This window comes from Gracilinanus agilis, chromosome 3 (genome assembly GCF_016433145.1).
Source record: "Gracilinanus agilis isolate LMUSP501 chromosome 3, AgileGrace, whole genome shotgun sequence".
Taxonomy (NCBI): Eukaryota; Metazoa; Chordata; class Mammalia; order Didelphimorphia; family Didelphidae; genus Gracilinanus; species Gracilinanus agilis.
Window position 1 is genome coordinate 340,898,267 of NC_058132.1, and position 131,022 is coordinate 341,029,288.

Here is a 131,022-nt window from a genome sequence, read left to right on the forward strand (position 1 = left end):
GCCTAGCCCTTACCACTCTTCTGCCTTGGAACCAACACACAGTATTGATTCCAAGACAGAAGGTAAGGGTTTCTTAAAGTAAAATATAGTAATCTGTTCAATTATTTTTCAGCATATGCCTATATTTTTCCCTTAAAAGAGACCTTTTGGGGGCCTGTATTTGTGAGGGCCATATATTCAAATCAATGTGGAATTTTCAGTTGAGCTTTGGAGGATTTCGGAGACATCATTACGCAAACCTTAAATGGCTCAGCATCAGTTTCTCCCTCTTCTATTCACATTTCTCCCCTCTCCCCACCCTGTTAGAATGGAAGCACCTTAAGAGTAGGGATTGTTTTCTTTGTATCCCCGGCGCCTAGCCTAGTGTCTGGACACTTGCTGGGTTGACGTCACACATGACTGTGGCCATACGCTCAGCATAACTCTTATAATTTCGGCCCTTCCTACTATAATCTGATGTATGTGCAATCAGATGAATGGGCCTGTTCTCGCAGCCACACTGGGAGGGACCCCAAAGAGTGGGGGAGTCAGAGAAAACTCAGAGGTGTAGGGGAAATTGTCTTCCCATTGCAGCTTATGGGAGTGAGTCTGCTTACCTCTAGAACCCCAGGCTAGGGGACCCCTCTGTCATCTCTGTCGCCTTCTCTCCATCCAGTTCATGTGCAACCCTGTGGATCTGTTCAGCTGCCTGGCGGACGAGCACAATATCACCGTGAGCAAAGTCAATGCCTGCCATGTGGGCGAGTCAGCTTTCAACTACAGCCTGGGCATTGAGCAGGGCTTCTGTGGCAACCCCCTGCCCAACTGCAACTTTCCAGAGGTACCCTGGGGAATCAGTGGGGGAAGGAGCAAGGGAGCAGAAATCAAAAGTCAGGGAAGAGTTAGAGATAGATATAGTCAGAACTAAGCAGAGGGACCTGAAGGCTGAGGGTTCCTGTGGGGAGGGGACAGAGAGACATGGTGGCCATGCTTCCCCATCCCATCCTCACCTTCTGTACTCTCAGAAAATATAGTGAAACAAAAAGAAAAAAAATATCAGGTTTTATACTAGTTATTGTTGTTTTAACACCAATAAAAATCAAAGTTTATAGTGTAAAGTACTGTGGCACTAGTGGCAGAAGGACCTTGGTTCAAATCTTGTCTCTGATGCATGCTGGTTATATGACCCTGAACAAGTCATTAACCTCTTAGCAGCCCAGGCACCTAAGTTTCGGAGCAGATTCCCATCTCTATTGGTAAAGGGAGTTTCCTCATCCCAAAGAAATCACAGGTCTGATCCCCCAAAATTTTTTTTCAGAAGACTTTCTTCCAAACACCCTGTGAAGAAGGTTAGAAGCTCAAAAATTATTATCTTATTACAGATGAGGTCAATGAAGCTGAAAGTTAAATTCTCTTGTCCCCAAAGTCACAGAGCTGCTGCCCCAGAGCCAGAATTCTAGTCCAGGTTTCCACAGTCTAGGCCACCAGTTCTTATAGGCAGATTTGCATTTGGCCCTCAAAGGGAAACGGGTGGCAGAGTAACCCAGGGTATTTGGTTTCTGCACTGATGGGGCAAACACAGCCCAAGAATGAAGGGCAAGACATTGAAAGGGAGATAATCTCAGGCAGAATTAAAGTATTCATTTAGGAAGATAAGGTGGGAGCCTCTCCCTCTCTATTCCTCTTCATGCCTGAATGATCACTGTCTCCTTCATTCAGACACTACCTTAGGAGACTAATGGTAATTCTTCCCATGCCCCAGGCAACTCTTAAGATTAAATATTGAAGGGGACAGCTAAGTGGCTCAGTGGATAGAGAGCCAGACCTGGAGACTGGAAGGTCATGGGTCCAAATCTGACCTTGGACACTTCCTAGCTGCATGACCCTGGGAAAGCTACTTAATCCCCATTGCCTAGCCCAGTGATGGGCAACCTTTTGAGCTTGGCATGTCAAAATTCACCAAAAAACCGAGCATAACTTGGGTGATGTGTCACTTCGAGAAAAAAGCCATAATTTCGTGATATTTATAGTTTAACAAAAATGTATAATTATAATATATAACTGTACTTAATAAACTAAAATAGGGAAATTAATATAGGCAAATTGTCATCTCTAGTGGAGAGTATCTACACTACACTATAGCAAATGTTTCATCCTCAGCACGCGACCTCACACTTCTCTGTATGCAGCCACATGAGGCTGTGTGTACTCAAAAATGGCTACGTGTGTCAGTGCTGACACGCATGTCATAGGTTTGCCATCACCGGCCTAGCCCTTACCTCTCCTCTGCCTTTGCAACCAATACACTGTATGGATTTAATATGGAAGGTAAGGGTTTAAAACAAAAAGATTATATATTACAGAGAAGTTGCTCATCTTCATTGATAGAGAGATTTTCCTCGCCAGGAGTTCCCAATGCTAATGAAATCAAAGATTTGGAATTGGTTTGTTTTTTAAAGTTAATCTTAGAAAGATGCAGGATGTATCTAAAGTCACAGAGCATATGAGTGTTAACACTTAGACTAGAACCCAGATCTCCTGGTGCCCAAACTGTATTCTATCCTCTGAGATGCTTTTTCTCCTGGATCTTTGGGACCAAGTTCCTTTCTTTCTTCCCATCTACCTCTCTCCTTCAGGGTCACAAACCGTCAAAGGCATCAATGGGAAGGCAGGCTCTCTGCTTGATTCTTCCTCATCCCCCTACCCCCCACCCCCACCGTTTCTGAACTTCCTCCCACCCCCAGCTGCCTCTCCAGGCTGATGTTTATCTGTTTCTTCTCACATCTGGACTGAGAAATCTGGAAAGAGCCGACTGGTTTCCACTTCCTGACAGGTGTTTGCTGATGACTAGAAACTATTTTTAATTTTTCCTCCTCTTTCCCCTCTCCTGGTTCCCCCCTCCTGCAGCCCCCTCACCAAGGGAATCTGTAAGCCTGATGATTGTAGCAATTGCAGGAAACCTGGAATCCATCAGGACCTGCCTCACTGGCTCCTCATAAATGAGAGATTGATGGGGCCAAAAGCCTGTGTTCTCTTACCTCTGGCAGGCTGAGATCCAGACTTCATCATGATGACACAGTCGAGGGTCCCGACAGACTGTTCCCTTTATCTCCACCCCAAATAGAGCAAAACAAAGACAAATTCGGCCCTTTTGCCAACCTCAACAGTGGGTGGAAGATCGACTTGGTCAGCTCATTATCTAAGAAATGCTTTGAGCCCTCATAGTGGAACCAAAAACATCCCCCTCTATCAGGTTGGAAACTAAATAGCTAGCATTTATACAACACTTTAAGGTTTGCTAAGTACTTTCCATATATAAAGTGTTATTTAGTACTCACAACAACTCCGTCAGGTAGGTATTAATATTATTCCCATTTTATGGATGAGAACACTAAGGCTGAAATAGAGTAAATGACATATCCACCATCACATAACTAATAAGTATCTGAGGAAGAATGTGAATGTAAGTCTTCCTGACTTCAGGTCAAGAACTAGCCATCACACAAAGGGGTTGCTATAGAAACTGTCTGCCAAAGTCCTGAAAGCCAAATCAGGAGTAAAAGGTCCAAGACCTCAGTAATTCATTCAGGGGTCACCACCATATGTCTCAAGTGGATAAAGGAGGCATGGGTTCTTGGGCTGCATCCTACAGAGAATCTTCTTCCCCTTTCTGCTCCACTGATCACCAGCTCCTCTTCTTATCACTCACTAAGGGCTTTGTCAGAAGAGCAAGGAGGCTCAGTTATTCAGCTCCCCCTGAAATATGGCATTTCTAGATAAAAGATAGGAAGGTTGCATAGGAAAGGTAAGGAGAGAGACAGCTCACCCTCTAACCCACTACCACCATCCACTCCCTCTACCCTGAGCCATTGTCTTAGCCTCATTTTGGTGCAGGAAGATGGTGGCCTGGGCCTTAGGAATCACGAGCCAACTAAGACAGTCCTAGCACTGACTCTGGAATAACAAAAGGTTCACATGTTTATTTCCCCCAAAAGGGCCTCATCCCGCCCCTCTCTTTCTTCCTCATTGCTCTGATGCCCTCTGCCCCACCATGTTTTGGAGTGAGCACAGTTATAGCAGGGGGTGGGGGAGAAATCTGGGCTTCCCTGGGCCTCCTTAGCCATACCTGATGCTTCTCCTTTGTCTCCTCCCACCCCACCCCTTTCTCCCCAGTACTTCACCTACAGTGTCCTGCTCAGCCTGCTTGCCTGCTCCGTGTTCCTGCAGATCAGCTGCATTGGGAAGCTGGCGTTGATGCTGACCATCGAGGTCATCTATGTGCTTATGGTGGAGGTACCAGGGGTCACACTCTTTGACAATGCTGACTTGCTGGTCACAGCCAATGTCATGTAAGTGGCCAGTTGTCATTGGTCTCAGCACCTCCATGCTCCCTGGATTTGTACCCTTCATTCCTCTCCCTCCATGAACAGGGCCTGAAGGTCACTGTAGGTATCCCTTCTACATCATGCCATTCCCCTATCACAGTTTCAATATATCATGGGTTGGCAGAAGAAATTAAGTGGGAATTTTTAGGGAGTTTTGCAGATGGCACATAAAGACCAGTAGACAACAAAGAAAAGGTTTAGAAACTCAGAATTGCATAAAATATAGTATAATATTGTTTAACAGCCACAATTCATCTTTTAATACCATAAATATACACAATTTCTTTTTTAAAGTTAAAATAGGGGGGCAGCTGGGTAGCTCAGTGGATTGAGAACCAGGAGGTCCTAGGTTCAAATGTGGCCTCAGACACTTCCCAGCCATGTGACCCTGGGCAAGTCAGTTGATCCCCATTGCCTACCCTTACCATTCTTCTGCCTTGGAGCCAATATACAGTATTGACTCCAAGGTGGAAGGTAAGGGTTTAAACAAACAAATAAATGAATGAATGAATAAATAAATAAATGAATGAATGAATGAATAAATAAATGAAATAAAGTTAAAATAGGTAAAAAATTAAACTTTTTAAAAAGAACATGAAAACCAACAGATGATACACAAAGGCTAGAAATGTAGAGACAACTTTAAAAGTTTAATAACTCATAAATGCATATAAAGTACTGTAAATATCTTATAAAAGAAAAAATTCAGACTTCTCTGGTATGAAGTGAGGACCAAAAAAGTTTACTCAGATTTTCCAGATTGTGAGGACACCATCCCTCTACCCCCTGATGTGGAATGAATCCTTGTATTTGGTAGAGGGGATTTTAGGAGGAGAGACTCCATGGATTAGAAAAGAATACTTGGAGGAAATCATCCAACTGGTCTCACTTGCCCTCAACCTCTGGCAATGCCTAAAGTAGGCCAGAAGCATGAAGCTTTCTTCTAGTTGCCACTGTTTCTCAATCCTGATGAAATAATGGCCCTTGGCTGCATGATAACTATTTAGAATATAGGTCATTCCTTTCATCCTACCCAATCCCCTACTTCCACAGCTTCCCAGACAGATGCTCGGTCCTCCTCAAAGCTTCCTAGACCCATTCTGGAATAAAAACAGAATACCAAATCCCAGGGAGCTTCTAATGGACATGAATGCCTCTAGTTCCTTCAGGCAGAAAATCAGGAAAAATTAAGCAGAGGAAAGAACTGCAAGTGAAGATGTTGGGCACAAATGTGAGAAGACAAAAAGGTCATGAGACAGGTGGTCATTAAAGAATACACATGGGGCAACTAGGTAGCACAATAAATAGAGCACAAGGCCTGGAAATGGGAGGTCCTGGGTTCAAGTCTGACCTCAAAACTTCCTACCTATGTGATTCTGGGAAGTCACTTAATCCCCATTGCCTAGCCTTTACCACTATTCTGCCTTGGAACCAATACTCAGTGTGGATTCTAAGATGGAAGTATAAGGATTTCTTTTTTAAAGAGTATCACACTGAGCCCCCAGGATACTCTTCCCAAAAGTCACCAAACAGAAGTAGCACCAGGAAGACCCCAGGACTCCCAGGACTAGAGTAAATTCAGAATGAGAATAACAACTTTTTTTACAATTAGAATACTAGCAAGTAAGGTGCAGAGGAGAGGGCTAAACTAGGAGTCACAGGGGACTTGAGTTGGAATTCCTGCCACTCACCATCTGTGTGACCTTGGAATTCAGAGGAAACCTGGCCTCAGTTTCCTCAGGTATAAAATGAGGACAATAGCCTCTAAACTCTTTTCCAGCTCTAGTTTCATAGGAGCACTACACAGTGTTTGCACAGAATAGCTTCAGAAAGCATGCATGATATCATGATTCCTATACAGGGTTGCTGTGACCACAGCCATTGGGCAAGTATCAGTGTTTGTCTCTAGTGTAGCTTTGAAAATGTGGGTGTTTCCAGCAATATTATTGCTGGGTTTGTTTCCCATGGAGATCTGAAAAAAGGAAAAGAATCTACCTATCCCTAAATATTTATTGCAGCTCTCCCTCTCCTTGTGGTGGCAAAGAACTGGAAATCGAGGAGATGTCCATCAGTTGGGGAATGACAAAACAAATTGTGGCATACAATGGTGATGGAATAGTATCGCATCATAAAAATCAATGAGCAGATTAATTTTTTTTTTAATTTGGAAAGAATTACATGAGATAATCAAGAGTGAAATAAGTCAGAAACAAGAGAACGTTATACACAGCTACAGATTTCATATTTGAAGAATAACACATGAATATTCACCTCCAGAGAATGAACTGAGAAATGGAAACACCAAAGACATAATCTATATATTTTGCTAAATGATGCCTTCTATGGCGTGGGGAGAGGAAGGAGGGGCTGAATAAAAAATTCATTAAAAAAGAAAAAAAAGAAAGAAAATGTGGGTGTTACACATAGTTGACAAGGATATCTTCTGAGCTCTCCAGTATTTCACTAAAAGCAGTTAGAATGGCCCTGGGATGAGGGGGACAAAATACTGGGGATATTGTATATAGAAGGACATGCTAGAGAATAAGGTTCAGCCCTCAGAAATGCTGCATCACTGACTCAGGCTTTCTCTGCCTTCTCATTCCAGTGATTTCTCCAACAACAATGGAACGACGCAGTGGTGAGTCAATGCTTATTATTCATTTACATGGAGAGGGCATCCAGAATAAATAGGAGCCTAAAAATGAGAGGAGATATTATCACAGAGAATCCCTAGGGGGGACCTTGGAGATCAGCATGGAATAGTATCTCTGGAGAAGACTTGGGTTCAAATTCCACCTCTGATGATGACTGACTGCCTATGTGATCTTTGATAAGTCACTTATTTGGGCCTATTTTTCATCTCTAAAATGAAGGAATGGACTCAGTTCCCTTTAGGATCCCTTCCAGCTCTAGGTCTAGGATCTTGAAGTTATTTTCCCAAGGTCACATAGCAGGTTAATCAAATAGCTGGCACTCTTTCTAGTAAGCCACAGTGCCTCATTTCAGATGCCAAGAAACTCAGAGGATTAACCCTCAATAAGATACATGTAGACTAGTATGAGGAAAAAAGGGTGAGCTTGGAAGAATGAAGCTGGGGGGATTGGTCAGAAAATGATTTATCCAAGTATGAGAGATTCTGAAACCCAGTTTTATAAATAAATACCCACCAAGGAATCTTGTGCAAGAATTTACATTTTTTTATTTTAATTACCATTATTTCTACATTATCTATGGTCATAAAGGGCAATGAGATCCTGGATAATCAAAACCTGCCAACAAGCCAGAAAACTCATTTTATTTCATATAAGATCCTAGCTTCCCCCCACCCCAACCCCCGATCAAACTTTATCCAGAACCTGCTGATAGTCTTGGTGTGTGTCCCCTCTCCTTTCCTTCCAGGGGAAAGGGTTAATGGACAGAGAAATGATGGGGACACGAGAGAGATGAGGAGAGGAAACAAGATTCAGCCCTTGAATAATTGAAAATAGGCTATACTTGTACTTGGGAATTACTCTAGAGCATTTGTGACCTTGACTCGGTACCTGACATTTGTCATGTCACATGCATAGAGAAATGTGTGCATTACGTGCCGAGTGGTTTTTGAGGCTCTTGGGGATAAATAAATAGAAGCCTGATTCTAGTCCTAGCTACCAACCAGCAGCTAACATTATTCCTGTGGTTTTGGTATCCTCATCAGTGAGTAGATAGCGAGTCAAGAAGACTCATCTTCCTGAGTTCAAATCTGGCCTCAGGCATTTACTAGCTGTGTGACTCTACTCAAGTCACTTAACCCTGTTTGCCTCAGTTTCCTTATCTGTAAAGTGAGCCGGGGAAGGAAATGGCAAACCTGTCTAGTATCTTTGCCAAGAAAACCTCAAAGGGGACATGACTGAAAATGTCTGAACAAAAAGTTATTCCCAGCTATAGTCTTCTATGAAACAAAGAAGCAGAAAGATCAAGGGTCTAGAACTGGAAGGGACTTTAAGAGCCAGCTCCACCTCCACCATGTTCACACACACACACACACACACACACACACACACACACTTGTTCATAGATGTGGAAGCTGAGATTCACAAAGGTTAAGTAACCTGTCCAGGGTCCCACAGGTATTCCTGTCTCAGAGGCCAGCATTCTACCTTGTTCCCTTTGGAATCAGAGATCCTGGGCTGAAATTGTGTCTCTGCCACTACTTATGGGTTCATGGACAAGCCATTTAAACTTCCTGAGCTTGTTTGCACACCCAGAAAATGGGGGGCGGGGTTGGACTAAATGACTTATGAAAGCTCCTTCCAGCATTTTTTATATATTGGATCCTATGAAATGAAGCTGAATTGAGAAGATGTTGTCACTGCCCTGAGGAAGCTTCCAATGTATAATAGGAGAGAACACAGAACTGTGGTAGCGGAGAGAGGGATATGGAGAGAAAGAGAGGAGAGAAGGGGAAGAGAGAAGAGAGAAAGAGGAGAAAAAGAGAAGAGAGGAGAGAGAGAGACAGACAGACAGACAGACAGACAGACAGACAGACAGAGAAGGAGGAGACAAAGAGTTATTTGAAGTTTGGTGGACACTATGTTATGGAAGGAGAAGAGCAGTGTTCATCAGGGAGAGGGCTTGGGATGGAGGGAGCCAACATCCACTCCAGAGCGAGTTCCAGGCTCATGTCTCTTTCTGCCTACAGCCCTGAGCATGTGACAAAGGTGGCCCTGAAGATCATGACACCCATCATCATCTCCGTCTTTGTGCTGGCTTTGTACCTTCATGCCCAGCAGGTGGAGTCCACGGCCCGGCTAGACTTCCTCTGGAAACTGCAGGTAGGTGGGGCTCCTACCGGTTTCTGTTATACCGGGGAAGGAGGAAGAAATGTCTGGGAAAATACAGGTTATATAACTCTGTATCCAGCCTGTATATAACTCAAGAGCTGCGCAGACAGGGCACAAAGCCTGGGTCCTTTGCTCCCAAGATAATTATGTTAGGTACAGCACAGACTGCTGCTGGGTAAACCATTTCCTACCCTAATTTTCCATTCTGCAAAATGGGTCCTGGTAGGCCCTCTCCCTGATTTTCAGAGGAATGAAAAAAGGAATGAAGAGGATTAAGGGAAAACTACTTATCACACTCCCAGAAGGTGGGAAAAGCTCACCCATCATCGTCGCTCTACATACACATTTCCTGAGAGTCCACCCTGACTTGCATCTCCTGAGAAAGGCGGAAGGGGATGACAGAGACATAAGGCCCAGTCTCAGTCTAAAGTCAAGAAGACAAGCTGTCTACATATAACTACAAATGCTCTAGCAGTTTGCAGGAAGGAGAGATGGAAGAGGGAGGATGTGAGTTGAAGCAAAGGATGGGTAATATTTAAGCAATAAAAGGTGGTGAGAGAAGCAAAAGCTCGCAAGTCTGAGAGGTCAAGGAATGTAATTGAGACTGGCTGGAGTAAAGTGCTATGTCATGGGACAGAATACAGGACTGTGGAAAGCCTTGAATGCCAGACTGAGGCATTTTATCAGATAGGCAGTGGGAAGCCACAGGAAGTCTCTAAACAATGAGATGGCATGTTCAGTACCATGCATAAAGAATATTAATCTGGGAAGCAGCAAGGTAGCTCAGTGGTTTTAGAGCCAGACCTAAAGATGAGAAGTTCTGGGTTCAAATCTGGCCTTACTTCCTAGCTGTGTCAGCCTAGACAAGTCACCTAGCCCCCTTGCCTCTCCCTTGCTGCTCTTCTGCCTTGGAACCAATATGCAATATTGATTCTAAGACCAAATGTAAGGGTTTAAAAAGGAGGGGGGCATTAGTCTGCCAGTGCTATGTAACTGGCTCAAACAGAAAAGATACTGGAAACAGGAACACCAATTAGGAGACTGATGTATTGAGTGTTGGACTTGCAGGAAGACCTGGGGTCAAATCCTGCCACTGATACAACTGACCTTGGACAAGTCACTTAGCCCTCTGTTTCCCCCTATATAAAAGGATGGGGTCACACACCTAGTGGATTCTAAAGTCCCTTCCAGCTCTGAATCTATGATGCTGTGATAATAAGAGCCTGGATGTAATTTTCAGCTAAGAATTACAGTTAGCCTGACAATAACTTCCAGGGGCCAGAGTCACATCAGACAATCTCCTAGGGCGCATTCCTTCAGACACTTAAAAAGGGATCACTCAGGCTCCTTCTCTTTTCCAGGCTGAATGATCAGGAGTCTTTTACGTTACTCTAATCCTCAGACCTTTTCCCCCATCTCTAAGTGCACTCTCTGGGCCTCATCATCTGTCTTTCTGTGGGAAGCCTAGAAGAGACCCCAGGGCTGTTATCAGTGCCTGACCATCCAGCGTATGTGGCTGAGGCTGGGAGAGGTCAGCACCCTCTTCTCCTTTCCTCCGGACCCAGGAGAGCTAAGTTCTCACTGGAAGCCGCCCAAGCTGGGTCACCTCTCTACTAAACACTTCCGAAGATGGAGGAAGGAGCAGGAAGGAGGAGAGAGATCCTAAACAGACCTCCCCAGCCACCACCCATTCTTGAGGCATATTTATTCCCCCTCTTCATAGGACAGTAAGCAAATGGAGGAACTGTCTGTCAGGACTGAGTAAAACCAGCCCTGCAAAGCTTTGCTCCATGCAGTCTCTGACACCCGTCCCCAGCCAGCCACCCACCTACCGTGCCCTCCTTGCCAGCCATTGTGCCCAGCCATCACCAGCTATCTACCTGGGCCTGACACAGCCATGGGGCCAAGGATTATTTTTCCCCAGGTCTAAAGTAAGTCTAATCTTGGGAAGCTCTGCCTCCTTTGGAAATTTGTGTGAGCAGTCACAAGTAGGCTTCTGTCCACTGGAAAATTAGAGCCTTTGGTTGGCCCTTAGCTTATGGATAGTCTGCCCTCTTCAGGTCTACAGAGGCAGCCTTTGTCACATTTCTCTGCAGAAAGTCCAGGGGACACAGGAAACGTGTTTGTCAGTGGCACAGGAGTGGGTTGCCACCAACGCAGCCCCTCCTTACCTCTCTCTTATTTTGTTATCAATTTTAATAAATATAACATAACATAATAATATGATACATTTGACTTATTACAAATATGTAAAAAAGTATAATAAATCTGCTTATCCAAGAGGGACAAATTCTCACATTAGCTATGTCCAAAAATCTGTCTCTTGTTTTTTCCCTCCCTCCCATCCTGCCCTCCTTCCCAAGAAGGCAGGTAATATGATATAGGCTGTACATATATTATAATACATTTCTCTGTTCTCCCACCACTTGTCAGAGCCATGCCCAGGTCCCCGCCATGAGAGCCAGAGGACATACTTCCTTACTCTTCCAAGCCAGCAATTCATTAGAATTAGTGCTTGCTCAGCCACATTACCCCCATTCCTTCCCTTTCTGCCCACCAAGACATAAAGGTTCACAGGATTCACTGGAAAGGGACCTCAGGGGCCATCAAGGCCACTCCCCTTATTTTATAAATGGGGAAGCCGGGGTGCCCAGTGAGGTTAAAGTGGTTTGTCCAAGGTCATAAATGGAGTAAAGCATTGGGTAGGAGTTGAACCTGGGTCTTCTGACTCCACAGTCATCCCCTCTTGCACATCCCACCACACTGCCTCTCTCCTTGTTCGCCTCCCTCCTTGTTCATGTGCATTCCTTTCCCATCCCAATAACTTTGGCGAAAAGAGCAATATGGGATCCGCTTTAGGTGACACCTGCAGGTGCTTGACACAGCCTTGGAGGGAGTAGAGGGTGACAAAGAGGGGCAAAGCCCTCCTGGAGAAAAGGAGAAGGTATAAATTTTGACGAGCAAGTATAAAGGGCTAAGCCTGGGCCAGTTTCAGTATTTCTTCAGTATACTAAAATCCAAGGTGTTGGGACAAACATAAAACTGACTGTGGGCGCTCTTTCCTCAAAGCTTCCATCTTTTATGGAGGTTGTTTTCATCCCGTGTCCCATTTTGATTTACTGGCATGGGCAATGGGCTGGAGTCCACCGTGTTCCCCTCCTAACACACCAGTTAGGCTAATGGGCTCAGTCACTGCTACTAAACAGCTGCATGACCTTGGCTAAGTTAATTAACCTCTCCAGATCCCTACATTGTACCGCTAATGATATTTTCTCCTACACTAATGATGTTTTGTCTCTGCCAAGCCAAATGGGACATTCAGAATCATACACCCTTATGGTCAATGGGGCACTTCAAGTCCTTCTACCCTGTAATTTCATCAAGTGGGATGGGGACTGAATTGATCTCACCCATGAGACCCTACTACACAATGAATGGTTTTTTTAACCACTCTATTAGTCACATTACTGTTTGGGAAATTGGGGGTATTTCTGTAGAATGTGTTCTTTTGGGCCCCATCTGGCAGAACTAAGAGCCAGGGGTGGATGCGCCGGAGGCCGACTTAGACCTTCCCAACAATTAGAGCTATCTGAAGCTGGAACAGGGCTGCCTCAGGACATAGTAAGTTTCCTCTGCTAATGGTCTCCAAGCAAAGGCTAAATGACCATTTGTCAGGATGTTGTAAAGAGCAGTTCCTGTTCCTGATATGGACTAGATTGGCTGACATTTGAGGTCCCTTTCAACTCTGTGATTCTGTGACTGTCATTTGGGCCACTTAGAGTACAACATTCTACGAGAGCTTCCGCTATCTGACATATGGAGGTATGACAGCCAAAGTCACATCCAGAATCGGGTCAAGTGCAAGTCAAAGGCATTTGTTAAGCAACTGCCTGTGCTGAATGTCAGGGATGCAAAGAAAGACAAAAGGCAGCCCCTGCTCTCAAGGAACCCCCAGCCCAATGGGAGACACAGCATAAAAATAGCTAAGTATAAACAAGAGATATACAGGCTAAGTGGTAGATAATCTCAGAGAGGGGCTACTGAAATTACCCAAGGAGGACCAAGAAAGGCTTCTCAGAGAAGATAGGACTTGAGCTGAGACTTGAAGGAAGCTAGGGGCACTCAGCAGAGATGAAGATGAACATTATTCGATGCATGGGATATAACCAGTGAAAAATGCCTGGAGTCAGGAGCCTTCCTTGTGCAGGGAAGAACAAAGAGGTCAGTGTTACTGGACTGCAGCGTACATGGAGAAGAGACTTGAGAGGTAGGACAGAGCTAGCTGATGAAGGGACTTTTTAAGCCAATTAAGATTTTTTTTAGACCATCACCTTCTGTCTTAGAATCAATACCGGGTATTAGTTCCAAGGCAGAAGAGTGGTAAGGGTAGGCAATGGGGGTCAAGTGACTTGCCCAGGGTCACATAACTAGGAAGTGTCTGAGGCTAGATTTGAACCCAGGACCTCCCATCTCTGGGCCTGACTTTCAATCCAATGAGACACCCAGCTTTCTCCTCCAATTAGGATTTTACATTTGATCCTGGCAGTGAAAGGGAGTCACACTGTTATTTATTCAATGGAGAGGATAACATAGCCAAACTTGCCTTTTAGAATATTAATTTGACAGGTCCGTGGAGGATAGAATAGAGTGGGGAGAGACTTGAGGCAAAGAAAGCAGCCAACAGACACTTGTAATAGATGTAAGGTGATGAGGGACTTTTCCAAGATAATGAAAAAAGAAAAATGCTATGAAGGGAGAAGAGAGAGAGAGAGAGAGAGAGAGAGAGAGAGAGAGAGAGAGAGAGAGAGAGAGAGAGAGAGAGAGAGTGAGTGGAGAGTCAAGGAGGACACCCAAGTTATGAGCTTAGTTGACTGGGACGATGGTAGCACCTTTAGCAGTAATAAGAAAGTTAGAAAGAGAAGAAAGTAGAGAGGGAAGCAGCAAGGAAGAAAATGAGTTCAATTTTGCATATGTTGAGTTTAATTAAGATGTCTATGGAATAGGTGTCCAATAGACAGATGGAAAGGTGAGACTGGAGATCAAGAGAGAGGTTAGGACTGGATCTATTGGATACAAGAATCTTCAGCATGTATATATGATAGCAGAATCAATGGCAGTCACTGAGGGAAATAGCATAAAGGGGAAGACAAAAAGGCCAAGGACAGAGCTCTGTGGCATACCCATGTTGGCCAGATTTGATTTTAGATGAAGATCCAGAAAGAAAGACTAATAAGGAACTGTCCTATAAGTGGGAGAACTAAGACAAGTGTCAAGAGCCTGGAGAGAGCATAGTATCAAGGAGAAGAAAGTGATTGACAGTGACAAAGAATAAAGAGAGGTCAAGAAGGATGAAGACTGAGAAAATGCCATTAGGTTTGGCAGTTAAGAGATCACTGCATTGGTAACTTCAGAGAGAGAAATTTCAATTGTATGATATGGTCAGGAGCCAGCTTGAAGAGTTAAGAAGAAGGTGAGAGGAAAGGAGGGTGAGACATCAATTTTAGACGGCCTTCTCAAGAAGACTAGCCAGGATAGCTGGCAGGGATGGATGGATGAAGTGAGAGGTTTTCTGAGGAAGGGAGAGATATGGGTGTGTTTATAGACCATAAGGAAGCAGCCAGGACACACGGAGAGGATGAAGATAAATGGGAGAGAGGGGATGATACAGTAGGCAATCTAATGGTAAAAAATGGGGTGGGATGGAATAGAATCAATCAATTGTGCATAGAGAGGGTTATATCTTGGCAAGGAGAAGGGCCACCTCTTCAGGTGAGACAGGAGATGGTGGTGGAAGACAGGTGAGTGATATGGAATGAAGTGGGAGATTTCATGGAATGGACTCAGTTTTTTCAGTGAAATATGAAGCAAGGTTCTCAACTGAGAATGGAGGGGGCAAAGGAGGTTTCAGGGAGGATGAAAAAGTTTGGAAATGCCATTGTGGTAAATGGATAGAGAATCCATTTGGGTGTGGCAAATGGATTTCCTTGCCACAGTATGGCCCCACTGATTGTTACAGATTTGTAATGGACCCAGTCATTGTTTAAAGAAATTAGGTTAGAGACTAATAACTCTTTGCAAACAAGGATGCAGGGAATGTAGCAACAGAAGAGACGGAGTCATGGGCTGGCCAAAGGATTCGGTCTAGTTCCTCCCTGCCCTTGAATTCCTTCTCATATACAGAACTCTGTGTTGGCCCCAATAAGATGAAGAGGAAGACAAAAGGCATGGCTCTTACCCTTTATACATACCCAGTCTAGTGGAGGGAATTTGTAATTTTTTTTCCCATTGCTGCTACTCAATTAAATTTAACAGATATTTATTAAACATCTTCTATGTCCCTAATATTGTACCAGGCGCTGGGCAGGATAAACACATGTACAGCTTCTGCCCTCATGTAGTTTATGTAATGTCCAGCAAGTCACTTAATATCCCTCAGCCTCAGTTTCCTCATCTGTAAAATGAAGAAATTAGGCTCAATGGACTCTAAGGTCCCTTCCAGATCAAGATCTATAGATATAACAATTAGAAAGCCATGTAAAGGAGCAGCCAGGTGGTTCAGTGGATAGAGAATGCCAGGCCTAGGGTGCAGAAGACCTAGATTCAAATCTGGCCTTAGATACTTCCTAGCTGTGTGACCCTGTGCAAGTCACTTAACCCCAGTTTGCCCAGCCCTTGCCCTTCTGGCCTGGTGTTAATACTAGGACAAAAAGCAAGGATTTAAAAAGAAAGCCATGTAGATCCATATTATCATCAAATTACAGAATATACATGAAAGACATTGAATGCCATAGAAGGATTGAAAGGAGAGAAATGAGGAGAGGCTGGAGATCTTTGAGAAATTTTACCTGGAGGAAATGGAAAGTAAGGTAACTGTTGAAGGAAAGGTAAGAAGAGATCTGTATGTTCAGTAGGGAGGAGACGCTCTGAGAATAGCATGAATAAAGAGACAAAGGAAAGAAAGAGTATGGCGCTGGAGCAAGAGGAACAATGAGGAGGCCATTCTGGCTAGGATCTAGGGTGATAGGAACTAAGATTTTTTATATTTCATGGAGCTACTTTATGAAAGGTTGAGAATGGCAAGAAGAGAAATTTTGGTTCTGTTCTCTAGGCAGTGTAGGGGTTTTTTTTTAAGTTCATTTATTTAATTAATTAATTTAGACTATTTTCCCATGGTTACATGATTCACGTTCTTTCCCTCCCCTTCTCTCTCCTCCCTCCCATAGCCAACGCACAATTCCACAGGATTTTACATGTATCACTGATCAAGACCTATTTCCATATTATTCATATTTTAGGCAGTGTAGGTTTTGAGGAGGAAAGAAATATAATAAAGCAGTCCTTCAGACAGAATGACCCTGGCAGTGTTGTATAAGATGGATCCAAGGCAAAGAACTAGTAAGGAAACTATTATAGTAACTTAGACATAAGCGATGAGGGTCTGGAATAGAGTGGTAACAATGGAAGAGGAGAGAAAAAGGCAAACCTGAGCAACAAAACGAATGAGCTGGATGGCTTTGGGGATAGAACTTCAGGCCTGGAGACAGGAGGTTCTGGTTTCAAATTGGGCTCAGACACTTCCCAGTTGTGTGACCCTGAGCAAGTCACTTAACTCCAATTGCCTAGCCCTTTTTATTGCTCTTCTGCCTTGGAACTGATACATAGTATTGATTCTAAGACAGAAGATAAAGGGATAAAATTTTTTTTAAATATTGGATGAAGGAAGGAGGAAGAAAATAAGCACAAAGGCAGATCCCACAGTTAAGCAGTAGGCTAAAGAAGGAAGCAAGAAATGATTACAAGTAGACCAGGTGGCCAGACAGTCTCTGCCCTTGGGGAGATCCCATTCTAATGAAGGATTCATGCCCTGGACCAGTGGTTCCCAAACTTTTTTGGCCAACCTCCCCCTTTCCAGAAAAAATATTACTTAGCCCCCTGGAAATTAATTTTTAAAAAATTTTAATAGCAATTAATAGGAAAGATAAATGCACCTGTGGCCATCACTGCCCTCCTGGATCGCTGCAGCACCCACCAGTGTGTCTAGTCAGGGGAACCTGATTCATTCATGCAGAAAAAGGTTTGGAAGAATAGATTAGAGAAGGGAGAAACCGAAGTTAGAGAAATCAATAATCCAATAACCCAGAAGCAGGGAAGTGATTATAATCCATTTCAAGGTCTTGACTTTAGGAATGAGAAGAACACTCTTTAGAAGAAGATGGAGTGACTGAATCCCCAGTACTACTGCTAGTTAGGGATGTGACTTCATCTCTCTGAGCCTGCTTGTTCATCTGTAGAAAACAGAACACTAAGTGATCTCTAAGGTACCCTCCGACTCTGACATTCTAGGAAGGACTTGATGACTTGTAAAATGTCATTACTCAGTCGTTTCAGTCATTTCTGACTCTCTGTGACCCCATTCGGGGTTTTCTTGGCAAAGATACTGGAATGGTTTGTCATTTCCTTCTCCAGTTCATTCTGCAGACGAGGCCAGCGGGGTGAAGTGACTTACCCAGAGTCACCCAGCTAGTAAGTGCCTGAGGCCAGAGTTGAACTCAGAAAGATGAATCTTCCTGGCTTCGGGCCTGGCACTGTGCCACCTCGCTGTCCCCAACTTTAAGAAGACATACAGGGGGCAGCTGGGTAGCTCAGTGGATTGAGAGTCAGGCATAGAGAGGTCCTAGGTTCAAAGCCGGCCTCAGACACTTCCCAGCTGTGTGACCCTGGGCAAGTCACTTGACCCCCATTGCCCACCCTTACCACTCTTCCACCTAGGAGCTAAATACAGAAGTTAAGGGTTAAAAAAAGAAGAAGAAGAAGACATACAAAGTAATGATACAAAATTCTATAGTGTAAACAATAAATAAATGTTAGAGGATGAGATTAGGGGGATGCCTCGGTAGAATGATTCTTTAAAGGGGAAAGGAACAGAAGCTGGTCAAACGGAATGTGGCAATCCTTCCCACAGGGTTCTATGTAGAGGGTGCAAAGTCACCATGGTTGTGAGGTTGAGTTGACCCAAGGTCACAGCTCAGGGCAACTATGGAGTTTTGAGGCCTTTTTTCTGACTGAATTAACCCAACCTCTACTGAACTCTGCCAAAGCACTATCAGGTGCCATGAGGGATACAGAAATAAAACAGTGGATCCTTTTCCCAGCATAGTGCCCTCTCTCCCTCTTAAGCCTTATCCATTTGCTACCTTCTCTGAGAAGTTTTGCCTGATCACCCTAGTGAGTAACTCACCCCCAACTATTCTAACTCATGCTTTGTTTCTTAGCCCTCTAATATGCCTCCCATGTGGTAGCAAATGAAATAGTATTTGTAAAGCACGTGGCACAATGCCTGGCCCATAGAAAGTGGCTTAATAAATGTGTATTCCTCCCCTCCAATGTTATATATGCAGTTATCTTTGTGGGTGCCTTATCTAAACTCGGCATTACAACCTCCTCCACAGGTGCTAGCACAGTGTTCCAGTCACTTTTGGTCATGCCCAATACTTCTTGACCCCATTAGGGGTTTTCTTGGCAGAAATACTGGGGTGGTTTGCCATTTCCTTCTCCACCTCATTTTACAGATGAGGAAACTGAGGCAAACAGGATTAAGTGACTTTCCCAGAGTCACCCAGCTAGTAAATACCAGGGGCTAGATTTGGGTCAGGAAAATGAGTCTTCCTGACTCCAGGCCTGGTATTATCCGTGCACCACCTAGCTGCCTGCACGGAGTACATACATAATATTTATTGAATGAATAACAAATGGGTCCATTTTACCTACTTCATAATTTTATCTGTTACCATCCAACCTTAAAATTCTTCAATTTCTCTTTACCTTTCCCCATTATAACTGGAAAGCTGGGTCCATTTCTGCACCCCACCCCCTTCTTTCAACTTTTCCCCTTCTTCCTTCCCTCCTTCTCTTCTACCTTCCTTTTCTTCACTAGCTGTGTCCCTTTCCTCTCTCCTTTTCCTCTGCTCCTCCATGATTTTCTCTACTTTCCTTTTTCTTTTCTTATTCTCTTCTTCCTTCCCCCTTCCCCCACTCTCTCTCTCTCTCTCCACAGTCCCTCTCTTACCTGCTCCCTCTCCCTTCAGGCCACAGAGGAGAAAGAGGAGATGGAGGAGCTCCAAGCCTACAACAGGAGGCTGCTGCACAACATCCTGCCCAAGGATGTGGCGGCCCACTTCCTGGCTCGGGAGCGGCGCAACGATGAGCTGTACTACCAGTCGTGCGAATGTGTGGCAGTCATGTTTGCCTCCATTTCTAACTTCTCCGAGTTCTACGTGGAGCTGGAGGCCAACAACGAAGGAGTGGAGTGTCTCCGACTGCTCAATGAGATCATCGCTGACTTTGATGAGGTGCTGAGACTGCGCGAAACATGGCGGCATGGGGCCCCTTGGGCTGGCAAGGACCTCAGGAATCATCTGTTTCAGATCCTGCTCTGGGCCAGGACTGATCAATCCTAAACCCTCCATCAGTCAAATGAGAATATATTAGATTTCAAGACAGACAGGCTCCCTCTTTTCCCTATTAAGAGTAAGAGATGTTCTGACCTTTCTAAGCCACCAGTTTTCTTGCAGAATGGCAAGTATCAATTTCAGGTCTTAAGTCTTGCTCCAGTAAAGAAGCAAGTATTAACTGAATTAACCGGATGAGGAGAGAATGTGGGGTGGGCCCTTTGAGGGATGTAGAAAGAGAAATCCTCATTTTAACCCCCCCCCAAAATATATACATATGGGAGCAACCAACAGAAACCTACTCAGGCCAAGACATATACAGCATGTGTGAACATCTTCATTCCAGATTCTTTACCCTAAGGAATGTTGTCAGGCTGGCTACTGCTCAGGCACCAGCGTCTTCAGTGATAGGACTAGGACGTTGGGGGAAAAAATGTTGAATGTCTAAACTGAGTTCCTCCTGAGTGCTTTAGCTTTTGTTCCAAGGGCTAAGGGGACAGGCAAAGGAAGAAAGACACTCCTCTCCTTTAAGAAATCTCCAGTTTCCTGGAGAAGCAGCCGCCAGATATCAAATCATGGACAACAGAGAGAAAAGCAAAAACACAAGAAATTACGGCTGGCTAAAATGTGTAGTACCTGCAGACAGACTAAACTGGAGTGACTGACTGGGAGCAAATAGGAGGAGCAGTAATGAGTGTGGGGGAGGGAACTTTGATGAAAGCAATATGCTTTGAGGGAAAAGATCTGGAGGAAAATTTGGGACAGAGTTTAATTATGTGGAGCCAGGAACAATGGCTTGTGGGAAACCAGGGAGGAGAGGATAGTAAAAGCCTGGAGAAGAGAAGTCTTCAGGGGCCACGTTAGCTGTGTTCAAAGATTTAAAAAGCTGTCACATAGAAGAATTACACTTGTTCTGCTTGGTCCCAGAGCGCAGAACTAGGGAACACGGTGTAGAAGGCTCGCAGAAGCAGCTCTCAACTCAATAGAAGGAAATACTTCCTAAGGATAGAACTGTTTACAATTGGAGTGCCCTGCTTGAGGAGAGTAATGGGCTCCCTCTCACTGGAAGGTGAAGTGGCAGCTAGAGAGCCACTTGTTGGTGAGGTCATAGAGGGCATTTTTGTGTATGGCTTCAGCTAAGAGTTCTCAATTTTTGTTGTTGTTTGTTTGTTTTTCAACAACAACAAAAATGGTGTTGTGAAACCCCCTCACCCCAGAAACAATTATACACACACACGCACACAAAATACATTTGTAACATAAATGGGCTAAATTATTTAATGCTTAAGACACAATTAAGGGGGCAGGTAAGTAGTACAGTGGATAGAGTGTCAGGCCTGAAATCAGAAAGACTGGGGTTCAAATCTGGCCTCAGATATTTCCTAGGTGTGTGACCCTGCGCAAGTCACTTAATCCTAAATTGCCTAACTCTTACTGTTCTTCTGCCTTGGAACCAACACTCAGTATGGATTCCAAGATGGAAGGTAAGGGTTTTTAAAAAAAGACACAGTTGAAGAATTTTTAGCACAAACCCCCTGGCCCATGATTGAGAGCACCCAAATGGGAGCCACTAGGCTAGAAGACCCTGAGATTCTCACATTTATATCATGCTTTATATGATTTACGAAACACTTTCTCCACCACAAGCCTAATCTCCATTTTATAGATGGGGAAAAGGAAGCTCAGGGCAGTAAAATGACTTACTTCAGTAAGGTCACAGAGGCAGCAAGTGGTGGCATAAGGCCTTGAGCTCAGGTCTTTCCACTTTGACATTCCATCAATTAGGAGTAGGTGAGTTATAGGGGGGAGTGATGTGTCCTTGAGTAGAATGGAGCTCACCAGACCTTGAAAGAGGGAAGATTTATGGGGCTAGATAGGCTAAAGGACCTTAAGTTGTGATTAATTTTAAATCTGATATGCTTGGAAGCCATTGGTGGCTTTTGGGCAGGGCAGAGCCCTGGAATACTTTGAGCAGATCCTTCTTGGTGTATTCAGGGGTTACAGACATTCTTACTGTGTGCCCTGCGCTGTTAGGCACTGTGGGAAAAATAGAGGTCCTTGGATCTTGTTAGTGAGATGAGACGTATGATAAAGCCCCAAGATCTTGCCCTCATCCCTTTAGTTTCCATTTTTTCTGTCTTGTCATTTGTACTATCCCTGGGTTCCAGGAACCACTCAAGCTCTCTGCTCTCATTACCTAGATCATCAGTGAAGACCAGTTTCGACAGCTGGAGAAGATCAAAACCATTGGCAGCACTTATATGGCAGCCTCTGGCCTCAATGATTCCACTTACGACAAAGCAGGGAAGACGCATATCAAAGCCCTGGCTGACTTTGCCATGAAGCTAATGGACCAAATGAAATACATCAACGAGCACTCCTTCAACAACTTCCAGATGAAGATAGGTAAGGGAGGGAACAGAGCAGCCTGGTGGACTAAGACCTAGGGATGGGGGTGCGGAACTATGGAACTGTCACCCCCTGGCCGGCCACTCTCTTTCTGCCCGACTTTTAAGTTCTATATAATTCCCTCCCCATTATCTTGGGACCATTAGAGAACCATCTAGGCAGCCAATCAGTAAGTCTAAAGTGAGGTCCTAAAGTTTTGGGGTTTTTGCCATTTGGGGGTTTGAGGGAGAAGACACGACCTTTGCCCTTGGGGGGACCCTCTTTCTGACAGGGATGATGCAATATATTCACAAGTAGTCAACAGAGACCTCGGTGATAGGATCTGAGCAGTTTTTTTGAAAAAAAGAGGGAAGAAATCAGTGAAGAAGACATTTAATGACCCCTTAGGATCTAAGGACTGGGATTTGGGGCAGAGACAGGGAAATTAGCTCTCTTCTACCCCCCACCCTGACCCCAATCACAGCCTGTATGAAGTCTTGATGTTTTTTTCGCCCTGCCTGTTCTATTGCAGGGCTTAACATTGGCCCAGTGGTGGCCGGGGTGATTGGCGCTCGCAAGCCTCAGTATGACATTTGGGGCAACACAGTGAATGTGGCCAGCCGCATGGACAGCACTGGTGTGCCTGACCGCATCCAGGTAAGTGGCAGGTCATCTCAGACATCCCCTTGCCTCTAGCCTGCACAGATGAGGCTCTGTCCAATGCTAGAATCTAAAGAAGGAAACTTTAAAGCTTTTACTTTGGGATTAGATTTGGGGTTGACCCTGATGGCTTGATGTAAATTTTAGGAAACAATTTTTACACAAACTTATCTTTCAGAAGGAGATGGAAAGAGAGAACTGATATTAACTAACTGGCTGACTGTCTATGATCCTAAATTGATCAAACAGTCCCTACATGCCCACTTCCAGGGCACTGTAAGAGACAGAGAAGGATGGAAATATGTTTTGCATGACTTCACATGTACAATTGATATCATATTACTTGCCTTCTCAGTGGGTGAGGGAGGAGCGGGAAGGACGGACAAATTCTAGAATTCAAAATGATTAAAAATGAGGGTTTGGGGCAGCTGGGTAGCTCAGTGGATTGAGAGTCAGGCCTGGAGACAGGAGGTCCTAGGTTCAAATCTGGCCTCAGACACTTCCCAGCTGTGTGACCCTGGGCAAGTCACTTGACCCCCATTGCCTACCCTTACCACTCTTCTGCCTTGGAGCCAATACATAGTATTGACTCCAAGATGGAAGGTAAGGTTTTTAAATTTAAAAAAAAAAAAGGGTAAAAATAAGTAAAAAGAGAGTTGGAGGAAGAGGAAGTGCCATTTGGTGAAATGAGGAGGCAGGTTCCAAACCAGTCAGTGTTGTCAGGGACCTGTACAGCAGTAGATATGTGAAAGAGAAATGGAGCTTATCTGATGATAGCTGAGCAAGGCTCAATGGCAGTGCCCAAACTTGGATGCTACCAGATCACTCTAGAAGAGATAGTCAAGCCAAGTAGAAACTACTTTCCTGCTGGGGGTGCTCTTCCTACACACAAACACACTCCTGAAGAGTCATAGGGAGACATTTTTCCATTCTCCATTGATCAGAGTTAAGAACTTGCCAGCCAGCTCGTACCCTCAGTAATCATGGGCTGGAGCTTCTCAAATTTTGATGCTTTTTCAGAGGTGGTTTTGATACCATAGGAAGAATATCGTTCACTGTCTTGGGTGTCAGAAGATCTCCTGGGTCTGTCACTAGCTAACTGTGTGACCCGAGGCAAGTTACTTAACCTCTATAAAATGCAAGGGAAGGACTAGATCCCTCGTGACCCTCCTAGCTCCAAGACTTAAGAAGTAGCAATAACTTCGTTCCTGGGATTACAGACAGAGATGTGTACAAAACGGTGCAGCAGACTGCCTTGTGGCCACCAGCACCCTTGAGGCTCAGGGTAGCACCTTATAGCCACAGATCTAGCTTTGCCCAAAGGTCAGTCCTTCCCAGGAGGGAAACAAGAATGGAAACTTGGAGTCCCCGGTGGGCATGACAGAGGAAAGGCTACATAAAACTTCTCATCAAATCCCCAAAGAAGGCAGCTCCGACTGCTGAGTAATTGCAATAAAATACTATCACCACCCACAATTATCTAAACAATAAATTATCTCTGACACCTCAGAATCCCTTTTTCAATACTGCTCAAGCAAGTCCAAGCCTGCTGACCTGGGTAAGGAGCCCAGGAAGGGTTTTTTGAACTGTTTTGTTGTTTGGGATCATTTGTATCCCTTTAACCTCTGACAGCACAGACGAATGCCTTGGGTTCTGCTCTCTGTTTCAGAGAGGTAAAGGCCCTTGCACAGATACAGGCATTCCCTTACCACCTCTCTATCCCTCTTGTGATGTGAACCAAGAATCTGGGGGCAGATAGGTGCACAATGGATAGAGAGCCAGGCCTGGAGAGAGGGTTCAAACCTGGCCTCAGACACTTATTTCCTAGCTCTGTGACCCTGGGCAAGTCCTGTAACCCCTATTGCCTGGCCCTTGCCCTTCTGTGTTACTGTTGTTACTAAAACAGAAAGTAAAGGTTTAAAAAAAAAAGGGGCAGAGAGGGGGGTATGATTGGGGATGTAGACACTAAACAATAACTCTAGTCAACAATCAATAATATAGAATTAGGTCTTAATCAGTGACACATGTAAAGACCCAGTGGAATTGTGCGTAGGCTAAGCGGGGTTTGGGGGAGAGGGAAAGAACATGAAATATGTAACTGGGAAAATATTCAAAATAAAAATTTTTAAAAATAAAAAAACAGGGGAGAGCAAAGGTAAAGAAATGGCCAGGCCTCTGGAGTCCGGGGCGCTGGGGTGGCTTCCCACGGCAAACATTCATCAGATCTCTTCTTTAATCTCACTCCACCTTTCCTCCTCCAGGTGACCACAGACATGTACCAGGTGCTGGCCGCCAACACATACCAGCTGGAGTGCCGGGGTGTCGTCAAGGTGAAGGGCAAAGGGGAGATGATGACCTACTTCCTCAATGGAGGGCCCCCACCCAGTTAGCAGCAGGCAGGGTGGGCAAAGCTGTACCAGGCAGACCGGCCTTTGGAGAATTGGAAAATGACTTCTTTTGTGCCAGGCAAGGTGGGCAGACCTAGCTCTAGTGCCCACAGGGTGTCCTGGCGTGTTTTTCCACAGTGACTCCAAAACCAGCTTCCTCCTCTCCTCGGGGGCAGGAGCCCCGGCAGGACCCTGGGGGAGCCAACTTCCCCGAGAGCACTAAGTTGACCAAAGATGTATCTGGCTCTGTGTGTCGGCTAGGAGAAGACCTGAATTGTTTGAGTTTTTTAACTGACGGCGGCGTCCGTCCCACAGGGTGGAAAAAGAGCTTAGTATTTATTGGCGTAGTGCAACCTGACACACTCGTGAACGAGGCAGGTGCTGCCTGGGGAAGACTTCGTGCCCCCCGGGGGGTAAATACGGACCTGGGGCGTCAGCCAGGGAAAGCTCGGGGATCCCCACAGATGCTGCTTTTCTGTGCAAGCTTTTTAAAACTCAGACGGTGACCTGGCCTTTGTTCCACTGAGGCCTTCTGGCATTGCTGGCCGGGGCGCTGTCCCAGGAAGGACTACTAGCCATATTAACTGTGCCCCTCCTCCGTCCTCCCCACCCCCGTTAGGAGCAGGCAGGACACCCGGGCCGAACAAGACTCTTTCCAAGGTGGGGAGGGGAACCCGAGGGGCAGCAGGAGGCTCCGACGGCTCTGAGAAAAGCAAATATTTATTAAACAAAACAAAAACAGTTCTCCGTGCCCTTCTTTAGCACGTGCTAGTTTGCCGCGTTCAAGAGACACAAGTTGAAGCAACCCTTCAGGCCGGGGTGCTGGCTCTGGGGAAGGGAGGGATCCCCGCCCTGAGATTTGTCATTTTTGTATCTTTTATTTTGTAATATTTGAAAACTTGGAGATCTAACAGAGATACCAAATTCTATATTTTGTAAATTCTCTATGGGAAAGCGGCTGTGTGCAGCAGGCGGGGTGTCGGTGCCAGTGTGTGCGGTTTGTCCGTTTGTGCGTATGTATATAAGCTACAGAACCAGGCCACCCTGTGCTGTAGTCTCATTCCCCACTGGCAGTTTTCAGTTTTGCAGGGTACAATCAGTTTGTCTGCTTCTGGGACTTCAGGGTGAATTAGGTACTGTACGTGCACAGTAGGAGTGTACACACACACACACACACACACACACACACACACACACACACACCACTTGCCCCTACAAAGAATGGGAATGGTATATCAGTGCCAAAACCATCAGAAGGGTCCTCTCTAGAGCTGAGGTGGCTGTGTGGAGACGCTTCCCTTCTCTAATACCCCATTGGCCTCACTATCGTCCCATGTCAACATATTTTCATTTTTCCAAACAAGAACCATCCTCAAAGAGTCTCACGGGGGCTACCCTTACCCTAAGAGTGCTTAAAAATAGTGCCAAGTGCCATTTTTCTGGTTTCAATTTGATCTCTGGGGATTGCCTTGGACTAATTCGACTCCCTCTTTTTTTTTTTTCCTCTTCAAAACAAAAACCAAAAATACAAAGAACTGACAATTCTTCTCTCTGTCCAGATTGGTTCAGAGACAGGTGGATACCCTTGAGGATCCCCTGCTCCACACCTGGAAGAATGGTTGTCTAGACCTTATTAGTTCTGGGCTCCAGACTAATGCCTGGGTGGCACTCCTTTCCCCGTGCTCCTAGTGATCTGAATCATGAGAGTTAGAACATAAAAGGTCCTGAAAGGAAACAACCATTTGTTTTTGTATTGTGGGGGGATTTTTGTTTGGTTTGGGATTTTTTTGGTCCTTGTATCCCCAGCTTCTAGACATAAAAGATGCTTAATGCTTCTTGGTTGAATTGAATTGAAAGTAAACCCTTGAGGTTTTCTTTTAAAAACAACACAAAGAATTCTATTTTTTGTAATCTGCTGTGAGAAGGGAGAGTTTTGATAACTAGTTAGCTGCTGCAGTGAAAAGAGATAGATACTAAAACCAAAATCCAATGTCTGGGGGTGGATCCATATCTTTCCGACTCTTCCCTCTTCTCAGGGCAGAATCATTCTCTGAGGCTCTCAAGGAGAAACAAAATTGAGGCCTGTTTTACTGTGCTCAACAAAGAAAATGATCATGAGCATAGAAACTTCAGTTTTCTTCTTATCAAGATATCACAGGGCATGCCCATGCATACACAGACACAGACACAGACACAGACACACACACACACACACACACACACACACACACACACACATGCTACATGATGCCACTTAATCTCGGCCTTTTCTTTCCAATTCTCCTGACCTACACTCTCCACCATCACCACCACCTTACTGCAACAGGCTGTTTCCTTCACCCCCAATTAGGGCACATCTCTGAGGAGCAAAGTGTGTAAACTGTAAAACTGCCAAGTCTGCCTTTGTATTATATTTCTGCTGTGACATCCTTTAAGTTTTACAAAGCACCTGTGTTTCCCACTGTATTCTATTGGCTTTCTTCATACTCATGGTTGTTTTTTTGTTTTTGTTTTTGTTTGAAGGTTTGATTCCAACTTGAGTAAAGTATGTACTCAATCTGCCTGTGTCACCCTGCTCCCTCTTGACCACTTGTCTTTGTTGGTAACTCCTCCAACCTTCTTGAGAGATTCTCTCCCATTTCTCCTATCACTTTTCTCAATCTCTTTCCCCTTTCTCAAATTCCTCTCCCCTTTTCTCTCTCTCTCTCTCTCTCTCTCTCTCTCTCTCTCTCTCTCTCTCCTGTTATCCTCCCCAGGCCTCAGTTATGCCATCTGTAAAATGAGGGGGTAGAATAAGTTGATCCATAATTATGGTCCCTTCCAGGCCCAAAACCTATGAACCTTTTCTCTCTGCCTGTCTGTCCATCCCTTCTACCCCCTTTCCACCCCAAGCTGTGACTGTTGATGACGTGTAGAGCTTAAGCATCATTTTCTCTAAGGGGTGTGCACTGTTTATTCTTGATCTTGCAAAAAAAAAACAGATTCAATTATGATTTCCCATGGAAATTGAAAAAGTCTATTTAAATAATTTAACTATTAAACACTTTCACTGGTAATGTGTCCTGGTTTAATTTGTAGCAAGAGCTAAGGAGGCCTAGTTCTGAAGTATGTACTTACCCTCACTGAGCCCAGCCAGCGGGGTGAGATGGAGGGAAACCAATGGAAGCTTAGATGGCCAGGGCAACATGCTAAAATAAGACCATTTTCCCTAACAGCCAATGTTCCCACACTCATCGGTAATGAACAAAGCAGTTGTCTCTTCTGTGCCTGGCATGTTGTATGGCAGTGATGGTGTTTGGGTTGTTTTTTTTAATAAGTAGTAATCTTTAAGAGTCTGGATAACCAGTTTCTTTATCCCAGCCTCTTGTCGACATGAAAGTCATCAGCAAATGAATTTGTTGAACTGAATTTTCCTACTGTTCTGTTTAGAAGTACATTAACCTGCCCTTCCTCTACTGTTCAACAGTTCTTCAAGAAAGACCAGATTGCCAACCGGGGTCCTTAAAATATAATAGTGATCATGGGCATACTCACGAAGCAAAAAAGGCATCAAAAACTGACTCAGTGACATCCCATAAGATCAGTTGAAGAAGGTGAGGATATTCATAAGAACTCAGTTAAAGGAACTAAGGACAAGTCACCTGGAGAGGAGAAGGCCAAGATAAGAAGTCTATCGTGTTAGAAGTATGATTATTTATATCTCCTTCTCCCTCCCCCAACACCGTGAAAGACATCACAGAATTTCAGAGAGACAAGGAACCAAAGAGGTCAAATAGCCCAATGAATAGAAAATCCTCAACAAATGAGCATCCAGCCTCTTTTTAAGCACTGTATGTAGTAAGGAAGAATTCATTATCTCCCAAGAAAATAATTTCTACTTTTTGGACTTCCATTGGGCAGTTTCCCCTTATTTTGAGTAAGTCTGCCTCTGTAACTTCTATTTATTGCATCTAATTTTGTCCTCTGGAGCCAAACAAAACAAGTTTAATCCCTCAACCACATGGCATCTCTTCTAATATTCAAAGAAGTTATCATGTTTCTCCTTTGCTTTTCTAAGCTAAACATGCCAAATGATGTGGTTTATTGTCATCCTGTTTCATACTCCTATGGATACATTCAATATCTTTCCTAAAATGTAGAACTGAATAAAGTCCTACAGTGGTTACTCCCTGATGGTCTAAGCAGGGCAGAGTACATGTGGTCTGTCACTGTCCTAGTTCTGGACTTAGAAAGCAACTCCAGATTGAAATAGCCTTTTTGACCACCATGATTCAGTGTTGCCTTATATTAAATTTACACAGTCCACTAAAATCTCCACATCTTTTTTCACATGAACTGCTATTCTGAACTTAGCTGAATTTTTGAAACTATGTTTAGGACTTTATATTATCCCTGTTAAATTCTGTCTAATTAGATTTAATTTATCATTGCCTTTTAACATTTGGGGGGGGGGACCCAGTTCTTCAATCTAGTAGTAATTATCCCCTTCAACCAACTTTGTGTCATTCACAATTTTGATAAGCACAATATCTCTCCCCTAATCTCAGTCACTGAAAAAAAATGTGAATAGAAGAGAATCATGGATGAGCCTCATGGTCCTTTCTAAAGATCTCTAGGCTCTCTGATCTTTGGTTTTGATCATTTTGTGGAACTTGAACAGATCCATAATCTCACTGACATGGGTACTCCCTTCAACGATGTAGATTGCAATACGTCTATACCTGCCCAGCCTATGCAACTCCTGTCCGTGTCATTCTATCAATCTTTCAAAGTGGGTCCATCCAACATGTATATTGTAGGAAATAGGGACTTAATTGTTCACCCATATTAAATATGCATGCCAGCAGCATATAACCACACGTTGTATATCCCACACACTGACAAAATTAGCCCATCCTTTCCCTTGATTTCTTCCAGTTTTGTGTTTGTAAGGTGCAATGTGTTCAAGCCACCTATGTGCCACTCAATTACCCTTTGGGTAAAGTGAAATTTTAATCCGAGATGGTGGTATTCTGTGGTCATTGTACAAGTTAGGAACTGACTTGATCATATAATCTGTCATCCAACACACATTTCTCTATCTTGTCCGTATGGGTACTTCAGGAAACTTTGTCAAATGTTATGCTGAAATCCATGAAGAAATTATCCATCGCATTTCCTAATGAACGAGGTTAGAAATCCTCTTTTAAAAAAAGAAAATAAATACTCTCAGACACAGTTTATTTTTTTAAACATTTATTAATATTCATTTTTAACATGGTTACATGATTCATGCTCCTACTTTTCCCTTCACCCCCCCCCGCACTCCCCCCACCCATGGCCGATGCACATTTCCACTAGTTTTGTCATGTGTCCTTGATCAAGACCTATTTCCAAATTGTTGATAGTCGCATTGGTGTGGTAGTTTCGAGTCCACACCCTCAATCATGTTCACCCCGACCCATGCGTTCAAGCAGTAGACACAGTTTATTTTTAACGAACGTATATACATTGATTCCTTCTCTATTTGCTCAAAAACAGAAAACCTAACAGTGGGCTCTAAATTTTGTCAGAAATCACTATAATATACGTATATATTATATTATATAGTTCACTATTCTATAGGGTAAGGAATCCTACAGCTTCCCCTTTCTGGCAATCAGAACATTTGCCTTGTAGCACCTCTTCCATTCTTTAAAAAAACAAACAAACAAACAAACAAACAAACCCTTACCTTCCATTTTAGAATCAGTATCATGTATTGATTCCAAGGCAGAAGAGTGGTAAGAGCTACACAAGTGGTTTTTCCAGGGTCACACAGTTGGGAAGTATCTGAGTTCAAATTTGAAGCCAGGACCTCCCATCTCTGGACCTGGTTCTCAAACCACTGAGCCACCCAGCTACCCTGGCCTCTTCCATTCTTCATGATTTTTATTTTTTTCCTTTCAAGCAAAAAAGGAGAGATGTCTTATTATTCAAGTGCTATACTTATAGTACAAACAAAATAATCAGTCCAGGATGTCCAGACAGTCCTGACACATAACTGTGTAGATGAATTCAGGCAGGTAAGCACTGCATGAAATAATGGAATATCCTATGTCAGAGACAATTCAGATGATGGACAAAGTCCTATATGACAGAGCTAAGAGTTCTGGGTCAAGTGGGAGATCTGATATAGACCTTGACAGAGTGGCTTCCCCCAAGGCTTCAGCTCTTTGTGACTGGGGGTCTGCTACTCCACACGCCTGCTCCTGCAACCACTGGGATTAGCAATCAGGCTACTCTGGCTGTCTGCCTCCTCTTGGGCTCCATTCAGCCTGTGCATTCCCTTCTTCCTCCATTTGGTTCTTACATTAAAGTAGAAATAGGATATGATGGTGTGAAGACTAAGAACTCTCCATGATTTTCCAATGATCACTAAAATCATCTGGACAATTGCAACCCCAAGTTTTTTCAGTATTTTGGCTTGTGTGGTACATCTGACCTTGGAGACCTGAATTTATTGAGACCATTGAGGGATTTGGAAGAGATCCCTGAGGTCATCACAGGATCATGGATTCAGAGCTAAAAGGGTCCATGGAAGCTACTGAGTCCACCCTGCTCATTTTACGGAAGGGGACACTTAGACTTAAAAAGCTAAAGAGACTTTCCCAAGGAAATATGGGTAATAATGGCTAACATATGGAGCACGTCCAAGTTTGCAAATCACTGTACGTGTTGACTCATTTGATCTTTTCAACAAAGCTGGGGAGCATGTGCTATTATTATCCCAATTTTATAGATGAGGAAACTGAGTCAGACAGAAGTTAAGTGGCTACACCTAAGTCACAAAGTTAGCAAGTATCTGAGATAGGATTTGAATTCAGTTCTGACTTGAAGTTCAAAAATCTGCAAATAAACATTGAAATATGGAGTCTCTGATTTCAAAACTAGCACTCTTTGCACACTGTTGTTCACTTGTAGACTGGTGGGGCATCCACATTTCTTCTTTATGATTAAGGAACATTAAGCCACTAATGTTATTATTGAATATCTGGGCCCAAGCTTTCTTTCTTTCTTTTAAAACCCTTACCTTCTGTCTTGGAATCAATATTGTGTATTGGTTCCAAGGCAGAAGAGCAATAAGGACTTGATGTTAAGTGACTTGCTCAGGGTCACACAGCTAGGAAGTGTCTTGATGCCAGACTTGAACGCAGGACCTCCTATCTCTGGGCCTGACTCTCAATCCACTGAGCCACCTAGCTGCCCCCATCCAAGTTTTCTATGAAAAAAGGATGCTGGTATCCTCATAAACCAGAGACAGAGGAAAAAGGAAGTTTCTTGGTGTTTGCTTGAAATATGATGGGCTAATTGCTGGATCTAAGATATATAAGGGTTGAGTATAATTCCAGGCATTTAGTAATATCGGGCTTTCTTTTTTTCTTCCCCTTTTGGCATCAGAAACAGAAGAAAATGGATGATCATACTATTTTACTTTGATGTGATTTGTATAAATGGCCTTTGGGGCTGAAGTTCTATTGTCTTTTTGGCTTAGCCATGGTTATTAGTGGCTAAAAGCTAAAAATAACACCTTACAGTGAGCCAGGAGGGTAAGGGTTAATCAACTCCAAACCCTATACAGATAGATATTTTTTAAAAAAACACCTCTTACTTTCCATCTTAGAATCAATGCTAAGAATAGATTCCAAGGCAGAAGAGCTGTAAAGGCTAGGCAATGGGGATTAAGTGAATTGCCCAGAGTCATAGAGCTAGGAAGTATGTGGGGCCATATTTGAATTCAGGATCGCCCATGTCCAGGCCTGGCTCTCTATCCAGAGACACCCAGTTGGCCCTAGACACATTTTCAAAACCTCTGGGGCTTCTGCTTAAATGGTAATTTATTGACTACAATAAAGCTCATCTAGACACCTCATTTGTGTCCTCCATCAGATCCCTTCCCATCTCTGGAAGAAGCTGGTACTTAATTATCCCGTCTCTCCTTTTCCATTGCCTCCCTCCTTATACCATGGGGGATTTGTTGAGGATTTTCCACAAGAAGCTTATCCAAGGCTGCTTCTCGGCTGCTTGCCACATATCTTTATTGCCTCTCACCACATCCTGCTCCCATGAACCCAACACCACCTCTTTGTGGGATGCTGTGGAACCAGCATTCTGGTTCAGGAACAGGTTGGGCTAGATGGCCTCCAAGGTCCCTTTCTAATCCCTCGATTCTGTGATCATAAAACATGAGCTTTTTTCTGCCCCCGATATCCTTCCAGGACCAGGCTCTGAGCAGCCCACCCGCCTCCCTAGACATCTGAAACCAGCAGGTTTTGGCCAGAGCAGCTGAACACTGCTGCTTCCTTATGGTCCCCGAGTGTCCTGCTGGAGGTAGAATGAGCTTGTGGGCGGGCTGGGAGGGAGCCCATGCTGACAACTTCCTATGGTTTGCACTGAAAAGACTGGCCCAAAAATATATACTCCTGTACCGCTTTCTAGTATTTTCACGAAGCATTTCTCCTCAGCGGCAACTACTTCGTTGCTGTGTGTGATGGAAAAGGCACCGGAATTTTGAGTCAGATGATTTCAGTGTAGGACCCAGCTCTGGTACTCGTATATGGCCAGCTGTCAGGCTGTGGGCAGGTCATTGAGCTGTTCTAAACCTTTTGTTTACTCACCTGTAAAACAGGCACAATATTTCTTACACTACCTACACAGTGCTGCTGTTATGAGAAAGCGTTTTGTGAGTCCCCGAGAAATATAAACGATTATTTTTGTAGGTGCTCAATAAAGCCTTGTTAAAGGATGTGAATTGGATATAGAGCCATCTAGGATAAGAGATGGCTGAACTAAAAATATCCACTGATAACAAATTCTTTGGGGACAGCTAGATGGCATAGTGGATAGAGTGCTGGACTGAAGTCAGGAAGATTCACCTTTACAGGAGTGGTTTGTCATTTCCTTCTCCAGCTCATTTGACAGATGAGGAAACTGAGGCAAACAGGGTTAAGTGACTTACCCAGGGTCACACAACTAGTGTCTAGCTCAGTTTGAACTCAGGTCTCCCTGACTCTAGGCCTCGTACTCTATCCACTGTATCACCTAGCTGCCCCCAGGCAATTAGGGTCCTAATCTTAAAGCAGTTATAGTAGGGATTAGGGAGAACTGAGGTAAATGATTTCCAAGGGTCCTTTCAGATTTAAATCCTGTGACCTAAATATGATTTTATCCTATATTTCTAGCTCCTGTGGTCCAAAGGCATCATAGCTCTGCCAACCTGTCATTGTGATGGCACTAAGGGCATGTCTGTTTTGTACTCAGGAATCTACAATTTCATCCATGTGAATGCTTTCTTCCCAGAGAAGGGCAGCTCCTCCAAGCCTTATGAGAAGACTGCTGGGGCCAAACTTGGGGTGATGAGCTTCTCTACATTTAGCATGTTCTCCTTTGTCTCTTCTCCAATATAGCTTTAAAAAAAAAGATAGCTTCCTCCTGAGTTCAAATGTAGCCTTAGACACTTGAGCTATATGACCCTGGGCAAGTCACTTAACCCTGTTTGCCTCAGTTTCCCCATCTATCAAATGATCTGGAGAAGGAAATGAAAAACAACTCTAGTATCTCTGCCAAAAAACTCCAAATGGGGGCACAAAGTGTCAGCCACAGCTGATATGGCTCAACGACAAAAAGCATTGATTTGGGCAACTCACTACCTTTATCCCTACCCTCCTTATGATGACCGAGTCTTCTAACTCCTGTACTTCTACCACCCCATTCTGCTTCCAGAAAACCGATAAGATTGTCAAAGAGCAAAATTCTAGATTTCTTTGGGAAAAGTCTCTGATCTGCTTTTTCCACTTCCCTCTTCTCCCTCGCCCCGTCATATCTAATAAGTTTGAAAACCCTGAGGATCCTACCTCCAAGCCCTCTTTTTCATCCTTCCCCCATTCCCTCGTTCCCTCCACCCATACCACTACACCTGTGTTCAGGTGCTCATTACCTCTCACCTGGCCTATTAGAACAGTTTTGTAGGTGATCTCTACCTCCACTCTTTTGCCTGTCTAATTCATTCTTCACGCAGCAGGCAAAATAATCTAGTTGTCTAATGTTTAGATTTAAGCACTCTCCTTGCTCAAGACCCATCACTGGCTCTCTATTGCCTGAAGGATCCATTATAAACTCCTTACTCTAGGGGGCAGCTGGGTAACTCAGTGGATTGAGAGTCATGCCTAGAGATGGGAGGTCCTAGGTTCAAATCCGGCCTCAGACACTTCCCAGCTGTGTGACCCTGGACAAGTCACTTGACCCCCATTGCCCACCCTTACCACTCCTCCACCTATGAGCCAATACAGAGAAGGTAAGGGTTTAAAACAACCAAATAAATAAATAAACTCCTTACTCTGACATTTTAGGCCTTCTATAATCACAGTTCTCTCCTTCATGAATGCTATGTCCCTGCCCCAAAGGATTATTAGTTGTTTCTCAGTCTCAGCCTCTGCAGGCTTTCTGTACCCACTACAGTGTATTTCGCTACTTTGCCAGAGTACTATGGGGGACCTCGTTGAAGTGTGCGTTTCAAGTGTCCCACCCTCCCACCCCTCTGGGCAGCTAGTTGGTGCAACTGACAGAGTGCCAGACCTGGAGTCAAGAAGACTCATCCATCTTTCAGTGTTCATTTCTGGCCTCAAACACTTCCTAGCTGTGTGCTCCTGGGCAAGTCACTCAACCCTGTTTGCTTCAGTTTCCTCATCTGTAAAATGAGCAAGAGATGAAAATGACAAAATATACCAGTATTTTGCCAAGAAAACCCCAAATGAGGTACAAAGGTATGACTGAAATGACTGAACTACAACAATCTCAGCCCATCTAATTCATTCGTGTAGCCCAGTGGTTCCCAAACTTTTTTGGCCTACCACCCCCTTTCCAGAAAAAATACTACTTAGCGCCCCCTGTCACATACTATCACCGCCCCCTTACAGTTATTCACCGCCCCCAAATGCACCTGTGGCCATCACCGTCCCCTTGGATCAGTGCAGCACCCACCAGGGGGCAGTGGCACCCACTTTGGGAATCACTGATGTAGACCTTCGCCCATGCCTGGAATGCACTATATTAACACTTGAACCCATATCTTTTTTCAACTGTATCTTATCAAAGATTATAGTCTCAGAGTAAGAGAGAGCAAAAGACTTCAAAAATGCAAATAGGAGGCTTTATTGCCACCCCTACCTCCACCACCCCACCCCACCCCCAGCCAACTTAAGAGGGCCTTCTATATACATGTTCCCTGTCATGTCTACAGTCACTATGCCTCCCACCTCTAAAAGCACTCGGCCTCAGATTGCTCCCACAATTAAAGAGACAACTTCCCTAAGGGTAGGTAGGTGGCTCAGTGGATTGAGAGCCAGACCTAGAGATGGGACATCCTGGTTTCAAATCTGATCTCAAACACTTCCTAGCTGTGTGACCCTGGGAAAGTCACTTAACCCTTTTTGCCCAGCCCTCACCACTCTTCTACCTTGGCACTGATACTTTTGGTAAGATGTTTTTTGTTTGTTTGTTTTATGAAAAGAGCAGCTTCCTTTGGGAAAGAACATGAAACATGTAAATATGGGAAAATATTCAAAAGAAAAAAGAAAATGAAAAATGAAAAAATAAAGAGTACACTTATAAACCAATCAATCAACAAATAAACAAACAAATAAATAAATAAAAGAGCAGCTTCCTCTTTTCTCTAATACATTTTGAAGTCTGCCCTCTTTCTGGATTCAAATATCCCTTTAACTCTTAATTATAGTCAAAATGTTTACTCTTTTTCTTCTCTTTCCTAGCCTATGTCCGTTTCTAGATAACTAGGCACTGAAACAGTGGAAGGGGTCTGAATTTAGAGTCCTAGTTGTGATACTTACCTAGCTCTGATGGTAAGCAAGATACAACCTCTCTGAACATGTTTACTCTCCTGTGAGACAGAGGGGGAGAGAAGAAATGAAAAGTCACTGGGTGGGAGATGCAGATGATTTGGAAGCTAACCAGTAGCACTTTGGGCTTAAGCCAGAAAATAGCTTAGTTAAATTCAGAATTAAAAGAAAAAACAAAAAATAAAGAAGAAAGAAACAAGCAATTGAGCTATTTCATAATTATTAAGGAACTAAAAGAGAAATTAGACAGTATTTCCTTTGGATGGAGCTGGCCTGGAATTTGAACAAAAAGCTGGTCCACCCTTCAACATCACCTATCTCCAAGATAGGAGCCTGCTGCTTAGCTACAGCCCAGGGCTACCCAGCATCAAATATGGAATCTTGCACACAAATAAGTTTTCAATAAATATATCCAAATTTCAGACAGATCAATGGATCAATAATTTTAGCCATACTTACTTTGAGAGAGAACTATGATGGGCTTGGAAAAAATACTGAAGACCTTGGCTTCTCAGCCCATTTCAATCACATTTCATAGGATCACAGAATCTCAAAGCTAGAAGGGACCTCAGAGACCATTTGTCTTTATTAAGACAACGATCTGCTCTATAACCAATCAAGCAAAGAAGCTTGTGGCTTTTTTTTTTTTAAAGAACTACTGCCAATGGAAGGCTGGGAGAGCATGGAGAACTATCTTGGGAATTCTTAGGGACCCTGCCTCCATGTGGATTCCTCCTATCTGGGCTCAGAGATAGAGAATGAAAATCCTATCCTATTCTGGGGATCTCTAGGGAATAAGAATGAGATCTTTCTCAGGAAAATATGGGGCAGCTTTTCCTTCCAATGTGGCAAGCAGGAAGTGATTTAGAGCAAACTACTGATATTTCTACAACAAATTAGGAGGGTGGCTACTACCTAGTGGTACCCAGCACCAAATACAGAATCTTGCACACAAATAAGTTTTCAACAAATATATCGAAATTTCAGACAGATCAATGAGTCAACAATTTTGGCCCTACACCCTTTGAGAGAGAACTATGCTAAGCCACAGTATAAGTGAAAATCCCACCAGAGTAAAGCCCATGGGATATCCATATTGTTTTCGTTAGAGTGAGAATTTGTTCCCCCTCTGAACACAGAGGGTCTAAGGACATTTTGAGGGAACTTTCCAGTTCCTGGTTTGCTTTCCCACCCCCAAAACGACCTGAGAATTTCAGGAACTGCCCCTGTGCTATACCTTGCACATGGACCCAAAGGGAAGAAATAATAATAGCCAGCATTTTATATACCACTTTGAGGTTTCAAAGCACTTTAAAAATGATCTCCTTTGATCCTCACAACAATCCTGGGAGGTGTCATCATTATCCTGTTTTTCTAGATGAGAAATCCGAGGCAAGCAGAGATTAAGTAACTTGCCCGTAGAGACACAGTTAGTGTTTGAGGTCAAATTCGATCTCAGGTCTTCCTGGTCCAGCTCCCTCATTCTATCCACCCAGGAGAACCTTTAACAAATTCGAGTGCTCAGAGGGCAAATTGAAGTCATCTGTGAGCCCAGTATTAGCAGAGAGTTAAGGGAGAAAGTGTTTGCATTGAGTGACTGGACAGAGGGGCAGGGCTTGCAAAAAAGTCTTTAGGCACTGGCAAGAGGGGAAGCTAGAGGGGGGCAGCTGGGTAGCTCAGTGGATTGAGAGTCAGGCCTAGAGATGGGAGGTCCTAGGTTCAAATCCGGCCTCAGACACTTCCCAGCTGTGTGACTCTGGGCAAGTCACTTGACCCCCATTGCCCACCGTTAACACTCTTCCACCAAGGAGCCAATACACAGAAGTTAAGGGTTAAAAAAAAAAAAAAAAAGAGGGGAAACTAGAGTCAGAGAAAATAACAATGTCCTCCCTTCCCCCCCTCCCCCCCCTCATCGGACAGCCCTTCTAGAAGAAGCCGGTACAGCTAAGCACTTGAGAGGACTAGCCTGGGTGTGGCTTGTGTGCGTTAAAAACAAGCTTTGCAGCATTTCTTGCCCTCTCTAGCTCCCCTTCTCAAAGCTTTCCTTAAACACCTGGCTCTTTAGAGGAGGGTCCTTCATTCATTGCCTTCTGGGCTGCAGTATTCCGCTTCCAGCAGGTGGCGCTCGTTCCCTTTCTAGGCAATCAGTCTAAGATGGAGCCAAAGGGAAAGTCTGGACAGGACTACGTGGACAACGGAAACTGCCCCCTAGACCATGATTCCCATGATTCCCAGGACTCCCCCATGCGGCGTCTTGGAGGCATTAAAGGAGCCAAGTCCAGGCGGACTTTTGGCGACGTCCCACTTTGGGTCTCTAGCTCCCCAGCAGTGGGAGAGAGAACGCAAGTCACGTGGGACAGGCATGGCAGACGCCCGGAGATGGGAGTACCTGTAGCTGCTACCTGTCATCTGCAGGAGGAGGGAGGGGACAGCCCCCGTTCTTCCTGGCTCCGCCTGCACACTGAGAACAGGAAGTGTTATAGCCACTCCATTACCCCAAGCGTGGCCACAAGTGTTTTTCCCAGCTGTAGAGCTTGAGAATAAAATGGAACTTTTCCTAGGAAATTAGCAAAATGGCAGTGCAGTGCCCTGACATGGGAAGGGAAAAGATGTCTGTGGATACACTTGCCCACACGACCCTTTCAGGGCCTTCACATGCACCAATCTCATATTGCTCCTTTCCTTTTTGTGGCTGGTTTGGGCATAAAGAAAGATAGATTTTTTTGGTGGAGGAAGAGGAGGATCAAATGACTAGAAGAAGCTGTCATCAGGATATTTGTGGAGAGAACAGAGCAGAGGCAATGACTAGAGTAAATTGTATGTTAAAGAAATAATGAGGAGAAACTATGTTAATAGTTTTTTAATAGTTAATAGTAGATTTGCAAGGCTAGTCCTCCTTCAGACGCTTTCTTCTAGGCAGTGTATCTAATTTGGGGAGTTGCCTCCAGATGGGCGGTGGTGTCTGCATAATGGCTTCTTGGTCCAAAGGGCTAGGTTTCCCATAGGCCTGGTTGATTTAGATTTTAGAGTTTAAATCTAGAGTTCAAAGAAAGCTCAGAGGCCAATCTCTTAATTTTACAGATAAGGAAACTGAAGTACAGATAGGTTAAGTGACTTGCCCAAAGTCACACAGGTAAGAAGTAGTAGAGACCAGATTCATACCCAGATCCTCTCACCCCTAACTCAAAGTTTTTGTTGTTGTTTTTTCCCCCCTATACCACACTGACTGATTCACTGAAGTCACAAAGTATTCATAGCATGCTTTTTCTATTAAAAAACACCCACACACAAAAAAGAGGGAAGCTAAGTGGCTCAAAGAGCCAGGCCCAGCGGTAGGAGGTCCTGGGATCAAATATGAGCTCAGGCACTTTCTAGCTGTGTGACCCTGGGCAAGTCACTTAACCCCAATTGCCTAGTCTTTATTGCTCTTCTGTCCCAGAACTGTAATGATTCTTAGACAGAAGGAAGGGGTTTAAAAAAAAAAACAAACCACAACAGTAAGGCATAATTACTCTTTACCTATCAAAATGGTTTTTCAAATGAAACATTAACTGTATCATATGAGTAAACACAAAATAGTTACAATCAGGTCCCTTTCGTGCTTATCTTAAACTATTATCAAAAACTACTTAATCTAGCCCGGTTTCTTTCCTAAGCCCAAGCAATATTAATTCATTGAATCTTCCATCATTTGCCCAATACTTTTCTGGGCTCACCTGTCCAAAGATAGTAGTGTAAAAAGGAATTCTTTGTTCTCTTTGAGTTCACACTTGTGAAAGGGAATCCCTTATTCTCTTTGCCTAGTTGGAGCTAATACTTTAGTTAACACTAACTTAAGTACAAGCTTGAACTAGGCGGAGGAGCTTGCAAACCACTTAGTGAATTCACACCGTACTTAGTGCTAGGTGTGAAGCCAGCAAGATACTTGGAGAGCTCCACTCTTCTTTCTTTCTAACTCAAACAGTCAGAAACTTGTGAATTCTTTTAAGAGTTCACACTCTCAGATACTGTGAGCCCTTTCAATGAATATTCATCCCTTCAGAAGGTGCAAACCTGTTCCCACAAACACTGCCCCCTGGGCAGTGGTAGACTATTTGGAAGCTGTGATTGGCCCCTGTGAAGAGGAGAGGAGACAAGAAGCCACCATAAAAGGCCCTGAATTTCCGAGGCTAGTGGGTGGACTCCAAGAAGAGAGTTGACTCCAAAAAAGAAGTCAACTTCAAGAAAAAGGTCAGCTCAAAGAAGAAAGTTGGCCTCAGGAGTCACCTTGAGCTCGTCATTGTCTTGACCTGCCTCTTGGAGGGAACTTGGGTGAGAGGATAGCTGGCTTTCCCTTCCTGTCTTCTGGAGAGAGTTTAATTCTGATTGAAGATTAACAAGTCCTGGCTGAGCCAAGCACTGGAACAATATTTAGTTAGATAGGTTAATGTCTTCTATACCCTTTTGTATTCTTCTGCTTTCAATCTTTCCTCCTTTTTTGTAAATAAAAGATTTATAATTTTTATATATTTAGCCAAAACCATTAATTTTAACACTTACAATAGCCAGGGCTTGTCTAAAAAATTCCTTGCAAAGTGATTTCTCTACTACCTTTAGTTTTGGGGTTTGTGTTTTTCTTGGGGGGGGGGCGACAATTTATAGACAGTTAGCTAATGAGGTCAGCCATATTCAGTTTTTTTTGTATTCTTTACCAGCTAGACAAGAAGTGTCAAACAAGAGATTGGAGAATACAGCCCACAATACTCTTGATTAAAAATTTAATTGGAAAATACTTAACAAAATAATAAAAATATAATAAAGCATATATATTAATATATGGTTTTTAAGTCAATATGCATCCTTGAGGGGCTGCTATATACATTTGATGGCTCCCTTTTTCCGTGTAACTTTGATACCACAAAAATGGACCCTTATTCTCCCTTGAAGACCTCTGTCTCATTTTGTGACAGAGCAACAAGAGGGAAACATCCCAACAGCATGAAGCCCTTATCTGTCCTAATCTGGTCTCTTTTTCCAATAACCTACTTCATTCTAAGCTACTCCTCTCAATATCCCCCTGATCTATGCTTGTACTATAAATAGATCAATACATCTATTTATGTATATATACAGATATGGAAATATATGTATACACTGAGATATATACTCTCTCTGATAATAAGAGCAGGCAATTGCCACATCTAGCTACCAAAAAGCACTGTCATTCTCACTCCTCTGTGTGAATGTATGCAAACATTAGCTGATGTTCATATATTCATAGCCTATGAATATTTCATCTGTCTTTTGTTAGCTGGGTGTGGCAATTACCCGCTCTTAACAGGGAAAGTTTCTACCCATTATTTCTAGCAAAGTAGAATTGAGATGGCTTAAAAGGGTGGGTCCAAAGCCCAGAAACCTGGAACAAGGAGCAGCTTACATGTCTAGCAGACAATCACATTCCAGGGAGATCTCAGACCCTGCTTCCTGATTTCCTTGGGATCCTGAGTAGAGGTGGATTTCCTGCAAGAGGAGAAGACCTACAGAACAGAACCAAGCAGATGAGGAGTTTGAGACCTGGTGGACAGCACCTCAAGTTCACTCACTCTTCTTGGTATCTTGGACCACCTAGAATTTTGGCATCCAGTGAGCATCTTTGGAAAACTGTGAGAACCCTCAAAGCCACCCCTCTGATCCATAGCTGTGCTGTTCAAGACTGGCTGGTTCCAGGCTTGAATCAGCTTCCCAGAGACTGCACTGCTCCTTGGGCCCTGCCTGCTGGATCACTTAGATTAGAGTAGAATAAGTCCTTCCCTTGCCCTGTGGTTTTGCCCTTTAGATTTTAAGTATATAAATCCCTTTCCCACCTTTTAGTTAAACATAATTAAAGCTGTTAAACCCCTTTTACCTTGCCTGCTTGTTTCTAGACTCTGGCCTAGGGAGAGCAGGGTGACAGTTAAGACCAACTGCCATTCCTGTGATAAATCCAGTGAACTCCTTATCCTGGTCCAGTCTCTCCTACAACCCAGTGTGTGTACCCACAACTATTAGATTTATTGTGACATCCCTGGTGTCTCCATTATTATTTACTTATATTTTCCACAGACATCACACCTATCAGGGAGCAGGCTCAGTGAGAGGAGCAAGATTATAACAGCAAAAAACACCAAAGGTCCTGTGGTATTGAAGGCTTGAGTTTCCCTTCTGTGCATGCTTCCTGGCCACTCATGTTTCCTAGTTATGTACCCCTCACATGTGATCCTAACGCATGCCCACTTTCTCCACCATTGATAATATACGTATTTGTGGGAGCATGTGTTAAGGTTCTGTTTTGTGTGGGTTGTGTGTGAGTGGGGGGGGGGCGGGGAAGGAGAAGTTCTATTACTACCTTTCTCACTATTTCCTTAAATGACTTTGCATCAGACTAATTCTATTCCCTGGCTGACTAGAAGGAAAAAAAATACATAGGCAGAGGCTTCTGAGCTATGATTTTGAATGGATATAAATTCATAGAGAGTAGCCTTAAACCTGGAGTTATTCTAAGGGTCCCAAATGTGAGGGAGTAGCCCAGGTGCTACATGCAAAATAGACTCACAAAGTAAACATGAGTTATCATCTAGTCTAGCTCTCTCTTTCTACACATAAGAAGAAATCACCAAGATGAACAGAGTTGTTCAAAGCCAGAGAGTAGTCCTCTAAATCTCCAGGTCTCCTAGGCCTATACCCAATATATCAGGTGGCTTCCTCTCTTACTTTTCAGGAGAACTGAATTTCACATAGCCAATCTAGCTTCTTTTTTTTTTCCTACTCTTTCTTACCTAGAGATGATATATACATACATAATGGAATGAACACCAGTCCTTTTTTTCTAGATGCATTAGATTTTTCTATTCATCTCCCCAACCTCCCTATTACCAGCTGCAGATGCCCAAGAAGTAGGATGTTGGGATAAAGTCTTAGGACAGCCACAATGAACGTAACTTTCAAGGTGAAAAGGGGGGAATGACTCCCAAACATGCCAAACTATCCCACAGTGCAAATAACTGGGGCATGGATAACAAGTTGCCTGCACATAAGCTTAACAGGAAAGCTTTTCATTCCCAATCTCATGGGCTCGATATGAAAATGCTGTTAAAGATCATCTGTACTCAGAATTTACATAATCAAAACTTTTATTTCTAAAAAATGACAAAGAAATGTTGCATGTGAGAGTATAGCTTCCATCTTTTTGAAAAGGACAGTAAAGCCCTGGCCCTTTCAGATGGCAAAGTTACCGTGAATTATATGAGACAACTCAAGAGGTAACACATCAATGGGAAACATTATAGAAGTTAAAAATAGAGAAGGTGAGCAAAGAGCCTTAAACTTTTCAAAGTTATAAATTTTACAAAAAAACATTTAAAAAAAACCTCATCATTATATATCATTACATATTGACAATATGTAATTATATAATCCTGAAAGTTGTAGACATTTATGCAACTTCAAGTTTTTACATTCTTGGAAATAGGAACCCAAGGTACCATATCTCAAATGATATGATCCTACTTTAAACAGCTGATTCCCAAAGTATGAACCCCATGCTTATGTTTAACAGTCATATAAATACTTGCCATCACTTATAGTTCAGAAAAGAACATCAACCTCTGGCCAAAAGGAAAGTAAAAGGTGAGACTATGCAAATGCCTCATTAAAAAACTGCTAATGTACTTCAGAAAATTCTTGGGGGTGAGGGAGGCCACCCGGCTAGGTGGCTCAGCATTTATAAAGCTTCAGGTCTGGAGTCAGAAGGACCTGGGTTCAAATTTGACCTTAGACACTTCCTAGTTGCTGTGCAACCCTGGGTAAGTCTCTTAATCTTTACCCCATTTGCCTAGAAAAAAGCACTTCTGTCTTAAGAGTCATCACTAGGCCTGTAAGTAAGAATGAAAAGAAGAGAAGAGGGGAGGGGAGGAGGAGGAAGAGGGAGAGGAAGAAGAGAGGAAAGAAAAGACTATGGCAAGAAGAATCAATAATATAAAAAAATCTTGTTACCATAGAAACAAAAACATGCTCTCAAGACATCATACGCCAAGGTAACAGCTATAGTTATCTGTGATATGAAGGAAGAGAATTGGATACATCTAGGTCCATGGTTTTCCAAGGGATTTGTGCTATACTACCCATCAGGGAAATAAAAAGCATTCTCCATCCTTAGCTGGAGAAGAGGCCAGGAGATGGTGATAGGAATGTGTTTCAGACCTGTAGGGTGTGAATGAAGTCAAAGGAAGGACTAGCCTACTTACCTGATGAAGCTTTGGCATGGAACCTAGAATTGCCAACTTCATGCAGTGAGGCAATAATAGCACTTTCTTATTCTTTCAAAGCCAACCAGCCTATAAGACTGAAAAAAAAAATCCAGGCTAAAAGAGGGGAGACCTTGATGACAAATGGCTGATTATGGATGAAACAAGGCCAAAGAACTATATCAAACTTCCTTTTTATTCATCTAAATTTGTTTTAAATTTCTCCCTCTCACAGGAAAAAAAGTGATCATAATTAGAATTCTTTTTCTTTTGACTATCTTTCCTCTGTCCTATATAACTGTTTTTTAAAAATGAATTTGGGGGAAGCACTCAAAAAGAAAAAGGGTGACTGGGTTTAGGATTTGGGGATAAAGTTTTCTGCCCAAAGGATTGTGCTGGAAGATCTGTTTGCAATCAGAAGCATACAAAGTTCTGTTGTTTTTTCACCCTGAGAATGTCAAAAGCAGAAAGAAGTGACTACTCACTACCATGACAGATTCATTTTTTTAACTACACTTTGGTCCTCATAAGTTGCCAATATATTTTTTGACATAAAATATGCAATTTACCTTTAATTTTTTTCCACAACTAATCAAATTACTCTTCTGTTATAGCAATTTTGAGGGAGAAGAAAGTGTGAAGGAAGGTTTAGCCTGAGAAAACTAGAGATATCTGAGACAAAGGCAGGCAAGAAGATATGCATTATATCTCTAGATGGATAAAGGACCCCTTATTGGAATTATTTTGAAAATAATTCTTGATCTATTTTGACTATATTCTGCATCTCACCAACCATATTTTGTGTACTCATTGATTTAGGCTACCCAGTAACTTCTTTGACCTTAGAAAGCAATGACAGCTTCCCCTTTTCCCATCCTGCATCTAAGAGATTTGATTCAATGCACACATTTAAAGTCTTTTAAAGCCAAGTTTGTGATTTTGCAACAATTATGCAATTATATAGATAAATGGGTTTAACAGCAAGGAGGGGATGCCTGATAGACTTAATTTGGGAATATCTGACTTGGTCTGAATGCCGTTTACCTGAAGGCAAGCCATTTCCCCTCTCAAGGCCCCAGTTTTTTTCCCCTGGAAAATAAGGGAGTTGGGCTAATTTCCAAAATTCCTTCTAACTTTCCAGTTCTATAATCTGGCCCCACCACCACTCCTGCCCTTTTTCAATTCTAAGTGCCAGTGCCATAGCAAATATCAGTTCTACCTTTAAAAATTAATATGCAAACAGAATACGGGGTTCATTTCACTGACCACTGGAACATGTCTTCTTATGCAACGGAGCACAGTCATTGCAGAATGGTGGTGCCCTAAAAATTACACATAATTGTTTAGGATGTCAGATGTGAAGACTACTTTGCTACATAAGAGAGACATTATGGTTTGGTTAAAACACTAGACCAATTATCAGGAACTCTAGGTTTGAGTTCTAGCTGTAATAATAACTAGCATTCATATAGTGCAAAGTGCTTTACAAGTCCTTAAAATAATTTGGGAAGGTAAGTGCTATTTTTATCACCATTTTATAAATTAGGAAACCGAGTCTGAGAGGTGGACTGATCTAGGGACAGACAACTAGTAAGTTCCTGAGGTAGGATTTGAAATCAGGTCCTCTTAGCTCCAGGTCCAAAGTCCTGTCTGTCTACTGAACCACATAGCTGCCACTACGGTCTTGGGCAAATCATTTGACCTTTCTAGACCTCGATTTCCTCATCTGCAAAATGAGGTTTTCAGACTTTATGACTTCTAAGAATCTGTAAAGTTTTAATGATTTTTGAAAACATGCATATACTCTGGTTATAGGCTGCACTTTCCCTCCAAAATCTGCTCTCATAGAACCTGTATAGTGGCCTGTATAATCAAGATTTGTTTTCAGTTCATTATTTCAATAAATATTTTCTAAACATTTACCATGTGTGGCACACTGTCCTAAGTTCTGCAAGAGTTACAAAGGCCAGCTATCATATGGATTTATGTGTACTGTTTCAAAGCTATCTCATTTTTAAGGGTATGAAATGTATTCAGGAGTGGACTAAATCTGAAAACCATAACTTCCTTGTTAGACTCTAAACTCCCATGTCTTGTCATATTTCCCAAGAGCACGAAATGTCTCTCACAGTAAAGTCTGGGAGCTTCAAGTCTCTTCCTTTCTTTGTATGATTCTGAAATGACCAGTATAGGGTTCTACACATCCTCATGGCAGGATATTTAGGAGACTGACATTATAGAGATAGTCTTAGAGGTACAGGGGGATGTTGATAGAGGTAAAAATTGTTACATGAAATCCTGACAGTGACAACATTTTAAAAAATGGATTCTTATTTTGAATTTTAGGAGCCCTAATGAATCTCATAAAGCCAACTCCTTAATCACTTTTATAAATGTGAATTTCCATACAATGGCTCTGTTTAAAGCCAATTATCTCAGCAGTGTTTTGTTATAGCTACTATTATATGAAAGCTCAGTCTGAGTTATCACCTAAAACTAGAAAAAAATTAAATAATTCCAAATATAACATACTACCCATTTGAACCTTAATTTCATAGCCTAGGTCACTAAGTAATTAATTGCATGGTAAACTTTATATATATAAATAAATTTCTATAAATCAGTTAGATTAAGGAACTAACCTACCCCAGATCAGCATCTGTGCTAAATTACTACACTGCTTTTGGCTAAATCATTAACACTTGATATTATGCTTGCTTATACATACCTCAGGAGATTTGTTTTCTGGTTCCCATGTCTATAATAAAGTTTGGGGATTGGGATTTTTTTTTCCTTGGTGGGTATCTGAATTTGTGATTTCATCACTAGGGAACTCAAAGTGTTGAAATTCCTTCCACCAACATCTGAAATTCATATATAACTTAAAATGATTTTCCTGGGCCAGTAGGAGGTTAAATGATTTGCTCATTGTTATATACTGAATTTGTAACAGAAGCAAGATTTGAACTTAGGCCTGACTTCCAAGCTTTCAGAGACCACCNTATATATATATATAAATAAATAAATTTCTATAAATCAGTTAGATTAAGGAACTAACCTACCCCAGATCAGCATCTGTGCTAAATTACTACACTGCTTTTGGCTAAATCATTAACACTTGATATTATGCTTGCTTATACATACCTCAGGAGATTTGTTTTCTGGTTCCCATGTCTATAATAAAGTTTGGGGATTGGGATTTTTTTTTCCTTGGTGGGTATCTGAATTTGTGATTTCATCACTAGGGAACTCAAAGTGTTGAAATTCCTTCCACCAACATCTGAAATTCATATATAACTTAAAATGATTTTCCTGGGCCAGTAGGAGGTTAAATGATTTGCTCATTGTTATATACTGAATTTGTAACAGAAGCAAGATTTGAACTTAGGCCTGACTTCCAAGCTTTCAGAGACCACCATGCCTCACTGCAGCTCACAAATTAAAGTTTATGTAGAGTTACACATACACTGCCATTTTCCTGTCCATGTCCTCTTCACCTGGATACAACATTCAACCTCCATATCTACTGTGCTCATAGAATAACAGATTCTCAGTACTGGAACTTTTCATCTAGGCCAGCCATGCCTTAAGTAACATTCCTGATGGGTGTCTATTCCAATTCTGCTTAAAGACTTCCAATGAAATATAAATTAATTTGAATAATGTCCACTGCAACATAATCATGATTATAGCCTCCTACATGTTTATTTAATAAAAAGTTTCCTTTTGAGGAGGTAGGAAGATTCAAAGTATGTGGTACAATGCTTGATACACCTTCCCAAGTGATTTTTTTTGTGTATGATGAGGACAAATGGGGCAAAGGGAAAATGATTAAACTGTAGCTAAAATTAATGGCAATGATGGAAGGGGACACCCAATTATTAGTAAGACCCATCATAAGAAATGACATTCCCCATTCATTTTTGCTACCAAACTCTAAAATTCACTGTCAATGCTCAACTAGATGAGCTCTTTAAAAGACTAACTCTGTTCTTTGAGTGGTAACACTATGCTTAATGCAGTAAGGACCATTTATGACAATAGAGATAACTGTGTGCAAGTTTCCAGCTATATTCAGTTAACAAGAAAAACAATGAGGCACTCAATTGTTTGATTTTCAAGCACATGTATCCACAAGGCAACTTGTGTTTTCACCTACTAAAAATAGAATCTGGAAAGGGACAAAAGTAATAAATCTTGAAGTAGTAGGCAGGTATCACTTAAAATCTTAAGATTGTTGGGAGAGACCTCAGAGTCATCTTGTCAAATCCCGTATCACAGGTGGCAATTCCCCCACAATAACCCTGACAAGTGATCAGCCAACCTCTGCTTCCATAAAATAAGGGGCAGGTGATACACCCTACTTAGTAGAGGACTTCTCATTATATGTTATTGCCCAGCTCTAACTGGAAAATTCTTCCTTATACTAAAGTGAAGTTGATCTTTCTGTCTTATCTATCGTAAGTTCTTGACTCTGGGTTTTTCCCTTCTGGAACAACACAGAAATTCAACTCACTTCACATGGCAGTCTTTTAAATACTTGAAAGACAATTACTATATTCCCTTAAGTGTTCTCTTCTCTAGTTTAAATATACCCAGTTCCTCACATATGACTTCTTTTCAGAAGCTCAATACTCTACAAAAACTATAATCATCAATTCAATTCACCATCCCAAAAAATTAATAGAGAGGAAAACCATTTTCAAGTTTGTAAAATTATAAGAACTAAATTCTTAACTGATACTCATTCACGAGACTTTTATGATCAGGAGATTTATTTCAACTTTTAGGCCAGCATGCAAAAATAAATTTAAACTCCACCTCTGATGTAGTAGTGACGTGCTTACTATACTTGGAAAATGGGAAATTACATTTTCTTAAAGACTATGAAAAAAGGGAAAGCATCAGCATAATCATAAATAAGATTTAGAGAATTTTTTCAAAAGGTTTGTCTAGAGTGGGGGCTATATGTCTAGTTTGATTTGTGTGTAGTAGAGATAATTTCTACAATAATTTCATTCCTCTATCACTAAACACAAAATTACTTCTAGGTCAACAGAACCAGGTTTTAAATAGCTAAAAAGAACAAGTAAAAGACAGTATGGTTATATACTCAGTAATTCCTACAGGCCAGGTCAGGTCATCAAGGATATCAGTAATGCATATGGAACATAGAACAGATAAAATGCTTCCCTAGACCATTTTTAGCACAAGGTACCTAATTCTAGAAGGAATACTTATGGCCTCCCAGAAAAGAGTGAAATGAAAAGTATTCTGGCCTCTGTGCAACCTTGAAAAGTTGGAGGCTTAATGGAGTTTTAGAAGCAACATAAAAGAAATAGGGCTCTGAATCTGATGCATTAATCTAGAGGAGTTAATTTAACTGAGCTAAGGCCTTCAATTCTGTAGTTAATTGAAGATAACATTTCACATATTTATAAACTGCAGTAAACACTCCTATTTTGTATCCACCTGAAGATGGTACATTCATTTTATACTATAGCAAAAATTCACAATCAAACAAAAATATTCTGGTATTTATAGGAAGCATATCTTCAGGTTCCAATATACTCGTTTCTAGCCCAGAAAAGATCATGGTCAAAAGGTCAAGAGGATGGAGTTTACTACAAATATGTGGAAGTCCAGAAATGAAAATCCCCGAGTGCTGACATACTAGAGCAATCAAGGAATAGCTCTATCAAACAACTAAGTAATATTATTGGGAAAATAAAATTATTTGGGTCATGACAACCCAAATTATCTTGGACAATAAAAAGATCCTCAAGACACCCTAATTTAGGGGAAAATATACCAATACTTGGCAGAAGGAAGTGTGTACTTATTGCATTCAAAAGGTCTGAACTCTCTAGTTCTAACCAAAAAAAAAAAAAAAAGAGAGAGAAAAAGATTTATTCTGTGCCCAGAACATTCATGATTCCCATTGCAAAGGAAAGAGCCCTGAACCTGGAGCTCTAAGACACAGATACTAATACTGAATTCGTTTTGAGGACTTTCAGGAAGTCTCATAACTTTTTTGTACCACAGGTTCCTTCTCTGTACAATTTGGATAAACAATAACCATTTTTCATATCATCCCTGATAGTGTGAAGATGACATAATAGAAATCATTTTTAAAAGCAAAAAGTAATATAAAAACTATAGGATAATTTACAAATATTCAAGATATGCTCTCAAAAGTCCAAGGCTTCTCTATATTCTTGGCAAAAATCTACCCCCCCACCCCGAGATTCACAAAATCCTAGACAACAAACCATTCCCAGTTTGGCAGAAGCAAGAATGTTGGATGTATACAGAGTGATGTGGATACTGATAGATGAAAGAGGGAATAAAATCTGACATAAATAAATCTTTCTGACATAAAAATTTTAAAAATCTTTCTGTTCGATTCTTGTTGAAAATCTTTATAAAAACCTTATTAGTCCATACGTTCCTTTCTCAGTAATAAGTACAGCACAGTGAATATCATCTCCTGTTTCTTTGATGATTTATGACTTAACGTGCCTCAGGGTCGTGATTCTGAATGTCAATTCTTCTTGCACAATCTTGTAGTTATAAAAGGAGTTGAATGTGTACTGACCCTAGCACCTACCCTGTATTGCTTTTTCAAATAAATCCCTGATAACAGCTTTTCTTGTCATTTGCTGCTTTCTTTTAGAAGTTGACTGCAGCAAAAGAGTTCTGGTTAATCAAGGTTTATACTGTAAAATATATTATATGCACATAATAAAAATGCTTAGGTGAGATCCTATAAAAGTATACCAACATATATAAAAAGGGACATTGTAATTAAAACTACCTAAAGATGAATTTCCCTACGTATCTTCGTCTTTCTTCGGCTTCTTTCTGACATCTCATTTAGTTACAAATGTATCTTTTCACCAGCAGCATAAAGTCCACGATTTTTCAAGAATACCAAACTCCATGAAATTATAGATTGTTAAAAATGAAAGGAACCTTAGAAATTCTCTCATCCAGCTTCCCTTTCATTTTACAAATGAGTAAGAGCAGCTAGGTGGCACAGTGGATAGAATGCTGACTTTGGAGTCTGGAAGGCCCAAGTTCAAATCTAACCTCAGACATTTACTATGTGATTGTGGCTAAGTAAGTCACTTAACCCTATTTGTCTCAGTTTTCTCATCTGTAAAATAAGCCAGAGAAGGAAATGGCCAACTTTTCTAGTATCTTTATGAAGAAAACCTCAAAAAAGGGGTCATGAAGAGTCAGGCATGACTTCACAACAATGAAATAAACCTAAATAGGCAGTGACTTGCCAAAGGCTGGTGGAGGCAGAGCTAGGATTTGAATACGGATCTCCTGACTCCCACTCCAATATTCCTCCTGCTATCTCAGGAAGCTCCCTTAAAATTTTCTGCTTGGAAACTTTGGTTTCATTTTAAAAAAAAAATGAGACATTCATGAATACAGCTGCCAAAAGCAGAACTGATGTCTAATGGATTTGATAACTGTAGGCAGTTTTTGTTTATGCCTGGATTAACAATACAGAATTTCAAAGTATTTGGACATCTTTTACAATTTTGTCAGGAGGACTGCTGAGGACTTAGACAGTTAATGGTTTAACTCTGCAAGCACTGAAAGGTAATAACAGGTCTAGAGGGATAGGTGAATTTTCTGCCTTATAGTAAACTCTAATAAAACTTGTTAATAATGGCCACTTCCAAAACTATATATAAGCAGCTTCTGAATATGACTATCTCCTAACTATTTCTGAAGCTCTCACATAAGTGAGACTGCCAGGATCATCTTCATAATTAGGTGATTTCTAGGGTTAAGGATGCAAGTGAAAACTTTAAAAGTACCAATTTTTAAAAAAATTTCCTTCAGACACACAAATGCACATTACCGTTAGTGTATAATCCAACAATCTGACATTTAGTTACTACTTTTTCATTTCAAATAGAAGTCTGCCAGTATGCCATAAGCATCTTTTTATTTAATCTACACTACTGCCTCACAAAGGCAAAGACCAGCATTGGTACCAGTTCATTCTTGGTTTGGAGAACTAGTACTAGATTCATGTTCTTCTCACTGAGAAAGGCCAATGTGTTGCTTGCTACTAGTTATCTTCCACATTTACTTTGTCCTTCCACAAGTTTAGCAGAGCAAAAAATAGGCCTGTCTTCTCGGTGTGCGACGATGATCCCTCAGCCAGTAATGTTTTTGAAGACTTTTGGAAGACTTCCATGGCAGGTGTACACGGGGGTCTGTTGTTTTAAAACAACAAAAAGAAGGTGGAGAAAGGAGGGGAAATAAAGCTTCTCATGTCTGGCGGAAATCTTCCCCACTGACAGGCAGGAGGCTCTCTTTACCCTTCTAGGCAGCTGTTGCAGGCAAATGTTGTTGGACATGTTTTTAGACATTATAATCAGGAGACTTGCCCTGGGGTTGCCTTAGCCAGATCTGTAGTGTCACAAATACTCCCACCGTCACATGAAAGAAAAGCTGCCAGAGGTTGCGGAGTTCATATAGATACATGTTGCATAGACAAATTAAGCCAAAAGTCAAGAAAGATTTTACGTTCCTCCAGCCAGTGCAGTAGATGAGCAAATAACACTGTCCAAAAACAAAAATCAAAAGACAATTATTATTGGTCAGGAAGGGAACTTTTCGCTACCAAAATGCAATAGGCCAGCAAAAATAACAGCCAGAACAATACTTACATATACTTTATATACAGAACAATACTTATATAACACTTACAATTTGTAAAATAAATACAAATGTTATTACATCTCATCCTCACAAAAAAACCTGTTTTACAGAAACTGAGGCTGAGAGAGGTTAAATGACCTGTCCAGAGTCACACAGCCAATAAGCATTTGAGGTAGGATTTGAATTCAGGTCATCCTGACTCCAAGTCCAACATTTTATGAATTATGTCACCTAGCTGTTTTGGAAATGAATAAGATATAGTATTCAGGGATAAATTAATTTAGTTCACCACCTTTAAATTTCATAGCTTACAGAGAAGAGGGTATTTTCTTTTATTCTCTTTTACTTTTCTAAAAGAAAAAAATGCTAAGTGTAATATTTAAGTCAGAAGCTCAGTTGGATAATCCCCACAAAGCAGGCTAGGCAAATTTCCCTGGGTGACAGGCCACTAGGCTGTCTATCCAGGGACTGAGCCCTCTGCTGCTCCTTCCTCCCTACCCTCAACCTAGAAAAGTACAAAGACTAAATACAACATATATGATTTCTGATAAAATGTTGGTGAGAATTAATGTGAACGTAAAGGGCTGCTATCCTAAAAGTCAATTCCAAATATGAGGTACTTAAAGCCATGACCACTTTCAAGGTCTAACACGGCACAATAAACTTATGGCCACTCAAAGTAAATGTATTCCCCAAACCCCTCTGTATATATTGGAATACAGTGGTATACTTGAATATCTTCGCAAACTTACAATGAATAATAACAGAAAGAATCTTAAGCAATTCAACCAACTTCCAGAAGAGATCTAAAATTCACCAGTCAATATAAAATGCCCCCAAGTGATAGTACAAAGCATCATGTGGAAGAAGGCAATGTTCCCATACTAAATGGAAGGCTGGATTCAGAAAAAATTTAGTGGAGATGAGTATCCTAGAGTGGGTAGAAAACACTAAAAATGCAGATAAACTAAGAATGAAGCAGTGATGACTGAAATACATCCTGTTAAACTAGCCCATAGATTGTTATAGTTTAAAAAAATCACAAAGTATGAGAAATGTGGAGGAACTGTGATCTCCCATGATGAAGAGTCCACCCATACTGACAAAATTACTGATGTACCCAAATACCAAAGTAAAAGCCAGTTCAGCCCCGATAAAAAAAAAAAATTAGACTATCTGGATATTTAAGATGTCACCATTCAAATAAATTGATTTTGCAATTAATTATACCTGTGAGAACACAATTTTTCACCTGTTTAACCCAATAGCTTATCTTCTGGTTTTATATATGTACATATGTGTACATATATCTTTATACACAGACACATCTGTATATATGTATGCATGTGTATGCATACATGTATATATCACATTCCCAATAGACTTCCTTTATACATAACTACATATATACTCTGACCTATATACAGATGCATGTAACTATAGACACCTATTATATATATCATTTACATGCAAATACTTACATGTGTATTGGTATTTAAGTTTTATTGATGCTTTTTACATCATTTTCTCCACCCCCAAACCTATCTGAACTCTTGCTTGTAACACAGTTTTAAAAAAATTAAAACCAACGAATGGTGATCACAGCTTAAAATCTATCCCATCAGCTTTTCTTGTATGATTGAAATCACAGGCACACAAATGATGAGATATTTTGGTTCTGTTTGTGAGGCAGAAAGCTCTCTCTAGTCTCACAGATCTTCTTTAGCCCTTCCCATTCTCTCCCATTTCAAGATTTGTTCTTCCATTGAGGGGGCAGGGATGGGTCACATTTAGCCTTTGTTTTCCATCTCCTAACCTAACACAATGCCTTACACTCAGTAAGTGATTAATGATCACTGAAAGAATGGAGGATGAAATAACTGTGCCTTGCTAATCTCCTCTGCTTCCTCTGGTACTCTCAGTCTGAGAAATAGCAAATTATGCATAAGTTTTTCAGATCTGCTCAAAAGGTACTTGGAACAGATTCTGATGGATAGAGAAAATGAGATCACATCAGCATTTAGTAAACTGTGGGCCCCTAATGACTGTTTATAATGAAAAAATATCAACATTATATTTCTTTCCAGTAAGATTTGTGGTAAGAAATGTCATCTGGCATAATGATCATCTATTCCCCTCTCAAAAAAGAGACTTGAGAGACATTGTTTCATCATGATGCAACAATCTACCTTGACATCCCTCTGTAGAGCATTTTGATTCGCTCCTTTTAAAGCAAAGCATCCACAAATTATCTTAAGAAGCAATAAAGATTGACAACCACAGAGATCAGATTTCATTCACAAAGCTCTCATTCACTACATTCAAACTTGATAAATTTGGCAGCTGGGCAATTTCTGAAGATAACAATAAATAAACAGGGAAAAACAAAAAATAAAATGAACTGGGAGACCCACTGGAACTGAAGTTCCTAATAAAAGTAGATACAAGATATACAAGAATCCCATGCCTTTGTTCTAATAATGACCTTGAAAGCTTGCATTGAATTATAACAACTCTGAGGAACCACCTCCCACCTATATGATTGGCTAATGTAACTGAAAAGGAAAATGATAAGTGTTGGAGGAGGTATGGGAGAAATTAGGGCACTACTGCACTGCTGGTAGAGTTGTAAACTGATCCAACAACCATTATGGAGAGCAATTTGGAACTATCCCCAAAGAGCTCCCAAACTGTGCATAGTTTTAACCCAGCAATACCATTACTAGGGCTGTATCCCAAAGAGATTTTCTTAAAAGGGAAAAGGATCCATTTGTCCAAAAATATTTATAACAATCTTTTTGTGGTGGCAAAGAATTGGAAAATGAGGGGATGTCCATCACCTGGGAAACAACTGAGCAAGTTGTGGTATATGATTGCAATGGAATATTATTATGCTATAAGAAATAAACAGGATGATTTCAGAAAATCTTGGAAACACCTACATGAACTGATGCAAAGTGAAGTGAACAGAACTAGAACTCTGTACACAGTTAACGGCAATACTGTATGATGGACAGTTGTGAATGACTTAGCTATTCTTAGCAATTCAGTGGTCCAAGAAAATCCCCAAGGACTTCTGATGATAAATCCCATCTAACTCCACAGAAAGAACTGATGGAATCTGAATACATAGCAGAACATTCTATATTTCACTTTCATGTTTTTTTATTTGAGCTCTCTTCAAAAAATGACTAATGTAAAAAAACTGTTTTGTATTACAGCACATGTAAAATCTGTGTAAGATTGCTTGCCATATTAAGAAGGGGGAAGGGAAAAGGGGGGATTTGGCTCAAAATTAAAGGGAAAAAAAGTAGAAAGTTTGCATTGAAATTTTGATTTGAGTTATTCTACATATAGAACTAAAATTTTGTAATGACCTCTAAACCTTGGAGTCATCTTTAACCCCTTTACTTTGAATTTCCAAAGTCAATCAGTCAGTAAATCCTAAGAATCCTTCTTTCAACACCTCTACTCCTATTCATTCCCACTGCTATCATTATGATTTGGGACTTTAATTTCTCCTTTCTGTCTATCTGCAAGAATTTACTAATAGATCTTCTGAACTCTCATATGTTTCCTGGATCTATCCATCTTGCCTTCTGTTGTTAGATGAAGCTTTCTAAAACATTTCTTGAATCAAAGAACATCAGTGCTGGATGAGCTCTTAATTTATTCCCCTCCCCATTTTAAAGCTAATTATAGTAAAAAATGATAACATTATTTGTCCATGGTTACAAGCTGACAGTAAAGCCAGGCCACAACCCAGGGTTCCTCATTCCCAATCCTCTGTTCCTCTCAGAACACTATGACTTACCTAAACCATGCTATACACCTCTTCAAATAATCTTCAATGCCTCAAAGAGAAAATTCAAACTCCTCAACCTTATATTCAAGGGCCCCTATACCTTCCCAAGCACCTCTAACTCTAATCTCACTGAATTAAACTGGCTTATTCATTAAAAAGTTCAATCTTCCACAGGTCATAAAATTCAGAATAGAAACCATTTAGTTCAATACTTTCATTAAAAATGTTTTATTTATGCCTTTGGATTTCACATAACTATCATTTCTGAATATATCTCACCCTTGGGATGCCATAGCCCATATCCTCTTCTAGCACCAGAACGGAATCCTTCTTTGTACCAAAGAAATTAGTAGCTGATTCTGGGGACATATATTTCATTATTTTATCCAAGACCATTACTAACATTTCAGTTACTCAGAGTTTGGCTTCCTTTGGTTAGGCTTCCTTTTCATTTGCATGGTTATAGTTGTATATATTGTTACTTTGGTTCTACTCATTTCACTCTGCATCAGTTCATATATATCTTCCTATGTTTCTCTAAATTCTCATATTCATTTTTCATGCCCAGTAATATGCCACAATTCTTTCAACTATTTCCTAAAGGCTGGCTACCCACTTTGTTTTCAGTTCTTTGCTTCTGTTCTTCTAGGAATATGTGTATACTCATATATATGTATACCTACCTATATGTGTATACCTACACAAGTATGTACATGTATATGTGTATTTGTGTTTCTCCCAAGTAGCAAATTGTTGGCATAGGAACTTTTCTCTTATAATACTAAACTGTTTCTGAGAACACTTGGAAAAATTCACAGCTTCACTAACAGTGTATTAGTATGTCTATCTTCTCAGTCTCCCCAAGATATGCTATCCCCATTTTTGGCCAATTTTGTCAATTTGCAAGGCAAAAGGCAAAACCTGATTTGTTTTATTTTAATATCTATTAATAATTTGGAGCAGGTTTTCATATATTATTAATAGTTTGCAATTCTTTCTTCGAAAAACACATTCAGGGAGTAGAAATGCAAAAGCAAAACGTATGACATCACTTATCACATATATATGAGTATGTGATTTGGCGTTTAGGCTCTAAAAATTGCTCTATAGCAAAAAAAGAATAAAATGGAAATAAGTATCAAGTGATAACATTTGTACAACCAAATGGAATTTCTTGTTGGCTCTGGAAAGGGGGAGGGAAGAGAAGAGGGAAAGACAACAAATCATGTAAACTTGGAAAAATATTTAGAAATTTAAAAAAACACTCATTCATATCCTTTTACCACTTGTCTACTAGGAACAACTCTTCTTCATTTTATAGATGAAGAAACTGACGCTCAGAGAGACAGTTATTTGCCCAGTGTCAGAGGAATAGTAAATACCCAAACCAAGATTCAAATCCAAGTCTTCTGAAGCCAAATCTAATGCTCTGTCACCTGAGACTTAGAGAAACCTTAGTTCAAATCCTGTTTTAAAATACACACTGTGTGAAATGTGGGCAAAGCCACCATTTCTTCCTCAATAAAACATTGTGAATGAGATAATGTATGTGTAATATGCTTTTCAGACCCTAAAGAACTCCATAAGTCTAGGTGGTAGTGGTGGTCATCATTGTCCTTGTCCTTATCCTCCTCCTCCTCCTCTTCCTGTGCTATCACTTCCCTGCATGCCTCTCTGCTCAGCCTGGCCCCACTGTATAGTATGCTCCTACCCTTTCATCTCTATGAAAATTTAACCCACACTTTATGGTCCATCTCAAGTCCCACCTCCTCAGTGAAAGCCTCCCTGATCACTCAGGAGAGATCACTCATTCTGGTATATAGGAAAGACTTTGGAGTCAAAAATGCTGCTACTGGTCTTAGCTCAGCCATTAAAGACTTGCGTGACTTTAGGGCAAGTCATTTCTTTCAGTGGTAGTCCATTTCCCATCTGTTAAGAAAAAAGCATCAGACCAGATGATCTCTAAGATCCCTTTAAATATTCCTTTAAACCCCGGAGTACTGTATTACACCTAAGGCATTCCTTGAATTATAAACCCTATAGGAAAGGACTATTTGTATTTCTATCATGTCCTCCACAGTTCTTCACACAGAACCTAACATACAGCAGTAATAATAACAATAATGATAGCAACTGACATAGAACACTTTAAAAGGTTCACAAAGTACTTTTCTCATAGTAATCTCATGTACCTTGTATACAGACGACCAATAAATATATGAAGAATTGCTTATTGACTAAAGTGCTTTCCTAAGCAAACAGATAAAGATAAAAAAGGTTTTATATTTGTTTTTGGAATCATCTCAAGATTCACCTTTTGCTTCTGGAAAAAGACTGGATGTCCTCTTCCACAAAGGAGGAAATTGCTATCTTATGGATACAGAGGTATCCATGAAACACAGGTATCCATCTTAGCAATTTGATTTCCTATTGCCTCCAGGAGCGATTAAAAAATCTTCTGTCTGATGTTCAAAGCCCTTTATAACCTGGCCCTCTCCTATCTTTTCAGTCTTCTTACCACTTGCCCTCCAACAGGTACCCTTCAATCCACTGACACTGACCTCCTGGCTATCGTCCATACCTGGAATGACCTCCTTACTCTCCTATTCCTGACTTCCCTGACTTTAAGTCTCAACTAAAATCCCACCTCCTGCAGGAGGTCTTCCCTTTAGTTGTTCTTATTCAGTCATTTCAGTCATGTCTGACTGTTGTGTGGCCCCTTTTGGGGTTTACTTGGTAAAGATAATAGAATGGTTTACCATTTCCTTTTCTGGCTCATTTTGCAATGAGGAGACTGAGGCCAACAGGGTTAAGTGATTTGCCTAGGGTCATACAGCTAGTAAATGTATGAGGCTGGATTTGAACTCAGGAAGACTCATCTTTCTGACTTCAGGCCTAGCACTTTATCCCCTGTGCCACTTAGCTGCCTTACTTCTTGTATAGGAAAGAACTTTTTCTAATGGAATAAAACTGATACTTGTAATACTCTTGACCTTGCTATCACCTATGCTCTATTTTCATAGCAAGAATTTGGAAATTCTTTATCTTACCATAACCTTATAACATTCCATATTTCCCTATGCCTCACTCCTCAAATTTATTCTTCATCCTCACAGTGACCTTCAACAATTGTTTTCCCCTTAGTCTTTTCCCAGACCATTGCCCCTGATCTGGTTTCACTTTTCACTTTTCTCTTTTCCCAATCCCAACTTTAAGGTTGACAAGTTCGACATTACTCTGTCTCTCTCTTTTTTTAAAATAACCCTTACTTTCTGTTCCAGTAACAACTCTAGACCAGAAAGGCCAGGGCTAAGCAAAACAAGATTAGGTAATTTGCCCAGGATCACACTCAGTCAAGAAGTAGCTAAGGCCAGATTTGAACCCAGGTCCTCCAAACCACAAGTCTGACACTCTATCCACTGAACCACCTAGCTGCCCTCCTACTGTCATCGTCTTCTTTTTTTTTTTTTTTTAAACCCTTAACTTCTGTGTATTGGCTCATAGGTGGAGGACTGGTAAGGGTGGGCAATGGGGGTCAAGTGATTTGCCCAGGGTCACACAGCTGGGAAGTGTCTGAGGCCGGATTTGAACCTAGGGCCTCCTGTCTCTAGGCCTGACTCTCAATCCACTGAGCTACCCAGCTGCCCCCCCTCCTACTGTCTTCTAATCCTATATTCCTTGCCCACTTGTCCTTTTTGCTGCTCATACCTTGTAAAACTCTTAAGCTAGAGTTATTTCCATTGACCACATCCTCCATTTTCACTCATATACTGCTAAAAGAAGTCATAGCACTCTACTGACTGCCCAGTACAAAGTTATATTATCTAATTTCAACTGTATAGCAAGGTAAACCTTTGTACCTCTTCCTTATCAGGGCCTTATCAATACTCCCCGAAACACCTATTCCAAACTCTCTCTTCTTTCCTCAAGGCTCCCCAAACCCTCTTCTTTCTTAGTGACCTTATCAGTCCCCTTGGGTTTAACTATTATCTCAATGCAGATGATTTCAAGATCTATATGCTCAGTCCTAGTCTCTTCCCTGAGCTCTGGCATCAGCAATTCCCTAATGGACATTTCAAAGTGGATATTTCACAGGCATCTGAAATTCAATATCTCTAAAACAGAATTTGTTATTTTTTCCCAAAAGATAACCTGATTTATCAACTTCTCTATAATCTGTTAAGAGCTCCACTGACCTTTTAGCCAACCAGGTTCACAACCACAGAGTAAGCCTTGACTTCTCACCTTCCTTCATCTCACATACAAAAGTTTCATCAGTGCTACCTCTATGATATCTTTTGTATGTCTCCTTTCCATCCATAATCAGTAGACTACTTCAGGTCCTCATCACTTCTTCCCTGGAATAATGCATTAGCCCACTAATTGGTCTCCTTAACTCAAGCCTTTTCCATCTCCAATCTATTGTCTATATAGTTATGATTTTCCTAAAGAAAACATCTAAGTCATTTGTATGCTAAATAAATTCTATTAGCTCTCTTATTTCTAGCAAAAAATACAAAATTCTCTTCTTGGAATTTAAAGTCCTCAATCTGGCTCCAACTAAGCTTTCCATTCATATTATACTTTATTCCCCTTCACGCACTCTACAGTCCAGATAAATCAGTCTTCTTGCTTTTAAACTTGACAGGGCATCTGCAGTCTCTGAGTCTGTATTTCCTGTCTTTGCACAACCTATTCCCCATGCTTTGAACACATGCTCTCATTCATTTCTCAAATTCCTAGATTTCTTCAAAACTTACCTCAAACACTGTCGTGTACATAAAAGCTTTTTCTGATCTCCAGTTACTGGTACTTTTACCAGAAAATTACCTTGTATTTATTTTGCATATACTTAGTCTGTATGTCCTAAAATGTATACTCCAATATAAAACAAGTCCTTGAGAATAGCAATTTAATTTTTTTCTTTGTATCCCTAGTGCATGCCACCATGCTTGGCACATTTAGTAAATGCTTACTGATTAAAAGGGAGGTGCTCTTTTAAAAATGAATCAGAATCTTACCTGGTATAAACAAGCTGCTGTTCCAAGGAAAAATGCAATGACGTAACTGAAATCCTCACCATCATTCTGTGAAAACAAAAAAAGAAAAGCCATTTCTTTTTCAGGGGCAGAGGAGGGGAAAGGAAAAGTGGCCAAATCCAACAAAACATTCTAGGGGAGACATGTTAAATGACACAATACACACGGTAAAGTCAGTATAAAATGAAGCCTAGACATCATTAATGGCACCTAGTTGGTACAGCAGATAGAGCAGCAGGCTTGGAGTCTTCCTGAGTTTAAATCTGGCCTCAGACACTTCCTAGCTGTGTGACCCTGGGCAGGTCACTTAACCCTGTTTGCCTCAGTTTCCTCATCTATAAAAGGAGCTGGAGAAGGAAATAGCAAACCACACACTTCTTTGCCAAGAAAACCCCAAATAAATCCAGGAAGATTTGGACACAACTGAAAAACTATTTAACAACAAAACATCATTAAAAGTTAAAGCAGAAAAAAAAATAGGGCCTGTACTTTGGTGTCTGGAAGCATATAAAGTAGTTGGTCTGAGTAAAGAGTATGAAAATGTTTCCAATGAGAGTTGGACATTGTAATCTTTGAGGAGACCAAGAAAGGAGTTGCATTGTATGCCAGAGGAAAGTAAAATCTTTTGGCACAGCTCACAGGAAGTTCAATCAGCAGGATGCATAGGATGAGGAACTTAGTCCTGTTCCATATCAATACAGTACTTCTGAAGGACCTTCCCACAATGTCCTTGGGCAAGGAAAAGAAAAAACTAAATATCATGATGGCCTGAGGATACACTTAGGGTACTTCCTCAGCCAGTAAATAAACCCAGTCTCTAATTCCAATTCAGTCCTCTCCTGAGTCTAAGAAATCCCCATATCTGGGTGACCTGCATTAGATTTGATTCTTCCTTCGATATTTTAAAAGCAGCTTTAAATGCAGCTCTGCTTTTCTTTTCCCCTTAAATATCTTAGTAATTCATAAAATCAAGATAAGTTCCTTTTTCCTTCTCCATGAAACTTCCCTGATCACTCCATGTCATGTTGATCTCTTCATCTTCTGGATTCCCACAAATGCTTCATTTTTATTGACTGTATCTGGGATTTTTAACCTCTTTGTGTCATGGACATCTATGAAAGTCTGTGAAGCCTATGGATCCCTTCTCAGAATAATGTTTTTAAATACATAAAAGACAGAAGAAATAAATTATATAGAAATGTAATTATAACATTTAAAAAAACAAGTTCACTCTTTATGGTGGCAAAAAAATCAGAAAATGAGGGGATGCCCTTTTTAAAAAATATTTAATAATATTTTTTTAGAAAAGTTAACATGGTTACATGATTCATGCTCTTACTTTCCCCTTCACCCCCCCCCACCCACCCCCCATAGCCGATGCACATTTCCACTGGTTTTAACATGTCATTGATCAAGACCTATTTCCAAATTGCTGATAGTTGCATTGGTGTGGTAGTTTCAAGTCTAGGGGGATGCCTTTTGATTGGGGAATGGCTTGACAAATTATGGCACCTGTTGGTGATGGGATATTATTGTGCTAAAAGGAATAATGAACTGGAGGAATTCCATGTGAACTGGAATGACCTCCAGGAATTGATGCAGAGTGAAAGGAACAGAACCAGGAGAACATTATACACAGAGATGGATACACTGTGGTACAATCTAACGTAATGGACTTCTCTACTAGCAGCAATGCAATGATCCAGGACAATTCTGAGGGACTTATGAGAAAGAATGCTACCCACATTCAGAGGAAGAACTGTGGGAGTAGAAACACAGAAGAAAAACAACTGCTTGATTACATGGGTCGATGGGGATATATGACTGGGGATGTAGATTCTAAATAATCACTCTAGTGCAAATATAAATAATATGGAAATAGGTCTTGATCAATGATACATATAGAACACAGTGGAATTGCATGTTGGCTATGGGAGGAGGGGAGAGAAAGAACATGATTTGTGTAACCATGGAAAATTTTTCTTAATCAATTAAATAAAAATTTAAAAAATAATAATAAAAACATAGCGTTGGGCAAACAAATAAACAAGTTCACGAACCCTAGATAAACAACTTCTGGCCTATATATGATTTGTTTACATTGATCACATATATTGTCTTATATTATTAATTAAATTTTTCCTCATGTGTAATCTCCTCCCTCTCATTAAATCATTTTCATTAGCACACTCACAAGGACTGTATCTTACACTTACTTTGTTCTCCTGCAGACCTAGCGTGGAACTATATTTGTAATATATGTTAAATGAATGAATAAAAAATACTGAGTTGAATTATGCTATTAAAAACTACATTTCTACTCACATTTTAAAAGACAAACAAATATAGACAGCATAGGAAATGTTGGTATGGGGAAGAGCAAACTGTGGGGATACACAAAGCTATAAAAGATGGACTATATAAAATGAAAAAGAAAAAGGTCATGCAGATATAAGAGAAAAGTTCACTTTTGTGAATCATCAGACAGTCATCAGCCAAAACATGCATCAAACAGGTCCACTAAACAAGTCATGGATGCAAAATATACATCTTCAAGAAAATACTACTCAGGATTGATGCTTGGTGATAAAGAAATCAAAGAACTCTTTCTGTTAAGCTTGTCCTAAAGAGTATAAAGACTTGGAGCAGCTAGGTAGCTCAGAGGAGATAGAGAGCCAAGACCTGGAGACAAGAGGTCCTGGGTTCAAATATGACCTCAGAGACTCCATAGCTGTGTGACCTTTGGTAAGTCACTTAACTTCTTTTGCTTAGCCCTTGCCCTTCAATCCTGAAGTTGTTATTAGAACAGAAATCAAGAGTTTTTTTTAAAAGTAACAACTTCCTTTAACATTTTAAATTGAGTAACATTTCTCTGTTGAACAAAGAAAAACTAAGAGTGACAGCAATATTAGGTGCTCCTGATTTCTGGGTGCTATTTTTTTGGTAATCATTGCAAATCACTTTCTTAAAATAGAAAATGAGGCAAACAGATCATTTCTATCTTGGAATCCAACCAATATATTTTCTCAACAGTGCTCCTTGGAGAAAAAAAGATAACATTTATAAACTCAGTCTGGAAAAATCATATTCATTTCCATAATGTGTCAGTTTATAATAAATTTATTCATATTTATAACTTCAGAGAAGTATTAAGAAATGACTAACTCATCTGACTAGTTAATGCATACTATATATCCTCTCTAGAAACAAATTGTGAATTACAAATGCAAGCTGTTTCTACCCACCGTAAAAAATCCCAGACCTCAATCATGTTTTAACCTCTTCTCTTTCCTATTTTATCTGAGAAAACCAAGAAGACTATTGTTTCTATCAATCCTTGTTTCATCATCCTTAAAAAAAGTCATATTAAATGATCAACAGTACAAATACATAAGTATACATAAAAATGGTGTGAGCTATATAGTATACTTGTTTTTAAATATGTCCCTGGCAAAGTAACAGCCTAAAAGATAAATAGGGTGGTAATCATTTTTCTGAACACAAATTGCAAACAGACCAAGACCTTACAATAAACTGAACTTTGAACTAATGGCTTACATATTGCTACCTTTCAAAAAACTACACATATAATGCCAACAATTTTAAATTAAATCCTGGGTTCATGGAGTTAATTCCAAGGATTGGACAAATGATTAGGTTCTCTGGCACTTCACACAGTTCCTGACACATTGCAAGCATTTAATAAATGCTTGATGACTGACTGAAAATGCCAGTCCTGCCTATCCCTGAATATCTAGTAGCAAATACCCTCTCAAATGAGTTCTTAAGCAGGGGTCTGTGAACTTTTAAAAAATATGTTGATGAATGTATTTTAATATTAATGGTAGAGTCTCTTATAATCCTTCTTATTTTATGCATATTCTAAAGAGTCTAAAGATTTCACCAGACTGCCAAAGGATGCCATGGCATAAATAAGTTGAAAAAGTGAAGAACTTCTGCTCTAAATAGTTATGTGATAAATATTATCTCTATACAATTAGCAGATGGAAAGCAAAACCTCACACTCAATACACATTCCAGCGTGGTTCACAAAAGATCTGAATTATAACTGGCCAGATCTTTGAGGAAAAATTAATATGAAAAATGTGAATGGGGACAAGATCATCCCTTCAGTATTTCCATATAATGGGCATGCTTCTCTGGGCCACTGGAGTTATCTTGTTCTACCAGTTTTCTCCATGTTAACCCAAGTATCAATATCTATGTGAGGATAGTAGAGCAAGTCTTGGGTAGTAATGCACTTTGAAGCTAGATTGCTCATTTATTAAAACTCGCTGTTTCTGAATATTTTATCTCCCATTCTCTCTATCTTCTTCAAGTTTCTTTCATCACATACTACTTTTTAACGCACCTATTTGTATACATGTCATACATACTCCATCTATTGGACAGAAAGTCCTTGAGGTCATAAATTGTCCATTAAATCTAGTTTCTAACAGAACATTCTCATAGTAGATACTTAGAATTCTACCACACATTATAATTAGAAGTAACTATTTCCTATAAAGTTATAAATATGGCATATTACCTGTAGGAGACTTTCTATGGCATGAAAACCTCGAATTAAATTCAGAGCCCCACATAAGAGACTAAGAATAAATGCCACAATTCCTGACAGAGTTACTGGCTCCAGTCGCTGGTGAGCTGGGGAAAAAAAAAGAAAGAAAAAGAAAAATGGTCAAAAACAAGCACTATTATCTCAACTATATCTAAATCTAAGTAAGAAAAAAGCAATTGATCATAAGTATAAGTGAAAAACTGGATATGCTAGTAAAATGAAGAAAATGCATGATAATATAAAAATTTACTTTTCTAAACACCAAAATGGATGCCTTTTCTCTCATACATTTTAATACACATTTAACCTGAAAGTATTTCACTTTGTCTATGAAGTATAAAAGATGACTTAAAACTGCTGAAAAATTGGTAAGAAGGAAGTTTGTTTAAAAGGTTCACACAGTTAATAACCAGATAAGTCACTTCAATTAAGAACTTGTTTTACAAGCTCTACTTTTCTGAAAAGGTTTAAATGAACCATTTTAAAATTACACCAAGTTTGTTTATGAACAAAACACCAAAGCTTTTCCCCACATCCAAGTTTTCTGGATACAAATGAAACTTGATAAACTGGTAAAACAAACAAAAAAAACCCCAAACCTTTTTCTATCAATGTCAACTTAATACCATAACAAAGTCTAATGGACATAGTTTTAGTGGTTATCTGAAAGTAACTTGAAGACAAAATTAAAATGCTAGTCTGAAAAAGTCACTATTTTATCATTACAAAAGCATTCTTATCTGCTTAGCTCTGCTCTCAGTCTTTCACAGAAAACCCAGAGCCTACATACATAACTGTAGCCCCAGTCATCTCTTTGTTCTTACTGAAATAAACAATGGAAACCAAATATGAAAAATACCCAACTATCTACATGAACATTCAGGCCATGAAAGGGAGAAAGGATAAAAAGGCCAACTGGACCATATTCATATCACTTTATTTAGACCACTGAAGTGTGAAAGTATAAACAAAGAAGTTAATGAGCTGGATCATTAATCCACAAAGAGTATAAATCTTAGTGGCCTACACTTAACCCATTCATCAGAAAAAAATTCTCCAAACAGTTCATAAAGTTACAAAAGCCTAAGGGTCATACACACAAAAAAATTTCTTTAGTTCAGTAGAAAGTACTAAAAGAAATATCACTTTTATTAACTTTCTAATGTGTTCAATTTTTTGGAGCTTTTTAAGATTAAAAGGAAATTAAATGTTTTTATCCACTGACACTAATTTTTCGTCATTTTCTCAGTAGGGGAAAAAAGTATACATTCTAGGACTTTACCTGATTGGTCTTTCCCTTCCTATCAGTTAATTAGTTATATGTTGTTTATTCTCATTCCTTTTGAGAATGAAACTTAATTTTGAAAACTACATATAAAAGGAATTCTTAATATAAGCCTGAAGCAAAAAAGTACCTATGAATAGAATGGATTATGTAAATAAATAACATCCTTCTCAAGTAAAGGAAACAAGGTTTATCTTGGTCTGGAAAATACTAATGTATTTTGTATGATATTTCAGAAAGCTTAGCTCCTTTATTATCTGAGAGAAAAAGAGATTATTTTAATGTTGTAATATCCACCTATTTAAAGACATACATGTTTAAGAAATTAATATGAATCTACAAAACCATGTATTTATTCTAAGTAAGGATGGCATCATTCTCATGTGGTAATTACACTAACACACATTTTAGAATGATTTAAAGTCACTAAAAACATTGAAAATATCTTCTAAGTAATCAAGACAGATCACATTCCTACTTTTAAAATGATGGGATTTGTATTGTTATCTGGAAGGACAAGTTGCAACAATGCTAAGGTGATGAGGAAAAGTAATTTATAAATAAAGCATTATTAAATGATAACTCTGCCAAGGACGGTCCCAAGCCCGGCTGAAAAAGGAGGAGGGTTGGGCGCGAGGCTAGCAACCTCACCCCGTAAAAATCTCACTTGCTACAGAAACTGCAACTTCATTAAGCCAACAAAACCAACGATCGCCTAATCTGGAAGATTGCTCTCTAACAGGGTCCATGACGCGTGCTGGCAAAAGCCAACAAACTCCAGGTCTTTGTTAACAGATGCCTACGTCACATCTTGAACATCAGATGGCCTGAAAGATCTCCAATACCAGACTCTGGGAGGGAACAATTCAGTGTCCCATCAGTCAGGACGCTATGAGAATCGGAGGACAGCGTTGCCGGACAAGCACTGAGCTGGAACCCACCAGGGAGGAGGAAAGTCGGAAGGCCAAAACAGACCTGGCAAAGATATGCCGAAAATGAAACAAAGATCATCGGAATGACATGGGCCCAGTTGGGGGAAGTTGCCCAGAACAGAGTCCGTTGGTGTGAGATGGTTGTGGCCCTATGCTCCTCTGGGAGTCAATAGGAATAATAATAAATAAATGATCTCTTAGTTACCAAATCCAATGGCCTTTTCTTAATCCTCATCCTCTTTGACCTCTTTGCAGCCTTTGACAATGCTGATCACTCCTCCTTGATACTTTCTTCTCCCTAGGTTTTCAAGGCATCACTCTCTCCTGAATCTCCTTCTACCTCTCTGACTGCTCCTTCTCTGTCTCCTTTGCTGGATTCCTCTTCCAGATCACATCTTCTTACCGTAGGTATCCCTCAGGGTTCTATATTGGACCCTCTTCTCTTCTCCCTCTATATTAATTCACTTTGTGATTTCATCAGCTCCCATGGATTTAATTACCATCTCTATATTGATGATTCTGAAATCCACTCTCCTTTTCATTTTTGTGTTTACCTTTTTATGCTTCTCTTGAGTGTTGAATCCAATACTCCAATTTCTTTTTCAGCCCTGTCATTTGTCAAGAATGCCTGGAAATCCTCTATTTCATCAAATATAAATTTTTCCCCTGGAAGATTATGCTTAGTTTCCTTGGGTATATGATTCTTGGTTATAATCCTAAGTCCTTTGCCTTTTGGAATACCATATTCCATGCACTCTAGTACTTGAAGAAGCTGCTGGGTCTTGTGTAATCCTGGTAATCCTGATTGTGGTTCCACAATATCAAATCCACTATTTTACCCCAAACTCTCTGCTGACCTTGCATTTTCAACTGCCTTTCAGACATTTCAAACTAGAAGTCCAGTAGAGATAGATTGTATGTCCAAAAACAAATTCACTGTTTTTTGCCTTAAAGCTTCACCCTATTCCAACCTTCTCTATTACTGTAAAGGACAACATCATCCTTCCAATCTCTTAAGATCATAACCTGGGAGTCATCCTAGACTCTTCTCTCTCTCTCACTCCCCATATTCAAACTGATGACAAGGCCTATCAATTTCAACCTTTGCAATATCTCCCCAATGTGTGCCCTTCTCTCCTCTGACACTGCCACCTCCCTGGCAGAGACCCTCATCTACTCATGCCTTGATTACTGCAACAGCCTGCTGATGGATCTGCCTACCTCAAGTCTTTCCTTACCCCAATGTATTCTCTATTTGGCCATTAGTGATTTGATTAAAGCTCAGGTCTGATTATATCACTGGCCAACTTCCACACCTGATAAACACTAGTGGCTTCTTATTGCCTCCAGAATCAAATATAAAATGCTCTGGTTGGCATTTAAAGGCCCCCATAACCTAGTCCCCACCTGACTCTGCTATCCTGACCCTCTGTCTCACTACTCATCCTGACCTTATATCTCACTTCTCAATGTATTCTTTTCAATCCACTGACCCTGACTTCCTGGCTGTCCCCCCCCCCCCCAAAAGACACTCCATTTCTCAGCTCCAGGCATCTTTTCTGGCTGTTCCCTAAGCCTGCAATGCTCTCCCTCTTTCGCTCTGACTACTAGCTTCCCTGTTTTCTTTTAAATCCATCAAAAAAATCCCGCCTCCTACGAGTAGACCCATTCCTTTTTCATTCTACTGCCTTCCCTCAGTTAAGTATTTGCTACTTATCATGGACTTGGTATATATTTGTTTTGTCTCTCCCATTAGATTATAAGCTCCTTGAAGGCAAAGATTATCTTTTGCTTCTTTTTATATCCCTAGCATCTAGCACAGTGCCTCATTATCTTTTTGTTGTTGTTTAGTCATGCCCAACTGCATGATGTCTTTTAAGATTTTCTTGGCAGAAATACTGGAATAATTTGCCATTTTTTCATCCAGCTCATTTTACAGAGAAGAAAACAGACTAACAGGGTGAAATGACTTGCCCAGAGTCACACTACTAGTGTCTTAGATGAGTCTCCCTGACTTCAAGCCTGGTGACTCTAACTACTGTACCACCTAGTTGTCTGTCTGACACATAGTAAATACTTAATAATTGTTGATAGGTTGACTAAGGAATTTCCCCCCTCCCCCATCCTGCACTGTTTTCAAGTTCCAAATTTGGGAATAGTTAGCAAGAGAACTACATGTAATCACAAGCATTGGATAAACATAAGGGAGAAGTAACTATGCTGCTAGCTAGTATGCAAGCTAAGCAAAGCCAAAAAAAAAAAAATGTCCAGTCAATGAGTTTCCCACTTTACTAATAAATATAGAAAAACTGCTGAGGAAGATCTGCTATGTACTAGGCTGTGGAAGTGGGATAGCCAGGACAACAATACCTTCTGCCAATCATGCAGGTTCTCCACACTACATGACAACCAAAGCAAAATGGCAGAAGCTTAGCAGATGCCAAGGAAAACAGCACAATCAAAAGCATACTGTCCTGCCTCAATTATAGAACAATAGGCAGCACGACAGGTAGTAGTGGAAGGAAAGTTCCTCGAGAAATCAGAAGATCTGGATTTAAGTCTTAGCTTTGCTTCTACCTGGCTGTGAGATCGTAGAAATATCCATTTGGTGAATGAGAGGTCTAGCCAAAAGTCATCCTCCAAAAATAAAGTGGTCAAAGGATATGAACAAGGACTTCACAAAAGAAATGAAAATTATTAGTAGCCATATGAAAGAATGTTTGATAAAACTAAATAATCAGTGAAATGCAAATAAAAACACTCATATACAGCAAATTGGAAAAGATAAAAGATGGGTATAGTCAATATTAGAGGTATATAATAAGAAGACAGGCACACTAGGAGTTGTGAATCATTGAAATCATTTGAAAAACAATTTGGAATTATACAAATAAAATGACTAAACTATACACACTCTCTGGCCTAGAAAGTCCATTACTAAAACTATTCCTCAAGGAGGCCATTGATAAAAAAAATTCCCCATATGTTATATATATTCTGAGTGCTCCACTGAATGGCCATTCCTGCCTTTCTTCTGCTCCTTGGACCTTCCCTAGTCCTTGAAACACAACAATATTGAAGAATATTACATAAAGCAATAATAGCAGGGTTTGAGAGGATTGACTCCAATTTTCAAAGAAGTTCTACTGTGAGTAAAATGCTGTCAAACAGCATCACATACTATAGAGAAATTTTTTGTGAAAGGAAGAGTCAATCAGTGTGGCAAACTTCATTATTATCTTATTTTAAGAAATTATCATAGCCACTCCTTCTGCAACTACCACCATGATTAGTTAGCAGTCATCAACATTAAGGCAAGTTCCTTCACCAGGAAAAAGATTATGACTTGCTGAAGGTTCAGACAATGATTAGCATTTTTTGGCAAGAAAGTATTTTGAATTAGTGTATATTAATTTATTGATATTATTAATATATAAATTAATTTATAAAATATAAATTAATATATAAAATTAATATATAAATATATAAATTATTAATGTATAATTATTTATATAGTGTTTTTTAGACATAATACTTATTGCACACCTAATTGTAAGGTGTAAACATAACTTTTAAATGCATTGGGAAGCTAAAATATTTGTGACTTGCTTTATTGTGATAATTGCTTTACCTCAGTAGTCTTGGAATTAAACCCAACAATAACTCCAAAGTGCCTACAGTAGCAACCACTAGTAGGTGTCCGTTAATTGGAGAATGATTAAGCAACTGGTGACACATGATTAAATATTTCACTATAGGAAATGGCAAATATGATTAATATGGATAAGCATAGATATATAAAATTAATGTAAAGTGGCATAGAGTCAAGAAAACAATATACATGACAACTACAATAAGACAAAGGGAAAAAATACCACAAAACAATCAAAAGTGAATGTTGCAGATTTAGAAAGAACAAACAAGGCCACAAAGACACTTCTGAAGAGGTTAGAGGTCTAGTGTGAAACACTGCATGCCTTTTCAGATTTATGTGCTTATGGGTGTTGCTGATTTTTTTCTTATAAAAATGATTTGTAATATAGGGTGTCTGAGAATGTGAAGGTGGAGGGATATAAGGAAAAATTTTGGAGATGTAAAAACAAAAGTTCAATAAAAATGAAGGAAAAAAAAGGACAAGGGCTCTGAATTAAATGACCTTTGGGTCGAATGATCTTCTAACTCAAAGACTATAAACTATGAATTCCAAGGCTACTTACTATGTTCTACTTATTGGCAGCATTGAAAGTTATGCTAACTCAATGATCAAATTGTTCCTAGCCTAGTTTATCAATCATTATTGGGGGAGGTTCTATTGTGAGAGGCTTTTTTATGGAAGGCTTCACACAATCTGCAGCTTTTCTATTACCAGCTATTTAGCACAAACTCATACCTGTGGTGTTTGTACTCTTACAATAATAAACTGATAAACATCACATATAGGCAAGTGGGGAGAAACTGAAATGAAATGGTCCATTCCCTTTTACTTATCAGGACCTATGCAAATTGTCTTTATTTCATTAAGAAAGTTATCAATAAAATCTTGACTCCTTTGTCAATCTCCAGTGATCAACCTGTCAATGTGTTGTTACTTTAATTTATTTTAATAAATGCTTTTAATTTTCTTTGGCTTGAATTTAAAGAAAAGAAAAGAAATTTCTTAGTCTGGAACTTTAATCTCCTCCCAATCTGGCTTCCAACTATCTTTCTAGCTTTGTTTCATATCTCAACTTCATAGAGTTGTTATGAGGATTAAATAAGTTGATATATGAAAACCATTTTTAAAATCTTGAAGAGATACAGAAATGCTATTATTCTAGGAGGTAGTTAGGTGGTGCAGTGGAGATATTGTTGTACCTGGAGTAAAGAAATGCAGAGTTCAAATCCCAACTCAGATACTTACTAGTTTTGTGACCCTGGGCTTAAACTTCTGTTTACCAGTTTCACCATCTATAAGATGGAAGCATCTATCAAGGCTATTATGAAGATAAGGAGAGATAATATTCATAAAGTGCTCGGCAAACCTTAAATGCTATCATCATCATCTCCTCTAGGGTTTTTTTCGTTGTTGTTTTTAATTTTCTTCTTTTTTCACATTAGTCACTCCAAGTTCTCCTTGTAACTTTCTGACCACTCTCCTTCACTGGATCTTCATCTAGGCCACACTCTGTCCTGGGCCCTCTTTTCTTATTTCTCCATACCTCTTCATATGGGACCTCATCAGCTCCCACAGTTTCAATAATCATCTCTACAGAGAAGATTCTCAGATCTACTTGCTTAATCCTAATCTCTCTTCTGACCTCCAGTCTCAAGTCTCCAGCTGCATATTGGACATCTTGAAGTTCCATTGCCATCCTTAAGCTCAACATGCCCAAAAATGAACTCATTATCTTTCTCCCCAAACATTCCTCTTCCTAACTTCTCTGGTACTGTTGCAGGAACCATCATCTTCCAATTGCCCAAGCTCAATTCCCAGATACCACACTTGACTCCTCATTCTCTCACTCCCCAGAACCAATCAGGTTACAGCCCTGTAGTTTTTCCCTTTATATAACAATCTTTCCTCTACACAGCTCCCAGTCCAGTATAGGCTCTTATCACTTTGTGTCTGAACTTCCTCAGTAGCCTTCGGTTGGTCTTTTTGCCTCAGGTTTTTCCCTACTCCAACTGATCTTCCTAAAATGCAGGTCTGACCAGATCACCCTCCTGTGGCAATAAACTCCAGTGTCTCTCTACTAACTCCAGGACTAAATGGGCATTCATAACCTGATCCCTCTCCTTCCCAGTCTTCTGGACAGCTAGAGGGCATAGTGAATGAGCACCAGACCTGAAGTCAGGAAGAGCCAAGTTCAACTCCAGCCTCAGACACTAACTGCATAACCCTGGCACTTAACCTCTGTTTGCCTTAGTGTCCTCATCTGTAAAATCAGGGATTTTGTGAGGATCAAATGAGACAGTAATAGTAAAGTGCTTAGCACAGGACCTGGCATATAGTAAGCACTATGTAAATGTTAGTTATTATTATTATAATAATGATATCATCATTCTTATGACCTCCCTCCATACACTCTTCAGTCCAGTGATACTGATCCCCTTCTTTGCGATTCCTTGTACATGCAACTCCATTTATCTACTATGAGCATTTTCACTAACTGACCCTGGTGCCCAGAAAGATCTCCTTCCTCCTCCTAAAGCCTCCTAGCTTTACTGGATTCCTTCATGTCTCAATTAAAAGTTCTACTGTCTTCAAGACGCCTTTCCCTGTCCTCCTTAATCTCGGTCCTTTCTTGATACTACCTCCAATTTATCCTATATCTATTTTGCTTGTACATAATTGTTAGCATGTAGTCCTCCCATTAGACCCCTTCAGAGCAGGGACCTTTTTTGGCCTCATTTGTATCTCCAGCACTCATTATGAAGCCTGGCACATAGGAGGCACTTAAAAGTTAGTCAGTTGACTGACCAAAGTGCTTTGCTACCAAGACTGTATACTATGTGTTATTCATCTCTCTTATCTTTAGCATCCAGCACAATGCCTTTCTTATACAGAAATGACAGCCAATCAAAATTTTCTGAATGTATGAAAAATAAATTTGAAAGGTCTACAAAATTGTCTGAGGATATTATCCAGGTAGCATCTATAGACAACTGGCACATACTCTAAGAAAAGATCCCCAAGAAGTAACATATGGCAGAGAGACTCAACTCTAACCAAGCATCCATAAAGAAACTATAAAGGGCAGAGCCCCAGGGGAGGGGGAGGCTGAGAGCAGGGAGAGAAAGGTGGCTGAAGGGACCTCCCCACCCCCAGGCCTCTCCTCCCCAAAGGCCTGGCTGGGCAGGGTGGAGATCAGAGAAAACCTACCTTTGCTGAAGTCCTAGTACTTGGCACTCAGCAGAAGTGATTCAGTCCTGGGTGAATGACCAGGAAGGAAGAGAGGAATTCTATTTCATTATAAGGCCTTTAACCATTGGCTGGAGAAATGGGTGGACAAGAATTGGCTGGCCTTGACCAAGTCAGTGAAGGGAGCTGTTCAGAAGAACTCTGAGAAGTACCTTAGTGAACTAGCTGAGCAGCCTGAATGCAAGATCACAGGCAACCAGAAATGCAAGCATGATAAGATCAACCACGTGCAGAAGACCTACTCAGAGATGGATCCCACAACAGCAGCACTAGAGAAGGAACATGAGGCAATTACCAAGGTGAAGTATGTGGATAAGATTCATATTGGAAACTATGAGATTAATGCCTGGTACTTCTCCCCATTTCCAGAAGATTATGGGAAACAGTCCAAACGTTGGCCCAGTGAATACTGCCTCAAATACATGAAGTTCAAGAAGAACTATCATTTCCATTTGAGGCAGTGCCAGTGGAGACAGCCACCTAGTGAGGAAATCTACGGAAAGAACAATATCTTGGTGTATGAAGTAGATGGCAAGGCCCATAAGATTTATTGCCAAAACCTGTGTCTGTTGGCCAAGCTCTTCCTGGATCACAAGACCCTGTACTTTGATGTAGAACCATTTGTCTTCTACATCTTGACAGAGGTAGACAGACAGGGAGCCCACATTGTGGGCTATTTCTCTAAGGTGAAGGAGTTCCCAGATGGGAATAATGTGGCCTGTATCCTGACTCTCCCCCCATATCAGCAACAAGGTTATGGCAAGTTCTTCATTGGTTTCAGTTACAAACTGTCCAAGGAGAATACTATGGGTTCTCCAGAGAAGTCACTGTCAAACCTTGGCAAACTGAGCTATCAGAGTTACTGGTCCTGGGTGCTACTGGAAATCCTGAGGGACTTTCAGGGTACACTATCCATCAAAGACCTCAACCAGATGGCCAGCATCACACAAAATGACTTCATCAGCACTCTGCAGTCACTCAACAGGGTCAAGTACTGGAAGGGGCAGCATATCATCTGTGTCACACCTTAAGAGTACCCAGAACAAGAAGTCACCCATAACAGTGGACTCTATTTGCTTCAAGTGGGCACTACCCAAGTACAAGCAAGTAAAGCTGTCCAAGAAGTAAGCGGTGTTCTGATCACCCCCTTGCGTCCCTACCCAGCAATGGTCTTAGACTTGGGAGGGATTCCTCCTTTCCAGTTTGTAAATACGTAGACTTCTCTGCCTACCTTCAAGCCCTAAATATTTTTTTAATAAAAAAGTTTTAGCTTGTCAAAAAAGAAAAGGAAAGAAAAGAAAAAATCTATAGAGGGCTAAGAGTCAGTCACAAAAATTCTACTGAGAAGTTCTTCACATATTATTGAAGGTATGAAACTTCATGGAAAGAACAGTAGTGTAGTGAGAAAAAGAAAACAAGAATCAGAGATAAAGGAGAAAGTGAAAATATGAACAAAGGGAAAAACAAACGAAAAGGAAGAAGCTTTGCTATGAAGAAGAGACTAGAAAATAAGGCTTCTTGAACAACCAGAACATCCAGAAACTCCAAGGTAAAAGTAAATTATTTCCATTTATAAGTTTTTAAATGGGAAAAATATTAAAACTCAGAGGACTATAAAGAAAAGATTATGCAATGCTGAATTTGAATTAAAAACTAATTTTAAATTAATATCAAAAGAAGTTGTTCTCATAGTGAATTAATAAGTAGCTCAAGATTCATGAATTGCTTTGTAAGCTGCTCAATTTTTAAACAATTTTCCAACACCAGTTATCCAGCACACTGAAAAGCAGAAATCCATTTGTTAAGAGAAGAAAATTTCATTTGGGTATTTTTCTTTCTTTTTATAAACTCTTGTTTATCTTAATAACAACCTGCTGTCAAATAGAAGGATAATATGGGGCCAAACATTTGCTGAATTATGGAGAAAGCAAGAGAATTCCAGGAAAAAAAAATCTACTTTTTTTTCATTGACAACCCTAAAATATTTGGATCCTGTGTGATCACAACAAACTGTGTCAAAGAGATGGGAGTATAAGATTATCATATTTGTCTCCTGAGGAAATATATGTGGGTCAAGAAGTAACAGAACTGAATATGGAATAACTGATTGGTTCAAGATTAGAAAAGAAATAAAGGTAAAGTCATATATTCTCACCTTACTTATTATATGCAGAGTACATCATGGGAAATGCCAGGCTGGATAAATCAAAAGCTGTAATTCATAAAGTCTCTGAGAGAAAAAAAATCTCTTGATATACAATATCACTAATCGCTCTGATGGAAGAAAGTGAAGAAGAACTAAGAAGCTTCTTGATGAGGGTGAAAGAGAAGAATGTAAATGCTGGCTAGAAGTTTAACATTAAAAAAAAACTAAGATCATGGCATCTGATCCCATTACTTCTTGGCAAATGGAGAAGAAATGGAATCAGTGTCAAATTCTCTATTCTTAGGCTCAAAGATTGCTGCAGATGCTGACTTACAGTCATGAAAATTAAAAGATGTTTGCTCCTTGGAAGGAAACCTATGGTAAATCTGGACAAAAAACTAAAAAGGTTTTCAGGGCAGTTAGATGGCACAGTAAATAGAATGTGGGGTCTGAAGTCAGGAAGACTCATCTACCCCGAGTTCAAATTTGGCTTCTGACACTATCTGTATGACCCTGGGCAAGTTACTTAACCCTATTTACCTCAATTCTTCATCTGACAAATAAGTTGGAGAAGAAAATGGTAAAACACTCTAATATCTTTGTCAAGAAAACCAAAAATGTGGTCCCAAAGAGTCAGACACAACTGAATGGCTGAACAACAACAAATGGAATCAAAATCAAAACTAAAACTACAAATGACTAAGTAACATAAAAGGATGCAGTAAAATTGTATCAACATTTTGAATTCTGACACCTAGCAAAATTATACAGCAGAGAAATTTGTATCTATAATGCACTTACCAAGTTTCTTCAATTTAGAAAGAATTATAAATTTTAATTTATAATTTCACAGAGAAGTTAAGTCATTTAAATGGAAATGAATTACTGAAAAATAATTATATGTCCTCTAGAGGTAGCAACTGCTTGAGAACCAGTATCATTTAGTAAAAAGTCTTGGAATTAGGAGATCTGGGTTCAGGTTCTGCCCCTGTCAATTATTAGTTATGTGTTATCTCCAATAAATCATTTAACGTCTTTGATTTTCCCAACAGTAATATCAGGATAATAGTTGAACATACATAAGAGTTTGATATAGAAATACTAAACAAGGAAACTTTCGGTGATAGAGGGTGAAGGAGAGTTTAAGAGGTAGGATAATATAAGGGAGGCAACAGTCACGAACAAAATAAAACTAACCATAAAGAGGATATTCAAAGAAAAAAAAAAAAGAAAAAAGAATTGGAGTCTAAGGGAATATCCACCATTGGGATATTAGCTGAACAAATTGCAATATATATAAATGTAATAGAATATCATTGTTGTATAAGCAATGATGGGAGACAACCGCAAAGAATCCTGCATAGTATGAACTGATGCATAGTGAAATGAGCAGAACTGGGAGAACATTTTATACAAGAACAACAATACTGTAAAGAAAAACATCTTTGTGAGACTTAAGATACAATGTGATGACCAACCATAGGACCTGTGATGAAAACCATGTAACTTACTTCCTGATAGAAGGATGATGAACTCAATATTTTTAAAAAGGCGTGCACTTTTGGACATGATCACTGCTTTTATGTGCTTTTTTTGTCTCTATGCTTATTTATTAGGTGGGGTTGGAGAAGAAAAATTTAGCAATGCTAATGTCCTCCAACAAAGTGGGCCATTTAAACAGTTTTAAAGACAGAGAACAGAAAGGGGTTCATTAAAAAAAACAGATAAGAAAAACAGTTTTTAAAAATTCAATTATATTTTATTTTCTGTTCCAAATTGTCTCCCATTCACCCACTACTCCTTTCCTTTCAGTGAGAAAGCAAGAAAAACAAAACCCATTGCAAACAGGTAAAGTAAAGGGAATCAAATTCCCACATTAGCTAGGGAGAGAGGAGAGGAGCCTTTAATTTGTACTTTGAGTCCATCAGCCCTCTATCTGGAGGTGGATAGCATATTTCATCATGAATCATTTGGATTTTGATTATTGTGTTAATCAGAGTTCCTAAGTCTTTCAAAGTTGTTTCTATATTGTTGTTATTGTATAAATCAGTGATGGGCAAACTTTTTAAAGAGGGGGCCAAAGGAAAGGAAATGCTCATCTGTCAGTCTGTTTCTAAAGCAACTCTAGAAGTTTCATTGTATTGTATCCTACTCATTGTATTAGTCAGATTAGGAATGCTGTCACGTGGCTGGTGTGTAAATGGAATTAGCTCTAGCCCATTCATAGTCAAAACTCTACTTACCCCAGATAATATCATCCCCACCTCCCTTAGAGTTACCCACACGTGATAATAAGTAACAAATCAAGAACAAGGGACTGCCCTCTGGGCAGTCCAAATCAGTGTAGAGGCTACCATTTGTCCACTTGAATTAGAGGTGGACCCACAAGACACTTTCTCTTCAAGTATGTTGGTTACTTCCTTATCAGGCAGTTCCAGCTTTGAAATTGGTACTGAAGGTTCTCCGCGGAGACATCAGACTGCTTCCACTCTGAATTGTCACGTGGGTAAGTTAGGCTGACTTCCTTGGCCTACCTTGGCATTTTCAAACTCTGCCTTTTAACCCTCTCTCTCGGTCCAGGCCTCTGCAGGCCTGGACTAGCCTCTCCCTCTCTCTATTTCCTACCTTTTACCTTCGTAATTGTAAATAAACGACCTTAAATCCAATCCTGACTTGGGTCTATTTTAATTATGGAATCAATCTGAATTGATGATTCCTGGCAGCCACTTTAAATATATACCTATAAAATACCTAAAATCTCCCTCTAACACTGGATAGAACATTTCAGGGGGCCACATCTGGCCCTCAGGCTGTAGTTTGCCCATCACTGGTATAAACTGTTCTGCTACTTCTGTTCTAGTCATTTTATATCAGTTCACACAAATCTTTCCAGTTTTTTCTAAAAGTATCCCCTTTCAAAAAGGGGATACTACTTATACAACTACTTATACAAAAATATTTTAGCAACTCTTTTTGTAGTGCCAAAGAATTCAAAACTGAGGGGGTGTCCATCAATTGGGGAATAGTTAAACAAGCTGTGATGCACCATAAGGAATGATGAACAGGATGTGTTCAGAAAAACTTGGAAGACTTATTGATACAAAGTGAAGTAAGCAGAGCCAGGAGAACACTGTATACAGTAACAGATATATTATATGATGATCAACTCTGAAGAACTAAACTATTATCAACAAAACAAGTTTCCAGGAACTCACGATAAAAAAAAAGTTATCTACAGCCAAAGAAGGAACTGTTGGAATCTGATAGCAGATCAAAGCATGCCATCTTTTACTTTATTTCTTTCATGAGCTTTTTTATTTTATGTGTGATATGTCTTGTCTTCTGTCACAGCATAGGGAATAAAGAATATGTATTGCATAAAAAGCACTGGTATAACCTATATCAGACTACTTACCACCTCAGGGAGGAAGGGTCAGGGCAAGAAGGGAGGGAGAGAATCTGAATTGCAAAAATTTAGAAAACAATTGTCAAAAACTTTTTCTACATGTAATTGAAAAAAAAATTTGTTAAAATACAAAAATAAAACCCTCCCCTTTATTATTTCTTATAGTACAATGGTATTCTCACATTCGTATATCAAAACTTATTTAGCCATTCCTCAATTAATGGGCATCATCCCCCACCCCCAGGTTCTAAATTTTTGCTACCATAAAAAGAGGTCATATAAATATTTTTGTGCTTATGAGTCCTTTTCTTCTTTCTTTGATCTCACTGGGGTAGAGACTGAATAGCAGTATTACTGGGCCTAAAAGTATACATAGTTTGATAGTTTTTTGATCATAGTTCCAAACTGAATACTAGAATGACTTGACCAGTTCACAAGTCTACCACTGGTGTATGACCATGCCTGTATTCCCACATCCCTTCCAGTATTTCACATTTCGCATTTTTGTCAACTTTGCTATTGTGATGGCTATGAGGTAGCATATTTAGAGCATTTTTTCATATGGCTATTTATATCCTGAATTTCTTCCAAAGAAGGCAGTTTTTAAAGCTAGGTATAGATTACATTGATACTTAAAAGAGAAAAATAGTATGAACTAGATTTATAGTTACATTATACAATATTCTTTTGTGTTCTGCTATGAATATGGAAATGTTCTTTTATGGAGTGTTTAAGATCAAAATACTAAAATAAATAAGCAAAATAAGAATTATTCTACCTACAGTCCCAAACTTCAATCAAAGGGGAAGAGAGGAGATGTATAGAGAAAGGATTGAAATTACCAAAGCTCTCAGAAGAAAAGAAAACTGTTGAAGACCCCGACCATAAACTTACAAATCAACAGGGAAGGTGTTAATAACAAAAGAGAATATGGTCTTCAGATCAGCTAAACAAGTCCAGAATCTATGAATAATTATTTCAAGACAAAGAAAAATGAATCACACCTCATGTCAATTTTGAAGATAGCAAGGAACCCCAGAAGGATGTTCCTGAATGATTTAAAAGTAAGAGTTGTTTTATGGCAGGCCCAGCAGAATTGACAGAATAGAAAAACTTCAAATCTCACCAAAAAACAAAGAAACAAAGGAAATAGAAAATAAATGATTGGGAATGCAAATACACAGAAATGAAAGACAGTCTAGAAGAAGAGAAGCAAAAGAAAATATGATCTCATTACAAGTAAAACACATTGACTTCAAAGACAATAAACTTTTAAGGAGTATAAGTCTCAGCTGGGAGTCACATAGGAAAAATACAAAGAGCTTTTCCTCAAAATAGACCTAGAAAATATACCAGACTGAATCCAGAAATCTTCTTTCAAAGGTAGGAGGGGGTACTACTGCTGAGCATTCCCATAAGATATTCCAAAAAAGGGAGAAAGGAATCTTACAATCAATATAATCTTCAGGGATGTGGGTGCCTGTAAAGACAATTCATCTAGCCTCAGGAGAAGAATTTGGTGACTCTAGAGGTAACTGACACCCAGAAGAGTGGGAGGATATGGACCCCAGATAATTTCATGACAAACAGGAAAAATGACCAAGGAGAGGGCAAAGGTTAATAATGAACTGCATAGTCAGGGACAACTGAATAATAAGAAAGACTAAAGATGCCCTATGAATAAGGGCCATTAATCAAAGAATAAAAGTCTAGAACAGACAGAATGGAAAGATAAATTATAAATAGAATGGGAAGAAAAAATTATTTTTAGAAAAAGGTACAGAAAATGGCAATTTAAAAACAAATGAATAAAACAAATTGAGAAAAGAGAGGAAAGGGAATTTTACTTGATAATTTAAGAGGGGGAAGAATTTTAAAACTAGGTAATAGAAAAAAGAATTTTAAAAACTCAAGAAGTCAAAAACTAGGGGACAGTGAGGATAAGGGGAAGAGAACTTGTTAAATATATTAAGCTAAAGAAATAAAGTACAGTGTTCATAAAGGAAGAGGGAGAGAAAAATCCTAACTTGGAAAAAAAGATTATAGAGAAATAGAGGGAATTATAATCCTAATGTGGATAACTTTAAATGTGAATGGACTAAACAATTTTTAAAAATGAAAAAGAATAATAGATTGGATAAGAAAACGAAACCCCACAATTTGTTGCTTACAAGAAACATCTGAAAAACAAAGTTGCACACATATTAAAAAGGAGAGATTGAGAAAATTTTGCTATGTATCAGGTGAATAAATAAGAGTAGAAGTTGCAATCAAGCTATGAGACAAAACAAAATTAAACATTCACCAAAAAAAAAAAAAATAAGGAAATTAAGTTATGCTGCAAAGGAACTAGACAAACCAAGATAAATATTGAACTTTTATTTCCAAATGTCTTATCTAAATTCATACAGGAAAAATTAAACTATAAAAAGACATCAACTATAATGCAATAGCTAGTGGCAGAAGATTTTAATGTCTCTTACTTTTTGCTCATCTCTCCCTCCCCCTTCTCCATTCCTAAAGTGAAGATCACTAAACTCGCTCTAATCATTACCTTTTCCTCTGGTCACAGAGAGTTACGTGTAATCACCAATAAAGCTAATCATCTTACCATTAACCTCAACACTTCTGGCCTCTTGCTGCAACAATCATTGACTCTCCATTCATAGATCTTTAATCTCTCCCTCTCAACTGCTTTTTCTACAAGTCTGACCAAAACTGTTCAAAGGCCTCCACTTCTGAAAACAGCCTTCCTTTGGCCATTCTATACTATCTAGTTCCATCCCTTTCTTTTCTCTTCACTTCATCTTTTCTTAACTCTTGAAAACCTAGTTTCCTATTACCAATACACTACTGAAACTGCTCTTTCAAAGATCACTAAACACCAAAACCAGTGGCCTGAATTCAGCCATCATATTCTTTAAAATCTCTGCAGCTTCCAGCACTGCTGACCATACCCTACTTTTGGGAACATTCTCCTCCCTTTGCTTTAGAAACAACATTGTTTTCTTGATCCTTTTCCTTCCTCTTCTCAGTCCTATTGAGTTGACCCTCAACCTTTTCCCAATGTCTTCAGTGAGTATTCATTAAGGTTCTTGTTTTTCTTATAAAATCCTCTCCTTTGACAATCTTACCCATTTTCATAACTTCAAGAATCATGTTTATGTATATGCTTCCAAAATATTCTCTCTAGCCATGACCACTCTTCCAAGTTCTACAGCAGTGATGGCAAATCTTTTAGAAACTAAGTGCCCAAACTTCAACCCTCAACATAACATATGAGCCCTCTGCCTTACCCCAGACAGGGGAGAGAGAAGTGCTCCCATTGAGCTGCTGGGCAAAGGGGCGGGTCATATGAGAAATGTCCTCAGGTGTAGTAGAGAGGGGGAGGGGAGCAACCCCCTTCATGCATGCCTCAGGTTCGCTGGCAGGGTTCTAGACTAATAACTCCAAATAGCTCACAACTTGTCCCACTAGCATTTCAGACTTAACACATAGATTTGAGCCTATCTTTCCCCTACATCTGCTCCTTCTACTCATTCTTTCAATGATTCTATTTTTATTCACCCAGCATCTCATATTCTTAACTTTGGCATCAGCTTTGATTCATCTCTTTTAACAAACTCTCATGAGTTACCTATAGATTCTACTTCCACAATCTTTTTCACATCTCCTCCTTTATATTTCTATAAGTTTTATATCAAGTTTAAAAAATATTTCAAAATATGGACAGAAAGGTCATAAAACTATGCATACCCCTTGACCCAGCAATACCACTACTGGGTTTTTATCCCACAAAAGATCAAAGATAAAAGGAAAGGACCTTCTTGTATGAAAAAAATTTAGGAGCTCTTTTTGTAGTGCCAAAGAATTGGGGGAATGACTGAACAAGCTGGGGTATATGGTTGGAATGGAAAACTATTGTGCCATAAAAAGTGATGAACAGGAATAATTCAGAAAAACCTGGAAAGATTTATGTTAACTGATGCAAAGTGAAGTAAGGAGAACTAGGAGAAGAGTGTATACAGTAACAGAAACATTATATGATGATCAATTGTGAAGGAGTAAACTATTATCAACAAAAGAAAGTTCCAAGATAATCCCAAGGGTCTAAAAAATATTATCCACAGCCAAGAAGGAACAATTGGAATCTGATTGCAGATCAAAGCACATCATCTTTCACTTTATTTCCTTCATGAGTTTTTTATTGCATATGTGATATGTGTCTTCAATCACAACATGGAACATATGGAAATATGTATTATATGAAAACACTGGTAACAATCCATATATAAGATCATTTACTGCCTCGGGGAGGGAGGATGCAAGGGGAAAGAAAATCTAAATTCAAAATGTCAGAAAAGAATTGTTAAAAATTGTTTCTACATATACTTGAAAAAAAATAAAATTTAATTTAAAATATTTCAAGATACAGAGTGAAAGGATCAGAGCCAGAAGAACATTGTATGCAGAGTCTGATACACTGTGGTAAAATCGAATGTAATGGACTTCTGTACTAGCAGCAATGCAATGACCCAGGACAATTCTGAGGGATTTATGGAAAAGAACGCTACTCACATTCAGAGGAAGAACTACAGGAGTGGAAACACAGAAGAAAAACAATTGCTTGAACTCATGGGTTAATGTGGACATGATTGGGGATGTAGACTCGAAACGACCACACCAATGCAACTATCAATAATATGGAAATGGATCTTGATAGATGACCAGTGGAAATGCTCGTCGGCTCTGGGGGAGGGGAAATTTGAGGGGGTAAAGGGGAAATTAAAAGCATGAATCATGTAACCATGGAAAATTTTTCTAAAAAATAAAAAAAAATAGAAAATTTAAAAATATATTTCAAGAGACCTGAACAAAAGGCCAAAGAAACTATATCACATAAGGGGTAGTTGAAGAAAACAAAAATGTTTACTCTTAATTTAAGACTCAAGAGAACATGATCATTAGTCCACATCTAAAGGGCTATCATGTGAAAGGGAAAGTGAATTCTGCCTGTAATACTCCGGAGGACAAACCTAAGATAACTGGGTAGAAGCTCAAATGAGAGAGATTTGGGCTCACTACAGAAAGAACTTTCTAATGAGAGCTGTCCAACAATGAAGCAATTTGCCTAGTAAAATAAAATGTTCCTGATCATTAAAAATGTTCAAGCAGAAGTCAGAGGAGAAGTGATTCATGCATGAACTATTAGTTGGATTAACTAGAAGGAAGAGAAGGGAATAAGGATTTATAAAGCACCTACCAAGTGCCAGGAACTGGGCTAAGTGCTTTACAAATATCACATTTGTTCTTTTTGATGAAACAGTTTCTAACATTTTTCAAAGAGCTATTATTTTGAAAAGTATTTTGTAAATCTAGAATACTACATAAGCACCCATTATTATAATACATAAGGATAGGACAAAGAGGAGATTGTGGGACAAGTGATGATTTCACTGGTTAAGGAATTCTCAGTGTGGAAATTACCCTTATCAATGTAGATCTACAAATGTTCTGTAATTTGTAGTCTGAGTTGTTTTATTATCCTTTGTTTTTACTTTATCTTTATTACCCAATTTGCCTCTTCTCTTTTCCTATCCTTCAACCTGATTCTGAAGTCAACTCTTTATTATGCGTAAGTTTATTCAAATATTTTCTCCAAAATATAATCCTAACTTTTCTAAAACCCATCTTCCACTACTTCTCTATAAGTTCCCTAAGCTCTCATCATGCCAAACAGGACTTTGTCACTTATTTACTGAATATGCCTCACACCTTCTTGTATCTATACTTTTATTATGCTCTTCTAACTACCTGAAATGCCCTCTGCACATTATTCCACAAATCAAATTGTACCTCTACTCTATGATCAGTTTAAAAGGCCACTCCTTCCATGAAACTGGTCCTTTGCATTTTTGACAGTTATCATATTCTGTTTGCATTAGCATTATTGTTAACAGTATTTTTCTTATCTATTACTACTCCACTCCCCTCCAGCCATAATTGTGAGCTTCTTGAAAGAAGGGAGTATATTTTACTCATTTTTGTTTCCTCTGAGTTGCCTTAGCAGGGTGCTTCACATATGACAGACATTCAATGAATATCTGCTGATTTGAATTTTCCTCAACAATCAAAGATCTTGTCCTAAAATCCAACTAGCAAATTATAAGTGGGCAAAAGTAATTCATATTCTTCTCAGCATGTTACAAGATTATTGTTCATTTGGGGTATTTTTTAAAAGAAATCACAAAAGAGTAATTAATTAGCAAAGAGATCTCCTGGGAATTTTTTTGAAGCAAAATCCCTTGTTTTAGAGCTTTACCTAGAATTGTCCAACCCACTGGAGAAAATATTACACTTTGTGCCTCTCTAGTACTTTCACACACCTGGTTTAATGCATGAAAATAAAGCAATTCATTTTGTAGAAAGCACTTCAATTACAAGATAAAGCAAGAATATTATTCCTATCATAGGCCTAAGAGGAATGAAATAATTAAGAATTCAAAACTCACCAGAAGAAATCTTACTAGCACTTTTACATTCTACAGAAAATGAAGATGTGAATCCATTGGCAGATCCCAGTTCACACATAGAAACTTGATAAGGCGGTCTCAGCTTGATTTCAGTCTGCATGTCAGAAAGATTTATCTTTGTTGAAAGAGACCTGGGATTGTTATATCGTTGCTTGGTCCTTTGAATGAAGTTATCTATGAGAAATAAAATTCCAAAATACATTAGGTAATTAAATCACTTGAGATGATGCTTAAACAACTGTGACAATACATATGTATAAAATTTTATCTATTTTAAGTAATAGTGATTATAGAGAACAAAAGCTCAAATTGTCATCACCCTCTTTTAATTCTCTTTTCAATTTTTTAAAAAAAGGTACTTATCTCATAATGTTGATCCCATAAATGTTTATCAACTGTGGTTACATAATTACTTATGCTGTGAAGTTCATTTAATACTGAAAAATAGAAATTTTACATATATCATGATTTTATTTTTTTTTAATCCCTTACCTTCCTTCTTGGAGTCAATACCGTGTATTGGCTCCAAAGCAAAGAATGGTAAGGGGTAGGCAATGGGGGTCAAGTGACTTGCCCATGGTCACACAGCTAGGAAGTGTCTGAGGCCAGATTTGAACCTAGGACCTCCTGTCTCTAGGCCTGGCTCTCAATCCACTGAGCCACCCAGCTGCCCCCATATCATGATTTTAATATTTATTTAATACCAATCCATTGCTCACGACATATCAGGATATAAATTTTAAATTCTTCCTTTACTACTGTCTCTAAAAGGCACATTTATAAAACTAGTATACATATTAATGAAATCAATGAAAGTCATTTCCTAAATGTATTTTATGTAGAACTTATTTTTTACTATTTGGCACTTTGCTTTAAAATCTATATTACTTAGCTGCAGGACTATACAAGTAATTCTTTTCCTTTTTCCTCTACATTAAGCAAATAAGATGCACATTTAGCAAATAGAAAATTGAACTCTTTTAGTTTGTGAATATCTCACAGTCTTAATGACTTCAGCAAATAATTCTCTGAACCAATCAAAGCATTCTATCCCTTCACATTTCCTATACTTATCCCTAATGAATATTTTTATTAGCCATAACATGACTACCATTTATCAAATTGTTAACTAACAAGCTATTTAAGCATTTGTCAGGTCCTCCACTGATAGCATCATGACCGATGAAGTAACCTTGAGCTCCAGAAGGCCTTGACCACAGAATAGAAAGTATTGCTATAATTCCATGTCCTACCAAACTGGAAAGGCTTTGAGAGCTGGTCTGATAATAGCCAATTGCTATTGCCTGAGAACCAAACTAAATTAAAAATTAATTACTTAAAAAAGACATCACTAGAAAGCTGGCCATGACGTAATAACATTTTTTGACCATTAGCAACTCATGAAAACTACCTTTTTAGGGTAGAGGGGAGGATGATGAACTCTACTGGTGACAGAAGCACTAGGAACAATGAAATCATGGCTACTTCCAAATATTTTATTTATGCCAATATATTATATATATAGGCAGCTAAATAGCCTATGGATTTATTTGTCAGTTTTTAAGAATCAGATGAAAAATCCTATGATCACCTAACTTAGTTTCTGGAAAAGAATAAGATAAGTTAAAATAAACAAACATAACAATCAGGGACTTACCAAATTCAATGAAACAGTATGGTCTGACAGCAGTATTTGTCTTCATCATGTTGTAAGTACTGATGAATTCCCTCTGAAGCTCATCCAGGAAAGAGAAAGCCAAGACATTTGGGTAATTTTCGGTACACAGCATCATGTAACTCACTCCCAGGGAGCTAATAAAACTATAGTTTAAAAAAATGGTTTTAAAATTTCAAATTAAATCCTGGTAATACACTGCCTCACAAGAACAGTTTCAGCCAAAGAAATAACTGTCATAGTGGTCATGAAGCAGTAATATTTATTATACAATCTAGCAAAGATTTCAAAGGACAAAAACATAATTCTGCTTTGAGTTACATCTTTAAACCAATGAAGTACCAGTGAAAACAAAAGGAAGATGAGAGAGAAAACCATATCCCATAGTTTTAATTATATACTTCAGTACAATAAGGGATAAAGATTAACCCTCTAACCAACAAGTGTTCATTTTTAATTATTTTTTTTTTATGGAAATCCTGATATGTTAACAATTTTCTCTTCCCTAGTAAACTGTACATACTGAGCATCATTTAAATTTTGGAGACAGGGTCATTATTATGAACATCAGTTACACTAATGTAATTATATCTATAATATAGTAATAGGTCTGTGATGATATAGGACAACATTGGCAAAGTATTGGTACAAGTACCAGGTGGCATGGGGGAGATGCTCTGTTCCCCCTCTTCCCAGGGCCCAAGATTTTCTGCATGCCCTGCCCCTCTGTACAGCCATCTAAAAGGGGGGCAGGGAGCACTCACAGGAAGTTTGAATTTGCAGTTTGGGCACATGAACTTGAAAACCTTCAACCAATGCTAGTATAGAATATGAAAATGACTATACTTTCTTTAAAAAATGAAAAAAGGGGGAAAAAATGGGGCAGCTGGGTAGCTCAGTGGAGTGAGAGTCAGGCCTAGAGACAGGAGGTCCTAGGTTCAAACCTGGCCTCAGCCACTTCCCAGCTGTGTGACCCTGGGCAAGTCACTTGACCCCCATTGCCCACCCTTACCACTCTTCTACCTATGAGACAATACACCGAAGTACAAGGGTTTTAAAAAAAAAAATGAAAAAAAGTTCCTTATGTAGCCTCACAATTTGGTCATTTTGCGTTCTCATAAAATTAGAAAGGAAGATGTGTAGATACATCATCTCTAGAGCAATATGATATGGATGACTTTCTGCAAAATTTATTATAGAACCAACAGCTAAAGAAACTCTTTCCCCATGGAGTCTTCTTGCCCTCCCAAAAAACTTCAGCTTTACCATCAGTGTTCAACTCATCAGCAGGATGGAAACATGTTTCCATGATCACCAATACAAAGAACATCAGTAATCTCCTTGGTAAATGAACTAAGTCTGTTGATGGGGTGTGGAAAGACAGCTTCCATCATCATAAGATACTTTGGCAAACATACTGCAGTTTTCTTCACATCCTCTTTAATGTTTGACTTTACAGGCACACACAAAAAATTTTAAATGCGTCTTGGGCTCACAGGAGGGTATGGCATTGAAAGTCCTCTTTCCCTGCATGATGGATCAACTTTCTCATTAAATCTCTTCTTTAATAACATTTCATATTCTGATCAACACCTAGTTCCAAAGTTTAGATCAATAAAATAACAGTGGAGATAAAGGGGAAGTTGGAGAATGATAGTAAAAACATAATCAGACACTAATCCTGCTTCTTCAGAGTGAGGTCAATAACTAACAACAGCACAGCTCTGTTGCCCTATGGTAAGCTATGTTTCTGAAATGTTCTTCCACTGCTGGTCCAAAAATGACAGAAGCAATCAGGGGGAAAAATGTGCAGGTATTAGCTCTGTAAGCCACTGGTAAAAAAGGTGACACTTCTGAAAGCTCTAGGACAATTCAATTTCAAATCACTAACGCCTTCATTTTATGGGCAATTGCAGCATATGTACATGATGCACAATTGTTCTTCCTCTGCTCTAAGAGCATCATCCAAAGAGATCAGCTTTATTTCATTATAAAACTATTCTCTGAATGGACTGTGTTCAGAAATTAGTTCTCTGAAAATATCACAAAACTATCCTGCAGTTTTATAATTTGCTGACTTTTTTTCCAAACCAGATGTGGCTAAATTTTTAGTGCCAAGTCACAGCTGTGAAGGCCAAAGCCACCATTCCAAAAAAAAAAATACAAATAATTCAGGTAACTGGTAAGACTGATTTTAAAAATCTTCTAGATTAGAGATAGGGGCACCTATTTTCATGGAAAAAATTGCCCAGAAAATTCAGTTTAAGTATATTCTAATTTTATAACAACAATTCCCATGTATATAATGCTCTTAAAGCTCACAAGACAGTGTTCTCACAATTCTATGAGTTTAAGTATAATGCTACCAAAAAAAAAATCAGTTTAATTTAACTAATGGCAAAAACTTTGACCAGTGAACCTCGATGTCAAGCAACCTGGCTAAACCAATATTGAATTGATCAATCAAAATATTTCTATGCTCAACTTTTCATGCCTTTTTTCAGACCTTTATTTTTTTGTTAATTTGGTTACAATTTTATTCTTTACTTTTCATTAAAGGAAGCTTGTAATCTCTACCACTGAATGGTTTTTACAACACACTTTGCTCTAGTCTTCCACTACCTGACTTGCTTATACTAGTGAATACCCCACCAGAAGCTGCTATATTGTACTAGATAGCATGACTTTGATGCTGTACCATCTTAAAAGAATCCTCCAAGGGAATTATGTCTGATTTTTTTTAAATAGTAGAATAAGTTCCTTGAGAGCAAGGAATGTTTAGTTTTTGTCTTTATATACACATACATGTATGTATACACACACACATACACACACACACTGCTGCAGGAAGGAGGGAACTGTAAGAGCAGAAAGGCAGAAATTTGAATGTAACCTATAGTCATAGAGAGTTATCTGGGGTACTAAGAAATTCAGTGACTTGCACATGGTTACAATTCTAGCTCCAAGGCTATCATAACACATTTCTACTATGTATAATATAGCAAGTGTTTAATAAACTTTTCTCAATTGAACATTTTAACCTGAAAGCTGAGCATAGTGTACCTGGCACACATTTGAAAAATACTTGCTGACTGAGCGGCTGAAATTAGCACAACTCTGTTTGCCCTACCACTAAACATATTTCCAAACTGTTGTATTATTTTAGTTAGTAAGACTTTTGAAACAAAGAAATACATTTCTTGGGCCACCACTGTTTGCTCAATTTCTTACTCTTATGCTGAACATCCCAAAATGCTCTGCTATCCTCCTTCTGCCTCCAGCCATTCCTGTTCTGTATTATCAAGAAGTCATCTTCTACCATCTCAACTCCCACTTTCTTCACCTAACTTTTCTTTTCTTTTTTTCCTTCTGCTTATTTTAAGTTTCTTGACTTTGAGGCCCAACCTATAGTCGCCTTTGGTCAAAGTGGAAAAACCTTATTTTGAACAATGAACAAACTTCTTCCATTATGCCTTCAGTTCTCTTTTACACTATGATATGAAAACTTCTCCAACACCTTTTGGTCCTAAGGCTGTTGTAGAAGGTTGACTGTGCTAGACATCTGGGTAGCTAGTAAGTGAAATATTGCTATACCATTTTCTTTAGTTACCTCACTAAACAGGTGCTATGGAATACAAAAGTAGAATAACCTGTATTTCCTATCCACAAGGAGCTTACACTCCAACAGGAAAGACAACACAAGGACATATGAAACTTAATAAGTAAATAAGACAGCAATATGTAAGTATTTAATACTGACGGGGCAAAATGGGAAGGTACAGTCAATCTCTAATAAAACAGCATACAGTTTTGCCTTCTGTAAAAATGTACACAGTGTAATCTCTGGAACCACAATTGATGGAAATGCTTATACTTTGATGCTGACAAGTTCAAATATCAGTAAGAACATATACAGCACCTTTGACACAAATGGTAAATAAAACATGTTAAAATTACTAAGGGCAAGGAGTTTATTTGGGAAACCATGCATTGTAAACCCCTAAGTGCCATGTAATTATCACTTCACTGGATTTCCATGACCTCGGATTAAAATGTTCACATTTAGTCAGCATAATCAGATTTTATAACAATAAGTATAAATCATTAGGGTATCATTATCATTATTATTATTATTATTATTATTACTGTTGTTAAAATTTCCACAACTAATGTAGGCAAGAACAACCCTATATAATCATCAGGGCACAAACATTAAAAAAAAAGTCTGAAAAGGTAAATTCTTGATAGCTAATGCTAAATAAAGGTGAAGAGGAAATTAACATATGTCACAATGAATAATTCAATAGTGGCACTAATGTCACCTCTATTCAAACAAATATTATTAAGTATCTATTACATATAAGGCACTATTCTCTTTCTGACCTTTATAAAAAGAGACCAACAAGAAACAAAATGAACCTTTTGATGGAAATACCAAGTTAACAAGTGACCATAAGACAAGAAGTTGGGGAAAACATGAGATCTGGATAAGACTAAACTATAAAACCAGCTAATGAATAATCAAGAGTTGGTGACACCTGCTTCATTCTCTTTGGGTAACTATATTGTTATACCAAGTCACAAATGGCTATGCCAAAGCTACCACTTATAAAAAAAATAGTACAGTAATATGTAATAAAAATGTTATCATAGTTAGGGAGTGCATTATCGTACTGAGCCTAGAAGCAGGAAGCCCAGAGTTCAAATCTGGCCTCAGTCACTTATTACCTGCATGATCCTGGGAAAAGCACTTAACCTTTATTCTCAGTTTCCTCAACTGTAATGTAATGGGTAAAAATAACAGTACCTACCTTGCAGAATGGTAAAGATTGAATAATATTTGTAAAAATGCTTAGTAAATGCCCAGTACATAAAAGATGTCATACAAATACTTGTTTCCTCCTCTTTTTTTCCTACTCCTTTCCCTTAGCAGGGAAGGAAAGAAGGGGGAAAAAATTCCCTCACTGTTTTCTCTCTAAAGCAAGAAAATGAATCGAGATTATAAAAGTACCTCAGGTCCTATTCTGCCAACCAAAATTCACAATTTTATTGCCTTTGAAAGTTTCATCCCCATTTTCAAAAATACGCATTCTTTAACACAGCAGCAGCAGCAGGAAAAAAAAAGCCTAACTCCCTAATATTTCTTTAGCAACGCCACTTTTAAAAAGTTGGTGTTTGAGAGAAAAAAAGATATGCAGCATGACACAGAGAATGGAGTGCTAAAGTCAAAAAGGGCTGAGTTTCAGTACCCTTTCTGACATTTGTTATGTGATAATGGACAAGTCTTAACTTGAGTCTCAATTTCTTCCATACAGAAATCGCTAACTTTACTTGCAATACCTACCCTACAAGATGCAAATTGGAAAATTTCTATGAAGCGTTTTGCAAATTTTAAAGTGTTACTATATATGCCTGCAATCATCATCATTATTATTTGTAAAGCAGAAAAATTAAGCTAACGTTTAGGATGCTAGCAGTACAATTTTGTTCAAAGTAGAAAAATATGCAGGGTGAGAAAATAAAAGGAAATATTTTTCTTAATTCATGTCTCAAAATGTGGGAGAAATAAATTAATAGAAAAACATACAAATAAAACAATAATTCTCACAAAGAACCAGCCAAGTCCAAAACAACAATGTAAAAAGCACAAGGTATTTGTGCCAGCATAAACTGTCACTGAAAAGTGAAACTAAGAGTTTATTTTTGCTGGTTTTAAAAATGAAATTCATAGTTTTAGGACAAATCAAAGTTGCCATCTATCATGCAACATAGGACTGTGTTCTATAGCAACACCACAGAACTATATTTTTCCAGTTCAAAAATTCAGGCAAATCTTCACTTCCCTGTCAATTAAGTAGGTGTGACATAATTTTGAATCTAGTGGAGACAAAAAAGTATTCATCTGGATGTTCTATCTTCCATTCCATTCTAAATCCCTATCCTTACTTTTTTCCTTCTCCTGATGAATTTCTCCAAGCTATACAGCTCATAAGATAGGGAGTAGAACATTCATGAGTTCTTATATAATAGGAAGACAAAAAAGGCATTTTGTGGATTTATTCATATGAGTGGGTCAAAAATCAAAACATAAGAAAAATAAAAATTTGAAAGAATGACTCAATATATTAAACACACAGGAAACAACTAAAGCAATCCTTGGAAGAATATTTCTATTCCTGAATACATATTAGCAAAGAGCAAGAGTGGCAAATGAATTGAGCATGAAATTAAAAATAAGAAAACAAATAATCTTGAGCTCAGAAGACTCGGTGTAAAAGACAGAATATTGACTAAAGAGAATGAAGCACACCTTTTCAAATATAGCCAATATATTGATTTGAAATTTAGTGAGATAAAGCACAAGTGAATTGTTAAACAAGACAAAGGGCTACTTTTCCTAAAATAAGAAAAACAATGAATTGCAAGCAACATTCATTAAATATTTATATATGTTTGTATATATACGTGTGTATATGTGAGGGAGAGATAGAAGGGGAGAGGGAGAGGGAGAGAGAGAAGGAGAGGGAGAGGGAGAGGGAAAGATTATATTTGTTTTTACCAAGAATAAGAGACAAGTCTTTCTGGATATGCGCATAAGATAAATGAGATTCGATCCTTTTAATCACAGAACCTTCAAAGTCTATGGAAGGGTAGGTTGCCACCATCTCGGCTGCTATTGTAATGGTTGCCTCCCACTTCCTCCTTCTCACTGTATTCTCTTTTCTTGTTTCAGTATCCCATTCCTTGCCCTTCCCTCCAATTTCTCCAGGTCTGCCTGGAAAGGTGAATTATTAGAGGTGTCATCAGTCATAGGAGGCTTTTTTTTTCCTTTTTGATTGATAAACAGACTAATCATACAGTGGGACATAATGAATAGTTCTGAGGAGCTCTCTTCCTTTCTACTCAAAGGATCTTCTATCACCAAAAATATTTTTTTCTTCTTGCCTACATGTTTTAATGTATGAAGAATTACGGATTTGAGCAGAGACAAGAATATATCAATAAGCTAGCCAACCCAAGGGACACATAAAGTAAATGAGAGGGTTGAAAATTAGGTCTTTTAAATATTTCTAATTCAGGAAGATATTTATCTCACTATTATCTCCTTTATAAGCCAAAAAAATAAAATCAAAATCTGCACAATAATATAATCTCAACAATTCAAAGAATTTAATATAAATTTCCCTTTTTGTAGGAGGGGCAGCAAAATTAATGCCATAATAGTTTTTCTTTAGTATAAGGGAAGGTTTGTTTTGTGTGGGAAGAGGAACAATTGGGAAAAGCCAGGAGTGGTTTTTTTTTTTAATTTTTTTAAGTATAAATAAAACATTCTAAAAGATCTAAAGTGACTAGTAAACTTCATGGGACTGTGGTGGAGCTGGCACAGGTTGGCTAATAAGCAACAGAAGAAAGGGCAACCAACTGGCTTGGTAGATTAAGAGCCAGTCAAATAGCCTTAGATACTTCCTAGCTGTGCGCCTCTGGCCGAGTCACTTAATTCCAGTTGCCTAGCCCTTACCACTATTCTGTCGTGGAACTGATACTTACTATCAATTCTAAGACAGAAGGTAAGGATTTAAAAAGAAAAAAAAAAAAAGCAACAGGAAGAACCAGAGACAAGAAAAAAAAAAAATGCTGGTGTGCTTCCAGTTGGCACTTATCATACTGAGATAAAGCTTTGGGTTATCACTGAATATGCTCAGTTTAGAGTAATAAAGATATTTATTAACCAAAAGAATTGGACAAAACTCCTTAGTACCTACATCTCTTCCACTACACTCCATCCTGGCCCTCATACTTGGGAACTTTTAATATTTATATTGAAGTACATTCAAAGCACCAACCTCCCAATTCAATTTCTCTCAACACCCCAAACCTCTATCTTTTACTCTCATGCTTAAGTCTCATCATTCCACAACTTGCTACCTCTGATTTCAAACTCAAATTCCAATTTCTATCTGTAATCTGCTATCCATCTCTCACTTACAAGCCATTTTCATTATGACTTCTGTCTTTTTATGTCCTCTCTCTGTCCTTCCAATCTATGTCTCACATCTCTTTCTTGGCAGTTCTATCAGTTCAACAATATAATATCCATCACCTTTGCAGTCATACTACCTCTTTTGAATGAATACTCAGTTCCAATAAATAAGGCAGTTTAGGTACATCTCCCCAACCATCTGCCTTTTCCTCTTCACTGCTGAATATCACAAATCACACAATCATGCTGACTGGATCCACTACAAATTCATGTTATCTATCTCACCTGGATTCTGCTTGCTAAACAGCAATCCTTGTATTCTTCCAAAATTGACTGTTATGCCAACTGAAGTGATCATTTCAACCCTCCTCTTAAACCACCTTTACATCTCCCTCTCCTCCGTAAATGACTGAGAAAAGCAAGGATGCTAGTCCTGAGTTCACTCATCTTCCCATCCTCCTCACCATCTCTTTACCTATCTTCTTTGCCTCTACTCCAGTCCCCAAGAATAGCATTGATTTTGCTGAGGTCAAGATTCCACCTACATCCATCCCATCTTAAAGAGATTGCCCCAGTGACCGTTATTTGACTCTTCCCCCTACTAGTTCCCTTTACTGCTTACAAACTTCAGGCAACCCTGTTCACCTGCTCAAGTTATTATCCTTTAACTACTAAGTTCTTAGAATTATCTACTCGTGTTCTCAAACCAACACATTTCTCAAGATTTCACATAGGATTTGGACCATACCACAGCCCTTTATTGAAATTCTCATCTGGAATGATTTCTTAACTGTTAAACCTAATGGCCTTTCTCAGTTTTCATCTTATTTGACGTCTCTGTATTTTTTGAAACGACCACATCCTACTCCCTTGACTTCCATGACACTATTTTCTTCTGATTCATCTCCAATCTGACCATTAATGATACAGTGAAAAAAAGCACTGGACTTCAAGACAGAGCACAGGTTTGAATCTCCATCCTACCCAAGGTCACATTAGTGACCTTGGCCAAGTCACTTCAACTTTGAGGTCCTCAGTTTTCTCAAATGTAAAATGAGGGGTGAACTAGAGGGCTTCTAAAGTTCTCTTCCAATTCCTTTATCGTTACCAAATCCTGTTGATTTTACCTCCACTTTTCTCAAATCCATTCTCTCTGCTTACAACACTGTCATTCCTCACTTGAACTACCACAATAGCCTCTTAATTGGTCTCTTTTCAGTCTCTCTCTTACTCAATCTACCTTCCACATAACTGACAAAATAATATTGTTAATGTAAAAGTGATGTCACTCCTCCATTCAAAAAGCCTTCTGTGTCTCCCTACTGCCTTTAAGAGAAAAAATCTGAACTGGGCCAACATTTAAGGCCTTCTACCACCTAACTCCAATCTACTTTTCCAAGTTTATTTCCTATAACTCTTATTCCTATAACTTCTTATTCTTTATGGGCTCAACCAGACTCTTCTTGTTCTATGTCACTAAAAGAATTCAGGTTCTTTGAAGGTGGGGACATTTGCAACTACAGTTTAACATGTCTTGCATATAAGAGACACATAATAAAGGCTTATTAAATTGCTCATACTACAGGATTCTCGCCTGCTTTTCCTCTCTCTCTTAAATAGTAAAATTTCTATTTTCCAATAATCTCAAAATATAGGTAATCTGATCACAGATTTCCCATTTATAAGCAATACTGCAAAAATGTATTTTACAAATTAGTTGTCAGAAATGTAGCATTTATTTTTCCATAGAAATAGTTATATGTCATTATGTCCCTCGGTTAGCTCAGAAAGCCTATTCAAATCATAATTCAATAGAATCATGAGCTCATTAATGTAAGAACTTCTTTTGTTAGTACTACTAATTTTTACCAGTGATACTTATAGTTACAATTTATATAGAGGCTTAATTCTGTGTAAATTCTGGTGTACATTCTGCCATAAATCCTTGGCCTATTGATGCCTACCATTTTCTCACTGATCTTTGAATATTTTGAGCTTCAGAGAGTAATTGTCTTCTGGGATTCATACTGGAATTTTTTTAAAAATTAGTTGTGCCAAGACGCATTTCAGAATCATTGAAAGCACTGTAGTTTCTGAAAAAAAATTGAGCTCTCTTTCCTATTAGATTCTAGGTCCAGATCACTGTCTAGCTAGAGGGTACCATAACTTACATGCATGTATTAATTGCCCAACCAAAACTGCTTGGCAAGTGGTTCATTGCTTTTGACGAACAACAAAAACCAGTGGACATCAGGAACAGAGTGCAATTTAAAGAGGAATTCCTTATAGAGGGTGAAGTCCTCCAGATAGTCCTGCTGATTAGTCTAATGACTACTGATAATTATAGTCCCTTATTCAGTAAAATTCAAAATACAGTGGCCTAATAATCCATTCGGGTCAGGGTAGGTCAAATTTTAGCTCATAATATAGTTTTAACACATATTTGAAATGAAAAAATGGAATCAAAGAATTTTAGGGCTAAAAGGGAAAACTAAAGGACACCTAATCCAATACTCTTATTTTATAGATGAGAAAACTGGCTTAGATTAGCACCTAGTTGGAAATAAAGATTTAGAATAAGACAGTGCTTCCACTGGACCAAAAAGTACAGACAATGCTTTTGAAATATCAGCATTTAAGCAAAACAACAAAAATAATCAAATGTTATAAGTTCATTCCTTGTGTAGAACGCTGTTGCTTAAGGATATCTAGATATCCTCCTTCCAGCCAAAAAGACACTGTTCTAAATTCCAGGTTAATTCATTCCTTGCCCTGCTTCCCTGCCTTTGGAACTTCAGCTCCAAACAACTGTCCATTTCCCCCCAATATTAAGCCTTAACTGTGCTACAATCTGAACTGTCCCAAGAAGATATCTTACTTAATTCTTTCTCCTATTACCCTGTCTCCCCCTTAGAGTGGAGACTATTTTTTCATTTTATCTTTATCCTCATAATTCCTTCCTTAAACAGAGAAGATGCCTAATACATGTTCATTGAACTGAATTAAAAGTGGAACCAAACAGATTGAGAGTTGGCTTGGATCATTTTCTACACCTCCCAGTAAATAAAAAAAGTGAGGAGGGAGGGATTGCATATCTCTTTCCCATGATTAACCACTTCTCTTTATCAGATGATAGGCACATGGAAAACTTCCCCAGCCCACCAAATAAACTTGGTCAGGAAAAAGACTAAGAGCCTCACTTAACCCTTCTCTATAGTTAGAAATGGAGGTAATGCAGAAGTAGAATATGGCCCTATGAAATAAAAAATTCACAAGCAATATGGTTGACAGACTAAGCTGGCAGAAGTGGGTATAAACAGTGCCATTGCAAAAGAGTGAAGCTAAATAAGAGCATAATTCATGACCTTTAACCCCATTATATGCTTTAAAATTAACTGACATCTAAAGAGATATTTGTCATAGAGAGCTTTCATATTTTATCTATTATATAATCAAGGCAAAGTATATCAAGTGGCTTAAAGAGAGTTTGGGAAGATACTATACTTTAAAAGAGAACTTATTAATTTAGACAAACTGGATATTTATATTTTTAACAGGAGTACTCACCAGTGGTTTTGCCCAAGATCCCCAAGACAAGAAAAAGTGAGGTGAATTTCTCATCTGATCTCTTAATAGGGCAAAGCAATATTTGGCCCTTTCCCTCATATTGCCCCCCAGAATTCAGCAGTGTCCTTTAAAGAAAGCGGCTTTCCCAAAGTCAATAGCCTTTAGTTATAAAGTTTCAAATTCTATCATGTTTTAACAATCTTTTTAAAACTCTAGTTTCAACTACATATTTGTGCTTTACAAAATTATAATAAATAGTAGGTGGTAAATTAATTACCCAAGTATTCTAGCTATTGAATTAAAATCAAACAAAAAAGTACTTGCTGCTACTAACTGGGACAAAAAGATTCAGAGACTAATTGCAGTTTTCTTAATTCCCATAATTTTTAGTGATGATTAATTTTTATGATACATGTTGCTGCATTAATCATTTGTCATTTGAAAATTATATGGCAATTCAAAGAAGTTTTCCACATATCATATTTCAAGTTCTAAAGAAAATATTACAGAGCTATCAACCATATCTTATGTGCAATATCATTTTAAAAAATTAACAAAGTAAAGGACAAAACAGCTTATCTACTAAAGGTTTTGCAGTAACTGACAGTTAAAATATTATACAGTAGAAATGCTAAGCTAAACAGTCACATTTCTATATCATAAGCATCCTTGAACTTAAGTTGAACAAGTATATTACAAAAAACTGTAGAAGAAGAATATACAGAAATAAAACAATACAATGTGAAACAAGATAAATCCAAAGGAATGGTACACATAATTACTTCTACAGGATTTGAGAACAAGAAGAGCTGGCTAGAAGGGTTTCATGATAGTTAAGATCTGAGCTCACCTTCTGAGTAAAGATAAAATTTTCCTAAATGAAGAGTTGGTGAAATAGCAAATGGAGCTAATGGTAGTTCATTATTAAGAAAATCGTTAGAACTATAAACTCATTTGTTTTAGAGGAAAGACCAGCATGACCAAAGTTTTTTCAAGACTTTGCCAAAAGCTTCACTCTTATTCTACCCACTGTACTGGAAGTAAGCCTTAACATTTAACTAACAGTTCAAATAACAAAAATGAAACATCTATATGTATTAAGAGGATCCATTTTTTAAGAATAAAATTTTCTTATATCATCGAATGCCTATTAATGCAATTAGAACCTTCAATTAGGTAGATTTTTGTTTTTAAACTTTTTAAGGTTTCATTTCATTTTGACAGAAAGAAGCGAATAGCACACAAACACAATCCTTTATCAGGGATTTATTTTAAAACATGCCAACAAATAAAAATTCAAAACAACTTACAAAGCAAGTCCTGGGAAAGCTGGAACTATACGCAGGCAAAGTAGCAGCAGTCTTTAAACCAACATACCAAGCACAACAAAGGGTACTTTTCCATATTACTTTCTCATAAATGCACATATTTTTAGTTTCAGAAAATTTCACTCTAACATACAGATATTTATTTTTTGGTATGTCAAGTTGCATGTGTTAAGAGTTAACCTAGCATCTTGGGGAGGAATAGAAATGTATAGGGGAGAAAAGGGTACAATTTTCAAACCTTTGCAAAGGGTAAAGAAATATTTTGTCCCAGGCTTTGGCCCTGAAATCAGGACAACTTCATTTCCATTCCCCTTTTATGTATAGTTGCAGCTTTACATAACAAATATTGATAACAATGCTAACCCAAGAAACTTCAAGGTCTGAACTTAAAAAAAGCTGTACTTTCTGATATAGAAAAGAATATCAATATATTATTTTAGAAAAATTTTCAATCACATTGGTTGAAATAATTTTTTCTACCCTCAGAAAACTTAATCTTAATAACCCATTACTAAGCATCCCAGTTAATCAAGGTGTCCTAAAACTACCATTGTAACAAAGACTATTTCCTAGGTTCTATACCTTCCTCTCTACACATAAGAAAGCTCAGCCATTCTTGTGGTAGCAACCACAATTTAATGCCATATATGAGTCATTCCTAAAGCTACTATTTCTAGGCTTGTATCATGTACTAGTTCCATTATTTCCACTTGAATAACCCACCACTACTTCAAACCTAAGAGAACCATAAGAATCCATTTCTTAGCCAGAAGAGATATTAGAAATTACCTAGTTTTACTTTTTTGTTTCTGGTAAGGAAATTAAGTTTGTTTTTTAATTGCCATGGGTTAAATTTCTAATAGTAGCAGAAGCGGGAACTACATAAGAGATATTCTAACAGTGACAGTACATCACATTAAAAAATAAATGCATTTTTCTCTCCAAATTGGTCCCTTTTCCCAATTACACAATTTCTACTAGTTAAGATCACTTTTCTTTTAGTTTCCCAGGCCAGAAACTAAGAGTCATTTTTGTCTCTTCTCTCTTCATCCCCTATTGCTACCATAATCATATTTTTCAAACCCAAAATGAGAAAACATAGTCATCCTCAATGCCTTAGTACTACAACTGTGTGGGCTTATTTATTAGGGCATATTAACAGTCTTAAAGTTGGCTTCCCATTTCTATTTTCTGTCTCCCACCTTTAATTTACCCTAGATACTGCTGCCAGATTAATTTTTCTTTATACATTGTGTTCACTATCATTTCCTTACTTAAGAAACTGTAATAACAGCCTACTGTATCAAGGATAAACCCTTCCAGTCTGGCTTTTAAGGTTGTCCTTTCACCTGGCCTCATCTTCCTTATCTTTATTTCTCATTATATAACAGGCCCTCTCTACTTCAACTGGGTCAACTTCCTCATAGATCCAAGAACATACCAGTGCCAGAGCACTTTAAGGAGGGAGTAGTTAACCCATCAGCTGCTGAGATCAAAGCATAATTAACTACTTAAATCCACACCTGTACCAATCCAATCAAGATTCAATTCAATCCATTTCCTTAATGAAACTTTTCCCTGATTTTTCTATCCATCATTAATTTTATCATGCTGATAGGATATACTTAAACAAATACAATATATATTTTTCCTACTTTATTTACACAGCTATTCCCCCTTTAAAAAAAAATCTAAGTATTACATGTAACAATTCAAACTGTAGCAAACAATTAGCAATCTAAATTTGACTACCTCCTACTCTTTCCCCAAACTTCAATTACAATAGTAGCCAGCATCCAAGGCAGAGCTCTACAGATGGAAAGTGTTTAATATAAATTTGCTGCATCGTATTGCATATTCTGCATTACAGTTTATAACATAATTTGATTCACCTTAGATTTGTCTCCTTTACTAGTATAAGCTCCTTGGTAGAAAACATAGGAATTCTCTGAATCACTCATCTCCAAGCACTAAGCACACTGCTAGATGTATAGAAAATACTTAAATCTTGATTTATTCATTTATATCAAGGGAAACATGTAAACCACTAAAATTAAATCTCTTAAAAGCCAGATATAAATGTTATTAGGAACAGTAAGATAGATTCCAAAAAAGAATAATTTTTTCTAAATTTATTGTAGTATTGTAGTATGCTCAGGATCAGGTGATTGTTGATGTGAATTGTCCTGAGCTTTCTTAATGTAATCAGTTATTTGCAATGCCAGGAGAAATTGAGGAAGGCTTCTAGCACATTGGGTGGACCTCTCCTGCTGTGAATTTATTGTATGACATGGACAAGAGCTGTACAGCATGGGCAAGCACAGATGGTTTGCGATCTACATTGTTGGAGCAAATATCCAAGTTGATGAGATCATGGATCCATTTGAGAATTTATTAAGACACTAATTTGCATCAGAACTACTTAAACTTCATTAAAATGACAATCGGTAAATACTTTAATGCACAAAGCTGAAGTCTTACTTAATATTATATTGTCCAGTTTTCAGTGTACATCTATCAGGAAGCTGACCAAGTTTCTTTGAGAGTGATTTAAAATACTTTCTGCATTCCTGCACTCCCATGCTTTGTTCATAATCAGTAGAAGCAGAAAGTGGTAATCCATCTCGTACTCGAACCACTGAAGCAGATAAAACCATAGACATTTCAACAAACAGAAAAGACCTAAAAAAAAAGATCAGATAGTTCAAAAGTCAAAGAAGTATTTATTTTAATATTACTTTGACATTTTTCTTAGTAAATAGATCATAATAATCATTTTTATATTTCATTTTGCACATATTTTATAAAGATGACATGATCAAACCAGGTAACTAACAGACATGTAAGAAATCATGAAGTGAAAACAGTAATATAAAAAACATGACCCATAGTCTAAAATTGTGCACTTGTTCATTCATTTAACAAGCATTTAGTAAAAACCTCCTATGTGCCAGACACTGTACTAGCCAGGGCACTAGGACAAAAATGAAACAGTCACTGAAGTAGGATTGGAGAATACAATATGAATGGGCACACATTCTGACTACATAGACTAATAAATACAAAATACAGCAAATATAAAAATTTCCAGGGGGCAGCTAGGTAGCTCAGTGGAGTGAGAGTCAGGCCTAGAGACAGGAGGTCCTAGTTCAAACCCGACCTCAGCCACTTCCCAGCTGTGTGACCTTGGGCAAGTCACTTGACCCCCATTGCCCACCCTTACCACTCTTCTACCTATGAGACAATACACCGAAGTACAAGGGTTTAAAAAAAAAAAAAATTTCCAGGGGAACAACACTAGACACTACAGGATTCTGGAAAGTCTTCCTGTAGGAAGAGAAACATCCTGAACTTATAGAATCCTATAAGGCAAAGGTAAGGAGGTGGTACATTTTTGGAATAAGGAAAAGCCTGTACCAAGGAAAGACAGAAAATGGAATGTTGTACATGAAAGATAGCAGACTCTGTTGTCTGAAATGCTGAGAAATATGAAGAAATGCAAAAAGCTCAAAAAGGTAGAGTCTGATTGTAAACAGTTTTAAAATTCAAACCAAGAAATCTGTATTTTACCCAGAAAGAGGGAACCATTGGGATATCTTGATTAGGGAAATTATATGGTCAGATTAGTGTTTCAGGATTATCAGTTTGACAATTTTTATGAAGGATGGAACAAAAGGGGGAAGACTAGAGCAGTAATGGTGAACCTATGGCATGGGTACCAAAGATGGCATGCAGAGGGCTCTCTGTGGGCATGTGGCTGCCCTCCCCACAAAGAGTTCGTTAGTAGAAAGGCAGATGGACTCAGACAGAAATGTTCGCTTCTCCTTCTCCACCATGCCTGATATTTTCTCACATCTCCCACCCCTCTGCCCAACAGCCCAATGGGAGTACTTTCTTCCTTCCGTGTGGGGTAAGGGGTGGAGAGGGAGGGGCCAGGGCACACCTGGCACTTGGTGGGAGGGAAGGCACAGCACATGGTCTCTGGGGGACACAGCATAAGGTCTGGGGGGGGGGGGAAGCTGGGGGCCTAGCACTCCATCTCTAAAAGGTTCGCCATCACTGGACTAGAGGTTACCATTAGTAGGCTACTACAATATTCCCAAGCAATAGGTAACAAAGACATGAAACATCATGGTGAGTAGAAGTCAGGAAGCAAATGGGAGATACATTGTAGAGCTAGAATTATTAAGTCTTAGCAACTGATTAGATATGAGAACACCAGGAAGACTAAGCTTGTTTAACCTCAATGGCTAGAAGGATAGTGGTGTCCTAAGAGGGGAGGGCTTTGAGGGAAAGAGAATGTCCTATTTTTTTATATTTTCAGGCTATCAAAAATTAATAACATGTATAAATTCTCATATCAATAACAAAAGATAGTTTTATCCACGTAATATAATCATTTTGGTTGAAATTTTGGCAGGCTGATAAGATTTTTTTTCCCTCAAAATATTTAAAAGGTTGAATTAATCTTCACATATCTTGCAAGGTCAGGTCAATAAAGGAGCTAGATCTGAAGTCAGAAAACCTGAGTTTGAATCCTGGACAAGACACTTAATAATTGTATGCCAAAGAAAGACATTATTTCACCCCTCTCAGCTTCTGTTAACCTCTATCTAAACCTACCTCACAAGACTATTGGAAGAAAGTACTCTAAGTCCTAAAGTATTTCAAAATATCAGGGTAAAAACTAAGTGTTCTCTAATTCTCATAGAGGTTTGAAGAGAGACAAAACCTGATGAGGATCACTGATCTGAAAACAAAATAATTAACCTGTTATGTATACCTGGATTACCTGAGATTCAAGAATACACTGAATTCACTTGCAGTTTTCACTTATGGTTTCACTTTAAAATAAACCATCTGAGTCCTAGTGTGTCATCACCTTCATTATCTTCTCCATTCAAAATTTTCTTATTTTTTACTAAAATGACTAACCTATGTTTTAGAGAAGTCACAAGAAAAATTAGACTTTAGACCACCTAGCTTTTTTCAGCAATTTAACTTAAATGAAAAGGAGAGCAAAATGGGGGCAATGTTCTACAAAGCATAAAAAGATTTTTTTTAAACCACTTATTGATTTTCTTCTCAAAACATCTGGGAGAAAAGATCATTTTCATGAAATGGAGGGCAGTATATTTTTTCACTTTACTTTTACTGTTATTCTTTTAGAATTAAATATAACAAAACTTCTACTGTTGCAGCAAATTCAAAAGACTTAAGGAACAACACTTGGTGCTTGAAGATTTTAGAAAGTGCTTTGCATGTTATCTGATTTTATTATCACAACCCAAGAGGCAAAGGCTATTATCCTAAATTTATAAACATGAAAACTGAGACAATGGTTAAGTAACTTGCCAAAGGCACTCAGGTAACAAACGTCTAAGAAAGAATTTATACCTCAGATCTTCCTGATTATACACTCGATCTACTATTCCATGTTAGTTTAAGTGCCTACTTAAAGGTATTGTGCCAAGTATTGACAATGTTAAAAAAACACACAAAAATTCAAGAATTCCTGCATTCAATGAGCCAAGGAGCTAACAATTAGTTTGGGTTACAAAAGTACTACCTATAAGGGAAAAAAAAAAAACAGGAAAAACTTCAGTGAGTAGTTGGCAACTCAACCTTGAGCCTTGAAGAAAACTAGGGATTCAAAGAGGTAGAGACAAGAAGGGAGTTCATTCCAAACATGTAGTATAGATTGTGTAAAGGCACAGACACAGGGAAATAAATGTCAAATTTAGCAAATAAGTAGTAGGCCAGTTTGGCTGGAAGGGGGGTTAGAAGGAGGCTGAATATAAAACATCTGGAATGGTGGATGAGAGCCAGATGTGGTCTATGGCAACACTAGATTTTTGAAAAGTAGAGTGACATCTCTAATACAGCAGCTAGATGGCATGGTGGATAGAGTTCCAGGGCTGAGGTCAGGAAAACTCATCTTCTTCAGATACTTACTAGCTGTGTGACTCTGGGCAAGTCACTTCACCCTGTTTGCCTCAGTTTTCTCATTCATAAAATGAACTGGAGAAGGAAATGGAAAACTACCAAGAAAACCCCAAATGGGGTCATGGAAGATTTGGACGTGACCGAAACTGGACAACAAAACAAGAGAGTGACAAGATCAGACATGCTTTAGTAATAGAAATTTGGCTACTATGTGAAAAATGGGTTGTGAAGGGGAAAGAATGAAAGTAGGAAAGTTATCATAACAGTCTAGGTGAGAGATGACAAAAGCCTGAACTAGGACAGTGGCAATGTTGATAGAAGGAGATAGATATCAGACACTGATGACTTAACAAGATTTAATAAGTAAAATGAGGAATTAAGAGAGTGAAGAGTCAAGGAAGACTCCAAAGTTGCAAGTCTAGGACTATAAGGATGGTGGTACCCTCAACAAAATGAGAAGTTTTGAGAAGGGATAGGCTTGGGGGAATGATGAGTCTAATTCTGAACATGTTTGCTGAGTTTTAGATGCTAACATAGGGGTTTCTTCATCTTTCATGTGCTATGGAACTCTGCTCAGAATGTTCTTAACTGTGGAAAATAATAGGATTAAAAGAAAAAAATGTTCATTGTCCCCATGATAAAGAATCCCATTGCTTATAGAACATGGAAAAGTCCATTAGACATTTGCCAATGGGAGATTACCATTTAGAAGAGAAATTAGGACTAGATACATAGATTAGCAAGACATATGTATGGATAACTGAACCCATGAAGTTGAAGAGATAAATGAGGGAAAGTACTGAGAGAGAAGCCTTGAGTCCACAGCATACAAGGATCAACAGAATGAACTGAGAATACTTAATCTAACCAAGAGAGTGAATTGAAAAGAAAGAGTCCGGCATGATAGCTAACTGATATGTGGAAGAAATCAGATTAGTTATATTTAGTTCTGGAGGGCAGAAATAGGAAAAATTGGCTCAGAGTTACAAAACAGGCAAATATAGGCTTGATATAAGGAAAATTCCCTAACAACCAGAGCTAACAAAAGTTAAAATGTTGCCTTTTTAAGTAGTAGATTCTCCCTTATAGTAAGTCTTCAAGAAAAGGTTGAATTGACCAAGTACATGAATTGGACAGGATAATTTCTGACGTCCCTTCCAAGTCATGCACTATCCTGGAGTTCCTTCCCCTAACAATAATTACTAGAAATTCCTTTTCAGTAATGAAGTTATTTCACAGGATCTATTCAAGGCAATCAATTTATAATCCACTTTGGTTTGTAGGTTTATTTTTTTAAGTGACTGATGAAATGATTATCAATCTCTCTTGGGACTTGTCAGATATGCAAAGGTCCAAATCCTTGATTCAAATCTTGAAGTACAGTGCCTATATGAGTAGTTATTTTAGGGCTCAGCTTCAAATTACTAACCTCATTAGCATCATAAGACCTAGTATTTATAGAGAACATTAAGGTTTGCAAAGTACTGTACACAAGCTATCTCATTTGATCCTTATGAAAACTGGGTGTTGATGCTATTATTATTATTATTCCCATTTTACATATATGAAAAACTTAAGCAAAGGTTAAATGACTTATCCAAGGTCACATAATTAAGATGAAATTTGAACTTTGGTTGTCCCAGTTCCAAATTTGGTGCTTTTACTCAATGTGCCACCTAGATTCATGCCTAATTCCTTTTTATCTGTGCACCAGAAGTAAGCTTATAAGATTTGGTATAGAAACCTGAATTTTAACCAAAAAAAAGTCAATTTGGAATTTGATGTTATTTTGCCTATTCCCTGACATACTCCCTTACAGTTAGAAAATCCTGAATAAATTCTGCCTCAAGCTTTGCTACAGCCCCCCAAACATTACCTTTCCTATGACTACACAAAGAAAGCTGATGTAAAGGAAAGAGTATTGGACTTGGGAATAAGGAGAGAGCTAAGAAGAAATCCCCTCTTAGATACTATGTGACTACTGTCAGTCAGTCATTTAACCTTTTAGCCCCAGTTTTCTTCTCTGTAAAATGTAAATAATATCTAACTCACAGGGTTCTTTTTGTCAGGGTCAAATTAAATTAGATATATAAACTATTTTATAAACTCCAAAATAATCAGCTATTGTTATTAAATAAGTGAGTGGGAAGCTAACTCTCCATTTCCTCAATACTTAATTACCTACCCCTAAGAAAGAAGTATAAAAGGCCTGTGCCTTGGTTTCACAGATATAGGGGAAAAAATTTTTTTTGGCTATCAGCATGTTCACTCATCTATTTCAGGATCCTCCTATGACTAGAAAGTTAATTTTTTGAGATCTCCCTTGTGCCATATCTAAAAATCCCCTAACTGCTACTTAAAGCTGAGTGAACATCTCCAGGGGTTTCAAAGAATGGAAATCACCAAAAATTAGACCAGGCAGAATCCTCATCTTAATAAAAGATTGTACTCTAAAAGTATAGCAAAGTACAAGGTAAAATCCACAATATATCATTGTCATACTCTCACTGTCTTGGACTACATATATAAAGCATTTTTCCCAGAAAAAAAACAGAACTGAGTTTCTTTAACTTGAGCTTCAGCAACATGACATTTCTCATTGTCCCTCTAAAGCTCACATCTTCACTCACACATACTTTGTAATTCTGGGTTCAGCTATTAATCACAGAACCCATATTACATGAAGTCACTCAGTGTATGTCTACAAATGCCTCCCAATCTAGTACAATACCTTTCTTTGAGGAAGCCAGAAGATGGAAGAGGAAGAAGAGGGCGAGATGCTGTAATGAGGTTGGTGTTGTGAAAAGAACAGTACCAAAACATCCAAGTTTTAAGATCTGGCTTTGAAACCTGGCTCTCATACTTACTATGGCATTGAGCAAATCACTTAATCTCTGAGACTCAATTTTATTTGCAAATGCTTGTGGTATCTCCCTCAAAGTGCTTTGTCAATTAGGGTCAGCATTCATTGTCTACTACGTGCCAGACATGGTGTTAAGCCATGAGGATGTGAAGAAAGGCAAAAGACTGTCCCTAGTCGCAAGGAACTTATAGTCTAAGTCAACTATGTACAAATAAGACAGAGAAAAAATTGGACTTAGTCAACAGAAAGATAGCACCAGCATAAAGAGAGAGAGAAAAAGGCTTCTTGAAGGTGAAATTTTAGGTAAGACTTAAAGGAAGGAATAGAAACAAGATAGAAAAGGGAGAGAATTATGAACATGGATGGGAAGCAGCCCGTGAAAATGCTCAGAGCAGGGTAGAGTATCATGTGCAAGATACAGTAAGGAGGCCAGTGTCCCTAGATTGCACGGGTTTTAAAGGGGTAAGAATACTGAAAAGGTAAGGAGATACCGAGTCATGGAAGGTTTTATAAGCCAAACAAAGGATATTACATTTTATTCTAGAGGCAATCAGGAGCCTCAGATGTTGATTGAATAGAGGCTGGAAAAGGGAGGAGAAATAATATGATCATACTTATGCTTTAGGTCATTGATGGGCAATCTACAGCCCAGAGGGCAGATGCAGGCCCCCTGAAATGTAACATTATTCCTAATCTGAAGAATACAATGAGTAGGCTACAATACAATGAAACTTTGAAAGAGTTGCCTTAGAAACAGACTGACAGATAAACATTTCCTTTCCTTTGGCCCCCTCTTTAAAAAGTTTGCCCATTACTGCTTTAGGATGATCAATATGATAGCTGAGTGGAGGATGGAGACTAGAGAGGAAAGACCCAAGAAAGGTAGACCAACCAATAAGCTATTTCAAGTGTAGGCATTGTGAAATTAGAATGTTACCCTAAAAACTACAATCTCCAAGGGGGCAGCTGGGTAGCTCAGTGGAGTGAGAGTCAGGCCTAGAGACAGGAGGTCCTAGGTTCAAACCCGGCCTCAGCCACTTCCCAGCTGTGTGACCCTGGGCAAGTCACTTGACCCCCATTGCCCACCCTTACCAATCTTCCACCTATGAGACAATACACCGAAGTACAAGGGTTTAAAAAAAAAACAAACTACAATCTCCAGCAAAAACTATGATTCCCAGGACCCCACTCACTTCCTGTTGTTAAGTGTTGATGTAGACAAGAGATAAATTGGGTGGAATTCTGTGTCTAGCTTTTTTTTCCTTTCTTGTTGGCAGCTTTGGTGGAGAGGCGATTTTGAGCAGGTAGAAAAATTTAGTCATGTGGTTCTATTTTGACAGATAATAAACTTTATAAAAATAATACTTCAGAGGGGCAGCTGGGTAGCTCAGTGGAGTGAGAGTCAGGCCTAGAGACGGGAGGTCCTAGGTTCAAACCCAGCCTCAGCCACTTCCCAGCTGTATGACCCTGGGCAAGTCACTTGACCCCCATTGCCCACCCTTACCAATCTTCCACCTATGAGACAATACACCGAAGTACAAGGGTTTAAAAAAAAAGAATACTTCAAGTATTGGACATTAATTTAATTCCTACAGCATAAAGTGAGAAGGGCCTGCACCATGGTGGTCGAGATCTCAGAGGATAGAATGGGGCCCAAAAGAAAGAAATTACAAAGACTGAAATAATAAGACTTGCCAACTGATTGAATATGGTAAGGGTGGAAAGGAGGGAATGAAAGAGTGGAATCTAGAATGGGACCTAGAATCTAGGTTGTGAGCCAAGGGCATTGGAAAGATGATGGTTCTGCCAAACAGAATTAAGGAAGTCTGGAAGAGAGGGTTTGGAAAGAAGTTTAGTTTTGGATATGGTGAGCTTAGAAGTTTTCAAGATATCCAGTCTGAGATAGCCAATAAGCATTTGGAGATTAAAGACTTTAAAGCTCAGGAGAGATTAGGACTGGGCAAATAAAAATATGAGAGTCATTTGCTGAGAGATAATAGTTGAATCCAAGGAAGTAGATGAGATCACTAAGCAAAACAGCAGAGAGAAGAAGCCCTAGGACAGAGCTTTAGGTGATATTCATAGTTAGCAGGAATGAGTTTAATAAAACAACCACAAAATCAGACTGAGAAGCAGTCAGGCAGATAAGAGAACCAGGAAAGAACAATCATGAAACCCAGAGAAGAGGGGGTATTTAAAAAGATGATCAATAGTGTCAAAGATGGCAGAGGTCAAGAAGCATAAAAACTGAAAAAAGGCCCCTAGAGATCATTGCATTGGTAACTTTGAAAAGTTTCAGTTGAATGATGAAAGAACCCAGATAGAGTTGAGAAGAAAGTGGGAGAAAAGAAGTGTAAGCACTGATTATAGACAGCCTTCAGAAATAGTTTAGCCAAAAAAAGAAAATGATATAGAATAATATCTCACAGGAATGGATGGATTAAATGAGTTGTTTGAGGGAGAGATTTAGCTATGTTTGAAGGCAATAGGAAAGCAACTAATAAACCGGGAGAGATTGAAAATAAATAAGAATGAATAAGACAGAGAAGGAAATCTGCTGAAAAAGATAGGATGGGATGGAATGGGATCATGCCTAAAGAGGGGTTTGCCTTGACGAGGAGGAGGGCCACTTCATGAGACATGGGTGAAATAGGGAAAAGTCCCAAAAGGCATCTCAGTGATGTGAGTGAGATAAGGAAGAAAGAAGAGAGAGCTTTAGGCATGGTCTCAATTTTTTCAGTAAAATACAACAACAAAAATTAGCAGATGAGAGGGTAGAGAGTTGGGGGGCAGGTTGCATAGGTTTGGGAAGGTATCATTAAAATGTTACAGAAATGTGAGGTACTGTCATGATACACATCTTGCTCCAAGACTATTTTAAATTACAATGAATGCTTTTAAGAAATTCAGTATCTCTGCAGGCCTAGAATGCATTCACTTCTCATCCCTGCCTTCCTTAGTAGCTAGTGCTTTTCCTCCCAACTGTCCCAAAAAGCAACCTTGTATTGAATTCGAATCTATTTTCTTGATACTTATGTACTTGCTGTTCACCTTCCTGTTCCCATCCACCGCCATATAAGCTCCTTAAGGGCAGGGTTTATCTTTGTATCTCAGTCCAGCACAGCCAGTTACTTGTGCTTCACAGATTCACATGATTGAATTTAATAGCGCTACACCAAGTGCTCCAAGTCTTAAGGCAGTTTTAAGTTCCAATAACTTTAAATCTTTGCTTTTAATAAATTAAGAATATTCTAAAACTTTTGGGACACTCGGTCCTTAGAACTCTCCTTTGATCTTTAACTATACTTTCCCTATTGTCATGATTTAGGTTTGTCCTCCCTGTGGCAATCCCACTCCCCCCATCCTCCACATGTCCTAGAAACAAACTCCTAGAACCGCTGTTGTCTTTGTCCAGCAACTTTCAACAAACACACACACACACACACACACACACACACACACACACACACACCAATGCACCTAGCACATGGTCTGGTCCATACAATACACATAATAGAATCACAGAGCTTCATGTCACTCCCCTCCCTTAACTCAATAAACTCCAATGACTTCCCATTGCTTCCAAAAGCAAATGTGAAATGTTGTCTGACATTCGAAGTCCTTCCTAACATAGCCTCCAAAAATGACACAAGTCACTCCATCCCTTGACTCTAGGCATTTTCTCTGGCTGTCTCCCATGCCTGGAGTGCTCTCCCTCCCCTGCTCTAACTACTTAAGCTCTCTGCTCTCCTTTAAGTTTTAACTAAAATCCCACCTTTCATAGGAAGCCTTCCTAACCTGTCAACTCTAGAGCTTTCCCTCTTTCCGTTATTTCCTATTTATCCTGTATATAGTTTGTCTCATATGTATATGTTTGCCTGCCGTCTCCATTAGACTGGAAGCTCCTTGAGAGCAAGGGCTCTCTTTTGCCTCTTTTTTTTTAACGTCGGCGCTTAACAAAGTGTCAGGCACACAGTAGGCACTCAATAATTGTTAACTGAATTGAAGCTTTGTAAATGGAGGCAGAACTAAATGACCACACTGGTCACAACTGCTTCCATCTGTGCAGTGATTTACAGTCTGAGGTCTAAGCTTTCACACTTACAAGCTGCGATAGGGCGAATTATTTCTTACACACTTACACACAGACACACGGATTTATTACCCTCTTTCCCTTCCTCCAACCCGGTTCACCACGAAGGGATCCGCTGACGTGGGTGGAGCCCGGGTGGAAGTGAGGCTACCGTCACCTAAAGGACTACAATCACCCATAGGGAAGAGAAAGCGGGAGAGGAAGGAAAGGGGTGACCTGGGGGGCCCTGGGAATGGGGCAGACTGGGGAAGGGTGGGGCCAGGCCCCGCGGGCGAAGGGGGAGGGCCGGGGCTGGGGCCCTACCTGCCGAGCTGGAACCCGCCGCTCTGTGTGACGCGGCACGCGATGCATCATGGGACCCGGGAGCGCTCTCGCCCCTGGGTAGGTTCGGGGTGGGGGGGCCTCGGCAAACTGTCACGTCGCACGCACTGAAGGGGGCGGAACAAAAAGTATCTCCTCCTCCCTAATCCCTTTTCTGCCAACTTCAAAGCTTCAATCTCTGGCCCCGCCAACTGCAACAACTGCGCGCTCTTTAGCGCATGCGCATTTATACCTCAGCTGCCAAATGCACCTGTGGAGATTCTAGTGCTCATCCGCATCCTGCCCCCAGCCTCTTCTTTGATCCGTCCCTACTTTCTCGCTCCCGCTTCCTCCCTCTACATTTCTGCCTTCCCCGTTTCCCTCTCATCTTTCTCCTCCCTAAACCTTGAAAAAGGTCATGGAAGACTCCGAAATGCTTAGAGTGCCCAGCTTTGAAGGCAGAAGGAACTGAATTCAAATCCAGTCTCAGACACTAGCTGTGTGGTCCTGGGCAAGTCACTTCACCCTGTTTGCCTTAGTTTCCTCATATGTAAAATGAGCTGGAGAAATTAATGGAAAACCACTCCAGGGACAGCTAGGTGGTGCTCAGTGAATTGAGAATCAGGCCTAGAAAAAGGAGATCCTGGGTTCAAATTTGACCTCAGACACTAGCTCTGTGTCCCTGGACAAGTCACTTAACCCCTACTATTCAACCCTTCCTGTTCTTCTGCCTTAGAACCAGTTCACAGAATTGATTCTAAAAGTTGGGGTCACAAAGGGTGAGACAAGACTGAAGAGGCTAAACCACTACCTAGTCCCAGGCTATGTAGCACCTTCTTTGTGCTCAGTTAAGTAAGTCAACAAGCATTTCTAAAGCACTTACTATGTGAACAGCTGGAGAGCTATAGGGGTCTTTATATCCCCATCTCTTTGCACAATGCCCAGATACCTCTCATAGTAGGGTCTTTTATTATGCTTATTGTCTGCCTGACACTGTGCTAAGCCCTGAGAAAGCCAAAACAAGCAGAAAAGAAGTCGGTTTCTACCCTTAAGCAGCTTACTTTCTAAAGGGAGCAAGGGAGGATTAATAGAGCATTTAAAGAAAATTTAGGAGGCAAATAAGGAGGGCAGGTGAAGGATAGGAATACCAGTCATAATTATGTGCTAGATGCTATGAAACCAAATTACAAAAGTGATGCCAGGTCTCTTTTCAGACAACTTATATTCTATTAGAATCACGGAATCTAAGAATTGGAAGTGTTTCTTGCTAGAGACCAAAGTTCCACAGAGTTTGTGTCTCAATTTACAGAGTTCCAACTTACTTCCAATTTACTCAGTTCCAACAAAAAACAAATTCTACAAGTAAATAAGAGAAAGATCCTCAAATCAAAGGAAAGGAAATCAAAATGCACCCACCAAAAACCACAGGAGGGAATGGAAAATGTTTCAAAAGAACAGATGGATGATGCCAACCCCACTCCAGGTTGCTGAACAGAAAACAAGATCCTGGGAAGAAGCAGCCATCAGAGGAGCCAATAGTTTCCATTGCATCCCTATCTCCAGCTTTCTACCAAAACTTCCCTTTGAGGAAAAATCCCATATCAGTGAGCTGTGGGACTTTGGCTACACCAAACTTACCAGAATTTCACAGTTTCTTATAATGTCCTCCTTATATATTGAAACATTTGTGTTTGTTGATGATGACTAAATTCACAATAATAAAGAAAAATATTTTCTAAATGTCATTCAATACATCCAAAAATTTCATTATCTTCTCCCCAAAACCCATTCCTCTTCTAAACTTCCCTTTTATTATGGAGAGTAACACCATCATTCCTTTCACTCACATTCACAACCTTGGCAACATTCCATCCTCATTTCGTCTCTCACACTCAACCCACATATCCAATCCATTACCCAAACTCATCATTTTATTCTCTCACATATGTCTCCTTTCTACTCTCACAGACACCAGCCTAGCTTAGGCCCTTATCACCTCTCACCAGAACTATTGCAAGAGATTTTTAATTGGACTCACTTCTTCAAGTCTTTCCCCACTCTAATCCATCCTCCACTCTGGGGTTTTCAAAAACCTCCGGAAAGACTGATGTCCATAGAATGGTGGTGACTCAGAAATCTGGATATCTTTGCAGCTCTTTCTCTCTTGTGGTCGTTTAGGCTTAGCTTTGCAGGCAATAAGAATCAGCTCTGAAGCCCTCATTCGCAGCACCTGTCTCTACTCTCACTCGGTTCTGCATTCATTCATTAATTGCTTTGCTTCTGTGCCTGGCTCATGCTCAAAGAGTGAACACAACCTTGCTGTTAAAAGTATTATCAGAAGAAAAAGACTAGAGGTCAGAAGACAAATTGGTTCTTTGCCAACTGCTATTTTGTCTCTGTCCCTATTCACCCTCACCAGACTTGATGCTGGCTTCCCATTCAGATGACACACACACTGCTTTCCTACTAGTGTCTTGCTCTTACTGTATAGCCAAGGTCCATGCAGAACTGTGCCTACCTTACATAGGCAGGAGAGAGCCAGACTGTGACATCTGTGTAAGGGGGGATGTTCCACCCTTACCCAATTCATGTCCAGAGAAGTCTCAATTGAGTGATGAAGTTTAATCGTGTAAGCAAGATACCTTGGGATATCTAAAAGGGATGATAACTCTTTGAATTAAGAAAAAAAATCCATGCAATTGGTTGAGAGGATCAGCCATACCCATTGGGCCTCTGTTTAAAAACAGCTTGTCAGGCAAGCAGTGAGCTAGCCTGGTGAGATAAGAATTCTGGTTCAGAAGATTTTTGAGTTGTTGAGTTGTTGAACCTAGAGCCTATTACAGTGTTTAATAAATACTTGTGGACTGATTGATTATTTTTCAGGAGTATAATAATATCCCATTATATCAATATAGTACGATTTATTTGGCCTTTCTCTGTTGATAATATGCATTCTTTTTTATATAAACCCTAACCTTCTGTCTTATAATCAATACATAGTATTGGTTCCAAGGCAGAAGAGTGGTAAGGGCTAGACAATGGAGGTTAAGTGACTTGCCCAAGTCACACAGCTAGGACATGTCTGAGGCCAAATTTGAACCCAGGACACTGACTCTCTGATAGCATACATTCTTAGCAGTTTTTGACTATAGGGGTTTTTTTAAACAGCTATGAATATTTTGATACAAATGGGTCTTTTTTCCCACTTCTTAAAGTTCTGTCATCTAGAGTTAGAGATAAGTATCCTATAACATCAAGGAGCCTAAGTTCACATGGACCAGGTTTAGTTTGGGGGAGCCTAGCACTAAAGAGGGGAGTCAGGGCCTTCTTACACTCTGGTTCACTACATCCCCATGCTAGAACTATAAGAAAAAATTCTTAAAGATTAGGTCTCGGGTCAAGGGTCTCCTCCAAAGGATTAAGATGCTACTTTGTAGAAAGATAATTAAAGTGCAAAGTAGATCAAGCATAGTTTGTTATTGTTCCATAATTCATTTGTGTCAGACTTCATCACCTCATGGACCATGGAATGGGAGGTCTTTCTATCCTCCACTATTTCTCTAAGTCTGTCCATGTTCACATTTGTTGTTTCCATGACATCTCCTTCTCCTTTTGCCTCTAATCATTCCCAATATCGGGGTCTTTTCTATTGAGTCCTGTCTTCTCATTAAGTGATCAAAGTTTTTAAGCTCCAGCTATAGTAGTTGACCTTCTCAGGAAAAATCTGAATTAATTTTTTAAAGTATTGACTGATATGATCTCCTTGATGTGCAAGGGGCTCTCAATAGCCGCCTCTAGCACCATAATCTGAAAACATCAATTTTTCTGTAGTGCTCAGTTTCCTTACAATCCAACTCTCCCAGCCATACATTGCTACTGGAAAAGCTATGGCTTTGACTATTGTTATTGTTGGCAAGGTGATGTCTCTGCTTTTTAATATGCTGTTCAGATTTGCCATAGTTTTCCTTCCAAGGAGCAAACGTCTTTTAATTTCATGGCTGTGGTAACCATCCACAGTGATCTTTGAGCCCAAGAATATAAAATCTAACTCTGGTTCTATTTCTTTTCACTCTATTTGCCATGAAAAGATGAGACTAGTTAGTTGCCATCTTGTTTTGTTTTTTAAGTTAAACTTCAAGCTAGCTTTTATACTCTCTTCTTTCACCTTTAGCTAGAGGCTTCTTACTTCTTCACTTTCTGCCATCAAAGTAGTATCTGATATCTGAGATTGTTTATATTTCTCCAGGCAACTATAATTCTGACTTATGATTCATCCAGCCTTGAATTTCACATGATGTTCTCTGCATATAAGTTAAATAAAGTGACAATATACAATCTTGTCTTACTTCCTTCTCAATCTTAAACCAATAGGTTGTTCCTTGTTCAATTCTAGCTGTTGCTTCTTGGCACACATACAATTTCCTCAAGAGACAAGTAAGATGATCTGGTACTCCCATCTCTTTGAGGGCTTGCCATATTTTGTGGTCAAGCACAGGACAGCTATTTATTTCATCCAACACACACATACACATGAAACAGTTTTTCAGATTGGCAAATGGATATTTCCATTTCACTCTAGTCCTATAGTCTGAACTATTGTTTCAAAGTCCCAATCTTCTAGCCAAAAATGAGCTTTAGCTAGGAGCCATGATCATCCCCCTTATTAAAGCTTTAAATAACATCTTAAAATTTAAATTACATCTTTAGGGGGGCAGCTGGGTGGCTCTGTGGGAGCCAGGCCCAGAGATGGGAAGTCCTGTGTTCAAATTTGACCTCAGACACTTCCTAGCTGTGTGACCCTGAGCAAGTCACTTAACCCCCATTGCCTAGCTCTTACTGCTCTTCTGCCTTAGAACAAATACATAGGTAAGGGGATTTCTAGAAATTTAAATAACATCTTTAGACATAATCTTCTATAAAAGAATCAAAGAATATATTCAGTTTTGTAACTTATTTCCAGATTTCCCTACAAAAATAATCTGCCAGTTTTCAACTGTGCTGACAATGTAATAGAATGCCTATTCTCCTACACCTGAGGCAACATTGGATTTTATTGTTTTTTTAATGATTTTTGCCAATTTGATATGTATAAGGCTGGTATCTGTTCAGGTATGTGTTAGCAAAACCATGGTGCTAGTCAAAGGGCACTGCCACTATAATAGAATGCTATCTCCTGCAAAGGACTGGCCACTCTTACATTAAGAAATTTTTCAGTAGCCCATGTGACCTGCTTTCCCATCTCTAAGCCATTTTCTTGATTTTGTTATATATGAATCTCCTCTCAGGAATGAACATACCTCCTTATAACTTAGATTCAGTCCACTGGACCAGTTTCCTTTGGGAACTTCTTGAACTCGCAGCCCTCATTTCTTCTTACTCTTTGGATATAAATTTGGACCACCTCCTTTCACCCCCAAGGCAGGAGTGCTTTTTTCTATCTAATCTATTAATTGTCATTAATCATTAATCTTTGGAATGCCTCAGCCTCCACTCCTTCATTACCTTTAAAAGGGAGCCAACAGAATCTCAAAATTGTTTTAATTTACATTACATTGATTATTAGAGAGGTTGGATGATTTTTCAAGTTGTGGATTATAATTCATGTTTTTGCTTTATAATACTGTCTGTTCAGATTCTTTAACCATTTATCCACTGGTGAATGGCTATTACTCTTGCATATTTATAATATTTCCTCATAGATTCTGGATGTCAGACTTTAATCAGGTTTATTTATCTTGATTATGTTTTTCAACTCCTTATTTTGGTTATATTGATTTTTAACCATGCAAAATATTTCTATTTTAATATCATCAAATCTATCTATTTTGTCTCCAACATTTTTTCCACTTGTTTGAAAGATAAATTGTTTCCTTTCCACAATTGAGATAAATATACTATTCCATTTTCCTCCAATCTAAAAGCAATTTTTAAAATGTTTAAATCATTGATCCTTTGTAAAAGTTTTGCCCTTATGTTTCATTATGGCATGGAGAGGTCCTGAGTTTGCAAAGGGTAGATTTGTCAGTAGGAATCAAACTCTCGTAACTTCAAACAATCTAAAAAGACTTTTAATATAAGCCCAGAAAAGACTTTGTCTGCTATTGGAGAATGAGTCTAAAAACTGAGGCTTATCATGAGAATGTGGTCATCAGATGATATTTTTTTGGTGACATAAACACAACAGTCCTATGGTGGATCTTTAGTCCTGAGTGGTCTCTTTCTACTTCTATAATGGCAATGATGGAGTGGCAGAAAGGGTTTCCCCTTTCAGAAAGAATAATAAAAATCATTCAGTTCAAGGACGATTCTTGTTTTTTCTTATTTTTTTTAACCCTTACCTTCTGTCTTAGCATCAGTTTCAAGACAGAAGAGTAGCGAAGACTAGGCAATTAGGGTGACATAGCTAGGAAGTATCTTAAGTCATATTTGAACCCAGATCCTCCTGACTCCAGGTCTGGCACTCTCTCCACTGTGCTACTTAGCTGCCCTTGAGATCATTTTTTAAAAATTATGCTTGTGATTTCATTGGGTACATAGGAAGATAGTGAAAAATAGTTTTAATTTTTTGCCTAGCTTAACAGACAGGAGCCACTTTACTTCTTTCTCCATGATTCAGGTACACATAGGAAACATTAGATAAAGAAGCCTGGGTAGAGATATTGAGATTTCAGACTGTGCCCTAAGAATCGAGCTTTCTCCTGCTCTTCACTTCTCTCTCTTCTCATTGGGATATTTTCACTCTATCAACCTACTGGGCCTCAGCTCTAGTCTTCATCTGAAGTTCTGCTTCTTCCTCAGAAGAAGAGGAGTTGGCTTTCTCATCTCTGTTTTTAATATAGAAGTCAGAAGTGAGGCTCTAGCTTGTTACTAAGAAAGGCAGATACTCACAGATCCAGTATGGAAGTAGAGAAAAAAGGTTTTCTTTCCATCATGAGATAGGCCTGTCAGTTTCCAGAATCATAGCCCCAGGACCTAAGCTCTTTTGGAACACAAACCAGTCGGAAGTCTTTTAGAGCCCACAGATATTTAGTCTATCTTACAAACTGACTTGGTTCTGCTAACAGGACCTAGTTCCTTATTCCAAGACTATATTTGACTTAAGATAGAAAATATTCTTTATCTCTTTATTTGAAAGGCAAAAATGGAAAACAGTCTGGCAGATATTAGGCTTGGGCCAACATCTTACTCTAAATTCTACATTAAGTTCAAAATTGAGATGTGACCTGAATATTAAAGATCATAATATTAAAAAAAATAGAAGTAAAGCAGCTGATAATTTCACAATCCTGGAAAAGTAACACATTCTTGACCAGATAAAGGATTGAGGCAACTACAAAAGATAAAATAGGTCATTTTGATTACATGAAATTGAAAAGCGTCTGCACAAACAAAATTTATGCATCTAGAATAGGAGGGAAACCTATCAAATAGATGGGGGAAACCCTTTATATCAAATTTCTCTGATAAGGGTATCTAAGCTATATAGACAACTAATAAAAATATGTATGACCAAAAGCCATCCCCCACAAGACAAGAAGTCAAACAATATGAACAAATGGTTCTCAAATGAAGAATTGCAAACTATTAAAAACTATATGAAAGAATGTTCCAAATAATTACTAATAAGAAAAATGTAAATCTGCATCACTATAATGTTTAACCTCATACCCAGCAAATTGGCAAAGATGATAAAAGATGAGAATAGTCAATGTTGGAGAGGTTGTGGAAAGATAAGCTCCCTAGTGCAGTGCTGTTACAACCATTTTGGAAAGTAATTTGGAATTACGTAAATAAAGTGACTAAAATGTCCATAATCTTTGACCTAGAGATTGATTCTATTTCGAGTCATATGCTCAAGAAGGTCATTGACAAAAGAAAGTCCCTACATACATAGTCTAATGGAAGAGATCATATAAAATAATATACAAAGCAAGCTATATACAGGATAAATAGAGGATAATTAAAAGAGGGGAGGAACTGGGGAAGACTTCCAGTAAAAGGTGAGATTTTAGTTGGCTTAAAGGAAGCCAGTAGATCAGTAAGCATAGTGGAAGGAGAAGAACATTTCAGGAATTGGAGACAGCTAGAGAAAATGACCAGTTTATCGAGGCAGGGGGGTAGTTTTGGGGGATAGGAATTGATACAGTCATACCTATGTGTTAGCAAAGTCACTTGAGTTGCTGGATGGAGAATTGCTTGGATGGGGAGAAACTTTAGGAAGGTGGGAATAACCTACCTACCAGTAGGTTATTGTAATAGTCCAGGCAGGAGATGATGAGGGCCTGCTCTAGAGTGGCAGCAATGTCAAAGGAGAGAAGGGGGCATATTAAAGAGATGTCGCAGTGGTAAAGTTGACAGGCCTTGGTGACAACTTGGAAATAGGGGATTAATGACAGAGAGGATTACTCTTAGGTTATAAGGCTTGGGACTGGGAGGGGAATTGGGTAGGGGGAAACGAATAAATTTAGTTTTGGACATGTTGAGTTTAAGATGTCTACTGGACATCCAGTTTGAGATGTAGTTTGGGACAGAATAGGTAAGATTTCAAAGTCATCAAAATAGAGATGGTAATTAAATCCATGGGAACTGATGAGATTATCAAGTGATATAGTATGGAGGAAGTAGAGAAGAGGACCCAGGACAGAACAGTTTGGGACAACTGGGGTTAGTGGATATGATCTGGATGAAGATAAGCAAAGGCTACAGGTATAAAAAGAACAACCAGAAAACAAATGAAAATGATTGTTGCAAAATCAAAAAACAGCCATGGCCCTAAAGAAGAAATATAAGAAGGTACTTTCTACCTCTATTTTCAGAAGTGAGAGGTCCACTGTTTGTGCAAAATATTTATAATAGCTCTTTTTTGGTAGCAAAGAATTGGAAACTGAAGGAATGTCCATCAATTGGAGAATGGTTGAACAAGTTGTGGTATATGATTGTAATGGAAAACTGCTGTGATATAAGAAATGATGAAAAGAATGATTTCAGAAAAACCTGAAAAAAACTATATAAACTGATGCAGAGTGAAGTGAGCAGAACCAGGAAAACACTGTACACAGTAACAGTAATGTTTTATGATAAGACTTTATGTATAACTTAGCTATTCCTAGCAATACAGTTAACCAAGAAAATCCTTGAGGATGAAAAATGCCATCCACCTCCAGAGAAATATCTAATGAAGTCTGAATGCAAACCAAGACATACTATCTTTCATTTTATTTCTTTACTTTTCTTTTGTACATTTGAGTTCTCTTTCACAAAAGGACTAATATGGAAAGATATTTTACATTGTTATACAAATATATAAAATTTATATCAAATTGCTTACTGGCTTAGGGAGGGAGGAAGGGAGAAGAGAGCATTTGGCTCAAATGAAAAAAAGGACAATTAAAAATTGCTTTCTCATGCAATGAAGAAAAAATAAAGAAGTGAGAGGTCCTTGGGCATGAAACATTGCATATATTTTCAGAATTTTTCTATATAATCGATTGGTTTTTTGATTGTCTTTGTTGTGGGAGGGCTTGATATTATCTGGTTCTGGAGGGTACTCTCTTAAAGAATTGCCAGGTTCCAATGAACGTCTTAAAAACAGAGAAATTTATTGAGTTGAATGGCTGGGAAGCAGGTACAGTTAAGAACTGACTCCCTGAAGAGAAGATCCAGGATTTTTATACCTTAAAGGAACAGAGACTACATGACCAGAAATGGAGGTGGGGGATGGAGGGTTGGGATATATAAGGAGATGTAAGTGACATTTCCATGTGAGGTGTTGGTATCTAGATGGAAGTACAGGTATCCTTGATCATAAAGGAGGGTGAAGTGCATATCTCAGGGAATGAATTGATATCTGAGATGCAAACGGAAGGTTTATATCTGTGTTTATCAGAAAGCTAGGGGAAATGCGAAGAAAATGTATCTCTCAGAGACTCCTTTGATCATACAGTTTTTGCTCCTTTAGTTGTATTAAGGTGAACTTTGTTTGGCCAGCACTGCAGGGGTACAAGAATGGGTAATTCCTCATGTACTCTTTGACCTGGGATTCCTCTAGAGACTTGGGGTGTCTAGATATCCCTGCATCCCCATACCAGTTTTTTTCTTTAAAAAATGTCTTTATTATATTGGAGGGGCAGAGCAAAGGATATGGGAGAAATTTTAGGCAATGTAAAAACTGAAAATAGCAACAAAAATTTACTTGTAGAAAATGTCTCCTTTATCCTTAGTTCTAATTGTAAATATGTATTCTTCCTCAAACTGTTTTTTTTTTTGGAGGGATGCCTTCCAACAAAACCATAAAGTGACTATGTGGGCTTGGGTTACCACAACTTTTTTCAGTTCTCAAAATCCTTTTGGTTTTCCCGTACAAATATATGAATAAGAGGGAAAGAAGAACAAAAAGGTAAGTGGAACCACTTGGAAGATATAACCCTATGACAATGAATCCTTTAAAGTCTTACCTTTCACATGCCTCAGTGGTGCCTTTAGCCTAGATCTGTTATACGTTCTAGGTAAATGCAGCCATCCCCAAACCTTTTCAGCTTTGAGCCTCCCTTCAGTTGGGTATACTAGAAACAAAGCAGACGCCGTGTTTATTGAACTGGCAATAACACCTACAGACAGGACTTCAGGCCACTCAGCAGGAATTAAATTAAACTCAGGAATGGGAGAATTGGCAAAGATACTTACAAAATCAAAAACACTGTTGTAGGAACCTGGGGATGAGGTGTGGCTGAACAACTCACATCAACTAGAATATAAGGCCTCTAGGACATTGTATGACAGATATTCAGGACTAATTACCATCACTTGATGACTTAGCACCATGACATGTGAAGTGGGAATACTCAGAATCTGAAAGAATCAATCAGGGTTTCACGCGTCTTGCCCCAAGCTAATACTTCACCTGACTTCTCATAACAGCAGCAAGAGGGCCCTATGCCATGCAGATAGAATCAAGGTATATGAGGCCCTGAAGTATCACAAGACATGGGACTTGCAGGAGTGTTTGATTTATTGGGGGGGACATAGCCCAGGAGACCATAACTGATAGGTAGTGGGAGATTTTGACTTCCCTACATCCATAGTCCTGATCCTTCCCTTGGTCTGTTACAGAAGGGTATTATTGCTAGTACACACCAGACAGAGATCACGGGGAGAATGAAGGTTTGCCAGATTTTAGATGAAATTTCCTAGAATTGATAGGATCACAGAATTAGGACTTGAAGGAACTGTATAGCTCAGGTCTAACTCTCCTCTTTTTATAGACAAGGAAACAAAGGCTCAGAGAGACTAAATGATTCATTTGTTCAAGGTAAACTTAGCACATTACCTGACATATAGTAAGTGCTATATATAAATGTTAGCTATTATTATTATCTTTTTTTAAAACCCTTGTATTTCAGTGTATTGTCTCATAGGTGGAAGAGTGGTAAGGGTGGGCAATGGGGGTCAAGTGACTTGCCCAGGGTCACACAGCTGGGAAGTGGCTGAGGCCGGGTTTGAACCTAGGACCTCCTGTCTCTAGGCCTGACTCTCAATCCACTGAGCTACCCAGCTGCCCTATTATTATTATCTTAAGGAACTTATTCTACCCTATTTGGGGAGCCAACAGTTACCTATATAAATACATATAGAAAAAATAAAAGAATGGCAAATAATGAAATACAGGGTAGTGAGTCAGGGAAAGCACTGGTGGTTGAGACATCAGAAAAGGCATCTTATACGAAGTAGGCTCGACCTATGTCTGATGGGAAGAAAGGGATTCTCTGAGCCAGAGATGAACAGGGAATGGATTCCAGTATAGGGGTGGTCAATGTAAAGATGTAGAGATGTTGGGAAATGGGAGTGCAGTGTGTGAGGAATAGAAAGATCAGTTTGGCTAGGCTGTGGAGTATTGGAAGAGAAATAATGTAGAACAAGGCTGAAAATACAAATTGGGGCCAGGTTCCAAATGGTGTTAAAAGCCAAAGGAAGTTTTTATTCCCTCCTAGAAGCAATAAGGAAATTTTTAGGAACTATTGGAGTTTATTGAATAGAGGAGGTATGGTCAGATATATACTTGGGAAAAATTATTTTTGCAATTTTATAGAGGATGGGAGTGATGGGTGGGAAGAAGGGTAGGAAACTCGAGGCAGGGAAAATGTTCAGTTGTTTTCAATCTATTTCAGACTCTTCATGACCCCATTTAGGATTTTCTTGACAAAGATACTGGAGTGATTTGCCATTCCTTCTTAAAGTCATTTTACAGATTAGGAAATGGAGGCAAACAAGGTGAAGACTCACTCAGGGCCACACAGCTAGTAAGTGATTGAGGTCAGATTTGAACTCAGGAAGATGAATCTTGTTGACTCGAGGACCAGTGCCCTCTCTACTGGGCTACTTACATGCACGAGAAACTGATTAGGAAACTATTTTTATAATCTATACAAAAAAGTGTAAGGGTAGGAGTATGCTGGTAAATGGAGAACAACTAGCTCTCCACAGGAAAAAATTAATACATGATGCAATTTTAAGTTTAATCAGTATTATTTGCCTTCATTTCTCCAACTATATATTGAGGTTAATACCTTCATAGCACAAAAGCAGAGTTGTGAGAATCAAATGAAATAATATTTGTAAAATGCTTAGCACAATGTCTGGCACATAGTAGATGTTATATAAAATACTAATTAGTATCATTTTCTCCGTCATTTTCGTAAGTCTAGAAATCAACAAAATGATAAATCAAGTTCTGATTTGTAATATTTGCTGATTTCCAAGATGTAAGTGCTTACACTGAAAATTTAACTAAAAGCACACATGAGTCAGCGGCACACCTCTGGATGATAGCTGGAGGCTTTGTATCAAGAGGACAGATGTGAAAGATGGTAGAGGGGTTTGCTGTTATTGTTCAGTTTGTGACCCCATTTGGGATTATTTTTTTACTCTTACCCTCCACCGTGGAATCAATACTATGTATTTGTTCCAAGGTAGAAGAGTGATAAGGGGTAGGCAATGGGGGGGGGGGGGGTTAAATGACTTTCCCAGGGTCACACAGCCAGGAAGTGTCTGAGTCCAGATTTGAATCTAGGACCTCCTGTCTCTAGACTTGGCTCTCAATCCACTGAGCTGTCCAGCTGCCCCCTGAGATTTTCTTAACAAAGATATTGGACTGGTTTGTCATTTCTTTCTTCGGCTCATTTGACAAATGAGGAAACTGAGGCAAACAGGGTTAGGTGACTTGCCTGGGGTCACACAGCTATTATATGTCTAACACCAGATTTGAACTCAGGAAGATGAGTTTTTCTGACTCCAGGCCCAGCACTCTCTCTACTGCGTCACCTAGCTGCTGCATATATACATTTATACATATACTTTTGCATACATCTATGTGACCCTTCCCTTAGCCATCAAGCCATCTTTTACAACAAAGCATTTTGAGAGGCAAAAAGCAGTTCAATAAATCTAATTATATTAACTAACTCTGATAATATAGGTAACATTCCATACCCACAGTTCCCACCTCTTCAAAGAAGGGAGAGAGTTATAATTTTTCTCTTCTTCAAGATTGAAATTGGCCAATATAATTACATAGCAGTTTCCTTTTCTTTCTTTCCATTTGCATTGTTATTGTCATTGTGAACATTGTTTTTCTGCTTTTAATTCTGTTATTTTCTATCAGGTCATAGAAGTCTTCCTTTGCTTCTCTAAATTCTTCATGTACTTCATGTCTTAAGACACAGTAATATTCCATAACATTCTTATACTTTAATTCATTTAGCCTTCTCTGAGGTCACATTTGAACTCATGAAGAGTAGCCTTCCTGACTCCAGGTCTAGCACTTTATCCACCATGCTACTTGTTTAACCAAATTGTAACAAGTCAATACTACCCCCTATTTTGTACAGTTGTTACATATTAGCTCTGGATATCTACTTTGGGAACTGTTCTTAGACACTATAAAAACATAGATGTCTCCTTACTAACTAGTCCTGCTATCTAGGAATAGAACTCAATTATTTTTATCTGCTTAAGGATTGAGAATAACATTAGTATTCTCTAAGTTTCATCACCATATTTATCATGAAATGCTTGTCACTCCACCCTATCTAATAGTTCTGTTCTTTTTTGATTCTCAGGCACATTCTAGCTGTGTGACCCTGAGTAAATAACTTAACCCACATTGCCTAGTCCAGTGATGGTGAACCTATAGCACAGGTGCCAAAGATGGCATGCAGAGTGCTCTCTGTGGGTATGCAGCCATCCCCCACCCAGTTCATTACTAGAAAGGCAGAGGGATTTAGGTGGAGCTGTTCCCCTCCCCTTTTCCATCATACCAAATGACATGTTTTCACACCACCTGCCCCTCTACCTAGCAGCCCAATGGGAGTGCCTTCTCCCTCCCCTGTGTGGGGTAAGGAGGGATGTGGCACTGAATCTCTGGGGGAGGGAGCCTAGCATGGCACTTGGTCTAGGGGTGGAGTGGGAACAGGCCTGGCACTCCATCTTAAAAGGTTCACCATCACTGGCCTAGCACTTACTGTTCTTCTGTCCTAATAAGATAAGAGGTAAAGGTGATTTTTTTTTAACATTTATTAATATTCATTTTTAACGTGGTTACATGATTCATGCTCCCCTTTCCCCTTCAACCCCCCCCCCCCGCCCCCCCCCACCCTTGGCCGATGCGCGTTTCCACTAGTTTTGTCATGTGTCCTTGAACAAGACCAATTTCCAAATTGTTGGTAGTTGCATTGGTGTGGTAGTTTCGAGTCT

At 39.1% G+C, this 131,022-nt stretch overlaps 2 protein-coding genes and 1 pseudogene across 3 annotated transcripts in view; 2 read left to right on the plus strand and 1 right to left on the minus strand.

Annotated features, from left to right (window-relative positions):
• ADCY5 (adenylate cyclase 5) overlaps nucleotides 1–25,815 on the plus strand; it is a 255,962-nt gene extending 230,147 nt beyond the window's left edge. For both annotated transcript variants that reach the window (XM_044670042.1, XM_044670043.1), the window contains 8 exons: nucleotides 656–820; nucleotides 4,153–4,328; nucleotides 6,970–7,002; nucleotides 9,046–9,178; nucleotides 19,273–19,536; nucleotides 21,837–22,041; nucleotides 22,556–22,680; nucleotides 24,945–25,815. In XM_044670042.1, coding sequence (XP_044525977.1) covers nucleotides 656–820; nucleotides 4,153–4,328; nucleotides 6,970–7,002; nucleotides 9,046–9,178; nucleotides 19,273–19,536; nucleotides 21,837–22,041; nucleotides 22,556–22,680; nucleotides 24,945–25,073 — 1,230 coding nt within the window. In that variant the 3' untranslated portion in view covers nucleotides 25,074–25,815. The remainder of the gene's footprint in view (nucleotides 1–655; nucleotides 821–4,152; nucleotides 4,329–6,969; nucleotides 7,003–9,045; nucleotides 9,179–19,272; nucleotides 19,537–21,836; nucleotides 22,042–22,555; nucleotides 22,681–24,944) is intronic.
• A 27,316-nt stretch (nucleotides 25,816–53,131) lies between these two features.
• On the minus strand, nucleotides 53,132–116,305 carry SEC22A (SEC22 homolog A, vesicle trafficking protein). The gene is made up of 7 exons (XM_044670045.1): nucleotides 116,278–116,305; nucleotides 105,554–105,754; nucleotides 90,179–90,342; nucleotides 88,501–88,695; nucleotides 67,289–67,404; nucleotides 62,722–62,787; nucleotides 53,132–53,796 (listed from the first exon to the last, which is right to left on the minus strand). The coding sequence occupies exons 2-7, from the start codon at nucleotides 105,733–105,735 to the stop codon at nucleotides 53,596–53,598; spliced, it is 924 nt and encodes a 307-aa protein (XP_044525980.1). The 5' UTR covers nucleotides 105,736–105,754; nucleotides 116,278–116,305; the 3' UTR covers nucleotides 53,132–53,595.
• LOC123239141 lies at nucleotides 70,656–77,564 on the plus strand (annotated as a pseudogene).
• Nucleotides 116,306–131,022: the final 14,717 nt, after the last annotated feature.

Bases quoted from the DNA above. Each gene is read 5' to 3' on its own strand.
- SEC22A (XM_044670045.1), bottom strand. From the start codon at position 105,735: ATGTCTATGGTTTTATCTGCTTCAGTGGTTCGAGTACGAGATGGATTA. The intron at 67,405-88,500 runs GTGAGTTTTGAA...TTTTTTCCCCAG, and splicing joins TGCTAGTAAGATTTCTTCTG to CTCACCAGCGACTGGAGCCA. The intron at 53,797-62,721 runs GTAAGATTCTGA...GTTTTTGGACAG, and splicing joins CAGCAGCTTGTTTATACCAG to TGTTATTTGCTCATCTACTG.